At 36.2% G+C, this 129,692-nt stretch overlaps 11 protein-coding genes and 2 non-coding genes across 15 annotated transcripts; 8 read left to right on the top strand and 5 right to left on the bottom strand.

Annotated features, from left to right (window-relative positions):
- Nucleotides 1-1,771: 1,771 nt before the first annotated feature.
- On the top strand, nt 1,772-3,475 carry LOC141590861 (E3 ubiquitin-protein ligase PUB24-like). The gene has a single exon (XM_074411387.1). The coding sequence runs from the start codon at nt 2,032-2,034 to the stop codon at nt 3,316-3,318; it is 1,287 nt and encodes a 428-aa protein (XP_074267488.1). The 5' UTR covers nt 1,772-2,031; the 3' UTR covers nt 3,319-3,475.
- A 19,368-nt stretch (nt 3,476-22,843) lies between these two features.
- LOC141591620 (protein FAF-like, chloroplastic) lies at nt 22,844-25,317 on the top strand. Its single transcript, XM_074412011.1, has 2 exons — nt 22,844-23,002; nt 23,683-25,317. The coding sequence occupies exon 2, from the start codon at nt 23,726-23,728 to the stop codon at nt 24,878-24,880; it is 1,155 nt and encodes a 384-aa protein (XP_074268112.1). The 5' UTR covers nt 22,844-23,002; nt 23,683-23,725; the 3' UTR covers nt 24,881-25,317.
- A 13,730-nt stretch (nt 25,318-39,047) lies between these two features.
- LOC141589675 (uncharacterized) lies at nt 39,048-39,593 on the bottom strand. Its single transcript, XM_074410307.1, has one exon. The coding sequence runs from the start codon at nt 39,591-39,593 to the stop codon at nt 39,048-39,050; it is 546 nt and encodes a 181-aa protein (XP_074266408.1).
- A 3,468-nt stretch (nt 39,594-43,061) lies between these two features.
- Nucleotides 43,062-50,412, top strand: LOC141591619 (J domain-containing protein spf31). Its single transcript, XM_074412009.1, has 9 exons — nt 43,062-43,254; nt 47,390-47,480; nt 47,573-47,633; nt 47,933-48,010; nt 48,229-48,302; nt 48,699-48,809; nt 48,901-49,008; nt 49,847-49,888; nt 49,969-50,412. Exons 1-9 carry the CDS (start codon nt 43,166-43,168, stop codon nt 50,053-50,055), a joined length of 741 nt encoding a protein of 246 aa, XP_074268110.1. The 5' UTR covers nt 43,062-43,165; the 3' UTR covers nt 50,056-50,412.
- A 329-nt stretch (nt 50,413-50,741) lies between these two features.
- Nucleotides 50,742-65,404, bottom strand: LOC141591615 (serine/threonine-protein phosphatase BSL2-like). The gene is made up of 21 exons (XM_074412003.1): nt 64,269-65,404; nt 62,485-62,545; nt 62,257-62,335; nt 61,529-61,608; nt 61,269-61,363; nt 61,064-61,163; nt 59,881-59,950; nt 58,919-59,020; nt 58,759-58,840; nt 57,981-58,160; nt 56,851-57,121; nt 56,318-56,555; nt 55,706-55,876; nt 54,678-54,916; nt 54,232-54,316; nt 54,026-54,124; nt 53,731-53,930; nt 53,567-53,642; nt 52,181-52,316; nt 51,925-52,064; nt 50,742-51,363 (listed from the first exon to the last, which is right to left on the bottom strand). The coding sequence occupies exons 1-21, from the start codon at nt 64,654-64,656 to the stop codon at nt 51,280-51,282; spliced, it is 2,976 nt and encodes a 991-aa protein (XP_074268104.1). The 5' UTR covers nt 64,657-65,404; the 3' UTR covers nt 50,742-51,279.
- Nucleotides 65,405-68,084: 2,680 nt separating this feature from the next.
- TRNAT-AGU (transfer RNA threonine (anticodon AGU)) lies at nt 68,085-68,158 on the top strand. The gene has a single exon. It is a non-coding gene; the product is annotated as a tRNA-Thr (tRNA).
- A 66-nt stretch (nt 68,159-68,224) lies between these two features.
- On the top strand, nt 68,225-68,298 carry TRNAT-AGU (transfer RNA threonine (anticodon AGU)). Its single transcript has one exon. It is a non-coding gene; the product is annotated as a tRNA-Thr (tRNA).
- Nucleotides 68,299-72,092: 3,794 nt separating this feature from the next.
- On the bottom strand, nt 72,093-75,636 carry LOC141591614 (glycosyltransferase BC10-like). Its single transcript, XM_074412001.1, has 2 exons — nt 74,298-75,636; nt 72,093-72,553 (listed from the first exon to the last, which is right to left on the bottom strand). Exon 1 carries the CDS (start codon nt 75,402-75,404, stop codon nt 74,319-74,321), a length of 1,086 nt encoding a protein of 361 aa, XP_074268102.1. The 5' UTR covers nt 75,405-75,636; the 3' UTR covers nt 72,093-72,553; nt 74,298-74,318.
- A 3,044-nt stretch (nt 75,637-78,680) lies between these two features.
- On the bottom strand, nt 78,681-85,614 carry LOC141591613 (protein IQ-DOMAIN 5-like). Of its 2 annotated transcripts, none has more exons than XM_074411999.1 (7): nt 85,305-85,614; nt 82,920-83,045; nt 81,954-82,196; nt 81,311-81,538; nt 80,776-80,889; nt 79,673-80,142; nt 78,681-79,049 (listed from the first exon to the last, which is right to left on the bottom strand). In XM_074411999.1, exons 2-6 carry the CDS (start codon nt 83,001-83,003, stop codon nt 79,678-79,680), a joined length of 1,134 nt encoding a protein of 377 aa, XP_074268100.1. In that variant the 5' UTR covers nt 83,004-83,045; nt 85,305-85,614; the 3' UTR covers nt 78,681-79,049; nt 79,673-79,677. The 2 variants fall into 2 exon arrangements, with proteins under 2 accessions (XP_074268100.1, XP_074268101.1); XM_074412000.1 differs by having other exon boundaries at nt 82,920-83,037; nt 85,305-85,491.
- Nucleotides 85,615-97,088: 11,474 nt separating this feature from the next.
- LOC141591618 (dnaJ protein homolog ANJ1-like) lies at nt 97,089-100,825 on the top strand. The gene is made up of 6 exons (XM_074412008.1): nt 97,089-97,389; nt 98,279-98,444; nt 98,656-98,797; nt 99,421-99,697; nt 99,878-100,076; nt 100,343-100,825. The coding sequence occupies exons 1-6, from the start codon at nt 97,240-97,242 to the stop codon at nt 100,663-100,665; spliced, it is 1,257 nt and encodes a 418-aa protein (XP_074268109.1). The 5' UTR covers nt 97,089-97,239; the 3' UTR covers nt 100,666-100,825.
- A 1,255-nt stretch (nt 100,826-102,080) lies between these two features.
- On the top strand, nt 102,081-106,030 carry LOC141591617 (uncharacterized). Its single transcript, XM_074412007.1, has 4 exons — nt 102,081-102,344; nt 103,319-103,420; nt 105,155-105,315; nt 105,795-106,030. Exons 1-4 carry the CDS (start codon nt 102,257-102,259, stop codon nt 105,906-105,908), a joined length of 465 nt encoding a protein of 154 aa, XP_074268108.1. The 5' UTR covers nt 102,081-102,256; the 3' UTR covers nt 105,909-106,030.
- A 5,879-nt stretch (nt 106,031-111,909) lies between these two features.
- Nucleotides 111,910-119,657, bottom strand: LOC141591612 (putative axial regulator YABBY 2). 2 transcript variants are annotated; one of them, XM_074411997.1, is made up of 6 exons: nt 119,402-119,657; nt 117,271-117,387; nt 116,646-116,766; nt 115,476-115,524; nt 113,728-113,803; nt 111,910-112,263 (listed from the first exon to the last, which is right to left on the bottom strand). In XM_074411997.1, exons 1-6 carry the CDS (start codon nt 119,465-119,467, stop codon nt 112,147-112,149), a joined length of 546 nt encoding a protein of 181 aa, XP_074268098.1. In that variant the 5' UTR covers nt 119,468-119,657; the 3' UTR covers nt 111,910-112,146. The 2 variants fall into 2 exon arrangements, with proteins under 2 accessions (XP_074268098.1, XP_074268099.1); XM_074411998.1 differs by having other exon boundaries at nt 116,646-116,754; nt 119,402-119,649.
- An 8,146-nt stretch (nt 119,658-127,803) lies between these two features.
- On the top strand, nt 127,804-128,583 carry LOC141589674 (uncharacterized). Its single transcript, XM_074410306.1, has 3 exons — nt 127,804-127,913; nt 127,966-128,035; nt 128,287-128,583. The coding sequence occupies exons 1-3, from the start codon at nt 127,804-127,806 to the stop codon at nt 128,581-128,583; spliced, it is 477 nt and encodes a 158-aa protein (XP_074266407.1).
- The last annotated feature ends 1,109 nt before the right edge of the window (nt 128,584-129,692 follow it).

Here is a 129,692-nt window from a genome sequence, read left to right as displayed (position 1 = left end):
GAAATATCGAATAGTGAAAATATATAAAATTTCATTTTCATAGTACTCTCAGAATGAATTCTCATTGAATTTGGCTTACCATAAGAACAATAATACAAGAAAATTACAAGTATTTATTAATGGATAAAGTCTAATCTAGAATAATTTATTTATTTACAAAACATGCAATCTACATGGCCAAGAAAGTCTCTTAACGCCAGCCAACATCCCCTTGCCCATCTCACTTCTTCCATTTTCACGAAAATTCCATTAATAATGCAAAATTAATTCATTTTTATACGTGGGCCCGTCTCCGTAACCAATCGACAATTGCCACGTACCGGTGGCCTCTGATACATCTCCTCAAAGACACGAAAGTCACACCGAAAATGATTTATATGGTCTTCTCAAATCTCTAACAAATGTTGACTGGCAAAATGAGAAAGTATGACTAGTAAACAAACCAAATTAATAAATATAAATACTAAAATCATAACTGAATCAAAGAAAGCGACTTCTCCAACTCCAGTCGTACATACTTACTAATTTATAGGGGGTGTTTGGTAAACGGCGGATTGGGAAATTTTCAGCATATTCAAGACTTTTAGCATGTTTGACTCACCAATCTACTATTTTGAGTGTTTGGTAAATGATATATTGAAAGAGTAGATTATAGCTCAATCTACTGTTTACATTGTGAAATATGAATCCGTCAACAATCTACACATAGATACAACAATCTTTTAACCAAAATCTGCTAATTACCAAATACTTCTACTAAATCTGCTAATTGAAATATACTAGTCAAACCTGTTAATCCAATCTGTCATTTATAATCTGCTTGACCAATCTGCTTCTGCTAATATCAATCTGCTGATTACCAAACAGAGCCATAATCCAATAAGGCAACAATTTAATCATTGTAATAACTTGTAATCACAAGTGAAAACGGATTGTTTGATAAACGGTAGATTGGATTGACACTATTACTAATTCCGAGCCTAATCCGAGCCGATCTTAGCCAAATCTGATCTGATTCATAGCTTAGTTGAGCTCCATCGGAAGCTCATTTAGATAAATTTTAATTTTCTATTATTTAATTTTAGTATTTTGCCATTAATCTTAATCTTAATCAAATGTCAGTTTAATATTTATGGTTATATTTTTATTTTATTTATTAAGTATTTTATATATGCATTTATTTTAATTGTATTTATTTCTAATTTAAATACTCCCTCCATTCAACTCCACTTTACATGTTTGTTTTATCACGTTTGTCAACGCGACTTTTACGCGGTAAATATCTTTAGCTACGTATTTGCAAAAGTTATAAAAGTTAAATATTTTTAATGTACTCTTAAAGACGAATCAAATAAGATCCCACATGAATATATTTTAACTTATGTATCGAGAGAAAATTGAAGTTGAATGTCCGCTTGTGAATAGTGTGTAAAAGAGAAACATGCAAAGTGGAGTTGAATGGAGGGAGTATTAACAAGTAAAAAAGTAAAGAAAACAAGGGTTTAATAGAGCTCATGCCATTTCCAAACCGATTCCGAGCTCAAGCTCAAATTTCAGAGCACGATTCCAAGACACTTAAAAAAAAAAATTAAAACGAATTCTTTTCATTGATTCACTTTTCATTTGAACGATTCGTAAATATCTATATTAAAACTCCATTTTATACAAAATTTTACATAAGACGGCCTTATACAAAAATAAGAATCAGAGCCAACGTCGACAATATAAATATAAATGATAAGCAAACAAAGAACCACCAGAGTCGTACACTCCAAATATTAATAATACTAAATTAACAGACATCTAAGTCTCCATACGTTATATTCAAACTTTCTCATCAAATCAAACTTAAATTACTCTCCACAACCTTCCAAATATTAAACGTAACATCTCAGCCGCTTTGTCTTACCATTTTGTATATATAACCCTTATACTCAACCTCACCAAACTTATCAAAACCAAACTTACACCATAACCAAAAATCCCCGAGAGCGGATTCTCTGTCCCATTTACAGTAACAACAACACCATAATGTGTGATTTAGATCAAGAAGTTGAAATCCCTCAATATTTCTTATGTCCAATTTCCCTACAAATTATGAAAGACCCGGTTACGACTGTAACCGGTATAACTTATGACCGGGAAAACATCGATCAATGGCTTAAAGAAGCCGTTGATCCTGTTTGCCCGGTCACAAAACAACCATTGTCATGTGACTCGGATTTAACCCCGAACCATACGTTACGTAGGCTTATACAAGCCTGGTGCGTGGTCAATGCTCGACATGGGGTCGAGAGAATCCCGACCCCTAGAGCAGCATTGACCCGCACCCATATTGTTAAGATCCTAAGGGGGTTGACCGTGCCCCGGCTACAGTCCGCTGCATTGGATCAACTCCTCGCTATTGCCACGTCAGACGGGCTGGTCAATGATAGGCGGGTCATGGCTGAGTCAGGTGTGGTCAAAGCTATGGTTAGTTATATTATTAAATGTAGTAAGGAGACTAAAACGACGTCGTTTCTTGAAAAGGCGTTACGGGTTGTTAACGCGGTTTGGACACCTACGTCAACGGAAGTTGTTAAATGTGTGAGCGAAAATTACGAGCTTCTCGATTCCATTACGTCGATTTTAAACAAAAATAGTTGTTTTAATAACACGACGAGAAATCTCGCGGTTATTTTTATGAAGGACGTGGTTAAGGTCGCGAGTTCAAGCCTAGCCGAACAGTTAAGCCCCGAGTTTTTTGAAGGAGTCATCAAAATATTAAGGTCAAGAGGAGAAATAAATGAGGGCGATTTCGCGGGCCCCATTAAAGGGGCCCTTCGAATTTTGTTAGAGGTGTGCCCACACGGAAGGAACCGATACAAAATAATTGAAGCGAACGCCATCTTTGAATTACTCGAACTCGAACTCGAGCTGAACTTAGCCCAAACCGAGAAAAAAAAAATTACCGAGTTAATATTTTGTCTATTGGCCCAATTATGCTCTTGTGCCGAGGGTAGGGCCCAATTTATGGCCCATTCGGGTGGGATTGCGGTCGTGTCGGAAAAAATACTTAAGGTGTCGCCGGTGGTGGACGATAGGGCGGTCCATATATTAGCGCTAATATCGAAGTGTTCCGCCACGAAGGAAGCGTTACAAGAGATGCTTAAGGTTGGAGCTGTGTATACGCTTTGCATAGTTTTACAAGCGGATTGTGCTAAGTATTTGAAGGATAAAGTTAGGGAAATATTAAGGGTACATTCTTATGTTTGGAATAATTCTCCTTGTATTCAATTTAATTATGTTTTGACTAGGTATCCTTTGATGCAATTTTGATTGTTTTAGGCTTGTTAGATTTTTTTTTTTTTTTTTTTTTGTTCCCAAAGGGTAAATAATATGAAAAAAATTATACAAAGATCTTAGAAAATGTTTAGAATTTTCATGTTTTTCCTTGATGATTACTTGAAATTTGAATATATTCTTATTCTCGTCCTGGTTATTTGTTTATCTATTCTATTTTAGGACGTCTTAGTTAGTTATTTACCTTTATATTTTGAGAATGTTTTTCAATGGTACTTTGATCACCCACAAGTAGACCGGTCAAACAGGTCGGGTGGGTCGGGTCATACGGGTCGGGTCAGGATACGGGTCGGGTCAAATACGAATCGAGTCATACGGGTCACGAGTCGGGTTAGGATCAGAATACGGGTCAAGAAATAATTTTTAACGTCTTTTTTAAACGATTTTTTAATTTAAAAAATATTTTTATTATTTTAACCATATTCATCATATACAATAATTATATTGATATAATTATTAAAATAAACTCTTTTTAATAATTATTTTATTATTAAATATTATAAAAGTGATATAAAATTGACTTTTTAGTTGAATTTTTAATTTTAAGTAATAAAAAAATAATTTTTTGACTATATTTTCAAATATAATATATAAATGTCAATATTTTTAATAAAATTCATGATTTTCCCTTGATCCAATGGGTCGACCCGTTCGGATCGGGTCTCGACCTTAAAATAACCGGTCATTTCCCAACTTGTTAATTACGGAATACATATTTGTGTTATGACTTTTGGGCAACTCAATGAGGATATATACACGATTGTTAAAGATGGGTAAACGAGTTGTTGAGTCCGATCTTTAAATCTACCGATCTGTAAATCTACCGATGTGCGACAATATCCTAAACATACACATTGGAAAAGATCTCAACACGAGCCTTCTACTATACTACTATAAGTCTACAACTTTTGTATCAAGCGATGCGCGCTTAAATGCATGCATTGGAAGCACAATTCATAACATTCCCCGTATTGTTCCGTGATCTCGCACTGCACTTTTTCTCTATGATTATATCTATGTCACTACTCTACAGTTTGAGATAAATCGGCCACAAAAGTTTTTGGATGTTGAATTGTTGACTCGAACTGAGACAATTATCGAAAACTATATGATCCGAAAAATCACAATTTCAGGTGATAATAATTAGCCTCAAACAACTATTTAGAATCACATCATAACTGTTAGCGTTCAAACCTATGTCTCATATCGGTGGTGAAAAGATGTAAGATCATCTCTCATATCGGTGGTGATAATAATAAATCCGTGAGGGTTTAGCCCAAGCGGATAATATCGTACTGTTATGGATTGTGGACGCAGATGCAGCAGAGGTCCAACATAAAATATCTACGTTTCCGCACAACATTAACCTATCTACATAACTATAGCAAATAATGTCTCAATAACAAGGCTGGGCTTGAAATTGCCGCGCTCAAACTTTAGTACTATTAGGCAAAGACCTGAGTGACAGATTATATAAATTTCACAATAAAAAAAAGAGTTAACGTCACTCGGTGTTAGCTAGGAACAATAGTTTGATATCAGGCACCAACCATACTCGATCACATTGAAAAGATTAAATTATAGATACGAAAATATTTGATATGATCGAGTATCATAATACAGAAATTCAATATCATCCGATAATATTGTACCATTCCTTTTACAATTTGTATGTGTGAGATAGTAGACCTTATGAACATCACCGTAAAAGTTTTCAAATGTGGTGTGGCGGCTTAAAGTGCTTAACTAAGGTCCCATGTGTCTAAAATCCAAATGTGTAAATGCCTCAAATTAGTTAGTTAATACAGCGGTCAAAAACAGCTAAAATATGACTGCTTTTTGCATGAAAAATATATAGCAAAATAATAAAAACATACACAAAAGAGGAAGATTCATTGCATATTTGCATGCCATAATTGATCCATTCCACATTTCCACACCTTCGGAGGGGCTAGCCAACATACTAAAATTAATATGGTTAAATTAATCATTCCTGTTGAATTAACCTTTTTTGACTTAGCTTTGCTTCAAGCTTGGAGAGATTGACCCATTAAGTTAACTTCGGTATTCTAAAAAAACATTGTCTTGACTATTGGTACCGGATACTCCTGATCAACCAAAAAAAATCGAGTACAAGGACTTTTATTTGCCTTTTTTTTTATATATGTGAAGTTAAATCACGTGTTAAATGCTTGGTGAAATCGTCAAATGAAATGTTGATATCAATTCAAGAACTAAAAGGAGCAAATTGCTTAATAACCTAATTATAATATATGTCATGCAATAAGACTGTGTAAATAACACATTGTATGAGTCAATTAAAATTTGAATTTTTTTTTTTTTTTTTTTTTGACAGCTGTAAATAAAGGGTATTACAGTCGCATGGCTTGCTGAGCTAACCTATGAGCAATACCATTTAGATGTCTCGGAATAAAGTTAAAACATAAGCAATGAAAAAAGCTGAACTTCCTGCGTAAATCCTCAAGCAAACCAGCAATTCGATGATCCTCCTTTTCAACCCCTGCTAACTGATTGACAAGCTGCAAGCAATCCATTGAGATATCAAGATGGAAAATCCTCTCCTTATACGCCCACAGAATGACGTCTCTAACCCCCAATGCTTCAGCCTGTAACGTCGATTCTGCTCTGAGGTGCGCCTGTCTTCGCCCTAGTTCTTTTCCAGTACTGTCATACGCCAACCACCCGTATGCCGCCTCATAGTTCCGAAACCAACTAGCATCCACTTTAACACGTATCACATCACAATTGCCTTGATTCCCAACTATGATTACAGGGTAGCCATTACGTATAACTAATTTTTCCCCTTCCAAAGCTTCCTCTTCTTCATTTCGCAGCGCCTTCAAGGGTTGTCCTGTAGCAGTAGACTGACTCAATATTTGAACGTGATGGGGCATATTCTGCACCCTCTGACCGAGTCAACATATTGAGTAAGGTCAAAGATATCCACAGCAAGTCAACGACTTAGACAGCCTAACCGTCGCAGCCTGTCGGCATGTCTCTTGTGCCTCGGCTAGGACAACTAGCCAGCCGGGGCACATATCCGCGAACTCATATCCAAGACCCCTCGTCGGCGAGTCAGCAGGGCCCGCCGGCCTGCCATGGGTCCCCGGCCGAGGGTAGATCGGTCTTTCCACCGCTAGCCACTTGGCCACTTGGCTACCACGTGACAAAAGGTGAAAGTCTCATAAATACTCCTCAACTCTCATTGAGGAGAGGATCCACAATTTAACCTAAGAATCACTATTCATCTGGTAATATCTTCCTTATCTCTCTACAAAATATACTTCGCCAAGTAACAACAACTCATCTCTCTAAGTTTACTGACTTGAGCGTCGGAGTGAGTTCGCTCGGTCCAAAGCCGAGCCCTCAGTTTGTTCATTGTTTCAGGAGACCGCAAGGAGGATTCAATCAAAGACGTCATTCTACAAGCACGGGTGGTAAACAACACTGCTCTGGAATTACACCCGGAACAGAACGTTTTTCCGGACTGATTTAAATATAACATTTGTAATCATCCACAAATTTATGACCATCCCCTGAAAAATGACATTGTTCCTCATACTCCATATACTCCACAGGATAGCCACAAAGTTTATCACTTTACGGTCCCCTTCCTCTCCTCCAGTCAGATAGCGTATCCAGTCAATAATCCAATCAGTTATGGGGATTGACCCTGCATTCTCAACCCTGATTCCCAAATCTGAGCCAGCCCAAATCCTGCTTGATATCCCGCAAACCCTAAACAGGTGTTCTGGAGTTTCCAATCGTTGTTGCTCCCCACCACACATACCACAAAAATGCTCAATGTCTAAGCTACGTTTGTGAAATTCATTTCCGGTAGGTAAGGTGCTGGTAATGATCTTCCACACCAGTATTTTCCATACCTTTGGTACTGGAAGCTTTCATAGTACTTTCCGACAGAACTCCCTGCCTCAATCACTGATTCTAGTTGAATTCTTGATAGTGCTCTTTTTGGCCATGTACTCTTCAAAAATTAGCCCAGGCCATAACCACTTTTGACCGTATAGATCCCCTCTTTCGTGCTTGGCCAATAAGCCATGTCACTTGTACGAAATTCACATAAGGGGATTGCTAGGATCCGTGTTGCCCACTCCTCCGTGAAAAGACCCCTTATAAAAGGTTCATTCCACCTACCATCAAGATGAAGTAAATTTCTTACCTGTAGGTTAGCCAGATGGCTATTGCTCATATCCAACCAGTCATTTTTAGGCTCCGGTCTCCTCCCCTCCACCCATCTGGAAGTCCAGACGTTGAGGGTCGAATCAATGCCAGGTTTGCACCCGGTATTCTCCATAATAACAGGTAGCCCATGCAAGAGGCTACGTGTACCCCATGAGCCCCCAGAGCTCCGGATAGGAACCATAGTACCATACCATGCTGAAACACTTGAGTGCCAAACAAATGTTAAGACACCATTAGTCAATTATATTAGTAAGGATTTTTATAAGTAATCTGACTATTCAATTATTATTCATTAGCAATAATCACAAATAATCAACTCTTTTCACTTAATCTTTAGATGAACTTAGTTGGGATCCTCAGACGTATTTCCCTATATTCTTGGCATAAATGACAGTTGACAGATGCGTCGCAAAATCCTGGAAAATAATTAATGAGATAAATAAATCATGGACACTAATAAGAGGGCTTGATTTCACTTGATAGCAAAGTTAAGGGGAACTTAAGATGGTCGTTTACCACTTTGGCGGTTTAAGAAGTCCTTGTGGTAAATTTTATTGTTGCTTGCATATTTTTAGTTTTGGAGGAGTGTGAAGATAAAATTGAGCCCAAACATAGCGTGTGTGAAGAATTACATGTAGGTCTCCCACATCGGAGAAATAGAGAAGAGTGATATAGTTTATAATCCAAGGGGCTACTCCTCTCATTGCCAATTGGTTTTGGGATGGAACCTTCTTGGACTTGTAAAATCTCTCCTCCTCGATGGGCGCGGCCCAGGCCCATGTGCGATTCTAAAAGCGTGACTGTGAGGCTTTATCGCGTTGTTGATGCCCTTATCCAAGAAATATGGATACACTTATGCAGTTTGCCTTCTCTTGGCTTGCTATTTTCTTTTGTGGACGATTTTTACTAAACGCTGCTTTTAGCTTAATATAGAGCTGACTAATACTCCCTCCTATTCTAAATAATTTTTCCTATTTCTTTTTTCGTCTATTTACAATGCTCTCCCTATTTTCTTATTTGACAAACTCTTATACTTATTTTAATCACCCCACCCCCACAATACCCCACAATACTCATATTTTATCTTATTTTAATCACCTTACTCCACAACAATACTTATTTTAATCACACAATACCTTCCCTCTCTTCAATCCCCTACCCCAATACAATACTTTATCATATAATACTCCCCTCCTTTAATTCTCGTGCCCTCCATGAAAGGGGAGGGTTATTAAGAATAGGAGGGAGTATATATTTTGAATACAGATGTAATTTTAGTGATTCAAGATGTGATCTTTTGTTGGATCAAGTAGGTTTTGTCGAATGGTGGTTGTTGGAGTATAAATCCACTTGTGAGTCCCACATCGGTGAAAAAGAGAGAGATTGTCTATCTTATAAGGCCTAGGGGTGTTTCTCCCATTGCCAATTGGTTTTGGGAGATAAGAGCATTCTCGGGCTTGTGAGTTAGACTTCTCTCCTCCACCGCGGGTAAGGCCAGACCCGTCTCGTGTTTATTAGTGGTTTTTAAGAATTGGCTTTGTTGGAGTAATTTCGGGTTTAATTGTTTTTTGGGGGCTGTGAGTTTATGAGCATTTGTATGACGGGCTCTTCGGTGGGGATGGTTGGTTTGGAGGTGGTGGTCTCTTTTTAAAATTAGTGTTATCAATTTCATTTATTGTCCTGCTTGTTTGTCTTAATAATCTCCTCATATAGGAGTCATCATTGTAGTCGAATAAATGGTCTTGTTGGGGTGATGCCGGTATTCTCTTGGGTTCGTTTTGGTTTCACTAGTGAATGGTCTCAAGTGGTACGTTTGGCTCGGACATTGGTTGATGGTAGATTGGTTGTGGAGTTCTGTTTGTTCCTTCTTATCTGCATTTTTTATTTCTTGATCTGCTGGTTTTATGACCAAAGGGGCCGATCTCTAAGGTGTTGAAGTTTTATCTCCGTTGATGGCAGACTTGGTCGTCTTGATTGTCATCACTTTGTCTTTCTACGTTCTTTTCGAAAGAGCGTAAGTACACCTCGTTATTGTCTCTCTACGACTCGTAGCTACCAACAATATTTGGAGATCTTTCGTGCCGATGACGCTGGTTCATTTGCTCGTCACCAATCTTTTGCTCGCTTCCATCAAGACTTTGTTGTCCTAGTTTGTTCTACTATTGTAATGTTAACTAATGTTTATGTAATCTCTAAGTTTGGCTTGCTAGTACTAGATTTGGTAGTTTGCTTGGGATATTGTCCCTTCTGGACGCTGACTCCCTTCGAGTATACTGACCGGCGAGTACATTAGGAGATTGTGGTAGGTGGTGTGTGTAATAATGGGGGATTAGTGATGTATAAATTTGAGGGTGAGAGAGGCCGATGTGTGTGTGATGTTTTTCGTGGAGTGGGTCAGATTTAGAAGTTAAATGAAGAGGGAGAAAATATGAACTTATACAATAGGTAAAAAAATTAAAGGGAGTCAGACTCACCAAAGTCTTAAGATTCTGTCACTCTAGCTTTCCACTAACTTTTATTATTTTTATATTGTTAAGACTCGTCTCAAACTTGCCTAAACTCCATACATTATCAGTCAGATTCATCTCAGACCCTACTTTTCCATTTCACTTTTTTTCAGAAACTTTAAAAAAAAGATACTCCTACTTTCCTTTGAATGTGGGTCAAGACTCACCCAATGTCTTGAATTGAGTCTTGAATTTTCAAGACTGGACTTAAGACTTTGATAGATTATTGGTAGTCTAGACTCTTGGGGAGTTTTGTCTTAAAATTTACCAAAGTTTTATCTCAAAACTACCAATAATCTTACCCTTAATTTGTTTCGGGAAGAAAAGACGATAGAATGGATTAAATTCAAATTACTTAAATAATAGAGTAATTTAAACCGGCTACCCATTAAATGAACACAAATTAGATAAGTGGGAGGAAAGAGCCGAGTCTAACACACGGATGTGGCCAAAAGTCAAGAATAGTACCCCTTAAAAATCTGCCCAGGCCTACATATGCCGGCTATCTTACGGTCTGTCACTCTTACTATTTGCCCAGTCACTATTCTAAAACACGTTTTATATACATGGTGCGTATCGGCCTATCGTGCAATCAAGTCATTACAAGTTTCCACTCTCTAATTATACGTCAGGTTATTGTTAAACCGTCTCTTATAAAAAATATTTTTTAATTCAAATACAGTCTTATTATGTTTAAATAATCTGTCGAAAATTACTGATATATTGTATACATTATCGAATTCTCTCTACCTAGTGTATGATGACGTGTAGTGATCAAGTAGGGTTTTTTAAGTATACCTTATTCGTTTTCTTAGTAGTTCAGCCCATGGTTACCGGATTTACAATGAAAACACCTTTACTTATTCACGATTTGCTCTTACATGATGTGTATTATATGTATTAATTACTGTATTTTTATTAAGCAACATGATAGAATTCACTCTTAATGATTCGCGATTTGCAGGGTACCAAGTGAATCCGGTAACCCTGGTTCAACCCCTTGGAGATTCGTTTAAATTTCGCATGTTTTACTTTTAATGTGTCATTACTCATTAAGGATTTATGGAACAGTTTTGACGATTATTATAAGTGAAAACTACTTGTGGTTGAGAGTACGTAGACTAAACTTGGATTTTAATGCATGGCTTATAATTGCTTGTCGGTAAAAAGTGATGGTTGATAATTGATTGATTATAGTCCTTACGAAAATGTCAAATTTGATCATCTTTTCAATTTGCATGCCTTAACCAACTCGCAAGATTTCAAAAGAAACTTAGTAGTCAAGCTTTGATGACCTAATACTCATTATTTCTTCTTCTGGAAGTAGATTTTACAATTTTGTTACCACATATAAGTCAAGATTCGTCTAGGAACTTCAAGATCCACTAATATTTCTCTCCAAATCATAAAGGTATGAGTTAGACAAGTCTAACGTAACACTATTTCATATAGTAGTAGCAGCGACGGGACTACGGGAGTAATGAAATAGTTTTACAGTTAAACTTAGCATTCTCGTTAATTTTATCAAACTGAATAAATAAAATACTTTTCTCAAATTGATTGGTTGACTAATTATTCATATCTATCTTGTTACATTTACTACATTCGTTGTTATTACTTTAATTTTCATTACTCCCGTCGATATTATTGCTATTTTCACTATTTCCACATTTGATATTGTTAATATCAACAAGGGTTATTGGCTTCAATGATAAAGAGTCCACCTTCTAACCATGAAGTCAGGGGTACGACTCCCAATGATTTAAAATACAACCTTGTTGGTACGTAGGCGAACTGTAAACACCACCTTAGGAGTTTAAGGCCTTGTTCTTTTGGACTTAAAGTCACTTAATTTAAGTTCACTTCAGATCCTATAAGTTGATTCGATTGAGATCGGATCCTATAAGTTGATTCGAGATCCTTTAAGTTGATTCGATTCGATTCGAGATCCTATAAGTTGATTCGATTCGAGATCCTATAAGTTCAGATCCTATAAATTCAGTTTAGAAAACTTATATATAGAGTATTATTTTTAAAAAACAACGCAAAAACATTTGACATTATTAATTATTCGATACATATATACATTATTATTTTTAAAACAAAATTAACACTCTTCTCATTATTTTTTTATCGTAATGTAACCGTAGTATAATGTATGAACAAACCAATGTATATAAAGCGGAAAAAATGTTATTATCTTACGTTTTGTTTTAAACTATATTTTCTTATCAATGTTCTCTTTTGGCTGCCCACTAATTTCTTGTAAAAAATTTGTTTAATCTTAATAAAAGTTTGCGTTTACTTTTATAATAATAATAATAATAATAATAATAATAATAATAATAATAATAATAATAAAAATAATAATAAAAATAAAAATAAAAATAAAAGTTGTGGTTTTATAAAAAAAATAATAAAAATAAAAATAACAACAAGAACAATAATAATAATAATAATAATAATAATAATAATAATAATAATAATAATAATAATAATAATAATAATAATAATAATAATAATACGAGTAATATTTAAGTTAAATTAATTTAAGTTAATTTAAATTCGGATCGTGTAAGTTCGATTCGATTCGATTCGGATCATATAAGTTCGATTCGATTCGGATCCTATAAGTTGATTCGAGATCCAATAAGTTCGATTCGAGATCCTATAAGTTGATTCGATTCGGATCGATTCGTTTGGTCCAAAAGAACAGGGCCTAAGTCCTTAAAAAGGCCGGTAGTCTCTGGTTTGTCCTGTCCTTGGACTGGATAAAGCCGCCTGCTCTTGAACCTAAACTTTTTTACTCCAAAAAAAAATTAATATGTTAATTTCACTACTTTAGTTACTTATACAATTTTAGGCTTATATATTTAAATAAATATATTACATATTGTATTAAATCATTTTATTACTTATTTTTATCAAATTTAATTTTTATATCGGATGGTTATCTGATTGTATTAAATTTATATATTTAAATAAATGTTAAACATTAGATTAATCGAATGTCATTTAAAAACGCTCATTATTATACTCTAATTAAAATACAAATTTAAAGAATTGTAATATTGTATTTGTTAGGAATCTTGATTTATTTACTTATTTATAGCTTTCCGAACTCAACCTACTTGTATTGTTTATATACATATATGTGTGAAACAATTAACATTTTTATATCATCTAAATAAACTATATAGTATATGATTTTTATAAATTTATGTCATTTCATTAAAGTCCCTTGATTTATGGCTTATATATATTTAATTAGATTACTTAACAAATCAGTAATTGTATTGCTTACTTTTTATAATTGTATACTACTAATTTTACAAGCGTATTTATTACAAATTATTTTTTAAGACGGAGTTATCCGTTTTATTGTTTAAACGACTCAAGTATTACCCACTTGCATAGATGATACAAAAAAAATTTCTATAAAAATTTCTCATTAATCTAAATAATGTAATATTTATACTATTTTAACTCTAAAACGGATACCTTCATCTTGCTGAAATGTACTGAAATAAGGCATTGTTCTTTTGGACTTAATTTCAGCTAATTTTAGTTCAGTTCAGCTCTATCAAATTCAGTTCATTTCAGCTCTTTTCCATCGAAAAGAATCGGGCTTAAGTCCTAATTCCTATATAAAGGATAAAGCCTAAAGGCTAGCCCAACACGCCAAGTTTTAACACCCTCAAAAATTGGGCCACACTCAGAGTTCAATCTCTAATTCATAGTATCTATATACTTCTTAAGGCCCAAATAATATTAGTTTAAAGGCCGTTGCATGAATCATTATGTTATACTCCTCCGTTTTACCCTGAATAGTTTACATTTGTTTTTATTTTCTCCTCATAAAATAAAATAAACGTAAAATATTCACTAGGATAGAGGGATTACGAAGGAGTAACATGTTGCATTGGTCTCCAAGCTCGTTTTCCCTTATCACAAAATCTCATTGAAGACAAACGATATCCGTCACAAGCTTGTGACGAATGCCGTTTCCTCTCACAAAATACTCATTGAGAGGTGAGTGGAAAGCATATAGAGGGTGCCCCACCTTGTCCCCTCTCCCTTTTTGTGAGAGGTCACAAGCTTGTGACGGAATTAGCCCGTCACAAGCAAGACTAACTGTTCCCTTATAGAAAAACAAATTATGACATTTGTGCCGACAAAGCATACAAGCAATACTTTGCCTTAATTTTGTGGTGGTGCGTACTGTGGAGCACAATTTTGAGAGCTGATTACTTCACTTTAGTTTGCCAAAAGCTAATTAACACAAGTGGAAGTTCATTCTCATTATTCACAAGTGACGGCGAACCGTAAAATTTACTAAAATGGGTTTAGGTTCGATAAGTCGAGAACAAATGAGGTTTTATTTAAATCAATAAACAATGTAAAGACGAGTCACTGGTTGTCTGGTTTATAAAGGGAATTAGTCCTTCGTAAATAGATAGGTAAATAATTGACTGAAACATCCAAAATGGAATAGATAAACAAATAACCGGGATGAAAAGAGCATTTCCTAGCCTAATATATTACACAGTGTGTGATGGTCACCAGCTTATTACGACTTATACCCGATTAAAATAATGTTAAATAGTGGTAAATCTAGGGGGCTAGCAGAGGCACTCGTCCCCCCTATCAGTCAGAAATTTCAAAGGTTTTAATCAAATTTTTCCAACATTTTTCAAAATTTCTTTAAAGCATTACATGTTCTTCCGCTAATATTAAAAGGTAAATAAGTTGTGACTTATACAACGTCTCACAAATTTGTGACCCTCACTTAACAAGGCTTGTCGAATATATAAAGCAGTTGATGAATGTGAATATTCTTCATGGAAGAGTGGAGGACACATATGGTACCATAATTTGTAAGGTTTTAGTGGTTAACTACGTAGCATTAGGCATAGTTATTGGCTTATGTTGGTCAAAATATAGCAATGCAAAAGTGAAACATCTACATCAAGGAGTGAATCAGATTGCGTTTATAGGTTCGTGTACATCATATATGAGTGGTACATAGCAAATTTTATCTTATCCTAGTCATGTACCCAAAAAACCTTCACGAGACAATGAGGTTTCTGAATTAATTTTTAACAAAAAAATCACTCGAGTTCAAATTTGATTAAATGAGTAAATGACCCCTAAATTATTTACCAAGTGTTAAATATTGTAATCTAGTATAAAATATGTTGAATTTATCGAGAATTTAAATCGAATTGAATTGAATTGAGCAGTACGACAATGAATCATGATTCCAACCGTAAGATCGTTTACATAGAGTGCCTATGTTACACAATAATAAGAGATGCTATAATCTCAGTTAAAGAAGTTGTTTTGGCTTATTATTGATTCTACTTTGTAAAATGAAAAATATATCCTTCTAAATTCCTTTAGTAAGATTTGTCGATGATTTCATTTTGATTGTAGATTGCTTATATGCAAAAGATTGGAATCACAGACGTCATAACTACCAAAATACGACATATACTATGAAGAAGATAACTTACACGTTTTTTTAATACACGTCAATTTATTCTCTTGTTATGAAATATATCCTTCTAAATTCATTCAGTATATATATATTTAATTGCTAAGTAAATGAATTGATTTATTTAAGCTATAAGCCTATAAATAAAGTGAAAATAAGAATAGTACTGCTCCAAAACAATACCTTATACTTTTTCTTTTCGGAGCTCTTTTTTATGTTGGTTTTGGCACTCACACGTTGATTTTGGAGAATTATGCATGTTTGGGAAAATTAACTAAAAAGTTATCTGAAGCTTGAGAAACTAACTGAAAAGTGATAAACTCGCGATAAATGAAAACTAATCAAAAAAGTAGCTAAAAATAAGAAATTGAAAAGGTAAGTGAAAATGTGGCTAATGTTTGGTAAATGAAGTTATTTGGTCAAATAAGCTACCTTATATCTCACATGCTACCGTCAATAGCATTTTATTGCAGCTAACTCATTTGGTTAGATAAACTACAAACACTTGCATAGAAAACGCTAATCAAAATCTGGTCTAATAAGTTAACTGAAATAGCTTGTCAAACAGAATATTAGAATGAAAACCCAATTTTTTTGGTAAGTGGTCAATACTCAATACTCCATAACCCTATAACCATTTTCTTATGTTGTAAAAAGCCTTATTTTGGAAATATGCACAAGCATGAATTGAATACGATTGCTTTTTAAAAGAAAGTTATATGGGCAAAAACTTTTAGTATTTTCGTTAATAAAGGATTTTTTTCCTAAATGACGAGTTTTATCTTATCAGCTCTTAATTTTCATCTACCTTATTAAATTTCCTTTCAAGTTTCAGTAATTAGCTTTCTAGCTTTCAAAGATCTAGATATTTTAAGTATCTTTTTAACTAATTTTACCAAATAAAACCTTAACTGAATTTACTAAAATAAATCTAGACTTATGAGAGATACGGACATTCCCAATTTCAATGACATCTCTATTCGTGTCTAATCTAACTTTTACATTATGGAATAAATAAATAATGTTAATTCTAGTAAGAGTTTTTTTACTATAATCGTAAAATTGGTTCGATTTTTACCTGCGATATTAGAAAAACAAAATCATTTTGGAGTAATAAAGCTCCATAAGAAATGAAAGGATCAAATTTATGGGATTTTTGCAGAAGTTGATTCTAATTGTTTATGTCATGTGTTCATAGATTATGGCCGCCCAATAAAATTGTTCCATTTGAGTTGAACTTTTTGCTTCCTTTTTAAGCAATTAAGAAATACTACAACCAATAAGAGTCTCTCTCTTTAATTCTTAAATTTATATCCGCTAATTAGAGAATTTGCTAACTAAAGCAATTCACATACGTCGATACGTGTCTTCACTAATTCTATAGTGGATTAAGAATATTCATACATTCTTCTATCCACAATTCATTATGGGAAATAGGTAAGCCTTAATTTGTCGGGAGATTTTTAGTAAGAAAACTTGTAAAATAGTACTCCCTATTTCTTAATTGTTCATATTTATTTTTAAAGGTTCATTATTAAATTGTTCATATTTATTTTTAAAGGTTCATTATTAAATTATGCGGAGTCCTTTGTATTGCTTAGTGTACAAGCTAAGATCAACCATTTCTAATATTAAATGACAAATTTGGATAATAGAGGTCATCGAATTAGTATTATTAGTATTTAATTATTTTTGAATATCATTCTGATAGAATTGTAACACGTACCTTGTATAATTGTATATTTGTATGTGGTTTAACGACATTTTTTTGCAATTGGATTAGGGACATTGTGATTCTCCATTTCATAGTGCTAATCCTTATTTTTTTCATAATATGTTAGGAGAATATTTTTTTTTAAAATAAAAGGAAACGTATGAAGAAATGAAACGAATAATGGTCTTATAGGAGAGGTGCTCGATATTTACAGTGAGGATCTTCTGTCCCACTTTTGTGTCCCATTCTGTGTCCCACTCCACACATTTTGACACATCAACACATTACCACATTTATTGTGTATTTTTTATTTGCAACAAGTGATGTGTCAAGATGTGTATGGAGTGGGACACGGAATGGGACACGAAAGTGGGACAGAAGATCCTCACTGTGATATTTATGCTCCATTACCATATATAATAATAGAAAAATATAAGCTCATTTCAGTTCAATTCAGCTTTATTCAGCACTTTAGCTTTATTTAGTTTAGTTTAGTTCACTTCAGTTCAGTTCGGGTTATCTTTTCACAAATTAATTCTTATTTTAGTTCAGTTAAGTTCTATTAAATTTTATTCAGTTAAATTCAGTTTTTTCAGCGAAAAAAAAAGGGGCAAGGTAAAGTAGAGTGTACGAAGATACCTCACTATTCAAACCAAAGGACAAGGGCAGATGATCGATATCTATCATCATTCGTCAATCATAATAAGTAATGAAGGACAAAGCACCAATTGGATAGGTTGGCTCAATTAATAATTGATGGCAAGCTTCAAGTACCCAAGTCGGTGTCCGTATGTATCAACTTATTTGAGTTAAAATCAAGTCAAGACAATGTCACCGCTCTATCATCTCGCAACATTGTTCCATAACATATTACATACTCCTTTGTTAAGTAAAAGGTTATCGGAAGAACTTTTTATATAAAACAGTTTTATACAAATATCATTGTAAACTAGTTCTATTACCCGTGAAATTCACGGGGTTAACTGCATTGTCATGTTGGTGGTGTTACGTAACCCCAGATTTGCAGTCGAACTGAGCACAGTTGACAAAAAGGACTCGTAAGAATTTTTTTTATCAATCTATACCTACACTGCCATAATATATCGTCAAAATATATTTTCCACAATTTACTAAACGTTTGCCATGAATTATTAATATTTTGCCACGAATATTGTTACGTTTATTAGTGTTTTGTCACGATAATTGTTATTATTATTATTGTCTTCAATTTTGTTTAGCTATGTAACTAATTCAACCTAAAAGAAATTTTTCAAAATAGAAATTTTTATATTTTTATTTGTGAACGATAATTCAAGGTAGATTGAATGGTTATTATTATTTTGAAAGATTATGGTGAGAATTATAATTTGTGTTTAATATTAGATATACTGGCTTTAGTTTTAAGTTTAATATTTTTTTAATTTTCTTAACAAATAAAAAGCAAATATTAATATTTATTGTGCTTTAATTAGTTTTTAATGTTATGATTTTTTCAATTTTTTTTAAAATAATAATGATGATGTGATATGCTCTAATAGTTTTAAAAGGTGAATGTTAAAAGCTAATGTTTAGGCTTCCTTTTTATATTATATATAGATTATGGTTAATTGAGTCCTAAATCTAGCTATTAGGTAGCAACTTAGGAAAAGTTGTAGATTTGTAATTAGTAATTTGAAAAAATAAATATAATATGTAGTATTTCGAAAAATATTGAAACTAATAGTTAGTATTTTGCAATTGAGCCTATTAAAGTCAAAAGTGTATTAGAAGCTATCAATTTCACCTATTAATCTCCCCCCTTTAATATTGTTTTAAATAACTTATGAGATATAATAATATATTTTTATTTTTTAGATACACACTTTTTTTTTGGTGTTGTTAGATACACACTTTTTGAATAACTAATCTTGACATGTGATGCCAAAAAAATTACTCAAGTTATAGCCTTTAAATTATATTGTATATATAGATGTATAAAATATATAATGAAATTGAGGAAGTCTATAACAAAAAGAAAGAGTTGCATTTATGAACGATGGAAAATTAGGGTGATGTGATTTTTATTTGTCGTTCAACATATTCTAACAATAAACGTCGTAATTTTAATTTAGTATGTATTTTCATTTGTTAATTGTTGTTTAATTATTAACAAATTAAAAAGTTAGTAATTATTATGCTGTTTAAAAACTTAGTACACATTTAATGTTTGCAAATTAATTTTTGTTTTTTCTTTTCTAAATAATAGTGATGAGGTGGCTTGCTAGAATTGACTCAAAAGACGATTTGTGTAGTGTGGTTGTTTTGGATTGCCTTTTTATATTATTTATAGATTAAATATTTTCATAAATACAACATTCACCAAGGCATCAACCGTGCCTTTGTAAAAGGGGCATAATCGTTTTTATTAGATGGGATTACAATGTTTGACTATAAAACCATTTTTTTTTATTTAATTTCAACTAATTTCAGTTCAGTTCAGCTCTATTAAATTCAGTTCAGCTTCATTCAGTTCAGTTCAGCTCACCTATTCACAAATTACTTTTACTTCACTTCACTTCAGTTCAGTCCAGCTTCATTAAGTTCAGTTCAATTCAGATAGTTTAAGTCCAAAAAACAAGCCTTACCTGATCTATTTGTATAGGATCGGAGTAGTCATTATCTTAGCACTAATTCCATAATAAATGTAGACATATACCAACATAATAGGGATGCTAGGATGACAATTTAAGATTCTAATTCGAATTAAAGCTTAATGTAAACATCCTACACTTCCAGTTAATGTATTATACAACTGGTTGTATATACAACTTATTTAATGTAGTTGAGCTTTGTTATAAAGTTATCGAGCTCTACTAACAAAATTATCGAGTTATGATACAAAGTTATTGAGTTTAACCAAATAATTATTAAGCTCAATAACTTCATAAAATAGCTCAATAACTTGTAAAATAGCTCAACAACTTTGTGTAAGAGTTCAACAACTTTGGGGCAATTGTACAATACTACTATACACAACTGGTTGTAAGATAATATTATTTGTGCTACACTTCCTAGATGTCCAACTTTCAACTAATTATAAAACTATTTCTATGCAATAACTATCAAATTTAATTAATTAATTACTCTCAAGTCACAACATGGTCACTCAAATTCAACAACTAGAGCTAGCTAAAAGAGCATTATTCTCCACAATTTTATTTTCTATTATTACTTTCTTTACTTTAAGGGAATCTTATGTTTCTAAAACTGTAGTAGCATCATAATTTGAATAAAACATAAAATTGTGCTCCCAGAAAGAAGCTACGGAGTACTTTGTTGCTTTTCCTTAATCAATAACTAGTATAGTTCCCGTGCTACAGCACGGTATTTTTTAGATTTGTTTTATAAAGAAATTTTCTTATTAAATTAATTGTATAAATTAACTATACTTGGAGTTTAATGTTATAATGTATGGAGTACTAAATACTGTATAATCTTAGTAAGAGGTAGAAAATGAAAGTTTATTACCATCAAAAGACACTTTAAGTTGAGTTATTTTTGTCTGAAACTGTTTTTTACTTTACTGTTAAAAATAACACTATAATGTTATATCGTTATATAATATGACATAAAATAAAATTAAGCAATGTAAGATCTAATTAAAATGCGTATTACCTTATAAAGGAAATAGGTAAAAACAGTATACTACTCATTTAAAAAGACAATTTACAAATAATTAACTAATATTTTTTATTTTTATTTTTTATTTTTAATAAAGAAAATACATAAAAATTTGTTACGTCATTTAGAAAACCATATTTAGAGTCTAACCGATGAAGGATAATACTATAAAAAGAAGATTTGGGTAATTTTAGAGTGTAACTGGTGAAGGATAACATTTATGGAAATGATTGTATACTAATAAATTAGGGATAATAATTGTTTCTTGTAAAATAGGTAAATATAAATGTAATATTGTTTCCATATATAGTTTTGAGAGGTTATTTTTTTAGGCGGGAAAACTACTAAGAGTTTTTATTCTCTTAGTAGTAGGGGGATGATATTCGAAGTTATTTCCTCTTGCAACGAGAGTCATAAGGGTCAATATAATGTTGACGGGTAATACGTTACTTGATCCACCTTGTCCATAAATGTAATCGAGGGACACAGAGTCCATAAAGGTAACACTACAATCGACTCAGTAAGCAGATTATACAACCAGTTGTACTGGTTGTATAAAATAACCCGAGCTTTATAATTTATTTACTTGAGCTTAAACCTATTGATCACGAGTTTTATTTCAAAGAATCCGAGCTTCATTATAAAGATACTAAACTTAAAAAATTATAATGAAATTCAAAAATAATATATATGAACTCAATTAGATTTTAATTTTTGACATTAAAAAGTTCAAATATAAATAAAAAATTATAAAAATTCGAAAAAAATACATATAAGCTCGGTTAAATTGGTTATGGTTGTACAATGCTTTTGCACAACCAGTTGTATAATATTTGTGTAATGGAATGGCAAACATAAAATGTGATTTAACACCAATTATAAAGTGGAATTTTAGAAGCATAAGGGCATCTTGTATATTTTTTAATTATATTAATCGTCGAGTAATATTTTCCCACGAGTAAAGAACAATTATAGTACTCCATAGTAAATAGTAAAGCATCATGTTTCATGTGATATTTAGTTCAAAAATATACAACAAAAAGCATGGTACTTTGAGTAACACTTTCTTACTTCTTTCGTAAATTAAATAGACCCCGTAATAAAGAGAGGAAATTAAAATTCTTTAAGGCATAAGATCATTGATTGAGTTTAGATCATTAAATTAATATTTTGATTGAGGTAATTTTCTTACATGTTATAGAGACGTAGGTCACAAGTTCAAATCTTAGAAGTCTCCCAATTTCACACAAGTGAAATTTAAACTCGTGTTTATGTTCTTTTTTGAGGACTTATTATTTTTTTTTACTAGCGGATCATCACAATCCATATCAATAACAATAAAGGCGATAAATTAGTGTGTAAGTTATTTTTTTTTTTTTTTTTTGGTGTTGACTAGGAGTATCCCCTACCGACAGCTGGGGCAATCTCCTTCGGGGTACTGAAGGCAATTTAATGGGTTGACCCCTCCCAAGTTTGACTTTTTCATTCGAAAGAGTCAGGAATCGAACCCCTGACCACTTGTTTAAGAGATGAGAGTCCTTACCACTCACACCAGCCAACTTTGGTAGTGTGTAAGTTAATTTGTTACTCCACTTCGTGAGACTCGATTACTTTTATGGAATAAGTGCCAAAATAGAACACAAATTATACTATGATTTCTATGAGACTGTCATATGGTGCGATCAGATAAAAAAGTTAAAAAGTTGTCAATAATTTTATCATAAAATGATCATTTTTTCCTTCATATTATACGACTGTCGCATACGATAACTACTGAAAATAGAAATGGGGAAACAAAAGTGAGGCTTTTTAGATGGGTGGTGGTAGGAGATGCATAGTGGACAATGTTCCTCACTTTTTGCACACTACAAATACTCCCCTTACCCCGTCCAATTTTTCACTCGCATCAAACTACAAACACAAAAAACAGTTTTTTTACGCAAAAATAAAAAAGAACAAAACAAAGAAAAATTAATATACAAAGTTGTATACAACTTGTAGTTTGCTGTGGTGTGTTATAATTCATTGATCATCATCTACATTAAAGCATTGAAAAAGGTGAAATTTATGTCTCCTCTATGATTGAAACCCATGTCTAATAATACAACGTTTTACATTATTTCTTGTTTTTGCATGTTTCTCAGTATGCCTTGTAACTTGATATTCGTCTGTATCATATTATGGAGTACTTGCCCCGTCTCAATTAGTTATTTACCTTCGACTAAAATATCCGCCACTAATAAGAATGAAAAGCGTAAACAAATAACTAAGACGAAAGTAGTACAATATTGTGCACTATCTTAAATCAATTAGTCTTGCTGAAGACGGGTCGGAGCAAGTGACGGATAATGTCACTCACAAAACGGATAGGGGGACAAGGTGGAGACACCCCCATGTGCTTCCTTCTCTCCTCTATTTGGGTCATTTGTGAGGGAAAATGGTATCCGTCACTCCAAAGTGACGGATACGTGCCGTCACAAATGAGATTTTGTGATCTTAAATAACCCTAGCATGATGATTGACACATTTTCGTACCAGTAAGTCTTGCTTAAGATCGTCTTAGGTTAAAACTTCTCATAACGCTGCTTTTATTTTTGTTTTATTTAAATCGGTTGTGAGACTGCACTTCTTAAGTTGGGACGGTTTTTAGTCTTTACAAAGAAATTGTGTTTTCTTATTGCTATCTTCATGACCCCTTTTTTCTTTAATTGATGAGTCTTCATTTATTTGTTTTGCAGAACCAGAAGTTTATCCATTTCAATTGATTACTATTTTAAAAAAATGTCAGGGTGCCTTAGCCAGAGCTTTTATAACATAATGAACATGAAAAACAACATTGTGAACAATGAAGAACATCACTCTCCAAACTTACTTGAGAAACAGGGCATAGTTTCCATTAAAAGAACATTTTCAGCTGACATGTCTTCCGAAAAATGGGTCGAAAATAATGAATTTTCTTTAAAAAGGGTTAAGTCTTCAGAGCATTTGCAAAGCCTAGGAGAAGAAAATGATCAAAACAATGAAGAAATAATGATTGATGACAAGGAGGGTTCTGGAGGAGCTGCATTTGAAGATATATGGAGCTCCATCCTAGCACAAAAGAAGCCGGACGGGGCCGGGTCTGGTGATACAGCCCCGGCCCCGTATGTGCACCCGCTGATGAGGCGGGCGAGTTCTCTTAGTGAGAAGAGTTTGGAGATTTGCACTGAGAGTCTCGGGTCTGAGACAGGGTCGGACGGGTTTTCAAGCCCGTTGTCCGACCGCGGTGAGGAGCAAGAAAAGGAGGTATGTGAAGAAATGGAGGAAACAAAGAATGATGATGTTGTCCATGTTGAGGAGATGAAAGGGTATGTGGAGGTGGTTAAGTATAATTTCCCGGTTAACAATAAGAAAGTTAGTGTAGGGGTATCAAGGTCATTTCCACCTCCTTTGCCTTCCTTGGCTCACCGTGATGATGGGTCTAATCTACACATGAGGACTAGTCGACATGGCGGTAGGCTTGTTCTTGAAGCTGTTTCGGTCCCTTCTAAGAACTGTCTTCAGGCTTGTCGACAAGGAGGTCGACTTCTTCTCACCCTTACTGATGAGGTGGATGAAGAAGAGAAAGTACAAGATGTTGTGGAAGACGAGGATGAAAATGATGATGAGGAGGAGGAGGAGAAAGAGGGAATTTTTGAGGCGGACGAGACATTGGCACTGCCGAGGCAGACCAGGGTCATTGATGTGACTAGGAAGTCGTCCTCAGCAGTGACAATGACCAAGCTGATGGAACTGGTGAGCACTAGGAACAAGTTTACTTGGCCTCGCATGTCGAACATGACAATTGTGAGGTCACTCGACGAGGAGGTCGAGGAAGACGAGAAAAAAGGGCTGGTCGAGGTGGAACCAAAGACGATCGCAGTTACGATCGGAAAGTCGCTTCCACACTCGACCTAGGGTGAGCACAACCACATCTCAGACACACGTCTTCGAACGCCTACGAATACTATCGCGACGCAAAGAATAAATTTCACCAGCACTGTCGTCATTGTTCAACACTTGCGGGGAAGCAGAATAGCTTTAGCGATACTGTTTCCCCGCAAGTGGTAAATGATGGGACCAAAGGAATGAAAATGTTCCTTTTAGGGAATAATGGGAAAAGGGTACCACAAGAGGAAATGGTACTATTTGGTGGTGGAGAGGCAGGTGAAAAGGCAGAGAATCTTGTTCCTTTATTTAGAGGGTGCAAAGATCGTAGGAAGTCTCTTTTCTTCTTCAAGCCTTACTGCGTTGCCACTTCCTAAATCATTTTTATTCCACGTATCATTTATTTAATTACGCTATGTATGGAATAAAAAGAATACTATCACCTAATTTACAGTTATTTTGTACTATCCCTGGGAAATTTTTAGTTACTTGTAATCTTTCCAAAAAAATTTAATCATAGTCACCAACACGGCAAATTTTTCTTTTATATAAAATAAGAATTATCTACGTAATATATAACGCTGTGAGCCTGTGATTATTCATATATAACCTTTTGTAAAAATAATGAGTTTAATAACCTTGTAGTAGTAGCTATATGAACACCAATAGTTGAATTATTCATATATAGTGATAAAGTGATTATTCATACAAGTATATAACCTTTTGTAAAATAAATCTGATATAATTTCATTAAAGGTAACTTTACAATAACCTTTCGCAAGGTATATAGTTAATGAATGAATCAGCTAAAAAATTAGAAAGGACAATTTTTGATTGATTTATTTCGACCAAAATCAAAGTTTAGAAGTTCTTATAATGTGAAACTCGTGTGAAAACATGTATATCAAGCCATCAAGGCCAACATGAGATATTATACAAACATTATTAAAGTTAAAAGTATTCATGCTATGATTTATTTATCTTTTATACGGGATATTTGATAAGAATATTTTATTTAAAGATAAATAAATGATAGAAAGGGGAAGAACATTAAGCAATAAATATTTATTTAAGTTAGTTAATGCATATATTGCTAAAAGTTTAGCATGATGAATTGGAATATTAGATAAGCAATCGTAATCCAAGAACGAAAGTTATTGATGAAGACAGGGCCACACGCACATATTCGGGTCAAAGGCGGTCGGGTCGTTGTCGGTTCGGTCAGACGCTTAATTAGCTCCACGTTTCTTTGTGGATCAATAATTTAATATTAATATAATAGCACCAACCTTTATCCTTTTCGTTCATAAATCATTCATCAGCAGGAGTATGTATATCAAGCTACTCTACAACTCTACAAGTATAGTGTACCCTCCGTACAACGTTCATGGTGTACTTGTAATTATGTTGGGTTGCTATTTCTGACTTAATTTCATCTTATTTTAATTTCGTTTAGTGTTTTATTCAGTTTCGTTCAATTTCATTCAGTTCAATTTAGCTCATCTCTTTACAAATTAACACTTATTTCAAATTCGTTCAGTTCAGTTCAGAATCGTTCAGATAGTTTAGTTTAGCTCCTATCAGCCAAAAATAATAGGGTCTTAAATAACCGTAAATTTTCTTGATGGTAGTTTTATAACCTCGCAAGTGAACAGAATACGTCGTACTAAACAAAGGTCGAACCACAAGGAGCAAGGGTAATTACCAATAGTTATCGTTCTAATTGTTTAGCTTAGTCGGGTAAAACTTGGATGTTTGATTATCTAATTAAACTAGACTAAATGACAAGTAAATAAATTAACTATAGAAAAAGAAGAAGGTAATTGAGATGATTTTGTATGTTCTATGTCTCTGCAAAATCAGTACATATATACACCTCAAGGTTGATCTCAAAATCAACTACTTCCTATTTTACATCCTATAAAATCGGAAACAAATAACAAAATATTTTTACAAATAACAGAATTGTCGTGAATACGAGATTCACGCAATAATATCGCCAATACCCCCCCTCAAGTTGGAGCGGGGATATGAGAAATGCCCAACTTGCCAATTAAATCCTCAAACCGCGGACGCCCCAACGCCTTAGTCAAAATATCCGCTAGCTGAGAAGAAGTATGCACGTAGCAAGGAAGAATGATACCACTACGAATATGCTCACGAATGAAATGGCAATCAATCTCGATGTGCTTAGTGCGTTCATGATACACCGGGTTGTTAGCAATGTGCATGGCGGACTGATTGTCACAGTGCAAACGAACCGGAAATTGAACAGTGATGCCGAGTCCGTGAAACAGGCCCTTTAGCCAAAGAATCTCGCAAGTAGCTGCAACCATGGCACGATATTCAGCCTCGGTGGAAGATAAAGAAACCGTAGCCTGCTTCTTTGTTTTCCATGAAATAGGAGAACCGACAATACACACAAAGTAAGCAGTAATAGAACGACGGGTAATCGGACAACTCGCATAAGCCGCGTCACAATAAGCCTCAAGCGAGAGAGAAGCATCAGCTCGAAACAGAAGTCCCTGCCCCGGACTTCCCTTTAAAAATCGGACAACACGAAGGGCTGCCTCCCATTGAGACGTAGTGGGTTTTTGCATAAATTGCGAGAGTATATGAACCGAATAACATATTTCAGGACGTGTAAGCGTTAAATAAATTAGCTTACCAACCAAACGGCGATACCGAGTCCCATCCTCGAGAGGCAAGTCTTTAGCAAGTGCAAGCTGATGTTTTTCATCCATAGGAACATGAGCCGGCTTACAACCAAGTAGTCTAGTTTCAGAAAGCAGGTCGAGGGTGTACTTTCGTTGACAAACGAACAACCCCTTTGAACTATGCGCCACTTCCAACCCAAGAAAGTATTTCAATTTTTCTAAGTCTTTCATAAAGAAACACGTACTTAGGTAGGATTTAAAATCTGAAATGGCGCTAGAATTATTACCCGCAATAACCAAATCGTCGACATAAACGAGAATATGTAATTCAATACCATTTTGACGATAAATAAATAAAGAGTTATCGGAAGCGCTCATAACAAAACCATAATCACATAAGGCTGCATTAAGCTTCGCATACCAACACCGTGGGGCCTGTTTAAGCCCATAAAGAGATTTACAAAGTCGACAAACCTTACCCTTGACACCACTGATACCCGTCGCTGTGAGTACCAAAGATAAAATTTATAATCTCCTATTAAGACTAACCTAGGCTAGTGGTAACAGGGTCGAACCACAAGGAGGCAGTTGTAAACTTTAGTTGATTTATGTTCAGTCTGAGGTAACTAATATGGGGGTTGATTTGAATTGGTCTATAGCTAATAACAATAAAGAGAAAATAAACTAAAGATATGATTTAAACAGATAAAAGAAGGGTACTAGGATGGTCGGGTCATTATAGCTTCGGCGGCAGCAAACTAAGTCGGTCTGAATCAAACACAGGTAAGGCGGGAAATAAGAGGTCCTCTCGGTCCACTCCTAACAAATAGCATCTCTCGATCTCGCTATAGGTCCCTAATGTCACTAATACTAACTTTCGTCCTGAAAAGTGACTAACGGTCTAAACTATACCTATCTTTCGATCTTAGCACAGTTTAGTCGATTTAATTGACGGTCAAATAACCTTCCCTATCTTTCGATCTAATGGGTCGGTCACAAAATAGGTATCTAACTGGTCGCATGCATTCGATTTGTTAAATACAAGTTTAAAAACAATTAAAACGAAGGATAACCTTACAAGGTCAGTCGATCGACCAACAATGTCAGTCGATCGACTGACACGCGGGTTCAGTCCGTGTTCAATCTAATGCCGTCTATGCCATAAATCGCCTACATCCTAGCACTAATTATTTAGCTACTCATTCTAAGGGTAACAACAATAACATCAATGATAAATCTAACTATTGAATTCATGTTTAAAACGGCGGAAGAAACAATTAACATAAAACAACAGTTCGGCTTTGGGGAAACTGATCTAGCAATTCTAACACTATAAGCAAAATACTGAAATAGAAACAGTAGAATACCGTGTAGAATTGTGAAGGAAAAGAACAAGGCCGAATTATCCAAGCAAATTGTATTCAAAACCGAAGCAAACCTTGAACCCTAATTATTCTAAACTGAATGTAAAACTGAAATAAAACTTAAGTAAATTCTCCTCAACTTCGATACCTAAACTGATGGTTTTATGTTACGTTATATAGCAATCAACGCAACAACTTATTTCCTAAACCTAAACTTCACGGGCTTCAAGTTTCTCAATCTTTTAATTCCCGTCTGGAATAGAAATCTGGTCGATCGACTGATGATGCTGGTCGATCGACTACTCCTCAGCAACAGTGGCTTCTGGAACCCGATAGTTGGTCGATCGACTGATGGGACTAGTCGATCGACTGCTTGAGCTGCTAATTGACTTCTTAAAATACGTGGACTTGTCTTTTGGGCCTTGGATTGCGCACCAAGCTCGTTCCTTAAGTAGTTCCTTTACGTCATTTGCAATGCAGATTACTTGGGGGCGGATTTGGCTTGATTTCCCGTTGAATTCTTCACACTTCTGCAATAGCGTACAAAATACGGAAGTAGACGGAAATAGGGAGAAATGTAGCATATATTACACAAATGAGCTCTGAAATGCGTGTAAAAAGAGATGTAAAACATCATATAAATGACACGCATCAAATCTCCCCAAACCAAACCTTGCTTGTCCCCAAGCAAGAACTAGACTCGATCTAATGACCTAATGGAACGAGTTCAATCTCAGAGCGAAATGCAAACTGTAGGGCCTAAACCAATTTAATGCACAACCAACAATCAATTAGTAATGTGAATCATGCAAAACGAGTTATAAAGTCGTCGAAAACTGCTGAACCGTTGACTGTAAAGACTTATCAAACTGGACTCTCACGGGTCACTCAAATCACTCAATAAGCGCAGGTGATAAATATGTAAGATAGAAAGAATAAATTTGTAGTGACTCTCACCTAATCGACCTATGAAAACATGCCAAAGCAATAAATTATGAAGATGACCTCTATGACCGTACATATGCATTCCAACCAAACAGATGACCATTGACACATGCCGAGGTATAATTATGGAAATGTGAGGTATGGGTAAGAAGAGGCAAAACATTTTATGGTAAAGTGGGGGTACAGGTGATCAAGCTAGTACCAGAACGGAACCAAAGGACAACATCCAACTTCCTTCCCCTAAACAAATAAAATGGTGCTATAGCAAGCACAAATCTCACAATCTCCGAACTATCAAATCAATAAACTCCCCATAGGATATGAATGAATCATGGGAGCAAAAATCGCCAAAAGATAAGGATTAAATTATGCGAATTGACTTTTTTCTTTTTCTTTCACGAACTTCAGTCGATCGACCATAAAGGAGCAGTCGATCGACTTCTCTGAACAGTACAGAAACTTTTCTTTTTTTTTTTTCTTTTTCGAATCATTTTTTTTTCTATTCCTTTTTTTTTCTTTCTTTCCATTTCATTTCATTTTATTTTCCCAACTTCATCTCAAAAGAGCAAATACCACCAAAAATGAGTAACAACCCCAAGAACACAGACTACTAGCTTGACAAAGGACATGCTAAATATAGGATGTAATAATTGGGACAAAAAGGATATTTTTGGCAGTGTGAAGCTTATGGGTAAAATGAGAAAAAGGAAACCTCTACCACATGTGTCAACTAACCACAAACCGAATGCATACAGGTATTAAGTAGATCAAATTCATAATTATACAAATTAAGGAAACATGTCTCATAAGGAGTACTACTCACATTCTAGATGAACTGGTCATGAGTGCCACCAGTTATAGGCTCTAAATCTCAGAAATATGATGTAGGTTGCCATTTATTAAAGTCAAGTCTCAAGTCCAGCAAATAATTTAACGAAAAACTCGTAGATATGCACTTACGATTCTACTAATAACATGTTAATCAAGCAAGGCTCAGGCAAAACAGGTGCAAATGCTAAATCATCATAGAAATACTACCGTTCCGACTCGACCTATATGCTAAAATAAACGTGCATTTTTTGGAATTTTTGAAATTTTTCAATTTTTTTGAATTTTTGTACATATAAGAGAAATGAAATAAAACAATGCAAAACAAAATTAAACGTGAATGCAAACAAATGAAATTCGACGCAAAACCCTTCCCCAAACCAAATCGCACAATGTCCCCATTGTGCAAAATCATGTAATGAAGAAAAATGGAAAACGGGAATTTGCGAGAATATAAAATAAAACATAATGACATAAGGTAAAGACTTGGGAACTCACAAGACTTTAAGCAAGACAAAGGAAACCTCCCAAACCGGCGTGAGCTAGGAGGAGAGTTTTATGGCAGCGATGCTACCAATAAGATTGCCTGAAAGACAGAAAATACCACGCATAAGACCGAAGAAAACAATTTTGAAGCATAAAAATGGTGCATAAATGAGACAATAGAAGAAATAGATTATTCGACGGAAAATAAAGCGGAGTAGAAAAACTCCCTTAAGTCCGCATATCGACCAAACACAGCAGGGGAGAGGTCGTGAATGAATATAGCAGCAGCAGTGGTCGATCGATCATGTAGAGCAGTCGATCGACCAGGTGTGGCGTGAACAGTAGCTCTGTAAACCTGCAATTCAGTCGATCGACCATGATGGCCAGTCGATCGACTGAAAACACTGCTGCAGTGTCTTATTTCTTCGTAATTGCTCAATGATTTGAGCTATCAAGCTCTAAATACCTGCAAATGCACAATAATAGGCGCCCAAAATTGCGCAAAACCCAGAACGAAGTCTAAAGTGCATAAAAATCCTAAGCAAAAAGAATAAAAGCGAAGTTTTCGCGCACACAAAAGCAATAAAATGAAAAAATGTCTTAACGAAATCAAAATGAAGTTTATAACGCGCTTGATCAACTTAATAGTTGATCAAGAAGGACCAAGGTATGGCCCACTTCATCGGCTTCTGGCTACTAGAGGTAGCCTCAATGGTGCTCATCTTATCAGTTGCACCCTTCTCAGCATCGACAGTCGGAGATCTCAGCTGATCAGCTTCGTCATCTCCCCAATCAAGGACTTCCTTGGAATCGTCAGGCTCCAAATCAGACCATCTCACCTTGGCGGGCTCATCTTCCACTTCCTCATCAGTCCCATAACTTAGGCATCCAAGACCTCCTCTTTGAATGATAGGCTTCGTCGCAGCTGGAGCATCCAGCTGCTCTTCCTTCCCCAAACCAGCTCCTGCATTATCTAAAACAACAAGTTCTTCCTCCTTCTTGCTCCCAATCCGGGGCGGAGGGGTTAACACAGCAGTAGTAATAGGGATAGGCGATTCAGGAAGCACAAAGTACGATTTCTTTTCAGAAACCGTATTACAAGTGACAGGCCACATGGCATCCTTTTTCTTAGCTGGTTGGGCAAAAACAATAGAGTGTTTTCCCACTTTGAAAGTTAAGGTACCTAGACCGACATCGATGACTGCACCAGCAGTGTGCAGAAATGGCCTACCCAAAATGATGGGAATATGGTCATCCTCAGGCATATCAAGGACGACAAAGTCGACAGGGAAGAAAAACTTCCCTATCTGGACGGGTATGTCCTTTAGGACTCCTATGGGCTCGACCGCAGATCGGTCAGCCATCTGGACTGTCATTTCAGTAATAGCAAACCTGGTCAGTTTAAGCTTCCTAGCTAGACTCAAGGGCATGACACTTATGCTAGCTCCTAAGTCACATAAAGCCTTTTCGATAGAAAAGGTACCTATGCTACAAGGGACGGAAAAACTGCCCGGGTCTTCTAACTTATGGGGCGCAGTGTGAGACAAGTAGGAGCAAGACTCTTTAGTTAACGCAACAGTATGAACATGTTCAAGCGATTTTTTCTTTGACAATAACTGTTTCATAAACTTAGTATATGCTGGCACTTGGTTAACTAACTCAAGGAAGGGTACCTGAACATTTAAGCTACGAATAACTTTCTCAAACTTACTAAAAGATACCTGTTCCTTGGTTGGCACGAGTCTCTCCGGATATAAATGTAAGGAGCACCTTAGCCCTCTCCTCTAATTCGCGCGCGCCGGCGTCCTTGGACTTTGGCTGGAAGTCCGTCACCTTTTCTTTGTTGAAGCTAGACCCCTCCTCAGACCGTCTCAAATGAGACCCATTAACCGTCATTGGATCGAACCGGAGCGGGATCGACCCATCAAGACTCGGGTCGCCCTCAAAATTTTCGGGACCGTGGTACCCAAACAAGTGGTCTCGTAGATTAGTTGGCATTAAAGGACGAAATTCTTCAACATCCGTGATGATATTGGTCAATCGACCACCCTCCTCGATCGATCGGGCTGGTTAGCCGATTAAGCTCCTCAGAACCCGTGTTTGAGTCGATCGACTAGGAACTTCGATCGATCGATCAAATACCGACAGAGGTACTGTTTTTTGATTTATTCGATTCTGACTTTGTTTGGACTCGGATCTGCCTCATTCTTCTCAACAGCTTTCTCGACCATGGCAGGACCCTCAAGTGTGGACCCGCTCCTCAAGGTGATGGCATGTAGGGTCTCCTTTTGCTCGGGTTGAGTGGGTAAGTGTCCGGGAGCTCGAGTGTTACTTTTACTAGCCAACTGAGCTATTTGGCTCTCTAGTAACTTCATCCCGGCCTCTCTTGCTTGGGACTCCTTCAGCAACAGATTCTTCAGCTCGGAAAATTCAGAATTTTGTGTTTGTTGCTGCTGCGGCACATAAGGAGGCTTTTGGTATTGCTGTTGCTTTTGATGCGGAGGCACATATGGCTGCTGCTGTGGCGGAGGTTGAGTTGGATTCAAAACATTCTGGCTTCTCCAACTCAAGTTTGGATCCGTGGCTCGTAGTAGGTGTTGTTCGCCTATAGTGTTGAAAGGCAGCACAAGATTCAAAGGGACTAGGGCAGTTCTTCGAGACATGGCCCTCAACTCCACACCTTTCACAAAGGAAGGGACCGTCTGACACAGCGTTGACTTGGTATATCCCACCCTTAGAGGCTCCTCCTAGCTCATACTTGTCAAATCTCGCGGTGAGAGCCTCAAGTGCAGCAACAGAGGAAGATTCAGCACTCTCCTCTCGGTTCCCTCTCGAATTCCCATACTCGGCCTTGTGGGTAGCTAGATCGTCAATGATCTTCCACCCCATGGTTGCTCCCAAATTTTCAGCGAATCTTCCATTGGGTGCAAAGATCCAAAATGGCCCTCGATCGTCGTACAACCCATTGTAGAAATGATTGCACAAACTCCACTTGGCGAACCCATGGTGCGGTATGGTTCGCACCAACTTCTTGAATCGGACCCATGCCTCGTGGAAATTCTCATCTGGCCCTTGTTTAAAGCCCGTGATTTGAGCTCTAATAGCGATCGTCCTTGAAGCAGAAAAGTACTTCTTGTAGAACGCCAATGCCAATGTATTCCAATCAGTGATCTCCTGAGCGGCTCGGTCCAGATCTCTATACCACTCTCTTGCAGCATCACGAAGGGAGAAGATGAACATGGTCTCTTTGATTTGATCCTGGGTCACGCCAGCTGGTGGGGGAATGGAGCAGCAGTAGTCAATAAAGGTCTCCATATGCCTTGCTGCATCTTCATTTGCAGCTCCCCCAAACTGATTTCTCTCGACCATAGTGATATAGGCAGGCTTTGGTTCGAACTTCCTGGCATCTCCCGGTAACTCGAACCCCTTGTATAAATTGTCGGCTGTCGGCTCAGAAAAACTAGCTATACTTGCTTCCTCGGCCATGACAGAAGTTTCTGGAGAAGTAACTGTCTCGACTGAAGATGTAGAAACGGGTGAAGATGGTGGATTTCCCTCGAACAGCTCGTTCTCGTAAAAACTAGAATGAGAACTAGGCTCTTCCAGCTGTCGTTCTTGAAATAATCTCCTCTTTACGTGCAAAGATCTTTCAATCTCTGGATCAAATGGCAGTAATGGACCACCCTGAGACCTGCGCATAAGAGGAAACTACAACAAAATATAAGAACAGTTTAAGGAACGGATGTTCCTTAAACTAAGAAAGACTAAAAATTAAAACAACTAAAATTAGGACTATTGCCTCCCCGGCAACGGCGCCAAAATTTGATACCCGTCGTTGTGAGTACCAAAGATAAAATTTATAATCTCCTATTAAGACTAACCTAGGCTAGTGGTAACAGGGTCGAACCACAAGGAGGCAGTTGTAAACTTTAGTTGATTTATGTTCAGTCTGAGGTAACTAATATGGGGGTTGATTTGAATTGGTCTATAGCTAATAACAATAAAGAGAAAATAAACTAAAGATATGATTTAAACAGATAAAAGAAGGGTACTAGGATGGTCGGGTCATTATAGCTTCGGCGGCAGCAAACTAAGTCGGTCTGAATCAAACACAGGTAAGGCGGGAAATAAGAGGTCCTCTCGGTCCACTCCTAACAAATAGCATCTCTCGATCTCGCTATAGGTCCCTAATGTCACTAATACTAACTTTCGTCCTGAAAAGTGACTAACGGTCTAAACTATACCTATCTTTCGATCTTAGCACAGTTTAGTCGATTTAATTGACGGTCAAATAACCTTCCCTATCTTTCGATCTAATGGGTCGGTCACAAAATAGGTATCTAACTGGTCGCATGCATTCGATTTGTTAAATACAAGTTTAAAAATAATTAAAACGAAGGATAACCTTACAAGGTCAGTCGATCGACCAACAATGTCAGTCGATCGACTGACACGCGGGTTCAGTCCGTGTTCAATCTAATGCCGCCTATGCCCTAAATCGCCTACATCCTAGCACTAATTATTTAGCTACTCATTCTAAGGGTAACAACAATAACATCAATGATAAATCTAACTATTGAATTCATGTTTAAAACGGCGGAAGAAACAATTAACATAAAACAACAGTTCGGCTTTGGGGAAACTGATCTAGCAATTCTAACACTATAAGCAAAATCTTTGAAATAGAAAAAAAGAGAATACCGTGTAGAATTGTGAAGGAAAAGAACAAGGCCGAATTATCCAAGCAAATTGTATTTAAAACCGAAGCAAACCTTGAACCCTAATTATTCTAAACTGAATGTAAAACTGAAATAAAACTTAAGTAAATTCTCCTCAACTTCGATACCTAAACTGATGGTTTTATGTTACGTTATAGAGCAATCAACGCAACAACTTATTTCCTAAACCTAAACTTCACGGGCTTCAAGTTTCTCAATCTTTTAATTCCCGTCTGGAATAGAAATCTGGTCGATTGACTGATGATGCTGGTCGATCGACTACTCCTCAGCAACAGTGGCTTCTGGAACCCGATAGTTGGTCGATCGACTGATGGGCCTAGTCGATCGACTGCTTGAGCTGCTAATTGACTTCTTAAAATACGTGGACTTGTCTTTTGGGCCTTGGATTGCGCACCAAGCTCGTTCCTTAAGTAGTTCCTTTACGTCATTTGCAATGCAGATTACTTGGGGGCGGATTTGGCTTGATTTTCCGTTGAATTCTTAACACTTCTGCAATAGCGTACAAAATACGGAAGTAGACGGAAATAGGGAGAAATGTAGCATATATTACACAAATGAGCTCTGAAATGCGTGTAAAAAGAGATGTAAAACATCATATAAATGACACGCATCAACCACGACTAAAGCCAGGCGGCATTCTCATATAAACTTCCTCCGATAAATCACCATGAAGAAAAGCATTCCAGACATCCATTTGATGTAACTCCCATTTTTTAATGGTTGCAACTGCTAAGAAAGTACGAACAGTCACCATTTTAACAGTAGGAGCAAAAGTTTCGGTGTAATCAATACCTGCTTCCTGGTGATTACCGAGAACAACGAGTCGAGCCTTGAACCTCTCGATAGAATCGTCTGCATGAAGTTTAATTTTATAGACCCACATACAACCAATGGCACTTTTATCTGGCGGTAAATCACAAATAGTCCATGTCTCATTTGATTCAAGAGCGGCTATTTCCTCGGCCATGGCAGCGTGCCATCGTTCATCACGCATAGCCTCTTTGAAAGAGGTGGGTTCAACTTCATGATTCAAGGCTGCAAGAAAATGTCGATGGGAACTCGAAAAAGTATTATAATTCACGTAATGAGTTAAAGGATAGAGACTACCTGAGAACGGAGTAGATGAAGGTGACTCGGATGGCTCGGTCGTGTCAATGTGATCCCACGAAACATAATCTTTGTGATTTTTGTTTGGAATTTTTTCACGTTTGCCTCGACCAAGTTCAACAGCCGATGCTTCAGTAGGTATTTCTTCACCCAGTACCGTGTCATTAGTAGCAACATTCTCGGCAGTTTCAACATTCCCATTACTGTTATCCCTTAAAATTTCATGAGAATTTGAAATGGAAATGCTACTGTCAATTTCGCTCAACTCAACCGAAGGTGTGCTTACACCAGCCCGTGGTGTTTGATCAGGAGGACAATAATCCGGGTCAGAGTGTAATCCATGATCGTCAAAGTCACTGAATTCCGAATAAGACACTGGTACAAAAGTTTCGGATAAAGGAAATTCCGTCTCAACAAAACTCACATCACGAGATTGAAAATATTCGCCCGTCTCAAGATCAAATAAATTCCAACCTTTCTTTCCAAAAGGATAGCCAACAAAAATACAACGACGACTCCGACTAGCAAATTTATCAGACGGATTTAAGACTTTTGCATAAGCTAAACATCCAAAAACACGGAGTAAATTGAGGTCTGCTTTTCGACCAAATAACAACTCAAACGGTGTCTTTCCTTCAAGAATACGAGTAGGAGTTCTATTAATTAAGTAAGCGGCTGTTAAAACACATTCTCCCCAAAAATCAATAGGTAACCCCCCTTGAAATCGTAACGCACGTCCTACATTAAGGATATGACGATGCTTACGTTCCACCCGAGCATTTTGCTGTGGCGTTCGAACCATCGAGGTCTCATGAATAATCCCATTTTCGCGCAAATAAGGAACTAAGGGCTTAAATTCTGTACCATTATCGCTACGTAATTTTTTGATGTCACAATTAAATTGTCTTTTAATAAGAGCAAAAAACTCTTTTAAAAGGCGTGTCACTTCATCTTTTGTTTTCATCAAATAAACCCATACACATCGCGAAAAATCATCGACAATGGACAAAAAATAGCGAGAACCACAAGCTCGATTAGGAACATAAGGACTCCAAACATCACAATGTATCAATTCAAACAAAGAATTGGCCTTATTAGTACTTAAAGGAAAAACGGAACGCGTTTGTTTGGCCCGAAAACAAATATCACAAGTTTTAATAGCTAAATTGCGCTTACAACTACTAACTTGAGGAAGGTGCTCCATTGCTTTAGAAGAAGGATGCCCTAACCGTTTGTGCTAAAGTTCAAAATCCCCTTTGTCTTCGACCACATTAACACGAGTTTGAGCCACCACACGCAATAAATAGAGCCCATTCACGAGTTCACCTTCACCAATCCTCGTCCTCAAGATAGGGTCCTATATACCACAATTACTATTAGTGAATTCAATACATAAGTTTCGAGCCGATAAAAAAGCTGTGACACGGACAATAAATGACATTGAAAATCCGGTACATATAAAACATCATGTAACACAAGATCGTTGTTAACCCGAGCACTGCCTTTATGCGTGGCTTTTAAACGAGAACCATTCGGTAGCCCAACCTCTAACGGTTGGATGGGAATAACATGATCGAATAGGGCTAAGTCACCGCTGACATGGGTCGATGCACCCGTATCAACGATCCAGTTTAAATGTTGCTTACCATTGAGACGAATATGATTGGCATCAACACTTGGCTCACCATTAACGGAATTTACTTTGGCAGTAGATGACGTGCTGCCACCATCAGAACCCGCACCAGTACGCGGACCACGGCCCTCCGGAAATCCATGCTTCTCCCAACAACGCGACTCCGTATGCCCTGGCTTGTTGCAATGCGGACACTTCAGCCGTGGTCGTCCCTGCGGCTTCGCCCCTGTTCCAGCCGTCGATCCACCCTGAACAACAAAAGCCATCGCTGCCACACGCTGTTGTGTGAGATTACGAACCTCCTCTTCTTGAACCATGCGAGAGTAAACGGAGTTCAGGGAGGGTAAGGGTTCGGTTCCCAAAATATTGGAGCGAGCAGTAGCAAAATAGGGTTCGAGACCCATCAGAAATTGGCGAGTTTGACGAGTCTCGCGACGCTTACGAAGGGTAGAAGGAAGACCACGGGTGTGCAAATGAGCAATTACAGGAAGGAAGAGCATCATAATCGTTGATGTCATCCCATAGCTTCTTGATGCGACCATAATAAGCCATTACGGTCTCACCATCGATTTGTTTACAATTGGAAATATCAGATTCTAATTGGTAGATTTTGACCCCGTTTCCATGTGAAAAACGTTGGCGAATATCGTCCCACAATTCAGCCGCGGTATCTCGATAAGAAATCTGAGATCGAAGGTTTGACTCGATTGTGTTAAAAATCCATGCGATGACAGTAAAATTAGCTGTCATCCAATCGTCAAGGTCCTCCGAATCATCCGCCGGTCTCTTGAGTGAGCCATCGACAAAACCTAGTTTCCGCTTTGCCCCCAAACCATTACGAAAACCCTTGGACCATTCCGCATAATTAGAACCGGTGAGCACGACATGAGTTATCCGGGCGCCGACTCCATCATTATTGGAAAGGAAATAAATGGGTTTAATGGTGTGGGTAGCGGGAGGATTAGTAACAATGGCGCCTGACATGATGTTGGTGTAGATTTAACAGAATCGAAAACCAAACTGATACCATATAGAAAAAGAAGAAGGTAATTAAGATGATTTTGTATGTTCTATTTCTCTGCAAAATCAGTACATATATACACCTCAAGGTTGATCTCAAAATCAACTACTTCCTATTTTACATCCTATAAAATCGGAAACAAATAACAAAATATTTTTACAAATAACAGAATTGCCGTGAATACGAGATTCACGCAATAATATCGCCAATATTAACTAATGCAAATGTTAGAGGATAAAAGCAAGCTAATTTGTTGCGGTGTTACTCAATTAATCAAAGGCCTAGGACACGACTAAACTACCAACATTTGTAATAACCATTTCAATTCCGTCAATTATTAGTTGCCAAGAGGTAGGTTGTTGGGAAAAAACGCCTGTAAGTTGCCTAACACCCCCTCCCGGGTTCGTAATAGGACGTTAGTAATACCGATTCACCTCCCTCCCGGGTTTGTAACTCAAAGCTAAAGGTTCACTCAAACGGACCAATTCTCGTTCACCTCCCTCAATGGTCGAGGTCATAAGTCCGCGACAAATCCCCGGTCATCCCTACCCTTTTCCCAGATGTAAAGTTCACAAACCGTCAAACAAGAGCATCCTCCTTGAATTCTCCCTCCCGGGTTCAAACCAAGTCGACAATAGACTATAACGATAGTCAAATCCCAACTTAATCAACTCTCATTGAGGAGCAATAAAGGACATTTGAGGATGTCGGTGTGCAATCGAGAACGGCCTCTTGAACGGTTCACCACTTTGTCCCAAATCTTAGCGTTGGATATGCAAAAATTTGAGCTTGAAACCCAACTCCACACGTAAATAAATTTAGCCTTGGTTAACTACGCTATGCTTATCAAATAACTAAAAATATTATTCGCAAAAATAAGTAACAGGGATACCTAAATTATCGCTCTAGAATAACATTTATATTTATATATTTCATTTTCGTTTTCCTCTTCCTTTTCCTTTTCTTTTTCTTTTTCCCGAATCATTTCATTTAATAATTCACACACTTCCTAAATAGGGGACACCAATATTCAACTAGGCTATAGAATAGCTCCTAAAATTGATAATATATGATAGAGACATGCTAAATATTCTACTAAGTTGTAACCAACTAAATAGGACTTACGTGATTTATTCAACTTCACAAATGCTACTATACGATCCTCGAATGTGCGGTGAGAATAATGTGACGATTTTTTATTAAATAGTGATCATTTTTAACTAAAAAATGACCACTTTTTATGATCATAAAATAACATTTTTTTTTTAAAATGGTCACATTTTACCAAAACGCACGGAAATAAGGTTGTACGCAAGAATTACCGATTCAACTTATTTGCAAGTTACTAAAGGGAATTTTGTTATGAAATATCGGGTACATAACTTTTAGAGCATCTTATTTTTATAGGTTGGACTATCAACTTTAACGATATGTTTAGCTATTATTCTTGATAAATTTCGACAACGAAATGGATAGAAAACGATAATGTTTGCTTTATTTTAGAAATTCTCCGAGGCCTATTTGTACTCATGGACGACATACTGACTGATCGATCTTATACTCAATTCTATTGCAAAAAGATGGCTTTTAAAAATCGTATATTTTTGCAACTAATTTACATCCTCCAATTGCTTTCACATAAAATTTAACATTTGTCTCTAGAATAAAAGGAATTCATGAATTTGGAGGGTCATGGATTCATCTCTAAATACTTTAGATTTCAAATAAGTGATCAATTTTTCTTAATATAGTGTTTTTTAGTTTAAATATACTCGTTAGTCGTCATTGTTACGCAATATCAAATCGTCAACACATAAATAAAGATCGTCTTTCCTAGATCGCTAGACGGGTAGATCTAACAAATTGACCTGATCAGAATAACCCGACTTAAATAACCTAATTTGTACTCGACCCGACATCCAACCCAATATAACATTACCTGGCTCAAATGTTTATTGTTGTATTATTATCTTTAAATAAATTGATGATAATTGACCAAAAAATGTCAAACTCGAAGTGACTGGACCCCGATCCGAAACAAAATTTTCTAAACCAAAGTTAACACGACCTAAACTGATAAGACTGACACTCCAATCCAATTTACCCGTTCTGGAGGTCCATTCTTTGCCTTAGTTAAACATTTACTCTGTACTTATTTATTTTTGTTTTGGGAGAAATTCTAAATAAAACTAAATAAATGAATGAGATGAAGAAGTGTTTTCAAATTTTGACCATATATTGTTAAAATAGCAAAAAAAAAAAATATGACAATGTATTTACATTTATAAAAATTCTATAACAAATAATATTCTTTAATAAATTAACATATAATGAAAAAAAGTATGGTTAAAATAGTATTTTAAAAATCGCAAATAACAAATGGGGTCTAATTTTGAAGGAATAAGTAGGAGTATTCAAAAAGTGGCCAGACCTGGTCCGGTCTTTAGTGCACAAAAAAAGGTGATCTTTCTCTAGTATCCAAACTCGAAAAAAAAAACCCAAAATACTCTTTCTAGTCGAACTGGTCCAATCCAAACACTAAAAATAAGATCTAATAATGGGTTCTGTCTGAGAAGTTTTCGGGATATGGGATTGTCCGGTGTCCGAGTTCTTCATGTTAGGTTTGGTCCAAAGCTGGACTGATGAACATCTCTAGAAGGGAGTACTTATCAACCTGGCAAATGGGTCAACAGGTCGGGTCCGGGTCGGACCTGTTCGGTCGGGGTCATTTCGGGTTTCTCAAATTTTCGGGTTAGTTCGGGTCGGTGGGTCATTTCGGGTTTACGGGCCTGTTTCCGGTTTGTTGGTTGGGTCTGTTTCGGGTCAAGCGGGTCGAGTTACTTCGAGTCGGTTCATTTTCGGGTCAATGATTAAGAGAGAAAAAGGCATTTGAAGTCTTTTGGTGTCAATTAAAGTTATGTTTTGTCGGGTCATTTTCGGGTTGAGTAGTTTCGGGCCGGGTCTGTTACGAATCTATGAAAGCTCGGGTCATTTTCGGGCTGGGTCAGGTCAATTCGGGTTTCGGGTGTCATTCGGGTGCGGCAATTCGGGTCGATTTCGGGTTTCGGGTCAGCCTTTTTGGGTTGGGTTGATTTTACCATGTCTAAGTAATTAATTATTTTGACACTTTTTATGTTTCAAGCATGTTCTATTTGGCCTCATCCACTTGACATTCTACCCCACACGACATATATTAACTTAAGCGAGTGTGAGAAGGGCAAAAGAAGAAGGTAGAAGAAAAGGTGAGAGGGAGAAGTTAGATAGCATTCCTCTACTCCTTTTGTCCCAACTTTCAATTACTTGTTTGTCTTTTTTGTACTTTATGAGTATTTTAATCAGGTAAATAAACAATTGGGACGGAACGAGTAATTATTGGGCTTAAAATTTTTCGATTGGCTCCTACATTGGGTCAACTCTTGACAAGTCTAAACAAAGCCCAAAACTGATAAACACACTATTCGTTATCTTCAACCTGATTTATCAAACAAATCGATCAAACAAACAAAAGTTAAAGAGAAATTAAAAAAAATTAAAAATGGGGGAAACAACAATTGATGAAGAAGCTCTTCTCAAAGAATTCTATGCCGAAGTTAGTGAAGTTGAGCGTGATAATGAAGTCATCAGGTTCTTCATTTTTTTTATTATTCATTACAATTCGTATTTAATTTGTTTTATTTATCTTCTAATTAGAAATTCAATTCCTTCGCAATTTCGCAATTTTCGCAATATACGCGATTTATTTATGTAATTTATATGCCGAATTATATCCTTGAGATGTTTTATATTGTGCGATTGCAGTTTAAGCTTTGAATTGTATTGGAATTGAGATTTGAATCATTAATTTGGAAAATATATTGCTTTTGTTGATTTTTATTAGGTTTTGTGATTTGAATGTAAGATGTGAGTTATTTGAGGTATTATGTTGTTTTCTGAGTGAGTGATATTAAGTTTATAGGTTGATTATTGTATGTGTGATTGTTTGATTAGTTTTGTTAGGGTTGAGATTATGGCGGAGATGATTGATTAGGGTTTCACACTTTTTCGTAACGAGCGTAGGAGGACTGTGTGGTGTGATGATGAAAAGTTTGAGATTTGTAGAGATATCGAGGTTTAGAGTTTAGGTTGAGCATTTTGGGAGTGAATTTGATTTAGTTGTACTTTGGTGAGGAGAATGATGTATCTTTGGTGATAATAATGTTCGAACATTGGATGTGATTGATTAACGTTGTCTTGCTGAGCTTTGGATATAAGTTTATAGGTTGATTGTTGTTGTTAGGGTTGAGGTAATGGTGGAGATGATTTATTAGGATTTCACACTTTTTGATAACGTAGGAGGATTATGAAAAATTTGAGGTTTGTCGAGATAAGTTTTAGAGTTTAGGTCGAGTATTTTGGAAATGAGTTTGATTTTGTTGCAATCTGATGAGGTGAATGATTATGTACATTTAATGATATAATGTTCCAAACATCGGATGTGATTGATTAACGTTGTCTTTCTAAGCTCCGGATATAAGTTTATAGGTTTTTTATTCTTTATTGTATGTGTGATTGTTTGACTATCTTTGTTGGGGTTGAGATTATGGAGGAGGTGATTGATTAGGGTTTTGCGCTTTTTTGTGATGAACATAGGAGGATGGATTACGAAAAGTTTTTGAGATTTGTCAAGATGTTGAGTGTTAGATTTTAGGTTGAGCATTTTGGAAGTGAGTTTGATTTTGTTGTGATTTGATGAGGTGGATGATTCAGCGTATTTGATGATGATAATGTTTCAGGATCGGAAATGTGAATGGTTTATTAATATTTTATGACCTTCAGATGTATGTGAACCTATGTTACTCCGACAATTCACTTAACTCACTTAACTGTCGTCTGTCGTGTCGCGTGTCAGACACGCGTGGGTGTCCGACACGACACGATACTTTGACACTTCAATTTAGACCAGACAATAGGAAAATTCACCCAAAATAGCCGTGTCCGACACTCCAACATGTGTACATGTGTCAGACACGACACCGTGTCCGAGAGTCGGAGTAACACATATGTGAACTTGTGAAAATGAGAGGGAGTTTGATTCTTTGAGGGGTGAGGGGTTACGGTGTTGTTATAATCTGATGAGGTGAATAATTCTACAGATTGATGGTGATAAATGTTTTAAAATTGGAAATATGATTAGGCTTATTTTTGACATCTAGGAGTTTGTTTTGTTCAAGACTGTCTTTAGCTTACGACATATTTAGTATTGCTAGCATTCAATGAATCACATAACATGGAAAGAGGACGTTCTAACAATGAGATTTTATGCCACAAGATATATGTGAACTTGTGCAAGTGAGAGAAGTTTGATTATTTGATGCACGAGGTGTTACGGTATGTCGGTGCTGTTGCATTTGTGTAATTATAGTGATTTGTACATTATGCACAATGATTGCCTCACATATTCTGTTGGGAGGTTCACTGAATTTCGACCTTTATATTATTCCTATTCTAGCCCCTTCGCACGACAAAGAATGTTTTAAATTTGTCTTAGATTATTTCTGCTAGTTGGGCAGGTTTAGATAGTCGTTGTGCATGTTTGTAATTTTTCGTTCGAAGAATACTTAGAATAGTTCTCCTGGATTGTTGGATTAGCTTGACCTCAGACCAACCTGAAATTGTTTGAGCGTTGTCATGGCGCTTACTTAAAATGTACATAAGAAACAATCTATAATAGTGTATCAATGTATAAAATATGGCGTATTATAACAAACTAAGCAACCTTGATGCTCTTTCTTGTTTCTTCGGTCTCTTATTTCAGCTAGAATTTGAAGATTCTCCTAATAACTATAAGGGTTTTTCTATGATGTACCCTCAAGTTTTTTCACTTTCTACCATATACCCCTCTTTTTGTAAATCTTCTCATATACCCCTAAACTTTATTAGTTCATATAAACCGTGACCCAACTATTGCTAGACGTCTAACATTCAGTTTAGTGCCTAACCGGACTGATGAAATGGCTCCGACTAGATTATGATGTGGATGAAAATGTCCACCATTTTTGTACTAACTAGACGTCTAATACTCACACCTCACAAGCCATTCCCTTTCACCCAAAATCAACCCTTATTTAATATCTAAAGAACCCTAATTCAACTGGTGCTACTCGTTCTCTCTCTTTCCTCTAAATTTCCAAGTATGTAGGTTGGTTCTCTTAATAATCTCAAAATGCACTATTGGTTTTTAAAGTTTAAATGACATGATCATGGGTTCCGTATGAAGAATTTTCAAAGGTATTGGGATGAATTTAATAGAAATGCAGTGTTAATTTATCAAAGTTCAAAACTTTTGGTTAGATCATTCAGCAATATGGGTTTAATTTGAGTTATTTTGGTTTAGCTGCATGATCAATTGATCATTCAAATGGGTTCGTCGACTTTGACATCCTAATGACAGCTTTTTTACGACATCTTTACAAGGCTGATTTTAAAATGAACTCCTTGAGTTGGGTTGCTTCTCAACCAGGAGGATTGAAGACATGAAATTAGAGGGATAAAGGAGACATGAGAGGATAAAATAATAGCAGAAAAAAAAAAAGGGAAGAAGGTGGAGTGAAGAGGAGCTAGCTGTCAAAAATGGAAGGAAATTTGGGGAAGCAGGAACCCCAGTTTGTGAATAGATTTAGGATGTAATTGTGTAAAAGAGCCACGTCATTAGTTTCAAGGGAAGACAAGTAAGACACTTACACTTAACAGAGCATTGGACGTCTAGCTATAGTTAGGTCACGGTTTATATGAACAGGAGGGGTATATGGTAGAAAATGAAAAAACAGGAGGGTACATCATAGAAAACCCCTAAATATAAAGAAAAAATGAATGTTGTTCGATATTCCATGCGAGTTATCCTGCACATGGTTCTGCTTATTATTTCCCACACTTCATATTACCTCGTACTCATGTGAAAGATCTGACGCCGTGGGGCTTGGGTATGACACTTGGTTGCTTCTTTCTAACCCAAAAAAGCATGGGAGTTTTTCTTAAAATGGAAAACTTGATACCCACCTGTCTCAGATACTCTAAAATTTTGAATTTTTGATAAGTCTGGGTAACATAGCTATCATCACCCGGTTTTTAAAAATTTCTTGTGCACCTGTAGGTCGTCTCCTAGTGGATACTTTGGAATTCTTGATTTTATTTTCTTCGGTGTCTATAAGCCACCGATAAATTTTATTTTCTTACTGCTTTCATTCCTAAACTAAAGTTGAGTTTCATTCCTTACAGAAAATAGTTGTCTAATTTAGAGGGTGATATCTCAATAGTTAGTCATCCAGATTGTCCAAATTGAATGTGGTGCTGGTCTGCCATGGAGTCTTCTTCCCTCATGAAGTATCTTTTTCGAATGATTTTTTTACCGTCTATCCTATTTTTAAATTTTTTTATCACTAATCTGATAGATAGTGAAGTTGCAAGATCACGTCCTATTCTCGGTGTTCGTCATCATTTTGTAGGACATAATAAGGCATTTACTATTTGGAAGCACTTGTGCTCTTGTAGTTTCTTGGCAAGCTAAAGTTGATGTTCTTTTTAGTCAGATAATTGAGTGACTAGGTCAGACTTATCTAGAAGATAACTTCTGATTATATAGGTGGACATGGATGTACTCTGCGCTGACCGAATTATGTACCTTGAACCCTAATGTTAAATCAAATTTATATCAATAGTTCAGTTCTCACTGGCCACCTATCCATATGCTTATTTACGTAACTTACATTTAATTTACCTGCAGGATCCTTTCATGCTTCAAGTTAAATCCGTTTGAGTATCTTAACTTATCTTTTGATTCATCTATAGACGATGTGAAAAAACAGTATCGAAAGGTATGTTTTTGCTAAGAAATTCGATCACTTTCTGTTTGTTGCTAAAATTCATGAAACAGATGTTTACCATGTGCTATCTGTGTGACTTTCAGTTATCTTTGATGGTTCACCCTGACAAGTGCAAGCATCCACAAGCAAAGGAAGCTTTTGGAGGTAAATTAAGAAAAGAATCTCTATTTACAAACAAAAGCTAGCTCTTAAGAGGTCGCATTCTTTAGGGTGTTTGAATGAAGGGGATAGGATATGATGCGTAATTATGATGTGTATTACGCATTCTCATATTCAAATACAGCTCCATGATCCTTTTAGATAGCGGATACCCTTTCTAAGTTTTGCTCTGTATTACACTGTGTTGGGGTACTGACTGTAAATGGTCAATTTATTTACAAACTGAAATTTTTCACTCTGTATATTATTAACCTATCTGTTTTTTCTCCGCTTAAACCGTTCAGCATTGGCAAAAGCCCAACAACAACTTCTTGATCAACAAGAAAGAGATTATGTTCTTACCCAAGTTAAAGCAGCTAAAGGTCAGTGATTGAGTTCGTGTTTTTCAACAACATTTATGTGGTTTTATTTGTGCTGTATTTTTAATATATTGCTGTTGGCTGTGGCTTGTTACACTCATTTAATTGATTAGTGGCCATATTAGTTGTTTCTTTATTCACTGCTCCTTGTCTTTTCCTACTCTTTTTTTTACACAATAGAAAAATAAATGATTTATCTCTGCTTTGTCGCTGCATTTCAGAGGAACTTCTTTCAGTGAGAAAGAAGAAACTAAAGAAGGACACTGCCTCAAAAATGAAGTCGTTGGTTGATGAGGTATACATGTTAACATGTTACTGTAATTCTTTTTATTTTAGCTGTTTCCTGCTGTAATAGTTGAAGATATATTTGGAAAGAGCTGAATTTGCCTGATAAGTAGGTCCTAAACATGACTTCACATTTACAATGAAAAAGTGATATTTGGCATCTTTTGTGACACTTTGATTTTAGTTTCCAACTTTCCATCATCATGGAACTATTTGATTTTAACTATAGGAGCACTATTTTCTCATCTTTTCGTTGCGGCTCTCCCTAGGCTGTAGGATGTGCATGATAGAGGAAAGAATATAATTTGATTTTTGGTTACGATATTACTTGTGAATACATTGTCTCAGTTCCTTGCATCTTCGATTATTCTAATCATTTAGCTTCCTTCCAATATTTTGTTTACAGAAATATGACCAATATCACGACCAGTCAGAGGAGTTCAAGCAGCAGCTAAAATTGAAAGTACGAGAAATCTTAACCGAGCAAGAGTGGAGGAGGAGAAAAATGGCAATGAGGGTAAGATGAAGCAGAACCTTATTTAATGATGCATTGGTAATTTGGTACATTTAAGTCCTGCACTCATGCTGCAGTAACATGTCTTTGCCAGATATCTGAGGAAGAAGGCAGGCTTAAGAAAGATGAAGAGGAACAAAAACAGGTTTGGAAACGGAAGCGTGAGCATGAGGAGCAGTGGGAAGGAACACGAGAACAAAGGGTTAGTCTATAACCAAGCTCCCTTTACCTAAGTCAGATACATTATCAACCCACGTCCATAAGACGTCAGTTGCCTATTTTTGAAAGTGCAAAATAGCCAAAAACAACTCAGCTAATGCAACAATGAGAAATTCTTAGATAAATTGATTGTACTGCATGATGGTACACCCCAACCGATAAGAAACTAGAATTGACAACTCTTCTCATTAATAACAAAGCAGAATCTAAGTGAAATAAAAAAAAAAATGTACATTGTCATTGGCAATGTTCTACAATGGCGGGGGATACCGGTGTTCCTAAAAATATTCCATAACATTGATACCCAGTATCTTGCAAATGGTGGGGGTATATGGGGGTTCAATGTAACCCTCTTATACACAGAGTCTGTTGCCAGGCTACTAGTGATGGAAATCCCATTCAAGAATTTCATCAAATAACTGCGACCTTTAGAATGTAAAGAAGCATAATCAATTTAGTGAGCCATTTTCCTTTATTTTGACACAATCCATGACCAAAGAATGACTTTTCGGCTGTTTGTTTAATAGAAACGACATTTTCTTTCCAATGCCCGTCTCCGTAAGTAGAACTGCATATTGCCAACTGGGTTTGGGGTTCTCTCCTGAATTTCTGGTTTTATCTTTTACCGCATACTGTACTTGGTCATGTTGTAACCGTGGAAATTTCTTCCTTAGTTTAGGGTTTTAATCATTATAAGGCAGGAGAGTGGAGCCTGGGGGTATTAGGAAACAACTGGAGTTGAATACGGGATCACATGTTTTTGGGACAGCTTTGGAATGCTTGAACTATGACATAGAACTTAACCATATACTGCTGTACAGGTTTCTAGCTGGAGAGATTTCATGAAAGGCGGGAAGAAAAAGGTGAGAAATTGGCGCTTTTCTCAAGTTCATTTTGATTTCCGCCCTTCTGCTCTTTTATCATTTACTTTGCTGTAATGCAGACTGCAAAGGGAGAACTTAGACCGCCAAAACTGAAAACAGAAGATCCCAACAAATCATACGTTCAAAGACCCGTGAAGCGTGGTTGATGTGGTGTAGATGATGGATATTTTGTCTTCGTCTGTGATGATCTTATAATCTTCCATACCATGTCATTCTTTAAGGTTTGTAAAACGATGTCATGGGTACGACACATTTGAAACTTGCCAGCACTTGCCATGGGAAAAAGCTTTTCTGTAAGATATGCTCTGTAGTCATTAATTTAGAAAAGAAACCTTTTGATTGAAACCATATGACTGAAGTTTTAGGAATATAGGCGTTGCGAGTTCTAATTTATTATGATGCTGATGTTACAACAATATCCGAGCTGGAACTACAACTCGCTTGTAAACTAGACAATGTTAAGCGCATTGGAGGAAATTGATTTGTGGCATTTGACTCGATAATTGATTTTGTACTACTGTTTACTAGAATCTACAGAAATGAAAGTTTCATCGTTGGCAATTGCAAGTGAGACATTTCTAAAAAGGTCGAAGAAATGCTTTTCAACAAGTCTTCCTTGCGACGGGTCAAATACTATCCACATGGGTAGATAAGACAAAAAAGAATGCTACTCCCTAGACAATTTGCTTTTGTCTTATCTCCCCATGTGAGTTGTATTTGGCCTGCACAAGCTTGCGCAGATATACCCGTCACAAATGAGAATTTGTGAAGCATTGAACTTTTGTGTTTACGCAGCCACAAATCACAGATATTTTCTCTCGAGAAAATTTTTAAAATATATATATACATATCCTGTGCGCTTTACTGTTTCTATGTTGAGAAAACAAAGGTAGTCATCAACTAAAAATAACATGAATTATATAATACAAGACCTTACAAAATAACATACAACCAACACACCCTACAAAAAAAAAAGTTAACAATAAGAAGAAAAACCCAAAACTATCACCCGAACAGAAACCAGACACTTGACTTCTACCAGCATATTATATCAATGTACAACGGTCGACCCTGAGGACACCGTCCTCTGGCCCAGAGAGCATATCAGCGTACCGGTATTTGTAGCTTGAATCATACATCCATATATTCCTTCGCCAAAAACCTTCAAACGTATGGTCAAGTGATCAATTTTTGATGGCTGAAGAGTTGACTATGAGTGGGGAATCCTGTGTACAGCATTTTGCTATACAAGATGCCAAATTCAGGAAACCAGGACTAAACCAGTCATCATCAATTATATCCAAGCGAGAGAACCCCGATCATCTGATTGTGTTACACCCAAGCGAGAGAACCCCGACCATCTGTCTGTGTTATACCCAAGCGAGAGAACCCTGATCATTTGCCACTGGAGGACGGCCTCTTGTTGGTGTTGCTGGTCTATTTACATTAAGCTCCTACAGTGACACAAAATAAAGGAATAACTAATTAGAGAGAAATAACTATGATAACATCTGAAAGTCTGCGACTTAATCTACCAAACAATAAAGAGTACAAATTGGATTATCGTCGCTTGATTCTTCAAGAACGATGCCAATGTGACATCATTGACACATCAATGAGGCTTGATTTGATTTATAGTTTTTTTATTTTTGTGTGTTCTTATTTGTAGTTGACCCCTGATTCTTTAAAAATGTTGGTTAGTTGTACACGTGTACTAATGAGGTACTTTATTATTTTTTCACATATTCTCATTTGTGACGGGCATATCCGTCGCAAGTTTGCGACGGGTCAAGTATTACCCATGTGGGGTAGATAAGACAAAAGCGGAATGCCTAGGGAGTAGCAATCTGTTGTCTTATTTACCCACATGGGTATTACTTGACCGTCTCAAGCTTATGACGGATATGTCCGTCACAAGAGAAACTTGCTGTTATTTTTTTTGGGTGCTATTTCTTTACAGCCCATTAGCTTTCGGCCTAAATCAATTTAGAGCATAAATTGACGAATGCACAAACCTGCATCCACGTATCTTCTATATGTCGCTCAGGTGATGTTTCAGGAGATGAAAAGGCTGGTGGCAGAGGATGAATGAGTTTTGGAACCACCACAAGGTCCCTACCCAACACCAGGATAGCTCCTGCGTTATTTGCGGTACCTAAATGACAGACATTATCAATGCTTTTAACACCCTAGTCAATTATTTTGAGAAAGTGCAAGTTAACAAGATTAGGAGTACAATCAAAGGAAATGAAAAGGATGATTAAGACATACCACAGTAATTGGTGGCTGAAAATAAAGTAATTAAGTGTCCTTGAGCAAAACGTTCAAAACCATCCATGACACATTCATGTGCACGAACTATCAACTGAAGGTCATTATTATTACAAAAATCCATAACACGATCCGGCTGCATTATAACATGTCCACTAGTCAAACATTGTACGAAACTGAAAGATGGGTATCCTACCAAAAGTTTAAAAGATAAGGGGGAAAAAACCACGCTAGTGTCCTATAAATGTTATGCCATGTCAAGGTAAAAAAGCATTGCTAAAGAAAAAATTGACATGCCAGTACCCCCACTAAGCCTGTGGCCGCACTGAGATATGATAACCTTAGTCTGTTAAACCAGTAGGCTTGTCTCGACAATGAGGTAAGATCACACACTCTGTCAAAACAAGTCAGTTTGTGCCGTGTGCTCAAAAAGACACATTTTTACCGACTGTCAAACAAGTCTAAACGATGCATGGATTTCTCTTAAAATTATTAAAGGCGTAAAGCTTACGCCTTTCCCCTCTGTCCACAATTAAGTACACCGTCTCTCATTTATGAGAGTACAAAGAGGCACTTGGACATTGTTTGAAGGGAACACAAGGAGAGAGCCAAGTACAATGAACAGAAAAAGAAGGAAAGAATTTGAGGAGAGAGATCACTTGAATAAAAATGGAAGAGGGAAGAAGGGTAGAGGCAGAGTGAAATTTCACGACCATGAGATTTAAATCGAAAGTGAAGTTGGTTGTGATAGATGGAAGGAATGGGACTCCCTCTAGTTTTCTACCCTCCCTTTCCCAACACCAAAACCATCACTAACTAACCAAAAACAATCTTGGACCCACTCTCCTTCACTTTTTCCTTACCCAAACAAAGGGTTAATTGTAGAGAGAGGATTATTATCCCTTGACGTTCCCAAAAGGCCAAAATATGGAGTATTAAACTTAGTTTTCCAAATAACTCAACCCAATTGAAGCTCTATAGTTGTCAAACAGAAGTATGCATATGAGCATGCAACATACAAGTCAACCTTTTTATATTAACATGAATACAAATAAACAAAAGAGTAGTCAATAATAATATAATAGGGCACACAAATGCACATTTCACTTGTCAATATGAAATATAAATGAACAGTTTTTTATAGGATTAGTAGTAACAGAGGGTCAAAACGAAATCACTAGTTCACTATTAGTTCAGCTAGAATCATAGGCATAGTACCCACAATCATACGTTCAAAAAGGTGTAGTGAAAATGTGAAATCGCCCCAGTAAGCCACTGGCAATTTGGCATAGTGGCAAGAATGGAGACGAGGAATCAGGAGGAAAAAAAAAATATAGCTTAGCCATGGTTTCTCCCTAATCAATGTTTATGTAAGAGGTCACTCACCCCGAATGTTACTAAACCAGGACCTCTGGCATTAGGTCGCAATCCTTCCACACTATCATTTTCTGTTGGATCAGACCTGAAAGAGTTCAGTTTTCTCTTACTCCCTCTGTACATTAAGCACTAAACCAAGGACAACCATAATAATAAAGACAGGTAAATCTAACCATAACAAATCCATAAGAACGATAGAGCCGGCTTCCATAGTGATTGGACGCTGAATGCTCTCAATCTGTTCCACATGATTAATTGATCGCCCAATCCCGCCGTGCATACATAAAATTTTCTTCTCTATAAGCGCTGCCAAAGGAAGCCAATTAAACAAGCGGTTGAAACGATGCCAAGCCCAGATTCCATCTCTTTCACCCTAATCAAAAGCTAGATTAATAACCTTGTCTGCCTAACATAACCTCAAACAATCAGCCGGACAATTATTAGTTCATGTATTTTAATATGGCATACCAGGCGTTCGATGCATTCAATCCTGAAGCCAAAAAGGGCATTGATATCTGCAGCTTCGTGGTTCCCTCGAATCAGATGTACGTTGTGGGAATACTCAACCTGAAAGTATCGTAGATGGGTGACACCACATATAAATAAACATTAATCAAACCCAAGAACAGGATGAATTGAAAAGGGTGCGCAAGATGGCCAAGAAATATCAATACCTTCAATGCAAGTAGAAGAGTCATGGTTTCCAAGCTATGTTGACCCCGGTCTACATAGTCTCCTAGGAAAAGATAATCTATATATCTGGCAAAATTTAATTTAGTTGCATCAACATGTAAGATTCTACGTCATTGACTTAATTAACATAGATGATCCTCCATAAAACAATTATTGTAAAGATTTACTTCACTAATTTAACAAAAGATTAATGCAGGGGTACTACATATAGATATTCATACTGCACTGATCAAAATCTCCACCAGATTTAATACATTAGACAACTTGTTCCAACTTCTAAGTGATTTTATTGGGTTGTTTTGACTTTCAATATGAAAGTTTTTTTAGAGGGGGCACTAGAAGATTGCTACTAATACCATTAATCATTCTTGCCAAAGCCAATTATTTGTATCAGATAGTGAGAGGCAGAAATGGTGTCAACACTTACGCTATGTCTCCAGCTGTTGATGGAGCACCATACTCATCAAAAAGTCGCATAAGATCCCCAAACTGTCCATGCAAATCACCAAAGATTTTAATAGGAGCCCGGAGTTGAAGTACACTTGGTTCACTGGCAAAAATCCGTTCAGCACTATCACAAAGATCTGCTATGTCATTGCAGTCCAGAAAAAACTGACGGCGAACAGGGGGCTTCCAGCCACGAGGCTTTAGAAGATGCGCTATAACCTACAATGAAAGGCAAATGTGTTATGTACACAATCTTCCAGAAAGAACATGCAAAGACAATCACAGGGCATGATCAGAATAAAAAATTATCTTTTGGTACAATATGTATTAGATATATAGAACTGCAGAGTGCGGAGCAAGACAGTTGCTGAAATGCACAAGGTGATGGAAATCATTAATTTGCAAAGCAAGTGATTACCCAAGCATAACTGCATAAGTCTATATATAAAATATCAAACAAACTCCTAACATTATAAGATCTTTCCGTACTCTGTGAGACAAAGCCAAGGTGCAGCGTGTTTGGCTAAACAAATTAAGAATTATATGTCGTATATCTTCTAGCTAAAGCGAGAAAAAGCCAAGTGGATACCGAGAATGAGAATTATATAGGATTCGAGGTGACTTGCTAGATTACTCTAAATAGCTTGGTACTACACAATGCTACAAGGAATTTTTAATGGATCATCTGAAACGCACAAAGTAAAGTTGTGTGCATCGGACCCCCTCATGCTGCCATAGGTGAGAGTTTTTTATGCATAAATAGATGACGCTGATGTTGTTGACTAGCACCATGGGAATGTATGTCACGTGGAGAATGAATATTTTCAACTATCGTCTACTGCTTTCTACTTCCCCAGGGCCACTGACTATCTGAAACCACCAATTTTTGTCAAGGGATAAGGTAGTACATTGCACATAAGGTGATAAGATGTACGCAAATTCCAGGATTCAGAACAAGCAGTTGTTGCAGGCTTTTGTGACTTCAACGGCAAGATAAGATCCACAAACCTTTTTTGGAACACTATTGATCGACATCTGCCGATCTAGAAGTTTCCTTGCTGCAGTAGCACTCTCTGGAGTTCCATAACTGACACGCCGGCCTTCGTTTTCAAACTGGTCAATAGAAAGTTGTCTGACCATGCCACCCAATGCTCCACCAGTTTCTGCAGCTATGACAACCTACAAATGCCAGACGCATAAAAAGCAGCAAGTCATACACTGCTGTGATGAAGAAGCAGAAAGTTTCTTTCCCATCTAAGCCCAATTCCAGGAAAAAAAAATGGTTTCTTTTTTTTAACTTCACAAAAACTTGTGAACAGAAAAAATGGATAGGTTTATTATAAAAGCACAGGGGTAATGGCCTAACCTGTTACATTTAAAAAAAAAATAAAAAAAAAAATAAAAAAAAAACAGAGGGAGAGAAACGGGTTAATGATAATATGGGAAACCATTAACTCTTTTTTTCAGGGAAAAAAAACACATTTTTCCAAAGAAACCTCACAAATCGTTTTGACAGCTGAATATCCTTTTAAACTTCAAATAAAGTTTTGATTCTTGACTACGATTTTTATGACATAAATATAATTATCACTAATAGCGAGATTCTGATTTGATACTAACCGCTCGATGATGGAGCCGGACACCAGGAGGTGGAAGAGTAAGTGGTGTAGTAGAGTCAGGCTTGATCATAGATGGCATTTGCTTCCCACTAGATTCTGCCTCAGAACCACGGTCCCTATCTGGGCTCTCCACTTCACCATTAACTTGACGAGCTTTAGCAGCAGCTAATGTAGCAGTGATAGCCTCTGCTTCGGCTGCTGAGGCTTCAACCAGATACTCCACACCTTTACTGAGCCTCCTGCAAGTACTTCATATTTTGAGTCCCTCTCTTTAAATTGTAATCATAGATACTCCTCCAACTAGAACTGGCAAATGGATCATTCAGATTGCGTTTAAGGATAAGGATTCGAGCCATTCTCGAGACCACTATCCTAAGATATTCGGTATGTGTCAGGGTCAATTTGGGTATGGGTGGTTACGAGTTGGATGTAACGGATCATTTTGGGTCGTACTTATTAAAGGTTCTCATTTTGATTCAGTCACTTGAGGTCAGTTTACCCAAGTTCTTCAGTGAAAATTTGACAAAAGCTTACCTGGTTCCTGGCAGCAAGGCATTTTCATGGCTTATGTCAGTATACATATCGCCATTTACTGGAGGTGCAACAGGATTCCCAAGCACAACTGAACCATCTGAAACTGGCTCGGTGTCATTCTCTCTTGTTCTATCGTCAATAAACCCATATCTTCCAGGTAACCTTCCTAGTGGTGTGTTTGATGCAGCTGCAGCTGCAGCATGTGAGGCTGCAGACGTGGTTTCAGCAGCAGCAAGATCTTCAGCGACCAGTAAATCATCAAGTAGCACACCTACATCAAAACTGAAGCTTTCAAACTAAAATTATATAAGCAAGACCCATGCTTGTTCCCTCATCCTGCTTCACATTTTCGGAATTAACTCGATTTGTTCAATACCTACGCTTTAATCAAATGTTTGTCAAATTCTTTCACCCAAATTAATTGCAAAAACCATAAAGATTCATTAAAAGGGGCCGCAGATGTTTCTCATCATAACAATTAAAAAACGAAAAAAGGAAACAATTAAAACAATACGCTCGGAGCATCAAGAAATCTAAAAAGTTAAAAGCCTAAAAGACTAAGCATAAAGATGGTGGCTATCGGAGCAAATGAAAAATGATTGAATCAAGGAAGTAATGACTAGTAATTCATAACTACAAGCACACCAAAGATCCAGAAACAATGAAACTTTTAAGACCTTTTCATATGAATATTTTTTCAGTTCTATTCAATATAGTATCATTCAGGTTGTAAACCATAATAACTCAAGGAGTATATATCAAAGGGGGATTTAGTAATTATCTACAAGTATAACAATAACTCCAACACACAAGTTCTGCTCAATGAAATGTCTAGTTCAGTCAAGTTAATTTCTATCAATCAGTTCAATTTAATTATCGCAATTATCAGTCAAAAAGAACAAAACCTAAGAGCAACCATAAACATTAATAACAACGAAAACACTAGTCTTAATTCATCAGCAGTTCAGCACCCCCAAACTTACATATTTGGAAACAAAATTCATTGAGAAATTAGAATATCACAAATAGAAACTAATTTGCAGAAGCTCTATGTTCCTCCTGTGTTCCACTCATTTCAAGAACAATAGTGCAGATTAAATATAGCTCAAATTTCAATGATACTATCTTACCACCACGCAGACCACCATAAATAAATATCAGGTCACCAACTGCAGCAGCCGCATGCCTACACCGCCTTGTTAACTCAACTGATGCGTCTCCACCAGCAGCATCAGCACTGTAACGACCAGTCCTTGGGCTAGTGACAACCGATTTCGTGTCACACCAAACTCCTGCCGCTGTATCCAACACTGCAATGGACGGGAAGTGAACTTTTTTTTATTGAAAAACATAAGAATGTCTAGCTTTAAGGCTCAGGTTTCATCTGGTAAAGTCATTGACTCATTGAGCGTTGAGACGAGGTACTCTTGACATGAATTCAAAACCGGTTTGCATCATAATTTCCCTTGTGCCACCCTTTGCACATTGGAAAGGCAATATAAAGATATATTGTCATGACGCCCAATCCATGACTCATGGGATCAACAGCAGTTCACAATTTGTTGGAGAAAGCACAAGAAATTATGGAGTACAAAGCCATTCATAATGTTTTTTAAATAAGAAAATCAATTCACAATTTCTATTCTAATATGCATCATCATAAGATAAGCAGTTTCAAGATATGGCAGATATAACAAACAGGTTAACAATGCATCTTCATGTCCTCTTTCAGCTTAAAATAATATGAAAATAAACAGATTTACAGACTCGGCCATCAAGCTTAGATTTGACTCCTTAGTCAGCAAAATTTTCTACGATTGAGACCTTAAAAGTCTAACTCATCAAAAGGTACAAAAATAATTCTGAACCACAATACACTACTGAAGAAGCAACTATGATAAAATGTACCTGCTATGCTGGATGAATCCTCCACCATACGTCCTCCACCAAGTGCACCTCCGGAAACATGCAGCCGTGCATTGACAAAAACCTGCAAATCGTAGTTATAAATTACTTCTGCTAACATATTTAGATTAACTCCTAAAATGCAATAAGAGGTGGTACCGACCGCAGCATGTTGATATCTAGAAGATGGGGAAACTCCAGGAGCAATTGCCCATTCCCACCTGCCATCTCTATGCTTAGCAAGTCCATATGCACTTGCCAGTGGCTGCAAATAACATACAAGCAAAGAATCAAGCTAAATAAACAAAGAAAACAGAAATATTGAACATATTAAGAGGTAATTGGTACGTATGTTGGCACAAGTAATCCAAAATACTGAACTTCTCTTCTATGAAACTAGCTTTGCCCTAATCAGCCAGAATTTCTTTGACACAAACATATCGTAAAAACAAAAGGGATCTCATCCTTAAATGTAATCATAAAGACTAATATCCATTTTATCTATTTCAAATGTGGTCAAAGACTTGTACTCCTTGTTTTTGGAACACGATAGAACACAGCAAAATGGCTCATTAAACTGAATGTGCCATGTGCCTCCTACTGTGGACGCAGTAGCACAATGCAATTCTCAACATATGTATTGTTTGGGTCATTTTGAAACAGCCTCTCTGTGTTCTTTAACATCTGGGTACCACGGCGTACATCCAACTCCCCTTACCGGGCTTTAAAAGGGAGCCGCTAAGGCACTCGGGTAATGTTGTTTTGGGTCTCCAAATGCGTGAGGATCAATATAGCAACACAAAAATCTATTGCAATAGATTAAGCAGCAACAAGACATACGAATTAATTCACAGGAAAACTGGAAAAGAAACACTCGTGGACAAAAGTTATATATAAAATTTAAGTAAGATCTGCTATATTTACAACTAGCCTTCTTTAACCCTTCAAGCAGGTGGCTATAAATGACAGGAGATAATTGCACATAGCACATTCTTCCTAAGTTTTTTTTTTCAGTAACAGTCAACCCAGCAGTGAACACAAAAACAAATATTTCCATCTTCACTCCAACCAAAAGAGTGAACAGAGGGCCATCTCTACAAATCACAATTTTGAAGTTCAACTCACCACACTGTTTGCATCCCTCCCTCCACACAGTAGAAGAAGACCATCAGAACGTGCACTGGCAGTAGCATACCTGACCAATGTTGAGTTAGACCCATGTTATCAACGATCAAATTAAACAACAGTGAAATGATGAGAGTATGAGACTAAGCAAAATAAGTCTAGTAGTAACTAGGTAGTAATGGTATGCGGAAAAAAAAAAAGGAAGATTGGACACTACAGATACACACCCCTAAGAAAACATAATGGCGTAGGGCTGGAGTATGTGAGAATGTCAAAGTTGCAGCTCCCTAACCACTGGCAATGGATTCTACATGACATTGTAGTTGGTCTAAATTGTATGAATGATGACACACCACAAAAAGCTAAATCGCCATAATAGTCTTGAAAGACTAACATAGGTTAAAAAAAACTACACATCTATGTCCTACAGTGAACCAAAAGTTTGTATTGAGTTAATTTACTCCCATCAAAGTCATCAAGAAGCCTAAAAAAGAAGGTCGTACCGTAATAGACAAATTGTGTATAAAGTCAATAAGGCGAATAAAAAACCCCCTAGCCTGACCCTCCATCTAACTGCTTTATGATCTTCACCCTCTAATATAGTTCAATTTCCCATTATCCTAATTCCTAACCAACTAAACCCAGTTAAGTAACTCGTGGTTATCAACCAGTTAATAATTTTACGGTACAAGATTCATAGAATAAAGCTTTATGGCCACGGAAAATACATAATAAACAACATTTAATGTCTCTACTTTGGGGTCAAGATTGCACTAACTAATTAATAGGAAGCTGTTCCAAATTCCAGGCCGCAAACCTCATTGGAGTTCAAATATACAAAATCTAGCTCCAAAAGTCCAAAGTTGTGACTAATAATCACTTGTTGACGTGTAATGACTACCCCTACATTCCAAACCTTGATTGAAAAGTTATATTCCAAGAAGAAAAAAATTATTAATTAAAAAATAAACAAAATCATCGACTTTATGAAAATAGTCTCCCATCTATGTTTATGCCTTTTACGAAAAAAAAAAAAATTGTAGGCTCTCTTTCGCTGGCATTTATTAAAATAGTTTTCCCATTCCTAGAAGAATTTATAGTAACCTCGTGAAAAGAGAAGGAAAACAAAATCAATATGATTAAGTTATGCAATAGACTTCATTGGAATCATGAGAGATCTTACATGCATGGAGGTGGACCTTCGCCTTCAGGTTCCAATTTCCTCCATTCATACGGTTTTGCAGCAGTATCTAGTGCCCAAACATCAGCGAGAGGCCGCTTTCCTACAGAAGTGAAACAAAATGTCCATTGGTGTCAAGTTACAAAGATTAAAAAAAAAAAAAAAAAATAGAGAAAATGTTGAAAAAACTCCAAAAAAATGAACTCACCGTCATTGCCACCAATGCACATAAGGTATCTTTGTCCCACAAGGGACATAACATGTCCATAACGTGGACCAGGCCCAGGACCTTGAACAACCACCCTAGTCAAATAGGTTACAAATGTTAGTTACAGGAGGTACCTTAAATTTCGGGGCAAACAAAATTGCCTAAATGAACCCCATTCCAACCAATCACACAAAATAATAATCGTAAAAAATCCCCTCTCCCTAAAAAAACATTGATTCTACACATGTACGGCAGAAAACCTGTGCCATCGCGGTCTTTGTTGTGTGAGATCAAGAACATGTAGATCTTCAGCAGACAAACCAGCTGGACCAATGCCACCCTATCAATTAATTAAAGGCAGAACAGTCAGAATGCATACATTAACAAATCAGCGAATAATAGGAATTTTTTGGCTAAATAGGGTTATTTACCAAATTAATTAGACTTTTGGGGTTCATTTCAAACTATTTGGGACGAATGGGTCCACGTCATCAGTTTATTTTATTTTTTCAGTTTTTAGGTGAAGCCGCTAAGTTCCCTAGCGGCTTGTATCTGCACTACTTTCCAACTGGTACTGTTAAGTTCTAGAAAAAGAGAAGGGCATAAGTCGCTAAGAACTTAGGCGGCTTGCATGCTTGGGCTCCACCTTTCATACAATGTTGCAACTTTAGAAAAAATGGAAGAGGATAAGCCGTCTAGTTTCCTAGCGGCTTTACTATTTCAGTACAAAAAAGTTGCAAACACACATTACACCAACTGGAAAGTGGTAGAGATACAAGCCGCTAGGGAACTTAGCGGCTTCACCTAAAAAATGGAAAAAAAAAAAAAAAAAAAAAAAAAACGAACTGATGACGTGGACCCATTCGCCCCAAATAGTTTGAAATGAACCCCAAAAGTCTAATTAATTTGGTAAATAACACTATTTAGCCAAAAATACTACATCCCAACTACCAATATATGAAACCTGTATGCTGCTACAATAACCAACCTGTATGACGACCATGGTGCCAACAGCGGTGGCAACATGAGCTGCTCTTGGTGTGGGAGGCTCTCCAATGGGAGATATCCTGCAAATTGATATGCGTGATTGAATAAGATGTATTCCAGCTTTTAAATAATCCATTATCCATTTCTCCATCAGGTAGTCAAACAACTAACATGGCAACAGTGTACAAATGATATGCTTAGAAAGACAAGTAAGGGAACATCAGCTTACCTGGACCATTTATTAGTTAGCACATCATAACTGTGAATATCAGCAGTGGCACCTGCTAGCCCTGCATGTGAAAGAAGCAGAATTTCAATCACAATAGACTCTCCAAACAGTCATTTCATGGTAAGTCTAGAATCCTTCAGAATTTCTACTCTCCTTTTGTTAGTCCCAGTAAACTTAATTTTCCAAGAAAAGACAGGCACCCACAGCTCATAACAACATATTAAACGGATTAAGAAAAAGCCAATGAAACATCATGAACCCTCACAGTAAATGCACTATCAAACTATTTTTAGGCAACACATAGTACCACTGATAAGAAGACCCATAAAACACTTATCAGCACTCAGCAGAACACATTAACTGGAAGAACGCTCATTCTGGAAACAGAATTGCAACCTTAGTAAATACTGATCAAATAAATTCAGTCAAGAGTTGAATAGCTAGGGGTACCTATTAGTTCTGATCCCTAGTTCATGATCTCAAATCAAGCATATGAAATGCAGAAGGCAACAAATCATAAACAGTAATAAATTGACCCTAAGGGTCCGTTTGGATACAATTTTAGGAGGGAAGGGGAGGGGAGGGGGAGTGAGGGGAGGTGAATGGAGGGGAGAGAAGGGGAGGGCAAATGGGATGTGGGTGTTTGGATAACAAAAATTATGAAGGGAAATGGAAGGGGAGGAAGGAGGGAGATGAAGAATGGATGGAGGATTGAAGGATGCTGGTGGTATAATTGGTGGTATAATTAGAGTCCAAATAATGTTTTCTTTCCAAATCTTGCCACCCTTGGAAAGATTATAGTTTGTTCTATAGGAGGGAAAATAAGTCCTCTCATTTCTCTCCCCTTCCATTTCCTTTCTCCCATATTTTTTATCCAAACAAAGGAAATTAAATCCCTCCCTTTCCCTCCCCTCCCCTTCTCTCCAATTCCTTCAATCCAAACAGACCCTAAAACTCTTATCAGAGGAACTCCATTAACTTCTGGTACACTATTTCTGGAAAGTGGAAACATAATCACAAACTTTGGTGAATAGTATTGAAATAAATCCATTCAAAAGTCGATACGTCATAATAAATAGTACTTCCAATTCCGTCCAACTTCATTGAAACCGAATCACATTGTCCACCTCAAAGCATCAAACTCGTAACAACTCTTATGCAACTTCACTATTAATCAAAGCTCTTGTACAACAACAAAACCTATTTAATATCCCGCCACAGCAGGCTGAGGAGGTCCAACTATGCGCACCCTTACTCCTAACTAGTTGAATCATATCAATCCACAAACCAAGCCTATGAAGCCTAACAAAAACCACAACTTTAACTTTGATTTATTGACCTATAACACAAAATTAGGGTTAAGAACTACGTATGAACTATGAAGCTACAAGTCTACAACAAACAAACTCTTAGGAAAACAAATACTGTACTACTTTGTTCCCGTCAATTATCTACCTACCTTTTCCCCTGAGAGGTTTTTAATCAAACGTACACAAATAATTGGGACATAGAACTATACACCACTGCAATGAGATGGACTAAGCAAGAATCATACTAATGCCAGCACTTCCTCCTATGAGCTATAGAACAACATTAGGGTTCTGAACAACATATGAACTACTTCCTCTGTTTCATTAAACTGTACGGAGTATACTTTATCAAAATCACATTCAAATATTTTGAAAACCATACACAACTCAATGAAACAGCGGAAGTACGAAGCTAAAGCAAAACAAATACAGTATTAAGCAACTGAAATTAGATGGAACAAGCAAGAATAATACTAATGCCAGCACTTCCAGCAGACGACGGAGTTCCAGCAGCCGCAGAATTTCCTTCAAGAGCCGTAGCACCGCCGAAAAGAATCAACCTAGGTCCAATATAACCAGCAGTCCCTTCCTCTCCCACCGCTGGCACCGCCGTCAATGTATGACCACACCGTGGCCCCGGACCATCCTCCTTCTTATCCATCACCGCGTTCACCACCGTATACGACGGTGCACACCGCGGTCCGGCCACCGCAGACGACGGCGACCTCGGCGGAAGCTGCTCCGTTGCTTCCTTATCCATCGGAGACGACAACGACGTCGTTTCTGTTGTCGTTGGAGTTGACGTAGAGTTAATACTACCTTGATCGTTCTCCATTGATGGAGATGAAGAATCTACCTCCATTTTTACCGCTTTCTTTTTCAAAATCCCCAAAAATGATGCTTCAATTGATGATTTCAATGCAAACCCTAGGGAAAATCAACAAATTACCGCCAAAAATCGCCGATCACATAATTACACATGTCGAATCATCGAATTACAATAATCCTAGATGAATTTGTAATTTCAATAAACCCTAACTTAGATCGTTTCGAATCTTTTCCCTCTTTTGATTCAAAATTCAAGCAAATATCACAAAGCAGTGCCTCTTAGGAAGTGTAAATAATAGATCTTTCCGAATATTTCCCCTTTATCGATTCAAAATTGGAGCGAATAATTACCATGAGTTTGAAGACGGAAATTAATCAAATCACACAGTGTTGTCTTTTAGGAAGTGTAATAATAGATCTTTCCGAATATTTTCCCTCTTTCGATTCAAAAAAAATCGAGCGAATAATTACCGTGAGTTTGAGGACGGAAACGAATCGAAACACTAACAGTGTATCTTAGGAAGTGTAATAATTAACGTGAGTTGTTGATTTTGTTGTACAGGATGTCTGTGTTTTCTGTTAATTGTTTTTATTTAATTATAAAATAAAATTAATAATTGTTAAATATTGTATTTAATTGTGGGTTTGTGTCTGCTTTATCACTGTAAAGGAGATTTTTAAGTTAGCAAAAAAACAGGTGTGGAAAAAGAAATGCAGGCAAATAATGTGACTGTCAAACGAGGAAAAGGCAAAGACTACGTCAACTGAAACAATCAAAAGGTGGCGGCTGGGGTGTACTGTTCTAGACTCGAGTATTTATTTGGTCTTCTAGTACTACTGATTTTTCTACATTTGGGAAGAGATGGCAATCGGGTCAGTTGGATTGGGTGTGGGTTGCGTTAAGTTAGGTTGGGTTATATTGGGTTCGGATCATATTGGGTCAGCCCACCCTTTCGGGCCGGGTTGTTATCGGGTCTGGTCATTTCGGGTCAAATGGTGTATCGGGTCAGGTTATTGTCGAGTCTGGCAATTTTACCGATTACTTCAATTTTTAGCCACAAAATTAGTATTTCGACCATTATTTGTTTTAGTTACTTCATTACTAAGTCAAAGACATCAAACTAATAACTAATTCGCTTTCCATTCAATCAATCTTAACTTAATATTTATCGGGTCATCAATTTAATTGTGTCAATACTGGGTCGGGTCGTCATCGGGTTAGGTTTGGTCGGGTTCGGGTCATTGATTATCGGGTCGTGTAGGGTTACGGGGCATCGTCGGGTCGGGTCGGGTCGGTTTCGGGTCGCAATAATTTCGGATTCTGTCGGGTCGGGTTTGCTCGGTTTCGGGTCGGCCGGTCTGGTCAGACTTGTCAGCTCTATTTGAGATGCCAAACTCTGGATGATTTATCGTAATCGGGATATTATTAATTTATCTTTGGTGTTAAAGAGGGGCGAACCCCTTCAAAAAAAAAAACACTAAACTAATTAAATATTACACGGGGTATAGCTACCCCTAGAATGTCCTTCGGGATAATGGTGATAGATGAACCAACTCAACCAAAACCTTAAGGTGATGGTTGAGGCCCAACTATTATAAATATTCCTATTACGCTCCCTCACTCAAATGCTCATTGGGCTTGAAGAGTGGTTGGTTGTGCACCGGCTCCCTCGTACCGTGTGTTGGGTTTCCACTTCGAGTTTTTGAGGAGTTTTGAGGTTGCCAGGATTTGAACCCGTGACCTTCGGTCACACTGACTCTGATACCATGATAGATGAACCATCTCAACCATCACCTTAAGGTTTTGGTTGGGATGGTTCATCTATCAAATGGTACGAAGCTCCATAGGAAGGATGTCTAAGACTGTAATTTCAGTGTTGGGTACAACATCTCGATTAACTAACTAGTCGCTAGCTCGATTAGCATCCTTGTAGGTGTTGTCAATCATGATTAACCAAGCTTCGGGATTAATAATATTTTTACATCGTTTGACCAGGGCCTTAAGGTTATTATTGACAAGTTGATCCTCGTGTACAAGTTGGATACAAGACGCGTTATCCATATATTCTTCAACACGCGTCCACCATCTTCAACTCCTACTCGTGCACATATTCCAGTGCAGCTTTTCGGGTCCTTGAGCCTTCTTATCTTCAAGCTCGGACTCCATCTTTGACATACAAACCGACCAACAAGCTCCTCTTCATTGTTTCTAAGCTAGCTTCATCTTCGACTTTGCGATCAAAGCACCGCCTTTGACACTTGAACTTCACTAATTCGACCTTCTTAATACATACTAAAACCGTCTTATCAACTTTTTCACACTTAGATCTTTACTGTCCTCGAGTAAATTCAAAGGATCCAACAAAATCAAATCAACACCGATCCATAAAAGTATGGGAACAATCAACAAGACTCACACTAATGATTATATAGATGGGTCTCCAATATATATAGCAAAGGGAGATCAAATGTTTTTTTTTCTTTTTCCTACATCCCTCATTTTGCCTAAAGCGCCCGCCCTTGCGGATTTTCACTCTAACTTTTCATTTATTTATTTTCCACGCATAATACTCTCAGTAGCACGCAAATCATTTCTTCATTTTATCCGGAGCGCACTTTCAGGTCTCCACTTCGTATTCGGCCACGTCCCAATTTTGCATAAGCGTCCTTTCGGGTTTTACCTAGCTGGGATTCATCCTTTTCTTTCTTTTTCTTTTTTCACTTCTTTCATTTTTCTCTTTTTTCCAACTTTTTTTTTAAATTAAATGACATAAATAAATCAAACAATACAAGCACAATTAATTACAATCGGAACGATGCTCCTCCCCACACTCGAATCAAACATTGTCCGTAGTGTTGTAAAGGAATCTCAGTGGCACACAACTCATTTCTTCATTGGTTGACTTACTTTAACACGGATTAGGTTGATCGAGATTTTAAGGGATGCGGTAAGCATGCAGTCTCTCGAATTATTTCAAGGTATGATGACGTAGTATAGCAACTCTTGAGATATGATTCTCATAGTTTTTGTTATCGCCAACATCATTTATCACCCGCTTTGATCATTCTCTTTGATCACTGATTCACCGATATGGATAAAAAAAATATCACCATCTCCTTATCCAACCGAAGCCCAAAGGATTTACCTTCTAGTTAATACATAATGATAGGGAATTAACTGTGATAATAATTGAGTCAACTAAGTTTGTTGATAAACTGTCTTATAATGTGTAACTACGAGTGAAAAGTTGGGGTCAAATCGTCAAGTTTCTGATGGTGTGACTCATGATATCTCGGGCGGATCAGGAAAAAATGTTTCACCTATTCAACTCGTGAACATCCATTAATCCAAAGGTCTCGACCCTTAAGTCTCAATTCAATGCAAAGTCAAGTCATATAGATGCAAGATGCCGAACGGATGCGCTTTATCAAATATTTAAAAATGAAAGTGTTAAGCAAATAGCTCTCGTAGCTCAGTTGGTTAGAGCACCCGTTTAGTAAGCGGGAGGTCTTGAGTTCGACTCTCAACGAAAGCATATTATATTTTTAAATTTTTTTTCCATATAATATATGTATATTCTAAACTGAACGTTCACCAAATAGCTCTCGTAGCTCAGTTGGTTAGAGCACCCGTTTAGTAAGCGGGAGGTCTTGAGTTCGACTCTCAACGAGAGCATAAACACCTTTTTATTTTTTGTTCTTTTCCCAATAATGTACGTATATTTTAAACTGAAAGTTTCATAATACGGTTCTATTAATTTGGACATCGTTTTATGATTCATGTATTAGCTTAGTATTGGGTACTTGATCAAAAATAGATACGGGGTAGTCTGAAACGCATAGCACACGCTGCTATTAGTATGGTCTGTGCTTCAAGTCGCGGTTTGATCATTTCTAAGTCTATTATGCGATGACCGTCTATTACTCATCAATTGTCCCTTCATATTGCTAAATTATTTGCGGTTTTTAATTTTTTTCATCACATATATGGAAATAAAAAAGTCGGACTACAAAATTAGAGCCTATCAATCACTTACTAAGTTACTCAAAAGTACAATCCTTTGTGTCAATAATTTTTCTTCCTAGTGTATGCTAATTTATAAGTATCATACTTGTTAAGTGCACTTAATTTCATGTTTCTACAAACAAGTTCAATAAATAGAGTGGAGATTAGCAATTCATTCACGACTTTTATTCTATTTGTGATGATGAAAAGACTGTTACAATTTAGCAGTAAATGTTATTTGGTATATAAAATCAGAGCATGTGAACTATGGCACTATTCATTAACATGGTAAGTAACAGAGTGTACGTCACCTGTAGCATGAGCGTCAGTTTTTAGACGCACACTAACGTTACCAAGTACTTCCTCCCATTCACAATAAACCTCCCATTTCATTTTGGCACAAATATTAAGGAAACACACTATCCCACCATATAATTAAATTTCAACCACACAAATACACTACCCCACCATACAATTAAATTTGGACCACACAAACACTTACCAAAAAAGGAAATAGGGAGGTTATTGTGAATAGACGGAAAAGGAAATAGGGAAGTTTATTTTGACTAGGAGGGAGTATATGTTTTTCTCTATTTATTATCTTTGATATTTATCTTTATACCATATGTAGATTAAGCCAAATAAAATCGAGAAAAACACCTGAAATAATGACGATTATTTTAATAAAGACAAATAATTGATGTGGCTGAGGAAGTACACGAGTAGCTTTGGTGGATAGACATTTTGGTAAGAATCATATTTTTATTTTGCAAAAATTAGTAGGGATTTTTCAAAGTATGATAGTTTTAAGGGTTTTTTGTCAAACACAACTTTTAATTTTTTTTTTCAAACACCGCCTTTAAAAAAAAATATTGTAAAATACAACCTTTAATAAATTTTTTGTTGCCAAACACGACTTTTTGGCTGAAGGATTTAACATTTTGCAATGGGGTAACTTTTAATCGATGTTTGGGATAGCAAACGATGTCGGTTTGAGGTGTTCTTAGACTCGTTGAAAAGGTGGAAATCAAAAGTGTCCTTATGTGGGGTTTATTGTTGTGTAAAGTAAGGCTGGTCGGAGAGATTAGCGAATGGTCGAGGATTTTTAGTGGGTCTTTTAAAGAGGTTATGATGCTTTGTTTGGTCTGAAAATTGGTATGTAGGTAGCGGGGAGTGTAAGGTAGGCCGTAGTTGTGTTGTTTTTTGTACTTGTTTGTTTTAAGTGTTGGTTTGAGGTGAGTGAATTGACCCACAAAAAAGAAATCCTACTTTGACATTCTTTTGAATGTTTTAAGATTACTTGCTAACTCGATATTGGTCTAAAATCATCTCCATTTCTTTTAAGAAATGACGAGTATCATTTCCTCTTTTAAAACTAAAACCATTTTATGATAATTTATCTCCCTTAATTCATTACTCCTCTATTTTAAGGATAAGTTTCGGAATGTTACATACATACACCTGAGTAGGATTTGGATCATTAACGAGGGGGTAACATCTCTATTTCCTAATAGAAATGTATAAAATCTCGATTAAAATCTCTTATAAGATCGTCTGCTCGTCTATTTTTAAGTGAGAAACAAGTCAAAAGTATATATCAATCACTAACCAATGTTCATTATTAATCAGGTAAACGAGTTGAATTAGATTTGCTTCAGAGTTACATTTATCTCAGTCAATTGTTTACCTTTTATGTTATTTGTGATGAGTATTTTAATAAAACAAAATAACATAAAAATGATTTCGTAATATATACTACTCACTCCGTCCTGATCAATTGTTGCCCTTTGATTTTCGCACAATGACCAGGAAAGAGGAGAGGGTCAGTTACTAAATGACAAGTGGCCCAAATTGTGTGTGTAGATCAAATTGTTCATCAAGTTCATTCTTAAAACACAATAGAAAGGTTAAGAAAGAATAACAATTGACTGAGAAATTCTAAAATGAAATAGGACAATAAATGATCAGGACAGAGGGAGTAATAATCAAATAATTTCACTTTCAGACAACTAACAGTACAAAATACGAGACGACTTTAAATGATTACCTAATGAATGAAGTAATTTACGTTAACCAAACGATTACAAATCCAAACATGTCACCTTCTTAATTGTTGTATTTGTGTTGGTTGGCTGAACCCTACTTTTCACTGACGTGCAGCTTACTGCGTCAAAACCAACCCAATACTACTCTCTTGTTAATTATTCTTCCATCATTGTCTCCTAGTCAAACAGTCTCGTACAAATTGTAAATAAGACCGTCTTAAGGTAAAACGGTACTTTTATTGATTATTAAACACTCATTTATGTGATAACTGATAAATGAGTGTTTAACCAACAAAAGAACCGTCTCATACTGTAAGACGGTCTTAGAGAGGGTTGCAAGGAGAAATTGGAGAACATAATTAGCTAAAAGTGTCCAAAAGCACCACCAAAAAAAGGGCTTTGAATCCTAGTCCCGAGGTCCGACACTTCACTTAGTTGCCGTGTCACGTGTCCGACACCTATCGGGTCGAGATCGACACGACACTTCGACACTTCATTTTAGACCAAAACATTGAAAAATTCGCACAAAATAGCCGTATCTGACACTTGACACATGACACTTGACACAGCACCCGTGTCAGAGAGTCGGGGTAACACAGGTGCCAACAAATTTGCTGTGACGCTAGGCAAACAATAATATGATTAGCTATGCTCGAGGAGCAGGAATCCCAATCCCATTAGCCCCGCTAATGGTGGTGACATGACGGGTTTTCAACCTCAAAACGCTCCTTGGTTAAGCAACTAAGGTTGCGCCTTGATCTATGTTACTCAGACTCGTCTACCCGTATCCGACAAAATACGTATCGGAGTATCGGATACAGCTAATTTGTGCGAAAATTTCAATATTGTGATCTAAAATGAAGTATCAAAGTATCGTATCGTATCTGACAAAATACGTATCGGATACGGAATATGGCATCTAAGTGAAGTATCGGAGTAACATAGGCCTTGATCCAATAAAACTCAAACCGGAATAAACCAGCACGAAACAATGGAAACATCCCAGACAGGCTGTCGGCTGTTCGACAGGGCTAGCAACTAGTCAACCACGGAGTACTACTTACAACCACCGTGTACCAAAAACGCTTAGAAATCTAAAATAAGATAACATCAACCCTTAGATTCTGTTTCCTCAGGTATAATCGGTCTCCATCATACTTTATATTCAATCGCAACAACTTGGTATAATTATTCATTAACCTAATCGCAACAGACAAAACATGGCTAAAGTGTATTAATACCGCTAACATCAACAAACATCATGCTGATAGACTAAATTATTCTGAATAGGACCTATGAAGACGATAAAGAAAGGAACATTAGACTTTCAAATCGTTATTATTGGACGACTAGTATAAAACCTGTTCAAACAAATATATTTATATTACTAGACAAGAATATCGAACCAACAAGAAGAAAAAAGCGGTCAAAAGAAAGATGCTTTCACAAAGAAATGGAGCAAAACAGAGCGACATTGGAGCCCTGAGTTATCCTGCTCACACTGAGCTCATTAAAAGGTCATATAAAAAATGATACAGATTCTCTCAAGGTATATAATTTGAATTCTACACGAAGCTCGATAGGCGATAGCTCCTTTGCTCACTCGAATATTCACGGAACCTTGACATGATATGGTACAACTTTACCCTTACAACTTATGTACAGAAAGAACCTCCAACAGCGAGAGGCGTCAAAATATTTATTTATTTTGCGTGTTTAAGGCAAACAAGGGAGATCGGGAGCAGCATACCGGGAATGTTGTTCAGTCGACTCTGTCGTTGTTGTGCTCCACTGTATTGAGCGAGGCAGCCATGAGACACAAGGAATCCCGGGGATTCAAAACAGTAAAACCGTCCTTTACGAGGAAGAAAAGTCCATACCTGACAGAATTAGCCAAAACCATTAAACTCACAAATAACAAATAAAAGATTCTAAACTTGTAGTAGTAGTTAACATAGAGAGTCCTTTAGACTAAAATGGTTGAATGAAGGAAGGAATCATTTATTGAAGACTTCCAAGATACCACAAATGTGGAAACTCACACGGAGTACATCAAGTGACCTATAAGCACTTAGATCAATTAGCATGCGAATCTAGCTAAACTAGAGATGTTGAGCTAATGAGCTTCATTTGCGGGTAAGCGTTGAACCCTTGTAGTCCTATCCAACTCAAATCCGGACAAACCCAAATGGTGCAAACGAAAAAAAATGTTAACATAGCAAACATCGTTCCTCTTTATAGTTTATACCCACTTTACAATTATTCGAACTAGCATCATCTAAGCCTTTTTAGCAGTACTTCTAACCTAGAATTGCTAGATGACAGTAAGCAAGCTGTACATCACAATCGAACACTCAATAAAGGCGAACCCAAAGTTGCTTCTACAGTAGTAGAGGAATATTGAAGAATACTAACACCATCTGTATGTTCAGTAGCTCTATGTCTACAAGTTTACTCAGCACAACTAAGCCGGTAAAGAAACATCTGATCATTCAAACAATTTCACAAAAAAAGCCTATCGATCAACTAGAAAGTCTGCAAGTATGTGCGTAATACAAGAGTAAGCATCGGCCAAACCATTCACTTGAAATGATAACGTAAAAGCAGCAAACAGAGGATCTACACAACTACTGCAGCATTGAGCACACTTGAGAACTGAAAAGAACGCATTTGGCAAAAAAAAAAAAAGTTGCTAAATACGACATAAGAAATCTTCAATCTGAAAAAAAAATCCCAATTGTATCTACTACATTGTTTCAATTTCAGCTCACTGGTGAAAATCCCAATTCTATCCATCATTTCTCATTCAAAATCGTCTACTCAACCGTCTCTCTAACCGAGATCACCCATTTATATAATCCAACACTGATCAATCCCAACTAGCTACAACTTACCACTCAAAACCATCAAGTACGTCATCATTCTAACTCATACAAACCCCACTACACCAACATAAAACTTCAACAACAATGCCGCCCCTATAACTAATCAAATGCACCAAATCAATGAGAGTGTGGGTTTTTATAAATAATAGGATCGTTTCGCTCAGTAAGACATTCTTATACAGTTATACACACACTATTGATTGCAAGCATATAACTTTGACAGCAATGCCACCCACCTCTATCACTAATCAAATCCTTGAATCAAAACAACGAAAAAAAATCACAAAATCAACTAAAAACCATAACAAATAACCACATCAAATGGTCAAAAACACGAAACCTAACTCTAACAACAATGCCACCCCTATGGCCAATCAAATCCATGAATCAAACCGCGAAAGAAAAACCTTCACCAATCAATGACAACCTATAACAAATAACCACATTAAATGGTCAAAAACACGAAACCTAACTCAAACAACAATGCCAACCCTATCGCCAATCAAATCCATGAATCAAACCGCGGAAGAAAAACCTTCACCAATCAATGACAAATCATAACAAATAATCAAGTTAAATAGTCAAAAACTCGAAACCTATCTCTAACAACAATGCCACCACCCATATGACTAACCAAATCAAATCCACGAATCAAAACCCGAAATAAAATCACCAAATCAAGTAAAAACCATAACAAATAACCAAATCAAACAATCAAAAACCCAAAATTTCGACTCACCGGACATAAAAACCCGATCATTCAGTCCTTAAACAGCACGGAATCAGCCAAATCCAACAAGGGTTCAAGACAATCAGGCGAAAACTTCCTAGCAAATAAATAATCATGACTAAAATTACTCTCCCTAAGCGTATAAATAAGCTCCGCCGACACCTCAGGCGGCCGATACAAATGCGGATGCCCATCAACCGTATCCGTCCAATTAACCCGGGTCACCGTATACCTAGTACACCCATCCGGATCCTCCATATCCAAAAACGTCGGAAAATAATGTTCTTCCGGATAACAAGACTGTATTTTCAAACATGGTAGTTTAAATTTCCGCCATAATTTCCTCTCTTTCAACACCATTAACGCGTGTTTCTTATTCAATATAAAAAACTGCGACCCGACCCGGAATTTATCGTATGGTACTTCCGGCATCATCACATTCTCCCCTCGCGACACGTATCGCGAGGGAAGCGTGCTCTCATTGGACAATATCTCTATAAAACTCTTGAAATTCCGTCGTTTATTATTGTTCCAAAAAGGGATCACGGATTTCGAGGTTCCTAAATCAAACACGGTATTATACACGTAATTAAACGAGTGGATCGGAACACATGATTGCGAAATCAACGCGAAGAAGGCATTCAATGGATCATCAAGGATCGCTTCCGCGATGAGTCTGCGACTCGCGGAGATTAGCGTAGCGGAGGATCGTTCAGTGTGATGAGAGTTAATAAACCGGTTCGCGAACACGCCACCCGGGTCGGGCACGAGAGTATCCGGGTCGGCATGGATGTAGATAGAGTAAAAGTCAGACGACGTCGTATTGAAGAAGAGTGACCATAATGGGGAGAAGTGTAACGGAGTGTTGGTAAGGAAAAGGAAGGCGATTTTTAAGGTGGGGTTATGGTGGGTCCCAAGACGGGAGAAGGTGGAAGATGAGGTGGAAGGTGAGGTGGCACGACGGAAGAGAGAGAAGTCGGAGAGTTCGGTAGGGGTAGGGATAGGGAGTTGCTGAGGTGGAGGAGAGAGGAAGTGAGGTGGGAAGAGAGAGAAGAGGAGTGGTAAGGTTAGGATTAGGAGGAGAGTAATTGGGAGGAAGAGATAGTATCGGATCATTGTTAATTAAAATTAGGGGGTTTCTAAAATTAGGGATTTGGATTTGGAGTTGGGAAGAAGGGACATTTGGGGAAATGTTGGCCGAGGGATTTTTGGGGATGAAGATTATGAAGGAAGGGAAGGGAGGGAAAAAGGAGAGAAGAAATAAGTTTGGTGATTGATTGATTGAATTTGGGGAGAGAGTGGTGTGGGTGTGTGGGTATGTCAGAGAGAGAGAGAGAGAGACGAGAGTGTCAGTGAATTAAAGTCGAGACTTTGAGTTATGGAGTTTGGGGGGGAATTGGGGGGATTGGGCCTACAGGGTTTGGGTTATGAGTTTTAAGGTCCAATTGTTAAACGTCGGCCATGAATAATCATGAAGGAGGATTAGAGGGGAGCTGGTCCTAGAGGTGACAATCGGGTCATCAACGGGTTGCAAGTCGGGTCAGGTCAGATGGTCAGCATAACCCGACCCGGCTTGCAACCATGTCATCAATAGGGAGCTAGTCCTAGAGGTGGCAATCGTGTCATCAACAGAGCTAGTCCTAGAGATGGTAATTTTTTGTTTAACCATGGGTAGATGTATTAATTGTAGTTTTAAGTGAAAATAATTAAGATAAATGTCAATTTGGTTTTATTTAAATCATTATTATGCTAGTTCGTTATCGAGTCATCTATCGGGTTGAGAAAATATCGGGTCACGGGCCGAGTCAGGTCGTGTTGGATAAAATAAGTATGTTATCGGTTATCGGGTTAGTTCGGATTGGATCGGGTCGGGTCGGTTTCGATTCGCCCAATTTCCTGGTTGTATTGGGTCGGGTCAGGCTGTTCGGCTCAGGTCAGCTTTTGCCAGCTCTCCGAGCTACCATTCGTCATTGACGTAATTACTCATATTTAGACATGTTAAATGTCGGGTCGGGTATGGGTTGGGTCAAATTCGGATAAGGTGATTTCGAGTCTGCAGACTTCAGGTCGGGTCGAGTTCGGGTAATTTTCACGTCAACTATTATCAAGTTATTTATAGATAATAATCCTTTCGAAACACTAACAATTTGGGTCGGGTCGGTCATTCGTATCGGGTCAATTTTGCCAAGTCTACTCATATTGTCAATAAAATTACGGTGTTGCTCTTTCACATACGCCTTTTACTCTTTCACATACGTAATTTACAATGTTACCCTTCTCATTTCTTTCTTCCTTTATCCGTTCAATTTTTTTTCTCCATTTCATAATCCCCCTTCACCATTAAATCATCACCACCCATCTCCCTTAACCACCACACACCTCCATTAACCAACACCTCGCCGGAAACCCATCACTCCGGCCGACCCCACGCTTGCCGGACCTTTGCCAGCAAGCCCCTGCGACCGCCGACACTCCCCAACAAAAAAAAAAAAAAAAAAAATAATGATTTAAGAGAGAAAAAAAAACGAACGATGAAGAACAACAGTAACCTCTCCCCGCACTCCCCCTCCCCGTGCAACTGACCCGACACCGACAACAAGAGTAAAGAACACCCTACCCCATGCGACTCCGACCACCGACCACCTGAGCCGACAACCCTCATTCACACCCACCCTCCCCCACACTCCCCTTTCCCCCACACTACCTTTCTCCGCTCCGATCGTCGTCCTGCCATACCCCTGCTCCGACAACCGTCGTCCACCATGCCTCTGCCCTGAACACCATAGTCCATCAAACAAACCACCATGCCTTCCGCTATCAACATAATTGAAGAACTTGAAAAAAATAATTTTAAGACAAAAATAATTAATAAACAATAAACAAGTTTTTAATAATTGCTAAAGAAATTAGTATTACTTCATTAATTGAAGAATTTGAAGAATTGTAATCCATTGTTCAAGTTTTAGAAGAATTAGGTTTTAATTTTAGGGAAAATGGTATATAAAAAACCTAATTTGTTTAGATTTAGGAAAAGGGTAGAGGATGGAAACTTTATGAAAATAAGTATGTGAAAGAGTAAAAGGCGTATGTGAAAGAGCAATACCCTAAAATTATTGTCATCTCTTAAAATATCTGTGTTAAAAGTAAGTGTTACTCCCTCCAACCCAAATCAAAGGTAACATGGAAAAAAATGGTCCATGCTTGGTTTAAGATCTTGTTTTAGTTGAGCGACCAAGATTTTAATACAAACTTTGAAGAACAAATGTAACATACTAAAAAAAAAATAGATAAAAGAAACAATAATCTTCCTTGTGACGGATAAACATAGCGATGTTAAGAAATAAGGATTATTTGTGAAAATTTTATAACGAGCTAGGATTCAAATTAGAAAAGTAAAAATATGAGTGAAATTATCAAAGTTATAATATACTAGTGTAATGCATTAAGGTAGCAAAGAAAAAGTTAACTAAAAATGTCATATTTTATTATTAAGTCTTTTGTAAAACGATTTTTATAATAAAACATTGTTAAAAGATTTTACAATATCAAGAGTGACGATTGTCCCTATTTAGCCGTCTCTCGTTCAAGTATTCTACCTCTTGATATGAAGGTCGTAATGCCATACGTACGTGAATTGAATTCACAAAAGCATTGGAGAAAGAAGGCATGCTCCACGTCGCTAAGACTCTTAATACAAATTTATTAAACGTTTTCTAGAGACTTTAAGTAGTTGTCATGACTTATGAGATTGGTTCTTGATTGTGAGTTCCAGAATACAAACACAAGGAAAATTTCAATTATCAAACGTAACACCATCTATTCAGATTATTGCTGTCAAAAAAAAAAAAAAAAAAATCTATTCAGATTATGATGAGGTAAGAATTATAGTTTAGCAGTTGATTTCCTTGGGACGGCCATAGCCATTCAAGTATAAAACGAGTTAAATACTACTCAATATCTCATATAGATAGATGAGACAATAATTTGTCATCTTCTAAGCATCCTGCTTTTTGTCTTATTCATCTGTTTGATCCGTTTTATTATTCAGGACGGATATATCCGTCCCAAACAAGAATTTGGGTATAATATTAGTCATTGGGTTGCATATTGGTGTCTTTTATTTTGCGCAAATTCTCCCTTGTGGCGGGTACTATTCCGTCACAAACACTGTTCACATTTGCGACGGGCCAAATGTGACCAGTTTTTGAGAAAATGTGATTATTTTTTTATAGGTGACATTTTATGAACAATATTGAGTTGTTACATTTAATCAAAAAGTGATCACATTTGTCCGTCGCAAATTGTGACCGTCACAAGGGAGAATTGCTGTTTTGTTTGACCTAAATGAAATGCATAACTTTACAGAAGAAAATTTGCATGAATTGGTCAAAGTTGGATGGCAGGGTAAATGGTAAATTCCAATTTCTGATCGTACATCAGGAAAGGCCACAGTAGAATGGGAACAATGTTTCTGAGCTCAAAAATACTTATTTAAGACGGAACACATCCATTTTACTATTAAAAACGGGTCAAATAAATACCATTTGACAATGGAGTGAGCTGTGTTTGCCCACATTACATGCATAGACCAAACCATGAATCGTCTAACTTTGACTCCATATGTACACCTTTTAACAGGAGCGATTTTCATCAGTTGCGTAAGACGGGTGAATTTATAGGAATTCCATCAGATCTCGTGGCGCCTTTAACTGCCCTTCGTGTGCCAGCAGGGTTTAGCTACGGTCTTGGTTGGTTGATATCCTGACAACAATTTTTTTATGGCAATGAGTTAAGTATCATCAGACAGTTCAAATCGAGTATGTAGCCATGTAGGGCTGTCATTCAAAGAAAGGGAAAATTCATGAGAAAAAAGACATGATAGTTGTTACTTGTAAATGCAGTGGCGGAGCCAGGATTTTAGTTTAGGAGGGCGAAAAATTTTGGGGGAGGCGGATGATTAATAATATAAGGTACCCTCGAAAAAAATTCGAAAAATTAACTAAAAACCTCGAAAATCTCAACCGCCAGCAGGGGTGATGGCCCCGCTAGCCCCCCTCTAGCTCCACCACTGTGTAAATGACATGTTCAGTACCAAACCAAACTGAAGACCCAATGCAAACGTAACAAACTCCAAAATGTCAGAAATTAGTCAAATAAAGATTATGCCTTCTCGAGTCAAGCCAGTCACCGTGCTGAAAAAGAGTGGCTAACTTGGATCACATGGTTTACAGACTATTATATACGGACTTACGGAGTTATGCCTGGGGTTTTACCCATATTGCACTTACGGTAGCGCTCTGCGGGTTCCCACTGTTATCCTAAATGCTAAGCTGCCAAGGAAAGAGGAATATTACTGATGGTAGAGAGAGAGAAGACCAACATACCATTACTAGGCAAAGGTAGACGTTTTTCGAGATTTTGTATTCTGTATAGTTGCTCTTTCTTTAGGCTTGCTGTGGAACCTTACATCGACGGGCGGTTTTGAGTTGACTTCTTCAATGGACTCGTTGCAAATTTGTTTGAACTTTGTCTTGGTTGATGCTTTGTTCGGTGCATCTTCGGTGCTGGCTGATTTGTTAAGCGTAGATCCATCGGAACTAGATGAGACCAAGTTTTTTGTAGATGAATTTGAGGGAAAAGACTTCTTAGTAAACGTTGGTTGTCGATTAGTCTCAACCATTTCTTCATCTACTCCCATATCAAGAAACTCTAATCCATCCTTCAGATTAATATCAAGAAACCGATTTTCCCAGGGACGTACAACCATCCATCTGTCTAACCATTTCCAACCCCAGCTGTTTTTATCAAGCTCAAAGTCAGAGGAAGCAGTCAGCTGTCTTGATCCTGCTTGCCACTAAAACAGATGTGGATGTCAGACTAAATCCCATTTATTATGAAGCTACAGAGGATAAAATTACGAAAATATGCGTAGAGACACGGAAAGAGCTGTCTCAATGTGGCTGCATTTCTAAAATGGCGTCATGAATTTTTGGCATTTAATTCCAACCATCTCGCCATTTGCAGGAGCCCTAAAGGCACCGAGTTAATATTGTCGTACTAGTAACATAACATCAACTCATGACTTTGAGTACCTCAATGCTTACATAAATGATTGTGCTTACAAAAACATAATGTGATAATCATCACGGCAACGTAGAGAAATAGCCATGTCAGCTTGGTTATTAAAAAAACACAATGGGAGCAACTAATATTACTAAAATTTCCAGTTTCTGCATTTAAAGTAATGATTTACGAAGGACCATTAACTTGTTGAGATAATGAACCTGCAATTCAGCCATTAAAATTATACGAGTCTCAGATTAGCACCATGTCTTGTAATGTGAGAATACAGAAGATGCTCTTTGTTAACTAATGACACAAGTTATCTTTTGTGCAATCCACCAAAGGCAATAGAGAGGCAATCGGAATACAGCAATTTGTTAAAATTGAGAGCCAATCAGACGGTCCGACACTCAGACAGACATACCTGATGAGCCAGCGCATAGGCCATAGCTCGTTCACGCTTAGCAGCAGCTTCCTGCCTCTTGAGCAGTTTAGTTTTTATTTGTTCTACAGAACCAGCACTATCACACCATCCTTCCTGGGAGAAGAAAAACAATAAAGAGCAAACTTTGACAATCTAATCTACCGCGTAAATCAGAGACATTTCCTATGCGACTAGTCGACTACACTAAGTTATTTTTACTTGGGATTTCGTAAATATTCTGAAGAAACCTGCCCTGGAGAGCGCATATGACTTCAGGAAAGGTCTCATTTTTCAATGAAATCAACGCCAGCTAGATATCTAGCAGGAAGTATATAAAACACAAAAGGCTACATCTCGTTAAATTACATGTGCAAGATCATGGCTAGTCGAGCATGGAAATAATAACTGTAAACCAAAACAAATTTATAAGTTCAGGAGATCTAATGTCGAGATGGTTCTAGAAAATATTAGCAGTGAGGAAGAAAAAAAAAACCAGAGTAAAGGCCACCACTAGTTTAAGAACTCAGTCACTCACCTCTATTTCTCTAACATGTGCGTCATGGAGAAGTTGCTGCCGAGCTTTCTGTTGTTCTGTTTGACTTTCCCATGCCAACCGCACACTTCTTGCTCGGACCCGAGCTTGGAGTCTCACTAAAGCTTGAATGCATCGAAGTGTTATTGCAGCCTGTTTCCTCACAGAATGCCCTCTGAAAAGTGCTTGTAGTCTTACCAAACCTTTCAGTGCTCTTAAAGCTCGCCTCGCCTGTTCGAAGAAACAATGAACAATGAGCCCTCAATATGCGTTGGAGATTATGCATCGAACAATGAATTCCAGAACATACTGTACGTCAATTGGATTTTTGGCAGCAGTCACTCTTGAGAAATCAAACAGATACAATAGAGGCTAAAATTTACTATCAGTTGTTTGGCCTCAGAAAGTGCAAGCCTCTTGCAACTGAAGGTCAAAAACTAGAAAAGTACAATCAATCTCTTCCATAGATAGGTCAAAAGTTACTGTCATAAAAATCAATTACAGAGCTAATAAAGTCACCGCCTGCTCTTAATACGTCATTTAAGAAAACAGAAACGCATTATAACCTTGTGTATGCGGCCCATACACAAGGTTATAAAGCGTTTCTGTTTTCTTAAATGATGTATTAAGAGCGTTTGTGATGTACCAGAAGCCCTCGGAAAATGGTTTGAATATATGTAGCGGCCCATTCTTCTCTCATTCTTTGATGGTCTTCAGCATCACATTGTACTTCAACAGGCGTAGATGGAGAGGCAGCTATATCAGAAACCAGCCTAACATCGGCATCTTCAGCGAACTCGCTAATATTGCTATGTTTTTTAAAAGAGGAGTCATTTATTGATATAAAATGATTTTTGCGCTGATGTGCCCCACTGACAGCTGTTGTTATCTGCAAAATCAGTGACCAGGGCTCAGCTGATGGAACAGAGAAAATCAAACTGCACGGACTAAAAAAGCAGATGCATGTAAAAGAAAATGGAGACACATCCCATCATAGTTTGCTCTCAACCATACTACAAGAGACAATCCTTTTGAAGTAGAAACTGAGGTACAATTTTTGTCAATCCCTTCAGGAGTATGATAGGGAATTGTACAACTGTTCTTCCAAGAATATGATGATACTTTCAATACAGTAAATCGCTCAATCAGGTAGGATTAACAATTTCAGCAGACTCTCTAGGAAACGGGATCTCGGAATGAAAGTAGAGTCATCCAGACATATCTAACTAGTCGGGAGTTAATAATTAGTCCCACTGCAATTCCTGTTTTTAAGTAAATAAGCTATGTCGTATTTATAAACACAGTCAAAGACGAAAATACGAAATTGAAGAAGGCTGAGAAATCAGAAAAATTAACTTGATCACCAATGAGTCAGTCAATCACAGTTGCCAACTTGCCACAGCAAGGAAACACTTTTCTTTTACTCATCATCACATTGATGTTTAACAAAATTAACTGCATCTGAAGCGAAAGTCATACAAAAGAGGTTTCCTTGAAAACTAACAATGGAAAAAGAAGGTGTTACTTGAAAACTCTCCTAAAGCACAACAAAGTAAGGCAAATATTTCACTGCAGTGGGAAGCAACAGAAGGAAGTAAGAGAGAGGACTGACATTTTCATCTTTCTCCGAGGATGGTGATTTATCCTTTTTCTGTAAACCAACAAAAGCTTTTATCCATCTCTTGGACACACCCATGTCACAGGTTGATAATAATTTTGCCTCGCTTCACCTGCAAAGCTAAAAAAAAAAAAAAAAAAAAAAAAAAAAAAAAAAAAAAAAAAAAGAGGATGATGAGAACATATGACTGACTTCATTAAGTAAGAACTCCCAAACATTCAGATTATCAGTAAACTTGATGCCTTCCCGGAAACAAACCAGTACAAGAGAAAAAAAAAAAAGGGGGGGGGGGGGGGGGGGTGATAAATAAGAAACTATATATTCCATTGGATGCCATTTGCCAAGGAAATGCACACATGAAAATTAAAATGACTTAAACTTACATACTCCGTATAAGATTGCGCTGAGCCGTTGAAAGCTACCTCAAGTCAAAAATTCAAAGCCAAGATATGATAGCTAACCCGAGAATGTTGTAATCTCAACTCACAGCAAGTCTATAGGCAGATATTTACCATATTCTCCAACAGATTTCAACGTGTGAACTAAATTACTAATCACCATTGAATGAAACCACTCAACTACTAATTCTCATCATTTTCCAAGCAATAAGGGTGTGTTTGGATTGAGAGAATTAGAGGGAAAGGGAGGTGTTTAATTTCCTTTGTTTGGTTACAATATATGGAATGAAGGAAATGGGAGGGGAATGAGAGGATTTAGTTTCCCTCCTTTAGACCAAACTAAAATCTTTCCATCATTGGCAAGATTTGGAAGGAAAACATTTTTTTTACTCTCATTTCATCAACATCCTCCATCCACTCTACCATCTCCCTCTCTTCCTCCCCTTCCATTCACCCTCTCATCATTTTTGTTATCCAAACAACCATAATTTATTTTCCCTCCCCTCCCCTCCCCTACCTTTCCTTCCCCTCACTCCCCCTCCTCTCCCTTTCCCTCCTAAAATGGTATCCAAACACACCCTAAGTGTTGCATCCTTGTATGAGTCACAAAAGACACTGATTTCACTGAATAATTTTCATTTACACAACCAATCAGTGTTGTGTGCTTCAAGCCCTCAAATGGTCACCTAATCATACACAGATTTCGACATCCCTACAAAAAAAAAATTAAGTGTCCAATCTATAATCAAATTACGCTAACCAACTGTTACTGTTACGATACAAGGGGTGAACTTACGACCTATTGTCTAGGGTACCTCATCTTAACCACTAGGCTAATACATCCTCGATGATCAACTATCTTACTTAAGAAAACACACAAAAATAAAGTATTCCCTTCGACCTTCGTTCCGGTCATCTCTTTATGTTTGCTTTTGGCACAAAGACTAAAGACGAAAAAAGGTGACCATTGAAGAACACAACCCTGATTAATGAACTTACTTTCCTTTTCTTTGGGTGTGTTTGATAGCGAAAACGGAGGGAAAGGGAGGGGAGGGGGAAGGAGGGAAGAGAAAGGGAGGTAAGGGGAGGGAAGGGCAAATGGGGAGTGGTGTTTGGATACAATTTCCTTCCAAAAATCTTGCCTATTGTGGAGAGATTTTGATTTGCCTTAGAGGAGGGAAAATGGATCCCTCCAAATCTCTTCCCCTCCATTTCCCTCCACCCTTATTTGCTATCCAAACAAGGGATTTTAAATCTCCTACTCTCCCTCCCTTTCTTTTCCCTCCAAATCACTCAATCCAAACACACCCTAGTGTCAACTATCAAGTGAGCCACGAGTGCAACACAAATGGATGGGGGTATTCGAATCAACGACCTAGTCGTACCTACATCTTAACCACTAAGCTAACACGGAAAAATACAAACAAAAAAGTAATCAAAACATAACATCTCTGAAATATCACACTAAGGGTGTGTTTGGAATGACTGATTTGGAGAGAAAAGAAAGGGAGGGAGAGTAAGGGATTTAAAATCCCTTATTTAGATAGTAAATGAGGGTGGAGGGAATTGGAGGGGGAGAGATTTGGAGGAATCCAATTTCCCTCCTCCAAGGCTAATCAAAATCTCTTCACAATGGGCAAGATTTGGAGGGAAATTGTATCCAAACAACCACAATTCATTCCCTCTCCCCTTCCCTTCTCTCCCTTTCCCTTCCCTCCTTCCCCCTCCCCTCCCTTTCCCTCCACATTTACTATCCAAACACACCCTAAATATGACAGAGCTCTCCATCAAAAGATCATACAAAAAAATCAAATGGATCAACTCAAGTAAATAAACAAACATTAATCGAGTAAATGCAAAACAATTACTCACCCCGTCTCAATTATTCATTTACCTTTGATTAAAATACCGTTCACCAATAAATAAAAGGAAACAAATGATTGGGACGGAGAAAGCGATAAGTTTAACAAAAAGCACTAACCAGAAAATGCAATTAGTCAACACACGTCGTTAAATTTCTCCAACAAATTCGGACATTTTTTCTATCATTATAAACGAAGAAGATAATTTAGAAATTCAATTCTTCTTTGGCATCGGTAACAATGAACAACAGCGGAGAGAAGAGAGTGACGAGACTGTGTGTGTGTGTGTACTGTGTAGTAGCGTGTGCTCGGTGCAACGTGACGCGACATCGTTTTAATGGAGGATGAAGAATGATCGGTCACTTTCTACTTAACCAAGTCAACTGAGAGAAATCACGTGATTCTACGAATTTTTGGACCCAGATTTTCACAAATTTGTGTTTGGGACTCGAGTTCGATTAAAACGGTTTTAAGTAAAATAAACCGATAGATTTTATGAGAAAAAGAATTACGCATCTGAGGTAGTATTTCGGACCTTGTAGTTTTTGAGCATATACACATTTTTTCTGAGCATATTACCATTTATAAATAAAGTTTTTGAGTAATATTATATTTTTTTTGGTGTAATGTTTTAGTAAAAGTGCTCAAAAACTTTATACTAAAGCAGAACTCAAAAACATTAAAATAAAACTCAGAAAAATAAACAATAAGAGTACTACCTCAGATGTATAGTCTATGAACTGAGATTTTATGTTCAGTGAAAATATGTCGATGGATTTAGATGGAAATAAATAACATGTATCGCAAATTCTTATTTTAGACGAGTTATTTATCGTCTCAAATAAGACGGATTAAATGTAATCATTTTATGATAAAATATTACCATTTTATGATAAAATGTTACCATTATTTTCGGGGCAAAAACTAATAACTTTAGTTATAACATCATATATTATATTAAAGCTGAAACCGTTTGCCACGTGTCATTCACTGATAGATTTCGCCACATGTCATAACAACATAAGAAGGACCAGACGTTTAGTTGCTAATGCAATTTAAAGGAATCTGTAATCTATAATTTAAATATTTAAAAATTAAAATATAACTAAACGCAAGATTTAAGCCTCCACTCATGGAAACTTTAGGATTATCCTACTTAAAATTGAAAGGAGCACCCAATTTACCGAGATTCATCCAAATATTTAAAATCTTGCGTGTAAAAAAATTTTCATACCAAGGTAATTACCATGTTTGGCAATATTTAACAGAATTAGCCACCTCAATATCTCAATATTCCGTATATCCACCAGATTTCAAATCATCACCTTATGATTTCGTTTTGATTTTATCACTCTTTCAAATTTATTTATTAATTTATATTTATAATAATTTATAATGCTGCTAGAATTTGAACTTTTTAAAGTTTCCATTTATTTGGTGTAGAGTGAAATATATTTGATCAAATATGATGAAGAATTGAAGATTTGTGTTTCGAGTTTGAAGATCGATTTAGGACAGTTGATATTGAACAATTACTGACAGCCCCTATCTTCTTCCCTTTGGTAATTTTAAAACGTTTCATCTTATTTATGCTTTTATAATTCGATTATTTAGGCGTTTTACAATTCGATTTAAATATTTAAATTTATCTACTATTATAATATTGATGTTATTAGTAGTTCATCACGTACTATCATTTTAAATTTTTAATACATTATCGAATCGTTATCGCTAGCGTTTACCTCGAGATGATATGATGAAACCCAATGCGCTCTTATCCAAGATGATACGGAGGTAAGTGGTAACACAGATACTCGGGTAAGACAAGACTCTTACTAAATTATTGAGAGACTATTATTGTTATATATCTTTAATTTTGCATCTCTTATAATTATGCTATTTTATACCATTCGTACCCGTTACATTATATTACTTTGATGAAACACCATTTTTACTTTACCTGTAAAATGACAGGCCTAACGGTAAGCTTTCTATGCACCGAGACTTCCTGACACAGTAAGATGAGCAATTGTTGCATAATATTATTATTATTATTATTATTATTATTATTATTATTATTATTATTATTATTATTATAAGTTGCATTTGTTGTACCTATACAATTTTAATGATGAACTTCATTGAGCGTATTGCGTACATGATATGTTCTCATGCATATATGTGCGATGGAATTGAATAGCCAGTTCCGGAAATGGTGTATTCGTGAATACCTTTGTTTTATAAACGCTGAATTTTTGACGCTATCAATGATCGGGATCTCATAAACACAATCTGATCACTATACATGGGTCATCTTTTTTTAACTTGCAGGAACTCTAGAAGAGTTGGTGATGTCCCGAGTCCCGACTCACTTCCAACTATATACTGAAAACTTTTCAAATTGTAGTAGACAGAGCCTCTACATATGACTATTGTAACAGGTATAGACAAATAATAACATTTATTCATTCTTATCCTCATAAAAATTTGTTTACGAGGGTATGTACGTGGGGTGATTTTGGATATTAAACTAGGGTATTAAAAATGAAGTTGTTATCTTCATAAAGTACATCTGTAAATACAATCGCTGGTATAATACATCATTGCTGCTACAGATGAAGACTTTCAAAATCGAATGATTAAACGTTATTCATCTTATATTTTACTATATTACAAGAATGTATTTTTGATAGAATGCTTTACACCTTTATACGTAGAGTGGTAGCCGTGTAGCCAATAGTCAATTCTCTCCATAAACGTATAGAACATGGTATGTGCTTCCCAATAAAATGTTGGAATTATCTTTATTGACCATTTAATAATTTTAACTTCAAGTATCAATAATCAATCAAACTTATTTATCATTTTAAAGATCCCAAAATAACGATATTGAATATGTTTTTCTCTCTTCTCATGCAGGGTTTTGGTACATTGGTGGCATTTTCTACGACTGTGGGCATTGTAAAGCATAAATGTGGCATGAAGAACGAGCAAGAAATGATCGAAGGTCAACTCAAGTGGAAACAATTCTCTCTAACCCTTTGTTTTGCAATGCCTATTTCAAGAGTCAGCTCTTTATTTCATGTTGGGTTATAACTTCCTAAACCTGTACTTGGCCATGAACCACTATATTTGGCTATTTCAAGGGTAACCAGCAAAAAAAAGGGGCCAAAACCTAATTTGTGACAAAAAAGTGACTTCAATGCTACGACTAATGTAGTTTATTATAACAAATTCTTTAGGAATTTATAAGTACAAATAATTTACTTCTTCGTTCTTAAAATTTGTACTAAGTTCATCATTCCATATGTAGTTCTCTTACTTAATTTCATAAGTTAACAATTGAAACACAGCAACCCTTCATATGTTTTCATTTTCAGTACCTGTTGAGGGGTGAATGCATAAAATACATGCTTAAGGAACCCACTTTCAATTATTAATAACTACGTAGTATCGCTTACTCATTCGTCTTCTAACTTTAACTTAATATTTATCGAATAGAAGTATCCAAGACTATAGATCACTTTATCCATTTACTTAGCTAATAACTAGACAATTTAATCGAATAACCAACATGATCCGCCGACAATGTTGTCAGGATCGAGATTCTACTTTGGATCGATGGGGAGGGTAAGATCGAATCGGTAGAATCGGATCGTAGAATCGCAAGATTCTACAAACTCACTAAATATAATTTTTTATTTGGTAAAAACATATAATTGAAAATCAAAACAGTTATTTATTAATATTTATTCATAAAATACTGGTAATTAATGATTTTAGTATCATTGTATGAACAACTTACACGAAATTTGGGTTTTATGGTGTCATTATATAAAAATATATATTAATTTTTTTTATTATAGGATCGTAAAATGGTAGGATCGTATTATGATCCCATCTTTAGAAATTTTCAAATTAATAGGATCGTAAGATTCTAAAACTATGATAGAATCGTAGGATCCAGGACCGGTCAAGCATTTTTGGATCGTAAAATCGTAGAATTGTTGGACCGAATCGCGATTCTGACAACAATGTCCGCCGAAACAAATCAATCAATCAGAAAATACTAAATATTCAATGAGAAAAAAGGAGCTACAAACATCCATGTATATTATTCATTGTAATTTCGCACTATAAAACTTACATCATATCAAATCATTATATGATCACTCGACAATTAATTATCATAGTCCTATTCCATCGTATTTAATTGAATGAATTTTGGAGATGAAAAAAATGTAAGAGTTAAGATTTTTGGGGTATGATAGTTGGAGGACGAATGATCGATATAGATTGCATAGTAGTGGTTAGTTGTGGGGGGCTGCTGAGATAGAGGTTGGGGTGAGAGTCGTGGTCCGAGGTGTTGGGTGCGGTCACCACTGCGGTGGAGGGTCTGCTGGTGGGTCTGGAGGTAGTCGGTCAGTGATGGCGTACACTGTTTCCAGACGTACAGGCAATGGTGGGTGAGAGAGGAAATGAGAGAGAAGGTAGAGAATTAAGGAGAGAACAAACAAGAAGGATAATAATATGACAAACAACGTACACCAATGAGTAAAATTAAATGTATATTGCATAACAAAAAGGTTATTAAATCTACAGTGATTTTATATCCACTTTTCCGATTTCACCTCTCATATAATAAAAAATTGAGAGAACAAAAAAACAAAGTATTTCGAATAAAATTAAGCAAAAAAAACTTATCAAAAATGTACGGGTAGACAAAATAAAATTTTCTATAATTTAGTTATTTACAAAATCCAAAAAAATTGTACGTTTTTACTTTTACTAATACTTTTCGTTACCACCCGTGCAGTGCACGGGTTTCAAAACTAGTTTTGTCACTAAAACGTTACATTCTATTAAAAAAATGAACAGAGCATCTCGAGTTCTATTTAGGGATCCTTGAACTCGATCAAGTGCTTATCGGGTCGACTCGGTGAACCAACGACACGATGCGAGTAAAGAAGTACTTGAAGAGTATAACGGTGGAAGAAATCGATAGTCTTTGCCTAAACTTCTTGCGTCTTACCACTTGCACCAAACATTAAGTCCTCCATTTCGGAGACAGTCAGCTGTAACACTGACCGGTAAGTACATGGAAATCATTAAGGAACGCTTTCGGACTACCGATAAAGCGGTAGCCGGAACGCTTATGTCCGAACTTACCACTTTGCTAAGTATAATGAGAGTGTAACCACCATGCGGAAAGCATGTGTTACACATGACGAATATGGCGACTAAGTTGGGAAAAGCTGGGCATGAAAGTTGAGGATCCGTTCCTCGCCCAGTTTATCATCAACTCTTTGCCTGATAAGTTTGATGCTTTCCATCTTCATTACAACACTGTTAAGGAAATTTGGAGTGTTAATGAATTGACCAATAAACTGGTTCAGGAAGCAGCAAGAATCAAACAGAAAGATGAGGCTGATGCCTCAAGTAAGAGTACTGGCTTATCCCAGGCACATCATGTGCATCATGTAAGCGGGAAATCTAAGGGTAAGTTTGGAAACAGAAAGGGCATGAAGTCTGGCCCTTCTGATAAGCTGTCTGGATCTGGCATAAAGAAGGATATTAAGAAGCGGGAAAGTTGTTTTTCCGTAAGAAACCAGGCACTTTCAGAATGACTGCATAAAGCCGTAAGAATTGGTTCGAAAAGAAGGGTAAGCCTTTGGCTTTAGTATGTTTCGAATCAAACTATGTTGAAGTTCCTTCTAATACATGGTGGCTAGATTCAGACTCTAATGTACATGTTTCGAATTCCTTGCAGGGATTCCTTACGACAAGAACTATAAATCCAAATGAGGCCTCCTTATACATGGGGAATAAAGATAAAGCCTCCGTAGAAGCCATTGGAAGGTTTAGCTTGGAATTAAGCACTGGATTTAAGTTGAAGTTGGAGGATACCCTTTATGTTCCCTCCTTCGGACGCAATTTAATTTCAGTTTCTAAGTTAGATAATGATGGTTTTAAATTAAGTTTTGGACAAGGTTGTTTCAGTATGTTTCGAGACAATATTTTTGTTGGTTCTGGAATTTTGGAAAACGGATTGTATCGAATTTATTTAGATAAATTGTTTTCAGAATCTCTCTGTGTTTCTCGTAATGTTTCCCTGCATAATAATGTTAGTTCGAAACGTGGAAGGTCTAATGAAAGTTCCTCCTTCTTGTGGCATAAACGTTTGGCCCATATTTCAAGAGAAAGAATGAGCATATTGGTTAAAGACAATATACTACCTTCTCTTGATTTTACGGATTTTGGGACGTGTGTGGAATGTATTAAGGGTAAGCAAACCAAACACACCAAGAAAGGGTCCACAAGAAGCACTGCTCTTTTAGAAATTATACATACAGACATATGTGGTCCATTTGATGTTCCCTCCATGAGCGGAGAGAAATATTTCATCACCTTTATTGATGATTATTCACGTTATTGTTATTTTTACCTTTTGCATGAAAAATCTCAATCAGTAAACGCTTTAGAGGTTTACATTAAGGAGGTGGAAAGGCAATTGGGAAAGAAAGTGAAAATCGTAAGGTCAGATAGGGGTGGTGAATATTATGGCAAATATGATGAATCAGGACAACATCCTGGTCCTTTTGCAAAACTCCTTGAAAGTTTGGGTATTGTCCCTCAAGTACACAACTTCACGGTTCTCCATGGATGAATGGTGTTCTTTGAGAGGCGTAATCGAACCCTATTAGAGGTTGTGAGGACAATGATGAGTAATACCAATCTACCCATGAAGTTGTGGATGCATGCCCTTATGACCTTTGTGTATGTTGGAAATCGGGTTCCCGAGAAAGCGTTTCAAAGACACCATTTGAACTGTGGAAAGGATGGAAACCGAGTCTTCAACACTTACATGTATGGGGATGCCCAGCAGAGGCACGCATTTATAATCCAATTGAAAGGAAGCTTGATCCTAGAACCATTAGTGGTTTCTTTATCGGCTATCCAGAAAAGTTCAAAGGGTATAGGTTTTACTGTCCTACACACAAGACAAGAATTGTTGAAACCGGAAATGCCAAATTCCTTGAGAATGGCGAAGTTAGTGGGAGTGATCAGGTAAGGGATGTCGTCGTCAATGAGGTTAGGGTGGCAATTCCAGTTCCTTTGCCCCCAATTTCTATTGATGAAGTTTCACATAATGATAATGTTGACTCAGTCAATATTGTGGAACCTAATGTTGATGATCCTCCACTCCCGAATGATAACATCACCACTGAGGTTGTTGATACAGCACTTGAAATAACATTAAGAAGGTCCACAAGACCTAGAAGGCCAGCTATTTTAGATGACTATGAAGTATATCAATGTGAATTTGACATTAGTGTGGATAATGATCCGGTTACGTTTTCACAAGCTATGAATAGTGATGATTCCGATAAATGGATTAATGCCATGAAAGAAGAGATGGAGTCTATGGCTAAGAATGAGGTCTGGGAGTTGGTCAATTTACCAGCAGGTCATAAGGTGTCAATTTGCAAGTGGGTCTTTAAGACCAAGCGCGACTCCTTAGGTAATATTGAACGACATAAATCAGACCGGTAGCTAAAGGCTTTAATCGAGAAAGAAGGCATTGATTATAATGAAACCTTCTCTCCAGTTTCTAAGAAGGATTCTTTACGGATCATTTTAGCTTTAGTAGCTCATTTTGACTTAGAGCTACATCAAATGGATGTGAAAACGGCATTCTTGAATGGGAGTTTGGAAGAAGAAGTCTATATGGCTCAGCCTGAAGGCTTCATTATTGATGACAAAGAGGACAAAGTCTGTATATTAAAGAAGTCCATTTATGGGCTTAAGCAAGCTTCTCGGCAATGGTATATTAAGTTCCATAATACCATCACCTCCTTTGGGTTTCAAGAAAACTTGTTGATCGGTGTATATACGAAGATCGGTGGGAGTAAGTTTGCATTTTTGGTCTTATATGTCGATGATATACTCATCGCAGCATGACGGTGATTTGGGACTATTACATCAAACTAAAGATTTCTATCAAGCAACTTTGAGATGAAAGATATGGGAGAGGCGTCCTATGTGATCGGGGTGGAAATATCTCGAGACAGATCACAAAGGACATTCGGGTTGTCTCAGAAAGCCTATATCATGAAGGTCTTAGAAAGATTTAACATGGTAAAATGTAATCCCAATGATGTTCCTATTCAGACAGGGGATAAGTTCAGCTTAAGTATGTGTCCTAAGACTGAACTAGAACGAAATGCCATGAAAAATTTTCCTTATGCATATCTAGTTGGAAGCTTAATGTATGCGCAGTGCAGTCCACAAGACGACATAAGTTTTGCAAAGTGGGTATGTTGGGTCGATATCGGTCCAATCTGGAATGGGTCATTGGAGTGCGGCTAAGAAAGTTTTAAGGTACTTAAAGGGAACAAGGGACAAAATGCTCACTTATAGACATACCGATCACTTGAGGTTATTGGATATCTTGACTCAGATTTTGGAGGATGTGTGGACTCAAGGAAAAGCACCTTTGGTTATGTGTTTGATTTAGTGGGGGCAATCTCCTGGAAGAGTGCTAAAAGACAATTATTGCCTCATCCACTATGGAAGCTGAATTTGTAGCGTGCTTTGAGGCTACTATTCAAGCTTTATGGTTGCGGAACTTTCTTTCGGGGATTAGCATTATGAATTCTGTTGCAAGGCCGCTGAAAATTTATCGTGATAATGCCGCATTGTCTTCTTTTCGAAGAATGATAGGTATTCTAAAGGTATAAAACACATGGAAATGAAATACCTATCAGTTAAGGAGGAAGTTCGGAAAAACATCGTATCAATTGAGCACATCACGACTAGTGCCAATATATAGATCCTTTAACTAAGGGGTTACCTCCAAAGACATTTTTAAAGCATGATACTTGATATGGGTCCGGAGGATAATCATTAAGGCTTTTCGTTTGTGTTTGGATCATGCTAGTGTTTTGTAATGATGACACTTATGTTTTGATTAATCAACTTATGTTTTCTTATGATGATGGTTTCCGAACGATTTTCTGTATCGTATTATTGTTATTGTATACATTATTATTATTGCACGATTAACGAATCGGTCCTTTTCCTCAAGGACATTATCGGGGGATTATGTTTGCTCCTTGTACAAACTGATTATTCTAAATGATTGGTCCGTAGTACATGGAAGGACCACTTCTCTTGTATAGTAGTGTTTCCGCCATGACTCAACCAGTTATTCGGAATGATCAGGGTAATTAAGATAAACCCATTATGTATTCATTTAGTTTTCTGCGCGACTTATGACTCTGTTTGCACGTGACATTATGTTTAGGTCAGTAATATGGTCCAAGTGGGAGAATGTAAGAATTATCATATTAATTCTCTATTATGTGGACCTAATTACTGACGTTAGTCACTCTAATAGATAATAGCTAAATATGATGTTTCGGGTTTTTAGTCGGAGTAATAGACTAAGTGGATTACGGTTAATGTTTACAGGCCATTAACATATTAGGCCACTTATCTAATTATGCCCCTCCTGCCACCTATATAATAAAAGCTACACCTGTTTGTGATTTTAACCTAATTCATATTCATTAAGAGAAACACACAAGAAGAGAATTAGAGAATAAGGAAGGCAGGAGAAGGCAAAAGATTGAGTTTATCTTCTTGTTGATTTCAAGGAATCTCCTTATCAGATCTAATGACTACTCCACGTAAGTACTCATCTGTAATTATCACTGCAATCAAGATCCTCTAAATTTATGTTTACATAGCTGATATAGTTATAACTTATGAGAGGTGATACTCATAAGTTCACACCCAGAGTAGATTACAACATTTTAGTTCTAACAAACTAACTTTGAGTGTCGAAGTCACTTCACGTTTTCTGGTTTAATAAATAATTATTGATTTTACGAAAAATTAGCTTACCAAAAACCGTAATTATGTAATACAACAAATGTATTGTGAACTTAAGTACTACCGTATAAAATGAACATTTTGTTTCTAATCTTTAAAATAGTTTCATTCAAAAACACTAGTACTCGCATATCTAAGAATTTGTGAACTTAAAAAGTTCAGGAACACCAATTTTTTTTCCAAGGATTCATTATCTTTTTTTTTAATAGAAAAGAAAATATAAAATATTTAAATCTATGTTTTTTTTTTTCCAATGATTTACAATTAGAAAGACTTATTAAAAGTCTAAAATGACGTTCCTACAAATAAAAAAGTATGTAAAATAACGCGTACAAATTCGTCAACTCGACATAGAAAAACAAACTACACAAGTAGCAACATTTGAATAATCGTTTGTAAAAACACACTATATATAATAACATTGACGACTTCATCAACCACGTAAAGTCGTCCTCTCTACCCAAAAACAAGAAGTCTCCTGCAAGTTTTGTGCGCAAATTTAAAAAATCATAATCATCATATCATCTCAAAACATACAATCTAAAGAGGAGATACAAAATGTTTGGTAGAGCACCATCTAGGAGTGATAACACCAAGTATTATGAGGTTTTAGGTGTACAAAATAATGCATCACCCGATGAAATACGGAAAGCTTATAGGAAAGCCGCTATGAAAAATCATCCTGATAAACGTGGTGATCCTGAAAAGGTTAATTTCTATCTTTTAGTTAATAATTCTGTAAATGATTGATGTTTTTGGATATTGGGTACGATTGTTGATTTAAGATTAGTTATCATTTTATTATACTTGAATGATTGGGTTAAGCTCAGTTACCCATTTAGTCAAGGTGACAAGCTCGGTGTCTTAACCGTATTAGGTATAGTATTGTCATACAAAAATCCCACAAAATTACCTTAGAGGAATTCAAATATGAACCCGTAAGAATTTTACCCGAGTTTTAACAACTAAATTTCATCTTTATATACACGTTTGATCTTGATTAGGATAGTAAAGTGTGATTGGTAGGTAAATGTTGTAGAACTTGTAATGTGGGTATTTGTGTTATGTCGTGTTTAGATGATTTATTACAGCTCAATTTAAACCTAATACTACTACTTCCTTCATCCTTAACATTTGTTTACATTTGAGTAAAATATCTTTTATAAAAAAATATAAAATATAAGCAAATTAACTCCGAAGGAGTACTTAACCTGTCATGTTACAAAAAGGTAATTAACTAATAAGTCGATATAAAGAGTATTTCACATCCATCTAATTAACACGTGTTACCCAATAAATTCGTTTCAAACTCAGAGTATTTCATTCAGATTTTTACAAAGTACAAAGTATAATTGTGTGTTGTATGTAGCAATTACGTTATTTTTTTTTTTTTTCATAAAAAGAGCATACGAGCAAATTTGATGTTGTTAGGAAATGAACCTATGTTATAAGTACAAGGTCTAATGATTTTATACCAGTTTATCTACTTGACATCTGCTTAGAGACAATAGCTGATATTAAAGCTAAACCTAACAAAATTGATCCGACCTGACGTTGAACTCAAAACCCGAGTTTGAGCCGAATCGGATTTACTCGACCCAATATAACTAGACGTCTCGACCCAAATGTTTATCGTTGCAAACTGATTACTATGCATGAATAACTTTATTTAGCTGACCCAAACCTGAAAATGACCAATCCGATCCAACGCGAAGCTCACAATCACGAAATTGACCCAACCTAAATCCAACTCAATTGACCCATTTACCGGGTCTAATTAAAGTTACCGATTTCGAGCCAAACTTTCTTAATTTATAAAATAATTAAACTTTCTATAATTCACTTTCCTAAAAAAAACACTCTAATTAATAATTTCCACCCTCTTTCCACTCAACAAAATTCAACAAAAACACATCAACGATCCAAAATCCTCCACATACCCAAATCTCAAATCCTAACCATCCAAATTCCCAAACCCCATAAAATTAGGAAAACTTCCCCTTTTTAATCACTCCATTATATAAGTAGAAAAATCGTCACACAACTTTGAACCCTCTTTTCCTTCATCCATCACCAACAAATCTCCTACAAATTTTGGTACCCATCTATCAAATTAAATCTCAAATCACAAAAAAACCCTAAAAAATTTGAGTGAAAATGTTTGGTAGGGCACCAAAAAAGAGTGATAATACTAAGTATTATCAAGTTTTAGGTGTTCAACAAAATGCTACTCCTGATGAATTAAAGAAAGCTTATCGTAAAGCTGCTATTAAGAATCATCCTGATAAGGGTGGTGATCCTGAAAAGGTTTAATTCTTTCATTAATCCCTAATTATTTGTAGTTGATTTTTAGGGTTTTATGATTTTGAGATGTTAGATTTGTGATTTGAGATTTGATTTCTTGTTAATTTTTGACTTTTTGATGTGGGTTTTTGATTTTATGATGTGGGTAGTTTGTTGGATCTAGAATGATTTGATCTTGATTAGGGTAATTGTGTGATTAGTTGTTTTTGATGTTGAATTATGTTGTAAACAATGAAATTTGGGGATTTTTGATTGAAGTTGATGTTTATGTATGTTAATTAGGTTAAGTTTGTTGTTAATTGTAAAATAGTGTGGTTGTTTAGGGTTTTGTTGAAATTTGAAACCCTAGTTTTTTTTGTGATGTGGATGTGAGTCTTAGCCTATGATTGAATCGAGAGATGTAATCTTTGAGAAAATGAATCGGTGTTGATTGAGATTAAGGTATTCGTTTGTGTTGAATGTTGATTGATAGCTGATTTGGTTCGGAATCTATTTTAGTCGTATAGGAAAGGATGTTATCTGATAGCCGCATGTCTGCATTGCCCGTTGTTCATTCGACTTTTGGGATGATTTGGCGGAAAGGGTTAGGCAACTTTATGTATGATGATTGCTTGAGGCCTTGAGGGGTTTTCCAAACGGGTTAAACAATCTTGGATATGTTGATGTGTAGGTCAACATTTGGACTACTAACAATTTTGGGTCGGCTGATATGAGTCGACGTTTGAACCCGTCACTTGCATGTAAAATAATGTAAAGTAAACAAAAAGAACATAACTAGTCACTACATTTTTGAAGAACATAGGCAGGAAACTTTTGGTCTGACTTCTGGTAGTTCTTTGTTCTGCTTTGTTTGATAGTGAGGTAAAAGCGGGGTTGTGTCTTATGTGTGCAGTTCAAGGAGTTGGCTCATGCTTATGAGGTATTGAGTGATCCTGACAAGCGTAAGATATATGATGAGTATGGTGAAGATGCACTCAAGGAAGGAATGGGTGGAGGTGGCGGTATGCATGATCCATTCGACATCTTCAGTTCATTCTTCGGAGGAAGTCCATTTGGTGGTAATCACTCTTCTGCAGTTTCTTGATTGGTTTATTCGAACTAATTTGTTGTAATGCCTAATGCGACTAATATTGAGTCAATAGGAGTAGATTTCTGTACATCAGATCCCCTCCTTTCCCTAGCCCGCCATTTGCAGGACTCTTATCAGAGGCATTGGTGTAATGTTGTTGTTCTTGTGGCTAATTGTGATATATATCTCTGGGTGATCAGGTGGTGGTAGCAGCCGAGGTAGAAGGCAAAGGAGAGGAGAAGATGTGATCCATCCTCTCAAGGTGTCCCTCGAGGACCTTTATGGTGGTACCACAAAGAAACTCTCTCTGTCTCGCAATGTAATCTGCTCAAAGTGCAGTGGGTGAGTAATCTTCCGACCTTAGTTTTGTATTGTCAGTGATTCAGTTAATAGGTTGTACTGTTGTAGTGCTAATGTGCTATATAAAATTAGGTTTTCTCCGTTTGACTTTGATTGTCAACCAGCTCTTATAAGTTACGGAGTATATCAACTCTTATTATTCCCGATTAACTTTGATGGTCAATCCCTATATAAATTTTGACATCAATGCCCCCATATTTGTCTGTATGCAGATTGTATATCTGCCGCGTTTGATCTCTAAAACTTCTACTTTTGTGTTGTCCTATGTTGCTCAGACTCGTTTAGAAGTATCCAACACGTGTGTGTGACCAAATGTCGGACTCGGCTATTTTTTTGAAAAATATGCATATTTTGGTCTAAAATGAGGTCTACAAGTGTCATACCCATGTCCGAGTGTCGAGTGTCGGATACGGGTACTCTAGGAAATTAAGAGAGTCGGAGTAACATAGGTGTTGTCATTTTTAAAAAATTGTAACTATTGTATACAGTGAGAGGACATCGCTCGACATTGACAATGTTTGATCATGAAAGTCGAATTGGGATATTATAAATGGCATGGAGGGAATAGATTTCTGACGCCATCAATGTTTTATGTGTTATAACAGAAAAGGGTCAAAATCTGGTGCCTCAATGACATGTGGTGGATGTCAAGGAACGGGTATGAAGGTGTCAATCAGACAACTTGGTCCATCTATGATTCAGCAGATGCAGCATCCTTGTAATGAATGTAAGGGCACAGGAGAGTCCATCAGTGACAAGGACAGATGCCCTCAGTGCAAGGGAGACAAAGTTGTGCCTGAGAAGAAGGTTCTTGAGGTTGTTGTAGATAAGGGTATGCAAAATGGTCAGAAAGTCACTTTTACTGGAGAGGCTGATGAGGCGGTATGTCTTGAACTTTGCTTTTGTATTTTGTTTATATTTAAAACCAGTAAAATGACAACGGGAAAGAGGGTTTCAAAATTGCACCTCTTTTTCACACGCCCTCGGTCTCAGCAACCAGGCCAAGTTATGGCCGGTTAGATCATTTGATTGTTATTGACATCGTGCTTTACTTTTTTGTAGCCTGATACTGTCACTGGAGATATTGTCTTCGTCCTTCAGCAGAAAGAGCACCCTAAATTTAAGAGAAAGGGTCAAGACCTGTTCTATGAGCATACTCTGAGCCTTACCGAGGCACTTTGTGGTTTCAGATTCGTATTAACCCATCTCGATGGAAGGCAGCTCCTTATTAAGTCGAATCCTGGAGAAGTTATCAAGCCTGGTTAGTATCTCTTCCATCACTTCAAGCCTTGTATATCACTTTGAGTTACTCCCGTCATCCATGGATAAACTTCATGGTCTGTTTTGCATGGAAACGTGAGACCATACGTTCTAACTCGGAAATTTATTCAAGGAGACCCATAGGAGACAGGAAGTTTATTCATGGACAGTGGAATTAATAGTTTATTGTGTCCGACTGTATATTGGATGAACGTTCAGAGTTATAAAGGTGTTGAATTTGTTTCATGTCGGGTTTTTGTTGTATAGATCAATTCAAGGCAGTTGATGACGAGGGTATGCCAATCTACCAGAGGCCATTCATGAAGGGCAAGCTATACATCCACTTCTCTGTGGAATTCCCCGAATCACTTAGCCTTGACCAGGTCGCGGCTTTGGAGGCAGTTCTACCACCCAAGCCATCAATGCAGCTCTCAGAAATGGAGCTGGACGAGTGTGAAGAGACGACAATGCATAGCGTTAACATTGAGGAGGAAATGAAGAGGAAGCAAGCTCAGGCCCAACAAGAGGCGTATGATGAAGATGATGACGAACCCCATGGTGGCCAGAGGGTCCAATGTGCTCAGCAGTAAGATGTGTTGAAAACTTGTGTAATCTGAATACCTAAAATAGCAACGACTGCTACTTTTCGCATCTCGTTCTTTTTTTTTTCTCTATGAAATATGTCTGGACATCTCATCTTGATTTTCATCATGCTTTCTGAATATTTTGAAGAAATGTGTTTACTTTTTAGATCGCTTGATTCAAAGAGCATTGAATTTATGCTTCTCATCACTTGATTTATCAGGGGTTCAATATGTTTTGGTTTGATAATCGACTCTTGGAGGCTTGGAAAATGATTTTGTCGTGTCGTTTTCATCTTAAGGTCTTCTATTATGAACTTTCAACTGTATTTACGTGTGCATTGTTCCGAATCATAGTCCATTTATGGATTCGCATGTTGATCAGGGTTGTTCAGGTGGTTGTAAAGAAGGGACCTTTATTTTTACCATGATGTTCTCGTTACTCCTCTTGTCGAGATCTTTACTGTCACCATTCACCGCGAAATTAGTAACAAATTGGAGGATGATAAATCATGTGAAGTTTATGGACAAATTTGTGTAACCGATAGAGTAGATAATTATACCTTTGATGTCTACAATCGAGATATAGACAACCCACAGTCGATTTGTTTTGGTGACGCCTTGTTACTATCAACTCCCTTGGACGCGGACTATAACACGATTATACCTTCGGAACATGTCAGTATGGATGTAACTAACTCCGGAAAAAAAAACAGTATGTAACTAACTACGAAAAAAAATGACTGCTCGAATATTATCAAGTTATACGGATTTGTCTCTGCTTCTATCAGTGGCAGTGATGGCCAATTGTCTTCGCTTTTTAGTAACACGTGCTTGCTCTACCACCCTTGGGTATACGCGTAGATATCAAGGATGCTAGCACAGAGGCAGTTATCAGCCGCGGTGTGTTCTCCTGTAGGCCTCTCTTTATGAATTTAGTCGGAAATAGGCGCTTCTGCACAGTTGTCGGAGGGGAGCAAGGTTTTGCCGCAGTCCATTACTCAGTTTCGTAAACACATGGGGCGCAACTCAAGGGTGAAATCAATGTACACTAGTTATGCAACTTATGAAAAAAAAAAAAAAAAACCTAGCGTTATCAAGAGAGGTTCAATAATTTCACGATGAGGGTGCGACTTAATTTTGGTTCCATCTAATTTATTCTGGACCGTTGATTCGATAATTTACTCTTTATTTTCTCAAATAAAAAAAAAAAATGGAAAGAATACGGATACTCGAAGCACAACACGTCCGCCTTTACAATGACATCCCTAGTTGACGGGTTGGACGGATATGTAACTACAATGGTATAATCAGTGTTACAGCTTATGCTAACTTGTTTTTCAATAGTGCTCACATTTGAATGTAAAATGGTTACAAAATCCCGTATTATTGGCTCAAATTAAGATGACCTGTTTGAAGCAAGACCAACCGAACAGACATAGCACACGTTGCATTTGCAATTGACCACAATTCACAATACCTGACATACTCCAAACAAAGTCACAGAATCTACAAAAAATATCCATTGAAAATATTCGGATCATCTTTCATTGATCACTTTTAGTCAATCTCCATATTCTTGATTTTCACTGCTGATTCCATGGCGATTTGCAGGTTCAAAGTTACTCTCTTTTTGTGGGTTTGTTTGGTTTTACCTTCAATTTTGGCCAAGCCCATTAGATACTGCGGTTAGTCATCTTGATCACTAAACTTTTTATTAATTTTAATCATTTAATTTATTTTTTCATTTAATATAGCAATTTGTATTTCATTTAGTTCAAAGTTCGACTTTTAGGCTATAGCGGAACCAAGATTTGTAGTTTGGAATAAAATGTAGATTGTTTTTTTTTAGGTGGGGAGAATTTGGAGGTCATATTAATTCCCCCGTCTCAATCATTTGTTTACCTTTTTTTCGTTATTTGTGACGCCATTTTAATCAAAGTAAACAAATGATTGGGATTTGGGACGGAATAGAGGGAGTATCATTCTTGCTCAGCTGTGGCTTCATGTCTTATGGGGTTGGTAAAACTTACTCCCTCCGTCACATTAATTTGTTTACGTTTTTATTCTTTGTGAGATGTATTTTAATCAAGGGTGTGTTTGGATAGCAAAAGTGGAGGGAAAGGGAGGGGAGGGAGAAGGAGGGAAGAGAAAGGGATGGAAGGGAAGGGAAGGGGAGGGAGAATGGAGGAGGTCATTTTCCCTCCAAATCTTGCCTTTGTTGGAGAGGAAATAATTTGGCTTGGAGGGGGAAAGTGGAGGGATTCATTTTCCCTCCCCTCAAAATCCCTCCACCTCCATTTTGCTAATCAAACAAAGGATTTATCATCCCTTCCTTTCCTTTCCCTCCCCTCTCTTTCCCTCCAAATCCTCCTATCCAAACAGACCCCAAAGGTAAACAAATGATTGAGACGGAGGGAGTAATTTAGATGTGAAGAGATCAATGATAAAGCGAAGGGGCTAGAAGTGGCAGTCAGTCATCCATGAAAAATGGAAGGTTTACATTTTTTTCAAAATTTTCGACTTTTTACAAGCTTACTATATTGAATTATTGACCTTTGAGATTTTTGATCATATTTCTGTCGCCTTTACTTCAAATACTGGTTCCGTCACTAGAAGAAGCTGGTGATATTGAACTGGTGACCGTGATGTCTTACTGCAGATAAGAAAGGTCACTATGATGTGAAGGTTAAAGGAGTAGTAATGAATCCTGACCCTGTGGTATCCGGTGAAAAGGCCGAATTTAAGATTTCTGCTTCCTCTGGTAATTATTTTCTTCATATTGATTGGTAGCATTCCTTTTGTCGAAAATGTAGGAAAAAATGAGATTGCAAGAGATGAGATAATTTGTCATTTTGTGTTTGTTTTAAGCCCCGTTTCTTGTCTCACCCATTATTGTTTCGTTGGTTACACGGTTGAATGACATATACCGAGATAGGGGTATCAAATAACGCAAAAACTTAAATGAGACGCTTGACATGTCAGACTAATCAATTAACCATATAATCAAATGAGGGAAGCACGAGTGTTTTCACATGTGAGAGTATCTCATACAAGGCTCGTTTTCATTTTAATGTGGTGATGCGGAAATATAAGAAGAGTGTGCCACAGAACGTGATGCATCATTCGGGGTACACCATTTGCACTAAGTTTTATATGGAGTTCAGTGATTGAAATTACTGAACAATCATATGAATTACTTCTCAAGAGCTATATTAGTTGTGGAGGGGGTATATGTTGCTTTTGATGATTTAGTATGATTATGTGACTATTTAATGGAAAATATTAACTCATGATGATAATCGGCTAATGGCACCATGATTATTTTCAACTAGATAGAAATATTGGTTACAAAATGTGTTGGATTTTTGTCAGCTTTAGATCAGTTTAGAGCTGAGTCCGAAGTGAGCAACTGAGCATATTAGACAAACGAGGAAGATCTCTAGACTGATCAACTCAAACCTTTGCTTTTGGTGCTTGACGGGAATCTCTTATTGTGCAGTCACTATGTGTGCGGTGTTTGGTGCTTGACGGGAATCTCCATATAACATTAGCCAGGAGACTCAGCTATTTGCTAACAGTTGCTGCAATTATACTAGTATTTGGGTTGCCATGATAATTTTATTCACTTATTGTGCTATGATACATGGGGTTAGTATCTGACGTTATTTGAAATATTTAATGGTTTTATTTAATTTTTAAAAAAAATTATTTGTTTTTTTCCGGATTTATTACACCTTTTTCCAACAACTTTCTTATATATTAATACTTGGTTCAGTTTTAAGGTATTCCGGACCTTAAGTTTTACATCGGTTTTCAAAATAGTTTTATTCTTTATTCTCGTTTTAAATTCTAGTTTTTATAAAAGAAATCCGGACCTCGATTTTAAAACCTATAAGTTTACCCGGCTTTTGTATTATGTTTCACTCTTTTTCTTTTCTATTTTTTTCGCATTTTGAGGTGTGCGTTCACCCGTGGAAGGTTCCAAAGGATGATTCATGTTAGCCGACCCCAAATCATTTTGGGATTAAGGCTCCGATGCTGTTGTTGTTGTATTGTGCAGTCACTATGTGTGCGGTGTTTGTTACTGTGTTTCTTTCTAGAACAAATATACGACATCTTAAAGTGTGCTATTCATGCTAACTACAATATGTTGTTATTGTTCAAGTACGCGTAGTTGACCGGTTTCCGAGTTTGACATTGAAACACGGGATATCCCAGTTAAATTTGTGGATTTCTCCCTATTTTAGCTTTGCATAGTCTTAGTAGCCTATGGATGTTACAACTCCACACAACTGCCAATGCTACGAATTCTGTCGGATGTGATGGTGCCTTTTGCTAACTGTAATAGCAATTTGCCGATTTTAGTCCCGAGAGCTGAGAGGTTGTCGTTTTTCTTTCTTGCCCGATAATGATTGCTGTTCCCAGGCTCATTTACTCTTTAAAATACTTCGTAGATCATATTTGTAATGCTATGTAAATCTTATGTTGGTCGCAGGTAAAAGCATTTCCGGAGGTAAAGTGAGTATCAATGTCTATTTCTTGGGGATCTTTGTCCACTCTGAGAAAATCGATTTATGCAAAGAAACACCCTGTCCTGTTGGTCCTGGCGACTTTGTACTCTCACACTTCCAAACTCTTCCAGGAATCACTCCCGCAGTAAGTTCATGCTGTAAAAAGTCAGCGTATCCTGTTTTCCCACAAATTTTCTTCTTACTTCTGTCATGGTAAATAGTTATCATCTGCTTTTGGCACGTAGACGAAAGAGACGAGAGAGGGATATCAGTTTTTTAAACAAAGTTCGTATCTCTTACGTGAAAATAACCCAGAATAACCAACAATTACCCATACGCTTCTGCATAAATGTGAGAGATTGCAATATTGCATCAATTTGCTAGGTAACCTCCCCTAAAAAGAAACGTCAACTTTATTCTCAACACCCAAGATCGAAATGATAATTACTCCGTATAAATAGCTTTGGTATACGAGAAATTCTTGCGTCCTCCTTACACCTCCAGGAGGACGCAAGAATTTCTCTTGGTATACATGATGTACGTTTTCTAATGCAAAGTAGGTTTTATTTGTTTTTCCATGCATTACTAATCCCTTTTGTTCATATATTTGTGTCTAATGAATAGGGCTCATACAGTCTCAAGATGAGTATTGCAGACGACGACAATCATTTGCTTACCTGTATTAGATTTAATTTCAAAATTGTTCGTGGAGCTAGAGCATCTGTTTCCGAGATCTGAGCTTGGTCCTGTGAAAACCGGGTTTGTGAATTTACAACTTTCTACTTCTTCTATATCCTTGTATGTACTGGAATTTGACTCTTTTCTATAGCAATGTAAAGAATTAATGATTTCCGCGGAAACTTATGCGTTGCACATTTTGTCTTTCCATATCTGCTGCCTAGCTAAGTTGTTCAGTTGCTGTGTTATAACTTACAAGCGTTTTACTGGTTTATTCTCAACCTGCTGTTGATTGGTAATTGAATCCCTAAACCAAAATAAATTGATCGGAAAGAGAAACGAAAATTCCTGATAATTGATTTATGAAATTTTGGTTTGTACATATTAGTCAGAGTCTCAGATGAGGAGAGTTTGTACATAAACTGTAGCCGGTAAGCTTCATATGACGAGAGTTTCTGATGTTTTTTTTTTTGTCCGATCAAGGCAGGCTTTCAGCAACTGTTTTAGCTATATACAGAATGCTTTTCTGAAAAGATCACATTAAAAACACTCCGTGAATTTGTTTCCCCTCGTTAGATGGTCGATTTTTCCATGTTATGTATTTCTGAGACGAATAAAGCTGGCTGGTAACGAAGAAGGTTGAGGATTTGATAGTACTAGATAGTCCGTGACCGTAATACAGAATAAGAGAACTTATATTATCGGTCGCCCCCGCTAGCGTTTGAAAATTTCGAAAAAATTTAGTTAAAATTTTTTGAATTTTTTCGAGGCCCCCTTGTAATATTATTGTTTCGTCCCGCTGACTTAAATTCCTGGCTCCGCCCGCTGCGTCATTATTTTAGTGTAGAACTGGCTAGGCGCGGATCTTGGCCTTTTTCATATGAACATTTTAATTTAATATTTTTCTCCTTGAGCTCCCGTAAAAAAATGAAATATGGAAGGATTTTAGTATACAGTAGTTGAATCAGGAAAACAGGTCTCCCACATAAACAGTAGAAAATGTGAGAAGGAAAATGGATGCGCACTAAAATCCCAAAAATAATGACAGGATACGGAGTATTGATCAGCGTTGTGTGCGGTAGACTGTTGGGCGTGATCAACGTCCCTGTCGTCACACTGTTACAAACCACTGTACTGTATGGAGTCATTTTGCAAGGGGAGTGATAACGTCACTCGGAAATATATCTTAGTTCTTAAGCAATTAGTCTCACGGATATATCCATTTAAAATGAAAAACGGGTCAAATATGTTTAAAGTGGTGATATTTTTAGGTCCTATTATGCAACTTGTTTGTGCTTAAAGTGAGTGGATATTTGGCACGTCTATAAGTATAGACGGATATCCCCGTCTATAATAAGAATTTGTGATTCTTAAGTATACGTGAGAGTGAAATTTCGGCCGGGTTCGGGTCAAACGGGTCAAGAAATATATCTCGGTGTCCTGGCAAACGGGTCAGGTCAATTTCAGTCGGGTTTGGGTCGAGTCGGGTAGTTTTAGGTTTGGGTCATTTTCGGTATCAAATTATTTGTGGATAATAATCAGTTTGCAACTATAAACATTCGGTCGGATTATTCGGGTTCGGGTCAAGTTTGGATCTTAAACTCGGGTGCCAGGTCGGGTTCCGGTCGGGTAATTTAGGTCGGTTCCAATTTTGCCAGATTTACCTGGTAGGATAAAAAAAGCCTTTAAAAACTAAGTTAGTTGATATCTGTATGTAATACGTATTTATAGGGAGTATTTGATTATATACGTTTTTCAAAAACACGGATTTAGGAGATATAGAAGACTGTATACAATCTGATGAAACAGTTTTGGTTGTCTCAAACAAAAGGGACCAAGGCTGATGTTTCTAGTAGCAGACTCATCAGGTAATCAGGTACCAACCAATTCATCCTTTATAAAATTAAAAAGTAAAGCTTGTAAAAATCATCTTTTGCGATTCTCTATCAAACTCTGTTAATCTGTTTATATGTTTTTTTTAATGTATGTTTTGACAATTCATTAAAAAACACAGCATGATTTGACGTAACAGATTCTGCATGCTTGACCCCCCATTTTCTCTGCCTTTTCTCTATGTCCAGGTATGCCAATTTACTTGATCACGGTTTTTAGATTCACGGTAGTCATTTGTTAGAACAAGTCAGTAAATAACTAGTAATAATTAGGTAAATTAGTTAACATTTAGACTAAAACCTGAAAACCTAGCTAAAACCTGAAAAGGTAACTGATAAGGTAGCTGAAAATTAGGAACTGATAAGGTAGCGGATTATATAAAAAAATGTTTGGCAAACTAACTGAAAAGGTAACTGATTTTGATGAAATGACGTAAAAGGATATGATAATTATTTAATACTCCAGGTACCTGAAATCTCAAATGCTACTTTAGGTAGCATTTCATTTCAGGTAGCTTATTTGGTTAAATAAGCTACTTGTCAAACGCTTACAAAAAAAAATAAGATACCTGAAATTTTGGTCAAATAAGCTACTTTGACCAAATCAGATACCTGAAATGCTTTGCCTAACGGAGTTTTACATTAAGACCCTGATTAAATAGTGATTATAATAAGCCACCCTGAATCCCTGATTAAATAGTGATTATTTGATCATGCTTGACACACACACACACTTTTAACATGTGCCCTTAAAGAGACTAATATTAAGGTAGGACTATAAAAGAAAAAATCGATCATAATTATAAGTCACTTTGTACAGGATAACAAGGGCGAATTTAGAACTAACTGAGGCAGCAAATTTTTGTCATATTGCTTTATACTTATGTTAAGATCTCCTATTAAAAAATTTTAGGTAGCCAAAATCGATAATTTTAACCATTTTTTTAAAGATTGGCGTAACGAGTGATATCCTTTACTACTAGGCACCATAAGTGATCAAATGCGGGCTTGAGTGATGAGTCAGACATGATCGGGTTTACGTTAAATTTTTTCCATGGACAAGCGGATTAGCGGGTTTGAGACAGGTTAGTGGGTTGGGCCTTTATAATTTTCTTAAAATGCTTTGTCCGTACTTGCTATTTAGGAGGTAGGATGGACCGAGTTTAATAGATGGGACGACCCTTTGAACCACTCTAGTAGTTAGGTTTCCCCATGATAAAATGCAATTTTTGGGGAGAACTAGATATCATCTTGCTTGTACAAGTACAAAAAAAAAAAAAAAAAAAAAAAAAAAAAACTACATTAAATGTGTGTACCATTCATGTAGATGATGTATATATTCGATGCATCCAACATGTGACATAATGCTACAATCAAGTACTAAAATGATTAATAAAATTTATTGTAACATTCGATGTACGAGTTTTATAAAGCTAGAAACTTATGCGTGAGTAGTGACTATCATTTAGAGACTACTTGTATATAGTTTCCCCGTAGTTTAGATTTGTCGTGCTGTGAGAAAGAATCATGCATTTTTATGGAGAAACTTAGATCCTTTCTTTTGGACTGTATTAAACTGAATTAAACTGAATTAAAATTAGCTGAGATATATAAATAGAGTTTAGATTAGCTGATATATATATAACCTTATACCAAGTTACTCGTACGTGTTGTTTTGGTCATGGTAGTGACAATACTCCTTGTCCAATTACAATATCGTGAGTTACGAGTTGTGGATTTGAACCGACTTGAAAAATATAATTCAGGTAGTCGGAATAAAGAGACGAATGTTTCAATCATGTAGAACCATTCCAGTATTTAATACGGAGTAGTAATTTGAGCCATTTTGACCGATGGTCAAATTAAATTAGTGAAATTATCATTACCGATTCGTCTCCACTAAGTTTAAGGGCTTTCTCTGCCACATTGTAAGGATAATATTGCAAACTTGTGCACTCAAACTCATTAATAACAATGACACATGCCTAATTGAACTATGGTTTCATTTGAGTTGTCAAATTTTAGCATTTACATGCAAGTTCTTGTCACACACGTTTTAAAATTTGATATGAATTATTGTTTTTGTTTGATGTGTTTATCATAGGAATGGGTTTATCATAGTAATAAAAATGTTTTATCTAGTCAAAGGGTCTGTTATTTTGGAATTTAGTGGTTACAATTCAGTAATCACGAGTATAAGTCATTTCAAGAGCAATTTTGTAGGGTTTATTTATGCACGACTTGATATTATGCCTTCCATTTTTCAAGTCTGTCACCGTAATTAAAACAAGGGGTTAACTTGAACCGTGGTAGTTACTTGGGTCTAATGGGATCTTAAGACCTCATGGATTTTGGGACGACTGTTTTCTGCGATTAAATTTATCTAATTTGAATATTTCGCACATTTATGATAAATATATATATATATTTACTAATTAAACTGGCTTCATATTCTAACATTTTTTTATTTTGCCACTAATAATAACAGTTGTGAATTCCCTCATACCCGAAAAAGAATGTTTCACCCCAAAAAAAGAGAGTGGTTCGCCCTTGATAATGACCAATTCTCTTCTCATTTAGGAGTATTAAGTTGAGCTTAATATGCATACAAACATATCATAATAATCGGTGATAGTTTAGGGAGACTAGCAGGGGTGCTCGTCTCCGCTAAAATACGATCATCTCGCAATTTTTAGCTTAAAGTTGAATTTTTTTCGAGTTTATCTTACTGTATTACTTTATTACTTGTTTGTCCTCGTTGGAATTTTTCGCCCGCAACCGCTATCTTTGATGCGCACTGGATAAACCCCGGGTATACGTAATAGCTTGTAAACGACATATATTAGGCAAGTCATCCGAGAATGAAACGTCAAGCCATAAAGATCCATAATACTACTCTTGAAACAGCTTAAACCTAAATCTCTTATAAATTTCACCTAAATTTTAACCACTGTACTCTACTCAATCTTTATGGACCTTAATCGTAACTTTGTAAGAATGAAATACGGAAATAGAGGAAGTGATGTATTTTGTTTGGACATGTGAGATGAGAAGGGCATAAAATTCGGTGAAAAATTGCTGGCTGCTGTGTATGGATTTTAGCAAGTGTTTTATGATAGAAAATCAGAGAAATCGAGATGCACAATTTTGTTTATTAAATGCGATTGTGACTACTGAGCTCATCATCGGTAACTATCAACGTCCCAACTCATTTCTGTCTCCGACTCTTACGTACGTACTTCATTATCTAAAACGACAAAAATAGAATAATACCCTTACAATTACGCAATGATTTTTAAATTAATTCGAACTAGTTATTTCAAGCGATTTTATTACTGTGTAAAACTCTCGAAAAAGTCTTAATTTACTATTTTTTAATGTCGATGAATAGTTTACATTTGCTTTATTTTGTAGGGTGAAATAAAGCAAATGTAATTATTGACTAGGACGGAAGGAATAATGATTAAGATGCAGGGATCGTTACAATAGGTCACGGTTCGAATTTTTAATCATTGTATTTTAATTTGAGAAAAATTAAGAGAATTAAGTCAAGAAATGTATTTAATGGAAATAGGAAACAAAGGTAATAATGTAAATTATGAGCTTTTAAATTTAATAAAAAAATTCAATTTATGGAATAGGTCTAGTTATACTCCAAAATACCTATAGTAGAATAAACTAAAAAGAAAATAGACCTAATTTTAAGTAGTATTTAAAGCCGGAAATTTTGAAACGTTTCTTCAAGGCAAATTTTATGGTCACTAATACGTTCAAGCCACAACTAAATTACAAAAAACTAACAACTCGATAATATCTAGAGAAAATCTTATATTTCTAATATGTCTAGCCCGCCCTAGGACATGGTCACCAATTCACCATCACCACCACCATCACCATCCATGTACGTAATTATACACGAATTAAACGGATCAATTCAAGACACTCACGTAGTCTCATATATAAGAAAACAATTGTTAAAAAGAATTGCATGTTTTGTTAAAATGTATTAGAGATTTACAGTGACATAGGTCGGAAGAATTCGTTATAAGTACCACATTTTGGTGAAAATTTTGGAGGGGCCAAAAAAATTAATGTTCAGCCACTAATCTTGTATATAAGAATGTATTTTTATACTCTGTATAAATCAAACATCTAGAATTAATTCATGAAATTCAAAAGGTGACTAAATAATAACTTAAATATAATCGACCAACTCATATCATATCCTCCTTTCATCCCACATTATAATACCGCACCTATTACTTGATGCATAATGGTATATTCTATATAGTAGTATATACTAAACAATTACAAATGTAAAACATTAAAAAAAAAAACCATTAAGTGGTTTACTTTCCTCATAAAAAAAAACATAAAATGATTATTAGAGGTAATAATGTGCTTAGCTAATACAATCCATGAGATATGCTTGCACCTTCACCAGCAACTGTCTGGTCCACTCTTGCTGCTTGTCTTTGTGCATCAAGATTTAGGCTAAAGTGAATATCAGGAAAGTGTGCCCACTGCCATATTAACATGTATAAATACTTTATGCCATTGCTATTTAACCTATGTTGAGCTCCAACAATTACCATATCATATATTTTCTTGTTTAAAACGAAAAAAAAAAAGTAAAACGATTTAAATTGATGGATGAGATAAAAAAAGCAAAATACTCGAGAATAACAAACTTTTTATCTCGTCCACCTATATGGGGTTGTATTTAACTAGTTTTATACTTACGACCGATATAACCACCTTAAAGAAACTGTTAGTCCGTAAGTCTGTAACCATCTTGTGTTGAGCTCCAACAAATCAACAAAAACCCTATCATAAATTCTTGATTAAAACGGACTATTCCGTCTTAAAAAAAATAATAATTTAAATAAATGGATGAGATAAAAAGCAGAATGCTCAGGAATGACAAACTCTTGTCTCTTCCACAGTTCCACCCATATAAAATATTGGGATTGTATTCAATTCGACCAGTTTTAAGAGAACAACTATAACCATCTTGTCCATCTATATTAAGGGAATATTATTTCTGCTTGAGTAATTCCTTCATTTCAATCATTTGTTTATAAATGTAATTAAAATACCCGTCACAAAGAATATATAATTGTACATGAGATTTCATATACTCTCTTTATACCAGACCAATGGTAACATTGAGAATCTTGGCACTACTCATGGTCAAAGGGAATCTTCGATATTATTCTTAATCTATAAAACAAAATATAGTCATGTGAGATCTTGTTTGATTTATCGTTATAAATGCTATAAGAATATCAAATTTTTATAATTTTTAATAATATGTAACTAAAGATATTCACGTTGCAAAACGTGTCTCGACAAGTTTGAAAAAGTCAATGTTAGTATGTTACCATTGGTGTGATATGAAGGGAGTATAGATTAACGATTTTCTATCCAACTCAACCATTATTCTTTTATGTATACTAGCAAGCATACCTAAGCAAAATTTTGCTTAATTAGTCTATTAGGGCATTAGCAATAGCCAGATTTTAAGATCAGACGTTTTTAGTCACCTTCTCACATTTTTACCTTCCCACATTTTTAGTTCACTCATATTAGGAAATTTTTGCCCCTTTAATTATTATAAATGATGGTTACGCCACGTCGCCACTAAGATGTTGGAGAAGAGAATCGACTCCTCACCAGTAGTGGAGCTAAGGGGGCTAGTAGAGGTCCTCCCTAGCGGTTGAAATTTTTGAAGTTTTTAGTTAAATTGTCTAAATTTTTTCCGCCTCCTTAAAATTTTTCGCCCCCTTAATTTTAAAATCTTGGCTCTGCTACTGCTCCTCACTGTCATAGTACAACGTACTCCGAAGTAAAGCATCTACACTTCTACTAACCTACAAGACTATAAGTACAAGGCTATGACGAAAACCCTATGAGTATAATATAGTATAAGCATGCAAGTACAACGGGACCGAAAATGATAAGTGAAGGGAAAGAGAGTGACTCACATTCTTAGCTGCTGCACTAAAGGCCTCTCTATGGCTAATTTCAGGATTGCAGGCTTTTATCCTTTGGATCTCCTCCCTTATCAACCAATTACAGCAAAAGAGTTACCATATGCATTAAGAGAGAGTAAGATTCTTGTACATTTTATAACTCAAAACTATAAATCACTATCAAGTAGACCTGTCAAACGGGTCAAACGGGCGGGTTACGGGTTCGGTTGTTTCGGGTTCGGGTAAAATACGGGTCGGGTCTATTTCGGGTTTGAAAAATACGGGTTTATACGGGTCGGGTTTATACGAGTTTCGGGTCGAGTTTAGGGTTAGAACGGGTCAGATTAACCCTTTTTAAAAAAAATCATTTTCTTTAATTCTACTTATAAACGCATAATTATTCTTAAATTTTTATTATTATCTAGTTTAATATATGATATTAGTAAGATTAAACATTTTTTGCTTAATATTTTCAATATCACACCGTTAGACGAACGGTTCGATACGGGTTTCGGGTAAAAAAACGGGTCGATCAACATCTTTTTTGTTATTTTTTAAAACTTCTTTTATATCGTAATTCCTACCATTTATACGTTTATTATCATCCTGCTCGTCTTAATCAACTTAATTGTCACCATTCTCGCCATCACCGCCTCATCATCATCATCATTACCCTAACTAGCTCGCTAAATGATAAAGTGAGACACATATAGGTTAATAATGATGACGTGGCACGTGATCAAAGGTGATGATGTGGCAGTGCTGACGTGGAATGCGGTTCCACATAATACGATGAAAGTGACGGTGTGCCACACACTTCGAAGTGATGACGTGGCATGTGATCGAGGTGATGACGTGGCAGTGCCGACATGGAATGCGGTTCGATGTAACACGGTGAAAGTAATAGCGTGACACACACTTTAAGGTGATGACGTGGCATGTCGCCTGAAATGATGACATGGCAGTGCTGACGTAGAATAGGGATTAATGTAATATGGTGAAAGTGACGGTGTGGCACACACTTTGTTGTGATGACGTGGCATATGGTTCAAGGTGATGACGTGGCATATGGTTCAAGGTGATGCCGCGGCATTCCGTATATATACATATATTTCCTTAGAATTTTATAAGTCAATACCTAATTGACATTTTCAATATTAAGGAAGATATATTGCCTTGACCCAACGGTCAACCCGTTACGGATCGGGTTTCAACCCGCTATTTACGGGTCAAAACGGGTTCGGGTATTTTTCGGGTTCGGGTTGAAAACACCGGGTTATTTGCGGGTTATTTACGGGTCGGGTTACGGTCGGTTTTCGGGTCGGGTCAGCTTTTGACAGGTCTACTATCAAGGGTATAATTTGGTTAACAAAGTCTTCGTTACGACTGTTTTAAGTTAAGACGGTACTATAAATTGATTTAAATAAAGGAAAATCGAGATAGGGTTCAGGGTTATGAGATGTCTTAACTTAAAACGTTATTTAGCAAGACTTAATGAATTTGGTTTTGCCGTTTACTTTAAAAGTTTAAACCGTATGTCATGAGTCGACATGATATGTTTTTCATCCCATTACTTTGCCTAGAAAGAATTTAGGTGTTTGGGAAATTTTATAGCAGAAGATGTCGTAAAAGTAATACTGAATATGTTACTGACACACCTAATTCAACACTAGAAGCTGAATCTATATGGTCGAGTGAATCTAATTATATATAGAAACGCAAAGTACATAATAAGTTTAATCGAAAAATTTACAACTTACTTTATGAATTTATTATAGGCTGAAGGAACGCGTTGTCGTTTTTCTGGAGCTGTAGGTTAAACATGAGAAAATGAGAAATTTAGTCCTTGTTTAATTAAGCTCATAATAAAAAAAACATATAGTATTCGTATATCATAGAGACATAGATCAATTAAAATGAACAGAAATACTATCAGAAACGTTTCACAGCTTTAACTAGTAGGAGTATCAGTCATTACATGCAAGTTTAATACGAGCAGCAATGTAGCATGCATATATCATACAGTAGATCAGTCCAAGTACCAACGTACGCAAATTCACTATGAATTCATCTTTAAGACCACTGGTTGCCATCAAAGCATATAATATTAATTAATCACCTAAGTAATTTTAGTCTCATTGTTAAAATAAAATCTCTCTCCGTCTTAAATAATTTGTTTACATTTGAATACAATACTCTTGATGATCACAGTCCATTCAAGAAAAAAAAAATTCAATTCTCCTCACAATAACTATAAAAAAGTAAATAAATGACTGAGACGGAAAGTGTGACGACCTGCTCTTTTGAGTATTCCAGAGCCAATGTGCTTAAAAATATGGTTGACTTGTTATCCTCATTTACAAGCTACACTGACTGTTCATCTAAGTTGCTTTAGCCAAAACGGTAATGATAAATACAGCCCTAAGGGCTGTATTTAAGAACTAAATTACTTCCTAAAATGGAATTAAATTAGGAATTTATGACACAATTACGCGTAAATTGATGTCATTAATGCTTGATTTAAGGTTTCCATTCTTTTTTTGGCACCTTAAGGGCTGTATTTAGGGCTGTATTTATCATTTTCCTAGCCAAAAATCTTACTTACATTAGATAAACGGTTTTTCTAACACATTAATAACCTAAATGTGATAAAATTTGCAAGATATTCTCATCAGATATTCAAGTATAAACTCATTTTTACCATAATTAGTGATAATATATTGCAAATCTTACCACATTTAGGTTATTAATATGTGCCCTAAGGGCACACGATAGAAAAACCGTATTTCTAAAGTATTTATTATAACCTATTTATTATATAAAAATATCGTGTTATCAAATTAATTTGTTTCGTCTGAAAGATTATAATGGCCAAATATCGTGTTATCAAATTAAACACAAATCAAAAAGTGAGGAAATTTAGAACTTACGGCGGATGGCTGGTGGACGTGGATGCGGATCTTTAAGCTCAGTTGTTATTGAAGATGATGATGAGTTTGATGCATTACTACCTTTGTTCAGGTCATCAGAATTATGGCCCTGTCCCAGCAACTGTAGTTTATATATATATATATATATATATATATATATATATATATATATATATATATATAATATATGTAAATATGTAAATACTTTGTATATATACTTAGCCAAATGTTGCTTGTATTAATTCATAAAATGCAATATTAATGAACAAGGTGTAATTAACTATATTTCGAAAAATGCACAAAGTACCCATGAGGTTTTATATTTTGTTACGCGGTCAATAATGAGACACAAATGTCAAATTAATAATAATAATCTTTTCAATTGTCAAAAAAAAAAAAATACTCGATCCTTTCGTCTCAGTCAATATATTAGAAGAATTGTTCATTTCACAAATTATGATTAGTTACGGGTATTAACAACATGATGTTAACCAGGCCATGATGAGTACACCTCTGATGACTTTACCAGTTAATGACGTTACCAGCTAAACTAACTGATATGTGCATTGTTAAAATAGATATGTAGAGACTAGAGAGTATGTAATTGATGTACATATATTAATACCTGGAAATCTGGAGGAATAAATGGAGAGGAAGGGCCAAAGTTGACAGAGAGTAGATTAGCACAATGCCCACATCTTACAGTCACTGAGTTATACATGGTGCAACAAGGCACACTCACCTAGTACATACATATATACCATTTATCATCATATTAGTAATTATCAGTAATGATCTCGACCGTTGTACAACGATCTTGTAATATTTTCTTTGATCATTTAATAATGTACTCGTAATAATAAATGAGGTGTATAAATAATATCACAAATTTAGTCGTTGTATACCAGATGTTTAATGGTCGGTCTTCCACGATAATTTGGGTTAATAAGTTGCCCAAATATGCTCTATTTTTATTTACAATAAAAATGATATTGTTTTTATACATTTATACAACATCATATACACCGGACAACATATATATGAGTGCTAAATTTTGACTTTCGTTGTAAAAATATTTCAACTTTTAATTAACACATTTAGTATATATCCTCTTTAACGCACTTGATGGCTCGTATCTTAGACTTCTTTCGTTCCCAATTAATTGGCTACCTTTGATAAATACTCTTTACAAAGAAAACAAATTAAACAACTGATTAAAATGGAGGGCGTATATGAAACCCTTAATCTTTGATTATGTTGGCGAAACTTAAAATTAGGTTAAATACAGTTTTATATACTCTTTCTGTCCAAATCATTTTTGCAATATGTATAGATATACCCGTTTAGGGAGAACTTAAATAAGTTAAATTTCCTCATTTATATGGATGAATTTCATACATGCAAAGAAGAAATTAAACCAATATGAATCTAAAAATATTCACAGAAATCACATCATTCAATGACTATGACTGAAATGATTTAATTTCAAAACTCAATTGTTCTAGGTCAAATTAACATGCATCATCTTCATAATTTAAATGACCTATATGCTTTAAATATTTTATTAGATTTGTAACATTTGCTTGATCATGAACAATTACAATTAAACCCTAATTAATTACATTGAATCCTGTAATGCAAAACCTGACATCCCCAACAAACTAAAAAAGGGAAAGGTATAATTAAAAAGGATCTGACTTTATAAGACAACGAAGTATCATAAAACTTTATTAAAGAGCACATATATAGGTTATGATGAAAGAAATAAAGCAAACCAAAGATATGACTGACTCATACAAAGACAATTCATAAGCAACTACAACAAAGAAAGAAGATGAAATGAAATTTTCTATTGTAATTTCAAAAGTCGAATAGCTAGATCATCTGGTAAAGTCGTTTCAGGTGATATTTATGAATAATGTTTGAAACCCGTTTGTTTAATTTAATAATCTCGTTATGGTTTACTTCGCACCATGAAATAAACAAGTCTAAGGATAGTCCACTTTGATCTAACTTGGTGGTGATCATAATTTTTGTATAGTAGAGGAAAACAAATTAAGCTAAAGGTGATAGATCATAGATAACTGAATTCTGGTAACGTTAACTGCTGTTATGAATCTGCTTTTACGGTTTGTCAAACAGAGCCATAGTATAAGATCATGAAATATGATTTTAATTTTTATGATTTTGGTGCTAATGTAAGAATATCCATGATCATGATTCCAACGCACTAAAACACCCATAAAAGAAAATAAAATTAATAAATAATAAAATAAAATATTTCATATATAGGAGATATGATATGATTGTACAAGAGATGATAATGAGTGATCTGATAAAATCTGCAAACTAAATGACATGAAAGTTGACACTGTCAATGCTTCTACTGAAAAAATGTCAGTGATAAATCAATAAACACTCATTATAAATAAAATATTAAAAAAATGCAAATCATTCTAGTATTAATTTTTGAGTCATAATTCTTCAATAAAATAAATTAAAAATCAGAACTAGGTCTGTTTTTCTGATGAACCCTAATCTATACATATGCCCTACAACTTTCACACAATTAAATTAAAATTTTAAAATAAAAAACAAGCTTATTTTCCTCTATATATACTCCATAAACATAAAAGTGGCAGAATTATTAAAGCCTTATTTGCATGATTAAAATAGATATCAATACCAATAAATCTCAAGAGCAAATAATTATTCAATGCAATATTAATGAAATTATAAGGTAATTAGTTTAATACCGCTAAAATGGTGTTGCAGAAGGTGCAATGAACATAGCAAACGCGTTCGGAGGTACTAATATCCATGGACAAGTAGTGTATAACTCGCAATTGCGCGTGTTTTTTGTAGTGTCACGAAATATAATTTCGTAGTTTCTTTAAATTTGTAGATTGAGTTGTATAAATGGTTTGGGAGAAAAGGGGAGAAACATAATATAGAGAGAGAGAGATATGAGGAGGTTGAGTGGAAGGGTAGTATTGTATGTACTAGGTAGTAGTAATGAGATGTAGGAGTAATAAAAATGATTCAAGAAATCACTAATTTAATTAACTTAATGAGACGGTTTTACACAAATTTATTATAAAATGAGATCTTTTAGTAACCATTTTTACACACTAATACAGTTGTGTTTGAATTCGTTTTAGAACTGTATTAGTGTAAAACCGCCTTATATAAGACTTACTCGACTCTCTATTGTCCTTTATTTGCTTGCCTTCTTGGCTTAGTTGGTTGGGAAAGAAGGAAGTGGGAAGAAGTACATGTACAATTATAATTGAAATAAGAATTTTTAATTGGCAAAATTGGTGAAATTTGTGTCAATTTTTTCATCAAATTGGAAAACTGTGAAAAAGTTGTATGCAAGGGTATACAAGATGAGTTACTTGGACTATTCTAGGGTTCCCTTCAACTCTTAAAAGCAATTAATTGTTCTAGCATAACAAATCATAGGAAACTTTAACAGATTTTTCCATGAACATTTGATCAAGTCGGTATAAACTCATCCGCTAAATTAGGGTCCGAAATTAAAACTTAACAATTATACTTATATTGATGTTAAATATACTCCAATGAGATTATTGTATTACTCGTGTATGATATTATACAGACCCATCCCTTGTTACATTTTGTAGGTAGTAGGTAGTAGGTAATCGGAATTTTGTTCTTTGTACTAGGATCAGTAATCTTATCTTCATTATTTCGTTAAATTAATATCAGTAAACTCTTAACACCTGGTGTTGAAAAGCCAAAATCCTTAATAGGATAGATCAAAAGTTATTCTTGAAAGTTTTTAGGAATTACCTCTTATTAACAATTTATAAAACTGTTACACCATCGATTTACACATGAGGTAATTATAATAATCCGAGATAAAAAGAAATTAGGTTATGCATAGTAATTTTATTTATGACAATTAGGGTAACTAAAGTGGAAAGAAATTAAATAGAAAAAAGAAAGAAAGAGTTAAAAAAGAGACAAGAAAGGGAAATGGTGGTGGTCGGTCAGGCATTGATAGAAGAAATGATGATTGATAGAATGAGTGGGTGGAAATGAAGTGACATTTTAGGCTACACAATCAAACACATATCTCATCCCCCCAAACAACAAACCTTCTTTTGCGGAAATTCCGTTTTTATTATATTGTTTGCCCTTGGAATGTTTTAGGGATATATGAGAAGTCTTGTATGTGTGAGTGTGAGCCCATACTAATACCAAATGGTGATGGATAAGACAACTCTCTTACATAAACCCTAACTCTTTCCCCATTTTCTTTCTCTTTCGTCTTCTTGTGCTTCTTATAATTAGTTTGAGTTTGAGTGAACGAGTTGTGTTGTTAAGCAAGGGTTTGCGGTTTGGATTGAAACGGTTTAACCTTTGAACAAAACTAAATTGAATAGAATTGAATTGAAAATGAATAAAAATGAATTGAACTAAATCGAGCTGAATAAATTGAAGTATATATAATATTGAATTTAATTCAGCTTGAATTAACTTAGGGGTTGTTTGGTTCAAAGTCTGGAATGAAATGAAATGGAATGTGATTACTTACTCATATATAGTTGTTTGGTTAGATTTGGAATGGATATGTAACACTAATGGGATGAAATGGACTTAAAACTTGGGATATAGATAGATGTGGGATTCATGTAGCGGTGGACAATGGGTTGGGTTGGTGTAGACCGAGCTGGGTTAGAGGCGGCTCAGGTTGGTGAGGAGAGAGTCCGAGCCCACACCACATGCAAGGGGTGTGCGGACTGGGGGAGTAATGACCATGGACCGGCCCGGTTGGTCAAAAAAGGAGGTGGGCCAGGCGGGTTGGCAGTGTGGGTTGGGGAGGAGTGAGCTAGCCCGGGAGACGGGCCAACAGACTGGGCCGTGAGCCATTGGAAGGGGAAGCCCGGTTGGCGGCTCAAGCTAGCCCGTACTTATGTCCAGCTCTAAATTCAAGAGATTGAAATGAAGTTAGAATCCATCAAGTATTTAAGTCCATTCTAAAGCCTCCAACCAAATATTAGAATTGATTGAATTTAGTATAATATGTTCCAAGAACTCCAACCAAACACCCACTAATTAATTTATACGAATTAGAAACTAAAATGAATTGGATTTATTTATTTATTTATTTTGGAGAGAGAAGGGGGGATTAGGGCGAATATTGAACGCGTGAGAAACGTGATTATGCATAAGACAACTGTAAAAGAGAGCAAGACACTCAAAACTAAACTAGCTAGAGGAAGCACGGGTGGATATAGATCGACCAGAATGGGTTGGATGATTGTATGATCCGGGTCAGGTCTATGGCGGGCCGGGCTGGCAGACCTCACTTATTTATTTTTTAAATTTTTCCTAAAATAGCGGGCCTAGGGCGAACCGGGCTGAATTTTTGGAACCCGAGCCCGGCCTATGTATTGGGCGGGCCTTGCACGGGCTTGGGCGGGTTGAGCCGGGCTGACCGTTCCTTTGGCCAACACTAGGCGGAACGAAGAATGGCAATCTGGGTTTGACCTAGGCACCTAGCTTTTCAAAGCGATTTTTGCACTTAAAAGCACTTTTTGGCCAACCACGTCATTATTTAAAAGTTAAAAATAAATTTTCAAAAACTCAAAAACCATCTTTTTGCCAATCAAAATAGAATTGGTGCTTCTAGCTTTTGAAAACTACTTTTAGAAAATTAAACTTAAAAAATAGAAATCCATGTTTAACAAACTAGGCCAAACATGCTCCTCGCCGGATAGTTGGATGCATAGTAAAAAAAAAAAGGAAATTTAGTTCTCATACTTTCTTTTTTAAAAATCTAATTAAACTAATGTCTAAAATTTGGGATCAAAGATAAATTTACATGTTACGAGTAAAACATATACTGTATTAAACTTTTATATGAATTTAAATTGCGAAATGGCTTGATTTTTATAATTATTAAACTTTTACAGGATTTTTTTATTTTATTTTTTGGTTAAAATGGACATAATAACATTAAAAAAGAGAGTTCAAGTACATCATGGCGGAGGGTCGGGGGGAAGAGACGCACATGCCGAAATGTAATCAATGTTACAGCAGTCTAAGACAAAGGGTGGGGCAAAATCCCACACAAACTTTTACAGGAATTGAAGTCCCTCTAAATGTGTAAAGTATATCATACAAAGTTTGCATAATTGATAGTTTTTAATGTATTTTGTGAAATTAATGGTTAATTCAATAATTCTAGTTAAAATCGTTTTGTACACTACATAAGTACTAAAATGGTGGTATGTTATGTTAGGTACATAAAATGCCTAAAAGGTGCACGCAGAAAACCTGCAAGACTATGTGCTCCATGTGTGTAGGGACTACATTAACATTTCCTTCCTTCACATGTCACGGTTGTGAATGTTGGGTTTCAACTTTCAATGTTTCATAATACTTGATTTTTTTCAATTAGAAAAAAAAAATTATAAGAAAATAGTATTCGTAAACATGACAATTAATTGAATAAAAACGTGAAGCATTGTATCAAATTATATCACAAAACCATCTCAACCAAAAGTGTGCATGCAACGACAGGGCTCCCTATATATATTGCACTTTAGAATTGAGGGGTGGTGACATTTGAACCCATGACTTCTTAGTTATACTGGCTTTGATTTGGTTTAAGCTGATAATTGGAGTCCCAAGATCGATTTCATACTCTAACAAGTCAACATATCCCCCCACAAGATATAAGTAGTACGTCATTAGAAATTTTGAATCTTTCACTGTCTACATAAGATTGAAATCCGTATAATTTTTCATAGAAAAATGGTATCGCACTAAATCATTGAATACTAGACACTAGATAGGTTCTCCATGTTTCCTCTATTTTACTCTAGTTAGGTCCATTTGATCTTTCTCGTCCAAAAGAAAAAAAGTCAAATGACATCATAGAAAAATACAAATATAATATACTGGATTAAACCTAGCTAGGTCATGAATATCATCATTTATAATTTTACTAGCTAAATTAGATAAAATCTACAACAATTGTCATATTGTTGAGAAGTGGCACTTCTTATTATGAAAGAAAACGCTAGCAAAATATAAATATAAAATGTTCTTATTCTTGAGATCTTCAACAAGAACTTTATTTAAAGAGTTGATCTACTAAATCATAAAATTGGTTCTTAATTTTAAGAATTGAGTTCTAAAATAAGAACTAGGTTGATAAGCATATGGAAATGTGTTAACCAATGACAATGCATAGAAAATGTGAAGTGTCTTAAAACTTTGTCTATTTCCAAGGGAAAAAAAAAAGTTCCTCTAGATTAAAGTTCTTAAATATTGAAAATAGACAAATATGATATGGCATGAGAAGAACTCTATATAGAGTTCTTCTATTGCTATTGCTCTTAGCCCTATAGAAAATAAATGTCCTCCCAAATGATTGTTATTTTTTTCATCTCTATCAAATAAATTCATGTGAATAAAAACCACTCAACAGAAAAATTATTTTGAGCAAATTGCATATTTATAACTTGAAGATAAAGTGCATCGAACATTAAAATTAAAATTTGTTATAAAATATGTATAGTGGATGACCATAATATCCTTACATCCCCAACCATTGTATCTATTCCCAACCATTGTAACTTTCCATCTCCTTATCCTTTAGGAACCATTGTTACCTTTCACCAAGAGGTATCTTTGTAATCTATATATATGTATCACATGTACATGGATGAAGAAATATACAACAACAATACTCACTTTCTCTTATATTGTTTTCTCTCTTTAATCTTCTCTTATCAAAGTAGAATTATAATACGTTATCAGCACGATTCTCTATTCAAGATCAATAACACATTTGGGAGAATCATCAAATTTAGGTTTGTTGCGAACTTATAGTTTTTCGCCTTTGATTTCGATTTTAGATCCTTGCTTAACAAATCTACCAAATTAATTTGTAAGTTTTCTATCTATACTAAATTTATATTATTGTGATTATGACACAAGTTTTTACACATTCACTTGTATATATGAATTCTTTTGTTCACATAATCTTTGCATGTACATAATCATACATATAACCGTAGTTAAACTCTTCAATGATAAATAATTGATATTAAAGATAATGATAACTTGCATTATGAGACTCCATTTGCATATTACACAATTTGTTTGATAAATTTGTTGATTTTCATGTTACACATCTATATACTATATTCATTCATACATAATTAATTTAATATATTTGGTCTCATCGTATACTTTGTATCTGATTACGCTAACATTGGTGTCTACTATGCACTTTGTGTATAGATTACTCAAGAAAACTTTTATTTTATTTTATTTTTGTTTTGTTTTGTTATTTTTTTATTTCATGATAATTTTCATGACCTAATTTAAATTATTATATTGTTATTATATTTATGTTTGTTTTAGTGACGCATATTTTATTCCCTTGAAGAAAATGAATACCACACGAATTCGAATGGGAATAAATGATGAAGAATTATGTATTCTTTGACGAGTCTGCAACTACCCATACAATACTTAAGAATATGAAATATTTTTCTCATTTGACGATGAAAAAGACTAGTGTGAGTACTATATCGGGTAGTACAAACATTATTGAAGGCTCGGAAGAGCGGTATATTATTACCTTGGGGAACTAAAATTGAAGTTGTTGATGCATTATACTCTCCTAAGTCTCAAAGAAACTTGTTAAGCTTTAAAGATATTCGCCGAAATGGATATCATATTGAGACAATAAGTGAAGGGAATAATGAATTCCTTCAAATCACGAGTATAACCCAAGGCACGAAACACGTAATAGAAAAGTTGCCTACATTCTCTACTGGTTTGTACTACACGAAAATTAATACGATTGAAGTCAATGCTATTTTAAACCAGAAGTTTAGCGATAACTCTATAATTTGGCACGACCGGTTAGGCCATCCCGGTTCAACAATGATGCGAAGGATAGTGCAAAATTCATGTGGACATTCTTTGAAGAACCGGAAGTTTCTTCCTAATAATTTTCCCTGTGCTGCTTGTTCACAAGGGAAACTTATAATTCGTCCTTCACCAGTTAAGATAAATTTTGAATCAATTAGTTTTCCGGAACGTATACAAGGGGATATTTGTGGACCAATACATCCATCAAGTGGACCATTTAGATATTTTATGGTTTTAATCGATGCATCGACTAGATGGTCCCATGTATGCTTGTTATCAACTCGAAACCTGGCGTTTGCGAGATTACTTGCTCAATTAATAAAATTACGAGCACACTTTCCAGATACACCTATCAAGAATATTCGTCTTGATAATCTTTGGTGAATTTACTTCTCAAACTTTTAATGATTATTGCATGTCGATTGGGATAAATGTTGAACATCCTGTAGCCCATGTTCATACACAAAACGGTCTAGCTGAATCTTTAATCAAACGACTTCAACTAATTGCTAGACCATTACTTATGAGGTCTAAACTCCCAATTTCTGCTTGGGGACATGCTATACTACATACGAGTAATCACTTATTCGCATCGGACCAACAAGTTATCATAAATTCTCCCCGTCTCAATTGATTCATGGTCAGGAACCAAATATTTCCCATCTTAGAGTTTTTGGTTGTGCGGTTTATGTACCAATAGCTCCACCACAACGCACAAAGATGGGTCCCCAAAGAAGGTTGGGGATATATGTTGGATTTGAATCTCCTTCAATAATTAAATATCTTGAGCCAACCACAGGGGATTTATTTAAGGCTCATTTTGCAGATTGTCATTTTAACGAGTCAGTTTTCCCAAATTTAGGGGGAGAAGACAAACAGTTGGAAAAGGAAATTAAATGGAATGAATTATCACTATCTCATCTTGATCCTCGTACTAAACAATGTGAACTTGAAGTTCAAAAGATAATTCATTTACAAAGCTTAGCTAATCAACTGAGATGCTTTTACTGACCCAAAAAGAGTGACGAAGTCACATATTCCAGCTGTAAATGCTCCATTTCAAATTAAAATCCCAGAAGGACAAACAAGAATTGGTAATGAATCTAGTGCACGCCAGAAGCGTGGAAGACCAATTGGTTCCAAGGATAAAAATCCTCGAAAAAGAAAAGGAGCAAAGAATGAAGGTGGCCCGTTCGAGGATGTAAATTTACACAAATCTCCTGAAGAGACTATGGACATGATTGAAAATTTAGTTCCGGAAGAAACTCAGGTACCTGAAAATGAAGAGATCTCAATAAATTATATCATGTCTGGTATTATTTGGAACCGAAATTAAATCGACGTCGACAATATTTTTGCATGCAATGTTGCGTTAGATGTTATGGAAAATGAAGAGGATCATGAACCCAAGTCTATTGATCAATGTAGACAAAGAGATGATTGGCCAAAATGGAAAGAAGCAATTGAATCAGAATTGAAATCTCTTGAAAAGAGAGAAGTTTTGGACCAAGAGTCCGTACACCGAAGGTGTAAAGCAGTGGGACACAAATGGGTCTTTGTGCGAAAGAGAAATGAAAATGGTGAAATTGTGAGATATAAAGCTCGATTAGTTGCACAAGGATTTTTACAAAGACCCGGTATTGATTATGAAGAGACATATTCTCCTGTGGTGGATGCAACTACTTTTAGATTTTTAATCAATCTGGCAGTGAAAGAAGGTCTTGACTTACGCCTAATGGACGTAGTCACAGCTTATCTGTATGGTCCACTGGATAATGATATATATATATATGAAACTCCCAGAAAGTTTTCAGTTGCCAGAAGCAACCTCATCAAGTTCTAGGGAACATTTCTCCATCAAGTTGAATAGATCTCTTTATGGATTAAAACAACTGGCGTATGTGGTATAACCGCCTCGGTGAGTACTTGACAAAGGAAGGATACAAGAATGATCCTATTACCCCCTGCATTTTTATAAAGAAATTTGGATCGGGATTTGTTATAATAGCGGTGTATGTTGATGATTTAAATATCATTGGAACACTGAAGAAATTTCATGTGAGTGGAATATTTAAAGAAAGAGTTTGAGATGAAAGATCTCGGGAAAACCAAATTTTGTTTGGGTTTACAAATTGAGCATTTAAATAATGGAATTCTCTTACACCAAGCAACATACACGGAAAAGGTACTTAACAAATTTTTTATGGATAAAGCACATCCTTTAAGTACTCCAATGGTAGTACGATCACTTGATATTGATAAAGATCCATTTCGCCCTAGAGAAAATAATGAAGAGATTCTTGGTCCTGAAGTACCTTATTTAAGTGCAATTGGCGCACTGATGTATATTGCAAGTCATACTAGACCTGATATATCATTTTAGTTAATTTATTAGCCAGAGTTTAGTTCTTGTCCAACCCGAAGGCATTGGAATGGGATTAAACATGTACTTCGTTATCTTCAAGGTACGAAGGATATGGGTTTGTTTTTCCCTAACATGTCCAGAGAAAATCTAGTTGGTTTTGCGGATGCGGGTTATTTATCGAGATCCTCATAATGCCCGATCACAAATCGGATATGTGTTTACCGTGGTGGTCTTGCCATTTCTTGGCGCTCTATGAAACAAACTATAACGGCTACTTCTTCTAATCATTCTGAGATTTTAGCAATTCACGAGGCAAGCCGTGAATGTGTATGGCTAAGATCGTAATTCAAGATATACGAGAAGATTGCGGTTTGTCCTTTCGAGAAAGAAGCACCCACGATTTTATATGAAGACAATGCGGCATGTATTGCACAACTAAAGGAAGGTTATATCAAAGGTGACAGAACAAAGCACATATCACCAAAATTCTTCTTCACTCATGATCTTCAAAAGAGTGGCGATATTAATGTTCAACAAATTCACTCAAGTGAAAATTTAGCCGATCTATTTACTAAAGCTCTTCCTACTACAACATTTAAGAAGTTGCTTCATCAACTTGGATTGCGTCGTTTCAAAGATCTTCAGTGATATACTTGTCAGGGGGAGTTTTTGCGCGCTGTACTCTTTTTCCTTCACCATGGTTTTTTCCCATTGGGTTTTCCTAGTAAGGTTTTAACGAGGCAGCATTCCATGCGCATCACCAGACATTATGTTATTTTAAGGAATGGTCATCCAAGGGGGAGTGTTATAAAATATGTATAGTGGATGACCATAATATCCTTACATCCCCAACCATTGTATCTATTCCCAACCATTGTAACTTTCCATCTCCTTATCCTTTAGGAACCATTGTTACCTTTCACCAAGAGGTATCTTTGTAATCTATATATATGTATCACATGTACATGGATGAAGAAATATACAACAACAATACTCACTTTCTCTTATATTGTTTTCTCTCTTTAATCTTCTCTTATCAAAGTAGAATTATAATAAAATTTTAGTTGTAAACCAAACGACTAGATACCCCTCAATAACCCAATCATTGCCATGGACTTCGCTGCTAAAGATTGTTCGTCAAATTACTTCAAATCGTCGCCATTGAATGAATTACTCAAATTTTCACTCTCACCCAAAACATTTCAATTAAACCATCGCGAAGCAATTTAAATGACAAATCAGATGTTTTGGGTGAGAGGAGCAATTTAGATAGTTCATTAAAATTGTCAACGATTTGAAATAATTTGTCGAAGATCTTTAGCAATTGGGTAACATAATCCCCACCAATTTATTTACTTCACAAATTGTTGTACAAGACTATATTAAGCATAAGAGTAGCCGAATAATAAAAGGCCAAACTAAATTGATCAATAAATTAGTAAAAAAATATTTCATTTTGATAAAAAATTAATATTTTATATAATTTGCATATTTAAATATATCAGTATTTATCAATTATCATAAGTTATTCGATAATTAAAATAAATAAAAATAAATATATAATTAAATGTTAATATTTGTACTATCACCTTTTGGGCTAATTCGATGCTATAGACGGTCGTATAGCCTATAGTAGAGTTGTTGTATAACTGTATGTACTTTCTCATGACAAGGTTTTGGGCCCATCCTATTAACTTACCTGGGCCGTAAAAGTGTATAGCCTATAGGAGAGGCCAACATTTCAATGACCCAATCAT

The sequence above is a fragment of the Silene latifolia genome, chromosome 7 (assembly GCF_048544455.1).
Source record: "Silene latifolia isolate original U9 population chromosome 7, ASM4854445v1, whole genome shotgun sequence".
In the NCBI taxonomy this organism is placed as follows: Eukaryota; Viridiplantae; Streptophyta; class Magnoliopsida; order Caryophyllales; family Caryophyllaceae; genus Silene; species Silene latifolia.
This window is presented reverse-complemented; position numbering and strand designations above follow the sequence as displayed.

What these genes read in the sequence shown, in the direction of transcription:
- LOC141590861 (XM_074411387.1), top strand. Translation starts at nt 2,032, where the DNA reads ATGTGTGATTTAGATCAAGAAGTTGAAATCCCTCAATATTTCTTATGT.
- LOC141591620 (XM_074412011.1), top strand. Translation starts at nt 23,726, where the DNA reads ATGTCAGGGTGCCTTAGCCAGAGCTTTTATAACATAATGAACATGAAA.
- LOC141589675 (XM_074410307.1), bottom strand. Translation starts at nt 39,593, where the DNA reads ATGTCAGGCGCCATTGTTACTAATCCTCCCGCTACCCACACCATTAAA.
- LOC141591619 (XM_074412009.1), top strand. Translation starts at nt 43,166, where the DNA reads ATGGGGGAAACAACAATTGATGAAGAAGCTCTTCTCAAAGAATTCTAT. An exon ending in GGAGAAAAATGGCAATGAGG is followed by an intron (nt 48,810 to 48,900) that starts GTAAGATGAAGC and finishes TGTCTTTGCCAG; the next exon opens with ATATCTGAGGAAGAAGGCAG. An exon ending in TGAAAGGCGGGAAGAAAAAG is followed by an intron (nt 49,889 to 49,968) that starts GTGAGAAATTGG and finishes GCTGTAATGCAG; the next exon opens with ACTGCAAAGGGAGAACTTAG.
- LOC141591615 (XM_074412003.1), bottom strand. Translation starts at nt 64,656, where the DNA reads ATGGAGGTAGATTCTTCATCTCCATCAATGGAGAACGATCAAGGTAGT. An exon ending in TTATGGTGGTCTGCGTGGTG is followed by an intron (nt 57,122 to 57,980) that starts GTAAGATAGTAT and finishes GTTTTGATGTAG; the next exon opens with GTGTGCTACTTGATGATTTA. An exon ending in TAGAAGATACGTGGATGCAG is followed by an intron (nt 51,364 to 51,924) that starts GTTTGTGCATTC and finishes GTGTCACTGTAG; the next exon opens with GAGCTTAATGTAAATAGACC.
- LOC141591614 (XM_074412001.1), bottom strand. Translation starts at nt 75,404, where the DNA reads ATGATCCGATACTATCTCTTCCTCCCAATTACTCTCCTCCTAATCCTA.
- LOC141591613 (XM_074411999.1), bottom strand. Translation starts at nt 83,003, where the DNA reads ATGGGTGTGTCCAAGAGATGGATAAAAGCTTTTGTTGGTTTACAGAAA. An exon ending in CCATTTTCCGAGGGCTTCTG is followed by an intron (nt 81,539 to 81,953) that starts GTACATCACAAA and finishes TTCTTCGAACAG; the next exon opens with GCGAGGCGAGCTTTAAGAGC. An exon ending in CCTATGCGCTGGCTCATCAG is followed by an intron (nt 80,143 to 80,775) that starts GTATGTCTGTCT and finishes CATCTGTTTTAG; the next exon opens with TGGCAAGCAGGATCAAGACA.
- LOC141591618 (XM_074412008.1), top strand. Translation starts at nt 97,240, where the DNA reads ATGTTTGGTAGGGCACCAAAAAAGAGTGATAATACTAAGTATTATCAA. An exon ending in AGGGTGGTGATCCTGAAAAG is followed by an intron (nt 97,390 to 98,278) that starts GTTTAATTCTTT and finishes TTATGTGTGCAG; the next exon opens with TTCAAGGAGTTGGCTCATGC. An exon ending in TGGAGAAGTTATCAAGCCTG is followed by an intron (nt 100,077 to 100,342) that starts GTTAGTATCTCT and finishes TTTGTTGTATAG; the next exon opens with ATCAATTCAAGGCAGTTGAT.
- LOC141591617 (XM_074412007.1), top strand. Translation starts at nt 102,257, where the DNA reads ATGGCGATTTGCAGGTTCAAAGTTACTCTCTTTTTGTGGGTTTGTTTG. An exon ending in CAAGCCCATTAGATACTGCG is followed by an intron (nt 102,345 to 103,318) that starts GTTAGTCATCTT and finishes GTCTTACTGCAG; the next exon opens with ATAAGAAAGGTCACTATGAT. An exon ending in TTCCAGGAATCACTCCCGCA is followed by an intron (nt 105,316 to 105,794) that starts GTAAGTTCATGC and finishes TCTAATGAATAG; the next exon opens with GGCTCATACAGTCTCAAGAT.
- LOC141591612 (XM_074411997.1), bottom strand. Translation starts at nt 119,467, where the DNA reads ATGGATATTAGTACCTCCGAACGCGTTTGCTATGTTCATTGCACCTTC. An exon ending in TCTGCAACACCATTTTAGCG is followed by an intron (nt 117,388 to 119,401) that starts GTATTAAACTAA and finishes TGTATGTACTAG; the next exon opens with GTGAGTGTGCCTTGTTGCAC. An exon ending in GCCTATAATAAATTCATAAA is followed by an intron (nt 113,804 to 115,475) that starts GTAAGTTGTAAA and finishes TTGGTTGATAAG; the next exon opens with GGAGGAGATCCAAAGGATAA.
- LOC141589674 (XM_074410306.1), top strand. Translation starts at nt 127,804, where the DNA reads ATGGTAGTACGATCACTTGATATTGATAAAGATCCATTTCGCCCTAGA. An exon ending in AGTGCAATTGGCGCACTGAT is followed by an intron (nt 127,914 to 127,965) that starts GTATATTGCAAG and finishes TTAATTTATTAG; the next exon opens with CCAGAGTTTAGTTCTTGTCC. An exon ending in TGTACTTCGTTATCTTCAAG is followed by an intron (nt 128,036 to 128,286) that starts GTACGAAGGATA and finishes TCGTAATTCAAG; the next exon opens with ATATACGAGAAGATTGCGGT.